Source organism: Rhamphochromis longiceps, linkage group LG7, assembly GCF_057381845.1.
Source record: "Rhamphochromis longiceps isolate RC_006_pf linkage group LG7, R_longiceps_female_GT1.1, whole genome shotgun sequence".
Lineage (NCBI taxonomy): Eukaryota > Metazoa > Chordata > Actinopteri > Cichliformes > Cichlidae > Rhamphochromis > Rhamphochromis longiceps.
This window is the reverse complement of record NC_140563.1, coordinates 31,107,657-31,250,679: the sequence shown is the minus strand read 5'-3', so window position 1 is coordinate 31,250,679 and position 143,023 is coordinate 31,107,657. Positions and strand designations below refer to the sequence as shown.

At 41.5% G+C, this 143,023-nt stretch overlaps 6 protein-coding genes and 1 long non-coding RNA gene across 8 annotated transcripts; 3 read left to right on the top strand and 4 right to left on the bottom strand.

Annotated features, from left to right (window-relative positions):
- Nucleotides 1-23,791: 23,791 nt before the first annotated feature.
- On the bottom strand, nt 23,792-37,095 carry LOC146665625 (leukemia inhibitory factor receptor-like). The gene is made up of 17 exons (XM_085413348.1): nt 36,747-37,095; nt 31,919-32,064; nt 31,677-31,827; nt 31,327-31,590; nt 31,091-31,217; nt 29,948-30,084; nt 29,722-29,867; nt 29,479-29,632; nt 29,302-29,363; nt 28,795-29,017; nt 28,202-28,381; nt 28,020-28,121; nt 27,782-27,940; nt 26,295-26,423; nt 26,100-26,193; nt 25,939-26,005; nt 23,792-25,760 (listed from the first exon to the last, which is right to left on the bottom strand). Exons 1-17 carry the CDS (start codon nt 36,808-36,810, stop codon nt 25,287-25,289), a joined length of 2,679 nt encoding a protein of 892 aa, XP_085269474.1. The 5' UTR covers nt 36,811-37,095; the 3' UTR covers nt 23,792-25,286.
- A 4,456-nt stretch (nt 37,096-41,551) lies between these two features.
- Nucleotides 41,552-44,267, top strand: LOC146665624 (uncharacterized). 2 transcript variants are annotated; one of them, XM_085411171.1, is made up of 4 exons: nt 41,552-41,871; nt 42,518-42,673; nt 42,907-43,002; nt 43,218-44,267. In XM_085411171.1, exons 2-4 carry the CDS (start codon nt 42,602-42,604, stop codon nt 43,455-43,457), a joined length of 408 nt encoding a protein of 135 aa, XP_085267297.1. In that variant the 5' UTR covers nt 41,552-41,871; nt 42,518-42,601; the 3' UTR covers nt 43,458-44,267. The 2 variants fall into 2 exon arrangements, with proteins under 2 accessions (XP_085267297.1, XP_085267298.1); XM_085411172.1 differs by lacking the exon at nt 41,552-41,871 and having other exon boundaries at nt 42,514-42,673.
- A 7,106-nt stretch (nt 44,268-51,373) lies between these two features.
- Nucleotides 51,374-55,294, top strand: LOC146665623 (uncharacterized). The gene is made up of 3 exons (XR_014912634.1): nt 51,374-51,584; nt 52,710-52,844; nt 54,127-55,294. It is a non-coding gene; the product is annotated as an uncharacterized LOC146665623 (long non-coding RNA).
- A 27-nt stretch (nt 55,295-55,321) lies between these two features.
- On the bottom strand, nt 55,322-63,755 carry LOC146665622 (leukemia inhibitory factor receptor-like). Its single transcript, XM_085413347.1, has 11 exons — nt 63,531-63,755; nt 60,792-60,937; nt 60,550-60,700; nt 60,200-60,463; nt 59,964-60,090; nt 58,813-58,949; nt 58,586-58,731; nt 58,343-58,496; nt 57,299-57,412; nt 57,108-57,198; nt 55,322-56,660 (listed from the first exon to the last, which is right to left on the bottom strand). Coding segments are annotated over exons 1-11 (1,395 nt in total). The 5' UTR covers nt 63,595-63,755; the 3' UTR covers nt 55,322-56,659.
- Nucleotides 63,756-68,759: 5,004 nt separating this feature from the next.
- crata (carnitine O-acetyltransferase a) lies at nt 68,760-78,007 on the bottom strand. Its single transcript, XM_085413345.1, has 14 exons — nt 77,828-78,007; nt 76,638-76,928; nt 75,948-76,066; nt 75,176-75,229; nt 74,863-75,028; nt 73,276-73,450; nt 73,015-73,193; nt 72,431-72,531; nt 72,087-72,206; nt 71,335-71,457; nt 69,870-70,005; nt 69,648-69,710; nt 69,326-69,463; nt 68,760-69,151 (listed from the first exon to the last, which is right to left on the bottom strand). Exons 1-14 carry the CDS (start codon nt 77,852-77,854, stop codon nt 68,936-68,938), a joined length of 1,908 nt encoding a protein of 635 aa, XP_085269471.1. The 5' UTR covers nt 77,855-78,007; the 3' UTR covers nt 68,760-68,935.
- A 55-nt stretch (nt 78,008-78,062) lies between these two features.
- On the top strand, nt 78,063-108,892 carry ptpa (protein phosphatase 2 phosphatase activator). Its single transcript, XM_085413346.1, has 10 exons — nt 78,063-78,344; nt 80,938-81,047; nt 82,866-82,952; nt 83,308-83,433; nt 83,520-83,637; nt 83,958-84,057; nt 85,168-85,292; nt 87,567-87,667; nt 101,601-101,708; nt 107,850-108,892. Exons 1-10 carry the CDS (start codon nt 78,272-78,274, stop codon nt 107,922-107,924), a joined length of 1,023 nt encoding a protein of 340 aa, XP_085269472.1. The 5' UTR covers nt 78,063-78,271; the 3' UTR covers nt 107,925-108,892.
- A 14,835-nt stretch (nt 108,893-123,727) lies between these two features.
- On the bottom strand, nt 123,728-126,321 carry ier5l (immediate early response 5-like). Its single transcript, XM_085413343.1, has one exon. The coding sequence runs from the start codon at nt 126,139-126,141 to the stop codon at nt 125,260-125,262; it is 882 nt and encodes a 293-aa protein (XP_085269469.1). The 5' UTR covers nt 126,142-126,321; the 3' UTR covers nt 123,728-125,259.
- Nucleotides 126,322-143,023: the final 16,702 nt, after the last annotated feature.

Below are 143,023 nucleotides of genomic sequence, written 5' to 3'. Positions count from 1 at the left end.
GTAAGTATGTTTTAGTTTCGTTCTCAGTTTCCTGCTCAGGTAAGTATGTTTCAGTTTCATTCCCAGTGTCCTTTTCAGGTAAGTCTGTCATGTCCGGTAATGTGTTAGGTTCAGAATCAGAATCAGAATACTTTATTGATCCCTGGGGGAAATTATTTTTTGTTACAGTGCTCCATTTTAAACCAACATTAAGACAAGACAGACAATACGCTAACTAAGAATAGTACAATATATACATATATATACATACATACATACATAAGTCACTTATAAATAAATAGTTGGAAAAGAAACATGTGTAGCTGTAGCAGCAAACAGTGTGTTAAGTGGATGCGTTGTACAGGGAGATGGCCACAGGCAGGAATGATTTCCTGTGTCGTTCAGTGGTGCTTTTCGGTAATCTCAGTCTCTCACTGAACGAGCTCCTGTGACTGACCAACATGTCATGGAGTGGGTGGGAGGTGTTATCCAACATTGTCTTTATCTTGGACAGCATCCGCCTCTCCGACACCACCTTGAGGGAGTCCAGCTCCATCCCCACAACATTGCTGGCCTTACGGATCAGTTTATTAAGTCTGTTGGCATCTGCGACCCTCAGCCTGCTCCCCCAGCATGCAACAGCATAGAGGATCGCACTGGCCACAACAGACTCATAGAAAATCCTCAGCATTTTCTGGCAGATGTTGAAGGACCTCAGTCGCCTCAAAAAATAGAGATGACTCTGGCCCTTCCTGTAAAGTGCTGTGGTGTTTTTAGCCCAGTCCAGTTTATTGTCAATATGTACTCCAAGGTATTTATAGTCCTCCACAATGTCAACACTGACCCCCTGGATTGAAACAGGGGTCAAGTGTTTCCTGGTCTTCCTGAAGTCCACGATCAGTTCCTTGGTCTTTGCCACGTTGAGCTGCAGATGATTCTGCTCACACCACGTGACAAAGGAGTCGACCACAGCCCGGTACTCTGTCTCATCATCCCTGCTGATGCATCCAACCACCGCAGAGTCATCAGAAAACTTCTGAAGATGGCATGTCTCTGTGCAGTGGCTGAAGTCTGTGGTGTAGAGGGTGAAGAGGAAGGGGGAGAGGACAGTCCCCTGTGGTGCCCCTGTGTTGCTAATCACCTTGTCAGACACACACTGTGGGAGACGTACATATTGTGGTCTTCCTGTCAGGTAATCAACAATCCAGGACACCAGAGAAGCATCCACCTGCATCGCTGCTAACTTATCACCCAGGAGGGTCGGCCTGATGGTGTTGAAAGCACTGGAAAAGTCAAAAAACATGACCCTCACAGTGCTCGCCGGCTGGTCCAGATGGGTGTAGACACGATTGAGCAGGTAGATGATGGCGTCCTCTGTTCCGAGACGAGGCTGATAAGCGAACTGAAGGGGATCCAGATGTGGTCTTACTATGGGTCGCAGCTGGTCCAGGATGAGCCTTTCCAGGGTCTTCATGATGTGGGAGGTCAGTGCCACGGGCCTGTAATCCTGGGGGCCACTGGGACGAGGCGTCTTTGGTACAGGGACGAGGCATGATGTCTTCCACATCACCGGGACCCTCTGCAGACTCAGACTCAGCATAAACAGTTTATGAAAGACTCCACACAGCTGGGGGGCACAGGTCTTGAGGACAAGGGGACTCACTCCGTCTGTTCCAGCAGACTTGCCTGAGTGAAGTCTCCTCATTTGCATCTCAACCTGGTATTGAGTGAAGGTGATGGGTGGGGGAGGGGTGTCAGGAATCTCACAGGAGGCAACATGTGAAGAGAGAGGCTGGCACAGTGGTGTGGCTCTGGATTCCAGGCTGACTACAGGTGAGGTTGTGGGGGTAGGAGCAGACACTGTGGTGTCGAATCTATTGAAAAACAGATTCAACTCGTCGGCTCTATTCTCACCTCCCTCAGCTCCCCTGCTGTTGGTTGGCCTGAATCCAGTGATGGTCTTCATGCCCCTCCACACCTCTCTCATGCTGTTCTGCTGGAGTTTCCACTCCAGCTTCCTCCTGTAATTGTCCTTAGCCTCTCTGATCTTGTCCTTTAGTAACACCTGGATCTTCCTCACCTCCTCTTTGTTGCCCCCTCTGAAAGCCCTCTTCTTGTTGTTGAGGAGGGCTTTGATGTCCTTAGTCACCCACGGCTTGTTATTTGGGTAACAATGAACAGTCTGAGCTGGAACAATGGAGTCGGTGCAGAAAGTTATGTAGCCTGTGATACACTCAGTAAGCCCATTGATGTCCTCGGCGTGAGGCTCACAGAGTGTTTCCCAGTCGGTCACCTCGAAACAGCCCTGTAGTTCCGCTATTGCCTCCTCTGACCACCTCCTAACAGTCCTGGTGGTCACAGGTTCCCTCCTCACAATTGGCACATAGCGGGGGGTGAGGTGAATCAGGTTATGATCTGACCTACCAAGTGGGGGGAGGGAGGAGGAGCTGTATGCATCCTTGACGTTAGCATACAGTAAGTCTAAAGTTTTCTCTCCCCTGGTGGGACAGTCCACATATTGTTTGAATGTTGGTAGTGTATTGTCCAGTGATACATGGTTGAAGTCACCCGAGATCACAATAAAGGCACTCGGGTGCTGAGTCTGTAGCCGAGCTATGGCAGAGTGGATAGTGTCACATGCAGCTGTGGGGTTAGCAGAGGGGGGAACATAGACAGCCACCAAGATGACGTGAGAGAATTCCCTGGGTAAATAATACGGCCTGAGTCCAACAGCACACAGTTCAGTGTCCGGGCAACAAATCCTTTCTTTGATTGTTATGTTGGCAGGGTTACACCGGTTGTTAACTAAAACAGCAAGCCCACCTCCTTTACGCTTACCGCTAGCGATGCTGTCCCTGTCCGCCCGAACAGTGTGGAAGCCTTCCACGGAAGCATTCTCATCGGGAATGTCCTGGTGCAGCCATGATTCGGTGAAACACATCAGGCTACACTCTCGGTATTCCCTCTGACTCCGTACCAGTGCTGAGAGCTCGTCGATTTTAATTGCCAACGATCGCACATTTCCCATCACGATAGACGGCAGACACGGTTTAAACCTCCTCCTCGCTTCGAGCCTCCGCTGTCTCACCGTCACCTTTTTTCTTCTCTTCTGTCCTTGACCTCTGCATCCCCGATGTGTTTTCCTCCAAATTTCAGCTGGTACTTCTGCGGGCCTGGCCAGCGAGCCGGCCGGCATCAGAGCGATCAGCTGATCTCTGGAGTAAACAGTCCGTGCGTGTAGGAGATGTGCCGCGGTCCCGTTCCTTGATAAAAGTAACAGTTCCACGGCCACCAGAAGAACAAAAACTCTCTCAATCCACATGATTGAGTAAGAGATAGAAAACGGAGGAAAATACAAGTCAGAAAAAAAAAGAATACGTAAGAAAAAAGAGCTAAACTAAGAGAAAAGCAGGAGCGACTGTAACAGGCTGCACGCTGGTTGGCGCATGCGCACTTGTTGTTGTTCGTCATCATTTACAGGAGCTTTGTTTTGTTTGAATCCTTGTGTTGGCGGTATGGCACATACTTGGTAAAAATGTCTGTCGTTCACTTGTGGAGGTTCAGGATAATAAAACTCATCTTCCTCTTCCTCAAGTGTTTGGTCAGAGTCAACTTCCAAAGCTGAACTTTGTCTTGTGCGTGGTCTGTTAGTTTTTGTGACTCGCTCGGGTTCATGCTCTGTTGGTGAGAGAAATCCACAGGGAAGTAACAGATCTCTGTGGAGCGTTCTGTTGGGTCCATCTCCGTTTTTACAGTATATACTGGTAAGTTTTCCATTTGTTTGGTGATGATATACACTGTTTGCTCCCATTTGTCCGCTAATTTGTGCTTCTCTCTCAGGCGGAGATTTCGAACCAAGACTCTGTCTCCCACATCTAGTGTGGATTCACGGATGATTTTGTCAAACCGTTTCTTGTTTTTGTCTGCTACTTTCTGGGAGTTTTTGATGGCTATTTCGTAGCTCTGTACGAGGTAGATTTTCAACTGCTTGACGTATTGAGAGTGAGTCAACTGTGGCTTGTTTGGCTGTGGCAGGCCAAAGGCAATATCGATGGGCAAGCGAGGCTGTCTACCAAACATTAACTCATAAGGAGAATAGCCTGTTACATCATTTTTTGTACAGTTATAAGCGTGAGTAAGTGGTTTTACGAAGTCACGCCAGTGATGTTTCTCGGTGTCTTTCAAGGTACCAAGCATACTGAGTAATGTGCGATTGTATCGCTCAACAGGGTTGCCACGAGGATGATAAGGACTTGTTCGGACTTTGCGGATACCGAGCAGACAGCACAGTTCTTTGATTGTATGCGATTCAAAGTCTCTCCCTTGATCGCTATGAAGTCGCTCTGGAAAGCCATAATGGACTAGGAAGTTCTCCCATAAGTTCTTTGCAACGGTGGTGGCTTTCTGGTCTTTGGTTGGAATGGACGCAGCATACTTTGTAAAATGATCCGTGATCACTAGGACATCTTTAGTGTTTTTACTGTCTGGTTCTATTGAGAGGAAGTCCATGCAGACTAGCTCCATAGACCTGGAAGTTTTAATATTTACCAGGGGAGCAGCCTTGTCTGGCAGGGCTTTTCTGCGGACACATCTCTCGCAAGCTTTCACTTTCTTTTCAACATCAACTGCCATTTTTGGCCAGTAGAAACGTGACCGAATGAGGTCCAGTGTGCGTTCGACCCCTAAATGCCCCATGTTGTCATGAAGATTAAGCATAACTGTAGGGCGTAAGGAATCAGGAAGGACTAACTGCAACAAGGTCTCTGGCCCCAACTGGCGTTTCCGGTACAGTAAGTCATTTTGGAGGTCAAGACGTTTCCACTCCCTTAAAAATAAGAGAACATCGTGAGACTCAGACTTAGTATTGGCTGGTGGACGTGAGTCAGCTGCCAGCAGCTTGATGACTTTACTAATGGCTGGATCTTTTCTCTGCAGGTTGACAAGATCAGTATGGGTGTATCTGGGTAAGGCTAGGAGATTGTTATCATTGCCTTCTTCTTGAAACATGTCTGGAATGGCAACTGCAGACATGGCAAGTGACTGGACTAGAGCACAAGAGGGTTCAGTCTGATCCATGGCCATGTGTCTTTGACAGGCTGCCATCACGGTATCGGATTGAAGTTGGAGCTCGACATCTTTGACTGAGGACAAGAGATGGGATCTGAACTTATCAATGCGCTGACATTCCTGGGTAAAAACTGGATCGTCTTCAGGTTTGTCATGTGGTTTCCTAGATAGTCCATCTGCATCAAGATTTTGTCTCCCAGCTCTGTACTTAATGTCAAAGTTATAGGTGGACAATGCAGCCAACCAACGATAACTCGTGGCATCAAGCTTTGCTGTGGTCAGAAGGTAAGTCAATGGGTTATTGTCGGTGACGACTGTGAACGTGTTCCCATATAAATAGTCATGAAACTTGTCAGTTATGGCCCACTTTAAAGCTAGAAATTCTAACTTGTGGGCGGGGTATCTAGCTTCACTACGGGATAGACCACGGTTGGATAGGCTATAACCTGTGTGGTTCCATTCTGCACTTGATAAAGAGCTGCCCCAAGTCCGGTTGTACTGGCATCTGTGTGTACCAGGTAAGGTAGCTTTGCATCAGCATACCCAAGGACTGGTGAGGTGGTGAGTTTTTCAATAATAGTTTGAAATGATTTCTGGCACTCTGGTCCCCAACGATCACCGAAGGGCTCTTTGGGGTTCAGATACTTTGGATCACTGGGTGGGTTTTTACAATGCTTTCGTTTCGGAGGATAGCCAGCTGTGAGGGAGGTGAGGGGCTTGACAATTTTTGAGTAATCTGACAAATCTCCGGTAATAACCGGTAAAACCAAGAAACGATTGGAGTTCTTTTAAGGTTTGGGGTCTCGGCCAAGTCTTGAGTGCTTCAGTTTTTTCGGGGTCAGTCTTTACGCCGTCTCTAGATACAATGTGGCCTAGATAACGGACTGATGTTTGGAAGAAACGACATTTGTCGGGCGAGAGTTTCAGCCCGTACTCTCTGAGTCGCTCAAGAACATGAATGAGTCGGGTCTCATGATCTTCAAGGGAACTGGAAAAGACTATCAAATCATCCAAAAAGACTAACACTTCTTTCAGATTGATGTCTTTCATACACTTTTCCATAAGCCTTTGGAAAGTGCTTGGGGCATTTGTTATTCCCTGGGGCATACGATTGAATTCGTAGAAGCCGAAGGGGCACACGAAGGCTGTCTTTGGCTTATCTTCTTCACACATCTCGATTTGATAGTACCCTGACTTAAGGTCCATCACAGAGAACCACTGAGATCCTGCAAGAGCAGAAAATGACTCCTCTAAGTTTGGCAGGGCATAGGCATCGCGGATGGTCTGCAAGTTAAGCTTCCTAAAATCAATGCATAACCGCACATCACCATTCTTTTTGCGGACCACCACTATCGGTGATGAGAATGGAGATTCAGATTCTCTGATTATGCCTGCATCTAAGAGGGCTTGTAAGTGCTTTTTAACTGCCTCGTAATCATGGGGATGAATCGGGCGAGATCTCTGTTTGAAGGGGGTTTCGTCTTTTAAGTTGATGTGATGTTTTACATGTGTGGCATGCCCAAAATCAAGATCATTGTGTGAGAAAACATCAGAGAAGGTGTTTAGCTTTTCAGCTATCTTTTCTTTCCACTCTTCAGATAGTGGTGATTCACCAAAGTCGAAACTGAGAGGGGGTCTTGAGGTTGAAGTCTGCTGCTGAGAGTTACACGTTGCAGACACCTTTTGGTCGCCTTTCTCAGGCTCAGGACATGGCATGACACAGTCAGGGGCAACTAACTCAGCAATTACACAGTTAGTGGGCAATGTAATGTCATGGTTAGTCTCGTTTCTCAGCAACACAGGAACTTTATAAGGTCCGTGCTTTGGCAGAGATATAAGGCAACAATCTACAAACACACCACCAGGTAGGGAGCCGGTAGTGGGCTGTTCAATAAGTGCACACTGTTCAGGCTTAGCGTGGCTAGCATGCATAAAAACCTTCCACTAGTAGCTTTTGATTTGCAGGAAGGACTTCTTGGGTTCTACTTTGAAGTTTTACCAAGCCGATCTTGCCACTGTCAGTTTGTCTTTTTCTGGATGCTAATGTCTTTAGCACTTGTTGGTATCCATAAGGGAGTACCTTAAAGTCAGGTAAGGTGCTCTCACAAAGATGCTCATATAAGGGGTCAAGTGTATTTGTGCCAATTAGTAGAGGTGTGTCTGAGTTTGAGCGAATGTCAGGGACAACTAAAGCAAGAGTAGATAGTTCAAGCTCTGACTGATCGAGATCTTTGGGGAACATGATTCTGTCACGGCGGGGTGCGCCGATGTGTGTGGAAACAGGACCCAAAAGCAGATGAGGACAAGGAGTAGTAAGGTCTTAACAGAAAGGTGAGGCTTTATTAAAATGACGGCAGGGTTAAACCAGGAAACCAAAACGAACTGGCAAAACACTAAGAAACAAAACACTAAAGGTACTAAGACCAAAAACTATAACTATGACTGAGGTGGAAATAAACAGGCTAAGACTATGACTAACGTGGAAATACAGACGAAGACTAGAACTATGACTGAGGTGAGGTAAACAGGCTAAGACTATGACTAACGTGGAAATACAGACGAAGACTAGAACTATGACTGAGGTGAGGTAAACAGGCTAAGACTATGACTAACGTGGAAATACAGACGAAGACTAGAACTATGACTGAGGTGAGGTAAACAGACGACCCGACAATGACATGCAGAAAACAGAGGGCTTAAATACATACATGAGGTGATCAGGGGAAGTGGAGACACATGGGGGAAACAGCTGACTGACATAAACCTAAATGACAGGACCAGGAGGAGGAAAGCTAAATGCAATGAACAAAGAACACATGACACTGTCAGAATAAAACAGGAAATACTAAAACTAGACATGACAACACAACTAAACAGACCTAATACGTGAAGAATAATACAAGAACCCAAAACATAGAAAACCAAGGGAACAATAATAAATAACAGCTTAAACTAAAGCTAGATAGGAAATGACACAAAAACTAATCACATATCAAAATGAGAAAAATACAAACATGAACTCAGAGCGCTGGGTCAGAGACCCAGCCTGTGACAGAGCCCCCCCTCAAGGGCGGATTCCAGACGCCCGAAACCAACAAGAAAACAAACACAAAACAAAACAACCCACCCGGGGCGGGCGGAGGGGGACCAGGCCGGAGGGCCGGAAACAAAACCAAAAACAAAGCACCAGAAGCACACAGGCCAAAAACAACAAGGGCACAAAAGTCCGAGACCCAGCTTCAGGAGGGCGACCATGAACCCGGCAGAACAGGAGCGAATGGCGAAGCGGTTCAGGCGGCCGCCCCGGAGGCCGACAGCAAAACAAGAGAAAGTTCAAAAGTTCAGGAGGCCGACCAGGAGGCCAACGGTCCAGCAGTCCAAAATCCATGAGCTCAGGGGGCCGACCCGGAGGTCGAGAGCATAGCAGGTCAGAGGTCAAAAGTTCAGGGGGCCGGCCGTGCGGAAGGCGACGGCGGCGACTCAGGCGATCAGGGGGCCGGCCGTGCGGAAGGCGACGGCGGCGCCCAAGTGTCAGGCGTACCGGCCGAGGCTTGGAGGGCACAGGACCAGGCGACGCTGAAGCAGAGGCAGGACCAGGCGACGCTGAAGCCGAGGCAGAGGCAGGCCCAGGCGTAGCAGAAGCACAGGCAGAGGCCGGCCCAGGCGTAGCAGAAGCACAGGCGGATGCAGCCGGACCAGGCGTAGCAGAAGCACAGGCGGATGCAGCCGGACCAGGCGACGACGAAGACTCGGATGCAGCCGGACCAGGCGATGACGAAGACTCGGATGCAGCCGGACCAGGCGACGACGAGGTGGTCGCAGGTGGCGGCTGGACAGGCTCCTCGGGCCCTCCAGCTGATGCGGCGTGAGGCTGAACGGGCCCCTCGGACCCTCCAGCTGAGACAGGAGGCTGAACGGGCCCCTCGGACCCTCCAGCGGAGACAGGAGGCTGAACGGGCCCCTCGGGCCCTCCAGCTGACGTGGCAGGAGGCTGGACGGGCTCCTCGGGCCCTCCAGCTGACGTGGCAGGAGGCTGGACGGGCTCCTCGGGCCCTCCAGCCGACGTGGCAGGTTGCTTTTCAAGTTGCAGCAACACACAGCCTATAGTGGGGGAAATGAGTTTGTTTGAGTCCTCAGATAAGGCTGCTGCGGACGGCTGAGATGGCTCCCCCGAGCTCTCAGCAGGTGAAGGTGGTGGCTGAGGAGGGGACCGTGAGGATATCAGAACTGGAGACTGGAAAACTGCAGTCCGAGCTGGCGACTGAACAGAAACAGTCTGAGGCACAATTTTACACTCGTTGAGGGTGGGGGGAAGGCAGTCCTCTGTGCCCACCTCTTTACCACAAGTGTCCATGAACTGAGTGGGATTAATGTCTACAGACCTTGAATCAGCAGTCATAGTGCTAGATTTCTCAGAATGACTGGGTGTCAAGCTGGCCACCTGAATGACGTTCAGGGTGCCGCCTGTGGAAACATCACTTAGCAGTTCTTTATTGGTCTCCACGGTTGAGTCACACACCCTGTTATTTTTAACCTTCACGTCACAGGAACCTACAGTACATAGGACACGAGTTTCCACCTCAGGAATGTTGGCTCCATGAGGTCCAGCAACGGAAGCAACACCTGAAACAGTACTTTGTTTTATCAAGTTATTACCATAGCTTCCGTTATCAGTGGTTGTCTTCTCAGTGGAGCTAAACACAGTGTTCTCTGACTCATAACATGGCTTTGACTGCGTTTCATTCATGGGAGAAGTCATGTCAGCCAACACAGTTTGCTTAACACTTAAAGACTCAGAAATGCAGCCCGAGTTATTCGTTGCTCCTTTAGTGCGATTCATGACCATCTCTAGGTGAGCATATTTAGACGCACAAGACACCGACTTGACCATGAATTCACAGTTTACCGGATCACTAACAGATCTTAAATCCCGAGCAGGATCATTACTGGTCTTCAGAAAAACAGTTTGTAAAGATGGGTTACACTTATTAACCATGGGATCCAGAATATTGATTTCTCGCAACACAGTTACAGGAGCTAAAACAGAGTCAGTCTTTGATTTAACAGCATCATGGACAAGATCCAAGTTCTCTTTGGCTTCTCTCTCAGCTCTATTCAACCTGGTGCTTTGCACAGTACAGCACGATTCAGACAGAATCTCAGACTCTGAGTTGTTAAGCTGCTTTTCTTGAAAAATACTCACATAACTTTGATTCTTAACAGATAAATTTAAACAAGGGCTAGTCACAATGTTACAGTCTCTGGACACTGCGCCAGGGGGTTCGTGATTTGCATTGTGCACTGGTGAAGTTTCATTAATAAACTCTATGGAACAACAGTTCTCAATAGGGTCTATACATGGAGAAGTTAAATTAACACAGTCCGTGGAGGTCTTCCCTTGTGAGTTGACATTGGCTGTCATGCTAGTAGGGCTGCTGCTAGCAGCCTCACTTGCAGTCACATGAACCCCGAACGCTGTGGCAGAAGTAATTTCAGTCTCAGAGCTTGGCTTGGCATGGCTCATTAGTTTACAGCCGGGCCCCTCAACCGGCAACACAGTCTTAATCACAGAACCCTCCTTAGCGGAGACGTGAGGGGCAAAAACAGAGTCACTCACCTCCGTTTGTAGTGCGGCGCGTCGGTGGCGCGCACGCCGCTTTCTCTTGACAGTGGGAGACGGCGGAGCGATGGGTGGAAGTCCCTGGCAGCTCCGGGGACCCCCGAGAGCCAGTCGAGTTCCCCGGAAGGAGTGCTCGTGCTCCGGAATGAGCCATGGCTTCCACCGGAGCTCCTCCTCCAATAGAGCGCTGAGTATAGTCTGACGTTCGTCGTGGTCCAAATCTATGGTGTCCAGCGCTTCCTCGCGTTGGACCGTGGCAAGAGTGTGGCAAGACTGTGACGAGGGTGTGGAAACTGATGAGCTGAGAGGTGGTACCGCTGCGGTGAGTCTCAGCGAACCGACCCGAACCGTCTCAGGCTCGCAAGGCAGCAGCAGTGATTCCTGTTCGTGGTTTTGATGCTGCTGCGGTGGCAAAACCGTGCGAACAAAATCCTGCACATCCTCCGGCAATCCCGCCGCGTAAGCAGGATATGCAGACAAAATCTGTTTTAGCTGGACTCTGGTTGACTCCTTCTCATTCTCCTGTCTGCACGCGGAGTAGCAAATCCACTGTCCGCGGAGAATGGTCACCTGAGTGCTGAACTCAAAAAAATCCTCGCAGACATCCGCTGGGTCCATACTGGTCGGGTCGTTCTGTCACGGCGGGGTGCGCCGATGTGTGTGGAAACAGGACCCAAAAGCAGATGAGGACAAGGAGTAGTAAGGTCTTAACAGAAAGGTGAGGCTTTATTAAAATGACGGCAGGGTTAAACCAGGAAACCAAAACGAACTGGCAAAACACTAAGAAACAAAACACTAAAGGTACTAAGACCAAAAACTATAACTATGACTGAGGTGGAAATAAACAGGCTAAGACTATGACTAACGTGGAAATACAGACGAAGACTAGAACTATGACTAACGTGGAAATACAGACGAAGACTAGAACTATGACTGAGGTGAGGTAAACAGACGACCCGACAATGACATGCAGAAAACAGAGGGCTTAAATACATACATGAGGTGATCAGGGGAAGTGGAGACACATGGGGGAAACAGCTGACTGACATAAACCTAAATGACAGGACCAGGAGGAGGAAAGCTAAATGCAATGAACAAAGAACACATGACACTGTCAGAATAAAACAGGAAATACTAAAACTAGACATGACAACACAACTAAACAGACCTAATACGTGAAGAATAATACAAGAACCCAAAACATAGAAAACCAAGGGAACAATAATAAATAACAGCTTAAACTAAAGCTAGATAGGAAATGACACAAAAACTAATCACATATCAAAATGAGAAAAATACAAACATGAACTCAGAGCGCTGGGTCAGAGACCCAGCCTGTGACAGATACTCGTCTCAATGTATCCCAAGTAAGGGACTGTCTGACCATTCGCACCTCCGACCTCTAGGAGATCACTGATGGGTTTTATAGGATGATCAGGTAAGTGTTCTTGATAGAAGGATTTGGCAATAGTGGTTACTTGAGAGCCTGAGTCGAGCAAGCAACTACATTCAACGCCATTGATAACAACTCTGGCTGTGCATTTTCTACCCACAAGTCTTTTGGGAAGTTTAGGCACTGAGTGAACATTAGCCGTTTCACTTTGGCCTTTTGTTGTCTTTTTCTTAGTGGGACTTGGTTCAGATTTAGCACCCATCTGTCCCGCGACAGGGGCTCCTTCTAGTTTAAATTAAAGGACTCATCAACTGGTCTGGATATTTCCCATTCTCGCTGCTTTTGTCTGAGGGCATTCCTTTTAGCTGCTACTAATGCTGGGTTGGGATCATTACTACAGCTGGAAGCGATATGACCATCTTCTCCACACTTGAAACAGTATCCAGGTTTGGGTTTGGCTGACACTGCAGCAATTTGTGGTACCTGTCCCGGCTTGTTCTGAGTTTTGGTACTTGTGTTCCTTTTTGCTTCCTTTTGAAGTTTCTGCGATCTTTTCTCTGTTTTATCAGCTCTGAGCTGTGCGATTTGAGACCTGAGGTCAGCAATTTGCTTCTGGAGGTCAGACGAATTGCTGTCCATTTCATGCTCATAATCGTTCCTACCTTGAGAGCGTGTGGTTTGCACGTTAGAATAAACACGAGTCTTTTGGATCCCCAAATGTTGTTTCATGCGGGTTGCTTTACTTGCCTGTTTGTCCTCCTCGGTGCGTAGGTGGAGGAGTAGCTCTGCAAAATGAGGTGGGTCGTCTTTCTTTTGTTCAAGTTGAAGGTTTGCAATCAATGAGCTGTCCCAACACCCTCTACAAAACTGTCTCAGGAGCTGTTTATTGATGTCACTAGAAGCAATTCCGTCTCTTTTTATGACTAGGTTTAACACTGTGTGCAATCTTTGCAGGTAATGTGAGGGTTTTTCACCTCCATTTTGATTGGTGTTTAAGAAGCGAGCAAAGAGTTCGTCACCGTCCTCTACAGTTGCATAGGCAGAATCAAGATGTTCAAGGTAAGTTTTGGGGTTTGCTTTTGGACCAAGAGCTTTCACCAGGTCCGCTGCAGGGGGTGAAAGACTTTCAACAATCTTTCGCACAACTTGAGTTTCGGTGAGCGAGGGATCAGTCAAGCAAAACTCTACGCTGCTGCGCCAAGTGTCATAGTCAGTTTCGAAAGGAGGATGTGGAACTCTCCCTGAAAAAGGTTTCAGTCTGTATTGCGAGTTTGGTGGGGGAATAACTTCACTGCTTTTAACAATGTGCTCTACAATAACCCGCTGCACTTCAGGTGTGCTTAAAAGGTTGGTGGGAATCTGAGGGGTTTGTTTCTCAGCCTCTGCCGGTGGGTGAGTATTCAAGGCACTTACATGGTTGCTATTGGGTGTTAAAGGGGGAGAAGGTAGGGCCTCATCACTGTAGGGCACTGGCTCTTGTTCAGTGGAAGGCTCAACTGTGTGAACATCCCCTCCCAATGACTCCCCAATTTTAGCTAGTTCATCCATCAAAAGGTCTTTAAACGATCGGTTGCTTCGTGCTGCCACATCTTTAAGCTGTGACAGGTAAGTTACAGTAGCTGATGCGCTGGTTTCAATGCTATACGCACTGGCTAGGTCTCGAATGTGATAGACAACTTCAGGTTTCACAGTGCAAGGTCTGTCATAAGGCAAATATCTTTTCTCTAGTTCTTTAGCAGTAGCCTCATGTTGAAATTCCACAATAATCTGACCACCAGTTGGTAGCTTAATCTGCCTACTGACAGGACCGAAAGCTTCTAAGAACTCAATTATTTCTTTATCAATGTCTGTGTTAGTTAAACCACTGACCAAGACAGCATTTTGAACTTTAACATTCTCTGTTTTCACAACTTCCATGGTTAGGACACGTAAAAGTGCCAATAGAAAAAATACAAGTCACTGTGAAGCTCCAGGCACTCTTAATTGTTTTATTAAATTTTGGGTGGACTAACAACTCGGCAAACCCTCCTGGCTGGCTCGCCACTTTCTGTAGCCAAGTACAGGATAGGGTAGGGGAAATTAAAGTAAGATGGAGAGAATGGGCCAATAGCTAGATTCGTAGGAGGGATAGTGAGTTGCGTGGAGAAGAATGACTGGAGCCACAGGTAAAGTTGCTATGAATTGTATTAAACTACTTAGCAACAATTTAACAGCATTTCATGAACAGGAATGAAAACATAAAATAAAATACAGTGACAGCAATAATAATAACAGTCAGAATCCTATCTGAGCTCAGATATGTCAGTCTTGCCGGCTTAATAGTCAGTGTTCAGTCAAGTCAAATCCAACAGGTCAAAAGTTTGTGATTGGTGCGATTTCGTCCTACCGCACTGTTGCAATTGTTCGTGAGAGAAGAGCAACCTGCCCTTCTGGGCCAACTCAGAATGGCTGTGGTTCGGTTCGGTTCAAAGGGAAAGGCTCGCCATCTTCCTCGTCAGGAAGAGATCCAGGTCTCACGATCCCATAAAAAAAACCTAGCCTGTAAACAACAGGACTATTACTAATTCAGTTCACACTCTAATGATATACATGGCCATATGTAAATAATGTAAGTGCTATAACAAAACAAGCACAAAACATTAATTCTAATTTCTAATTAAAGCTGCAAGCAGCGTTATGAGGGCCCTCGCACCCTGGCGTGGCGAGCCATGCCCAACAACTAAAACCAGCACGTCCGATGTGATGTCACATTGATGGATTCATGCATTTAACCACCAGCTAACATTTCATCTCATTGAACCATGATTATAGTCGTCCCACTAGGTGGCGCTCTAACTATTACTGACAAATGGCATAACAAACATTTCCGAGCTCCAGTCTCATCACACCTGCGACGTTTGGGAGAGATTGGATATTGTGTTTTTGAGTGACAGCAGATTACTGCTTTTTGGCGAGTGATTGAAACTCCACGTGCCGCCATGACAACCCCGTTTCCCTGAATGTAAAAAGCTTCGCAATTTAACATCACAAAGGTCTTTAGATTCCACAAACTTCAGATCGGTCCAATCTGATGAAATCCCTTGGAGGAGTTCGTCAAAGTATGAAGCCTGAAAAGAGGGGAAAATGTCGCCAAAATTACACATTAATTTTAAAATGGCTGACTTCCTGTGTGATTTGGGATATTGCTCCAAGAGACTTTTTTGTACATCTTGATATCTCCTATAAGCTTACCAGGTTTCAGACTCATACATAAAACACAGAGCTGGGGCTGATATTTTGAAAGTTTGTAGGGGGCGCTGTGGAGCCATTTCTCGCTATTCAATGAAAATGATCACATGACATCAAAGCCTTCGTCACATTGGAGGTGTGTGCCAAATTTCAAGCCTCTATAGACTTTCCAAGCCCCTCAAAAGCCACTTCATCTTTCATGGTGGACGGCGTTGCCACCAGGGTGCGCCGTTCAGTTTAAAGTCACAATTTTTGCACTGAAGCATCACGAGGGACTGATGGTGATATTCACCGCTTTTGAGGTGGCCACGATGAACCTGTGAAAATCAGTACAACAAAATTAAAGCCATGACATTTCCTGTTGCCACTAGGTGGCGCTGTCCGTATTCCCGACAATGGGCACATCAATCTGTTCAGGGCAGGTCTGACATCATGCCTGTAAAGTCTGGTACTGATCAGACTGGATTTCATTGAGTTATACTAATTTGTTTCTTCATGGCGAGATATCAAAGTTCGCCATGCCGCTGGGGTCACACCCTTTTGCGAAAAGTCACAGTTTTCACTGTAACCCAAGACCAACTCCTTAAGGCTTTTCTGGAGAAATTTGAGGCTGCAGATGTCACCCATTACTATACTGTACCCCAAAGTGTAAAACATAACATTTCCTTTTCCCACTAGGTGGCGCTGTCCTTGAGGTCAAATATGGCAGTTGAAATATGTTCAGGGGTGGAGCCTTATCATATGTGTGCTCTTTGGTCCAGATCGGAACATGTATGACAGAATGAGAGGCAATAAGATTTTCATGGCGAGTCATCGAAATTCGCCATGGCGCCACGGCCTCATAGTATTGTGAAAACTCAAAAGCTCCGCAATTTAACATGGCACAAGGGTGTAGTTGACACTGTCCAAATTTGAAGTTTATAGGACCAAATCCCAAGGAGGAGTTCGTTAAAGTTCGAGGCATGGAAATGGCAAAATTAGAGCCAAAATGTCACCTTCTCTTCCAAATGGCGGACTTCCTGTTGGGTTTGCGTCAATGGGCCCACTGACTTTTTTGTTCGTCTTGGCATGATACACATGTGTGCCAAATTTCATACATGTAGCTCAAACCATGTGGTCGTAGGGCTGCATTTAACAAGGCATAGGTGGCGCTCTAGAGCCATTTCCCAGTGCTCATATGTAAAACCATTAAAATACAAAATTTTTCACCAGACCTGGCATGTGTGCAAAATTTCATGAGTTTTTGAGCATGTTTAGGCCCTCAAAAAGGCCCTTGTTTCGCCTGAATAATAATAATAATAATAATAATAATAATAATTAAAGCTGCAAGCAGCGTTATGAGGGCCCGAGCACCCCCGGCGCGTCGAGCCACGCCCAACACCTAAAACCACCACGTCCGATCGATGTCACATTGATGGAATTCATGCATTTAACCACCAGCTAACATTTCAGTACATTCATTCATGATTAGCTAGTCGTTCCACTAGGTGGCGCTCTAACCATTATGTACAAATGGCATAACAAACATTTCCGAACTCGAGTCTCATTATGCCTGCGACCTTTGGGTGAGATTGGACATTGTGTTTTTGAGTAACAGCAGATTACTGCGTTTTGGCGAGTGATTGAGAGTCTACGTGCCGCCATAACCACCCCGTTTCCCTGAACGTAAAAAGCTTCGCAATTTAACAACACAAAGGTCTTTGGATTCCACACACTGAAGAATAGTGCAATCTGATGAAATCCCTTGGAGGAGTTCGTCAAAGAACGATGCCTGAAAAGAGGGGAAAATGTTGCCAAAATTGCACATTAATTTTAAAATGGCTGACTTCCTGTTGGATTTGGGATATTGCTCCAAGAGACTTTTTTGTACATCTTGATATCTCCTATAAGCTCACCAGGTTTCAGACTCATACATAAAACACAGAGCAGGGGCTGTGATTTTGAAATTTTGTAGGGGGCGCTGTGGAGCCATTTTGGGATATTCAATGAAAATGATCACATAACAACAAAGCCTTAACCACATTGGAGGTGTGCGCCAAATTTCAAGACTTTTTAAACTTTCCAAGCCCCTCAAAAGCCACTTCATCTTTCATGGTGAACCGCGTTGCCACCAGGGTGCGGCGTTCAGTTTAAAGTCACAATTTTTGCACTGAAGCATCACAAGGGAATGATGGTGATATTCACCGCTTTTGAGGTGGCCACGATGAACCTGTGAAAATCAGTACAACAAAATTAAAGCCATGACATTTCCTGTTGCCACTAGGTGGCGCTGTCCGTATTCCTGACAATGGGCACATCAATCTGTTCAGGGCGGGTCTGATATCATGCCTGTAAAGTCTGGTACTGATCAGACTGGATTTCATTGAGTTATACTAATTTGTTTCTTCATGGCGTGACATCAAAGTTCGCCATGCTGCTGGGGTCACACCCTTTTGCGAAAAGTCACAGTTTTCACTGTAACCCAAGACCAACTCCTTAAGGCTTTCCTGGAGAAATTTGAGGCTGCAGATGTCACCCATCACTATACTGTACCCCAAAGTGTAAAACATGACATTTCCAGTTCCCACTAGGTGGCGCTGTCCTTGATGTCAAATATGGCAGTTGAAATATGTTTAGGGGTGGAGCCTTATCATATGTGTTCACTTTGGTCAAGGTCAGAAAATGTATGACAAAATGAGAGGCAATAAGATTTTCATGGCGAGTCATCGAAATTCGCCATGGCGCCACGGCCTCATAGTATTGTGAAAACTCAAAAGCTCCGCAATTTAACATGGCACAAGGGTGTAGTTGACACTGACCAAATATGAAGGTTATGAAATCAAACCCCAAGGAGGAGTTCGCAAAAGTTCGAGGCATGGAAATGGCAAAATTAGAGCCAAAATGTCACCTTCTCTTCCAAATGGCGGACTTCCTGTTGGGTTTGCGTCAATGGGCCCACAGACTTTTTTGTTCGTCTTGGAATGATACACATGTGTGCCAAATTTCATACATGTAGCTCAAACGATGTGGTCGTAGGGCTGCATTTAACAAGGCATAGGTGGCGCTGTAGAGCCATTTCCCAGTGCTCATATGTAAAACCATTAAAATACAAAATTTTTCACCAGACCTGGCATGTGTGCAAAATTTCATGAGTTTTTGAGCATGTTTAGGCCCTCAAAAAGGCCCTTGTTTCGCCTGAATAATAATAATAATAATAATAATAATAATAATAATAAGAAACGGAGCAGATACAATAGGGCCTTCGCACTCTCGGTGCTCGGGCCCTAATAATAATAATAATAATAATAATAATAATAAGAAACGGAGCAGATACAATAGGGCCTTCGCACTCTCGGTGCTCGGGCCCTAACTATAGTCTATACAGTGCATCTTAATCATGAATGCAATCTTTAAATCACAATCAGCTTATTCTATCATCAAGGTGCACATTTCTATCAGAAATCAGAAATAAACCATAAACTATGGTAGATTGTTTTTTTTTACAGTATTGCCCTTTAACTGAATTACAGGAGCATTTCTTTACACTGCATAGCAATGAAGCAATATATTATTTACACTCAATGTACAGAATAAAATTATGAAAAGAATATACAAAAACCCACAGGCTGTAGTTTTACAGTATGTGGTAACGTATCAGCACAGTAAGAATACACACGGACATCTATCCATTGCCGCTCGAGCATCAAATGTAACAAAATAAAGTAGATTCATGACCTTTAAGATCAACATTAACTTATTCCATCATCTAATTTTAGTGCATTTAATATTCAACAAGTAATACTAGAACATCATCAGCACACAAGCTGAGTGCTCAAAATGGCTGAACTCCGTGAGAAACCCCGTGTGTTCTCCCACAGTGAAAACGTGGTCAGCTACAGCTGCAGCTATGAGCATTAGGCTAGTTAGCTTTCAATTAGCCTGATTCGCCCAGTCCCAGTTTAACTCACCAGCACACTTCTAATGTTCAACTCTCAGAGAGGATCTTGTTCAACTCTCAGAGAGGATCTTGTTCAACTCTCAGAGAGGATCTTGTTCAACTCTCAGAGAGGATCTTGTCCACTTCATCCGCTCCCGCGCAGATCTACAACATTGAAATTGGGCCATTATATTCCCTGTTAACTTCTTGTTAGCTTTTTAGCTTCAAGGTTAGCTTAACAGCTTCTGACTCACCGCGATGGTTTCAAGGTCCGAAATGTTCACAATAAATCAGGTCCGTTTCTCCAAGGTCCATGCAGATCTCCGGTATGGATATTTGCTCAATTTATCAAGTTAATAGTTATCTTCCAGCGAAAAGCTTGACGGTGAAGATCAGCGATGGTCTCGTGCACCTCCGTCTCTCTCTGTGTCTGAGCACGTGACGGTACAGAGCAGGGGAAGGCGGGGCTTGTTCCTTCCTAACCAGTAGGGGTGTTAAATATACTCTTTGGGTTTTATTCTTATATTTATAGTATTTATCTTTTATTATTGATTTATTTTTGATCAACTCAGTGATTAACAGAGTAATGATAAATCCCAATTAACAATAACATGTTGTAGTGCATTACTGAGTCGTGTAAACTCACTGGGTTACAGTAGGTAATATGCAGAGGTGGCAAAAGTACAGACTTTCCTTACTTAAGTAGAAATAAACTGTGTTAAAAACACTCCAGTAAAAACTGAATTATTGAAGAAACTTCTTTACATAAGTAAAAGTGAAAAAGTGCCTACTCTGAAATGTACTCAAAGAAAGTAAAAAGTAGCTCCTTAAAGGACAATTCTACTAACCATTTGTGTACAACTGAACCTTATATAGTAATGTAACAGTAAAATGATATTTTAACATATCTAGAATAAAAAAATCTTCTAATCTAAATTCTAATTCAAATCTGGTATGTAGGACACAAGGAAACAAATCATTTAAAAAATACCTCCTTTCTGTTGCCTACATGGTAGAGGGTGACTTTGCCTGCATACCAAAACAGTCAAATTAGAACAGTCAGGGATTACAGTAGGATTCAGCAGGTGGGGAACACTATGATCTCTGTAGTGGCTCAGCAAAGGGAACATATTGAGAAGTTAATAATTAAGTTAGAATTAAGCAAATTCTCTTCTACACTTGACGTAACCTAAATCTGACCATGAGTACCACAGCCACTGTGCACCAGTCCAACACAGAGCTTTACTGTGAGCTCACCACATTAATGCAAGCTAACCTGTTTATCTTTAAGAAAACTACACAGAATGTTCATGCTACGTTTCAATAAAACTGAGCGGAAACTTCACGGTGTGGGTTTCTATGCCTGAGCAGCTCTTGTAGGCCATCACTTTTGTCCTTCAAAATCACTGCCTTAACAGTGAATTAACTTTTTTTTTGGTTTGATTACATACTTACATTGCATGAGAGTTTATTCACAAGAGTGTAACAAAGATCCATAGATTATTTCTCTGCTGTTGGCTAACAGCAGCTAACAGATAAAAACAGCAGTTCTTTCTGACAGAAAAGTTCAGGATATTCTCAACAACTAACCTCAGTATTAATATCATCTGTCAGAAGTGAGTCTCACTGACTCATCAGCCCATCCAGTAAACGGTGGAATGACAGCCTACCCGGTCCAACAAAGAGCTTAAGGGTGGATCAGGTCGGGAGCAATTTTGCTGTCTGAATTCACTAACTACAGATGAACACTGGCCAGTTTTGGGGGTAACTCTGGGATAAGAGTGTATAATACTGACAAATATTTAATTGACAAAGATCCAGTTTATTATTTAGTGCTGATATTATTCAGATATGTTAAAATATTGTGCATATACAAACAGTACTGGAAATACACCACAGAAACACACAGTACGAGCCTCCTCAGATTTCAGCATTTCAGACCATTGAAGTTGCTTTTTTTTCCTGTCAGTTTTAGCTGAAGATTCATGGCCAGGGAGCAGCTGTTTACCTGCACACACATGGGGGCATAGTGGCATGTGGCTAGCACTGATGGATCACAGTGGGTACTCTCGCGTACGCCAGCTTCCTTCTACAGTTCAAAGGGTGGATCAGGTCGGGTTTAGTGGTTATTCTAAATGACCCGCAGGTGTGAATGTGAGTGTTTATGGTTGTCTCTCTTTCTGTCTTAGCCCTTTGACAGACTGGCAACCTGTCCAGTGTGTGTGCCGCCTCCCGCCCTATAGCAACTAGGATAGGCTCATGCCCCCCTATGACTTCGATAAGCAGAATAGGACGTATGGCTGTACACAGATGTTTTCAGATATGTGTTGCTGATCTTTAACTTTAAACATTTATTTTTAGCTGACATTTATTTGCTGCAACATCAAAGTGGTGTGACAGCTTGACTTAGCTGTAGACTTCAGTTACTTTGGGATGTTTGTTTTTTTTTTTGTTGCCTGTCCCGTTTGGCTCTTTTGCCATCAGAATTGTTGTCTAAAGGCAAAGAAAGATGCCCAACGGATTTACTTTACCAAATTGACCATCCCAGCCTTGCCGTAATGGTCCATTTGATTCACCTTTTATTGTTCATTTTATTTTCACTTACTGAATACGGGACAGACTTGACTGGGGGAAAGAAGGGGAGAAAGAAAGAGGGAAAGAGAAACAGCTGAGAAGAGGGACGGGGGAGAAGGGCAAAAGACAAAAACCAACAGAATGGGCAGAAAAAAAATGCATCTATCAATCACCTGGATCACCTGCTGAGAAAGAAAAAAGAAAACAAGCAGAAGAGAACAAGAGTAATAGAATAAACAACATCACAATGATATATGGGAATATGACAGTAAATACTAAATATTAAACATTATTGTGCAGCACATAAGATCAACAGAACACAGTGTGCTTTGAGGTAGGAGCCAAAAGGGTGTAGTTTGTGGGTGTGATCACCCGTGTGTACACCTGTGAGCATGGACGCGTTTGTTTTTTTTGTTTTTTTAAAGGTTCCTTCATGTAATGATCTGCTAGAGGGTGTGGTGGGGGCATAGTGGCATGTGGCTAGCACTGATGGATCACAGTGGGTACTCTCGCGTACGCCAGCTTCCTTCTACAGTTCAAAGGGTGAATCAGGTCGGGTTTAGTGGTTATTCTAAATGACCCGCAGGTGTGAATGTGAGTGTTTATGGTTGTCTCTCTTTCTGTCTTAGCCCTTTGACAGACTGGCAACCTGTCCAGTGTGTGTGCCGCCTCCCGCCCTATAGCAACTAGGATAGGCTCATGCCCCACTATGACTTCGATAAGCAGAATAGGATGTATGGCTGTACACAGATGTTTTCAGATATGTGTTGCTGATCTTTAACTTTAAACATTTATTTTTAGCTGACATTTATTTGCTGCAACATCAAAGTGGTGTGACAGCTTGACTTAGCTGTAGACTTCAGTTACTTTGGGATGGTTTTAAACTTTGTTTTCTGTTAACACTAAAAGTGCCTTTAAAGGGGTATTTTGCTTACAACTTTTTTATTGGTGTGTTTCCAGGATTTTCTAAAAGGTGTTGAACAACAACAATGAAGTGTGGCCAGAGGACACTTAATGGGCATGCCAGCCTTTTATGATCTTGAGGAATAGTAGGGGCTCAAAAAATGAATATTTAGTATGTTCATTAACAATATATCTGGCTCAGTTGTAAGAATGATTAATAAGAAGTTTGTGGCTGAAAGTCATTTAATGATATTTATCTCTAATGGTCATGAATAGAAACCCCAAAACAATTTAAATTTCAGATGACAGTTTCCCTTTAGTGGCCTCAACTGAATGGGCTAAAATAAAACAACCATAACAAATGTATCGTCATGGGGCCGGCCGGGCAGACACAGGGACCATGACATGTGGTACATCACCCAATAAGTGGTAAATGTAATTGTATACGGTACCGGTAAATGACACATTCCAACATTTCCAGAAGGCACATGAAGGGCAACTAATTTTATAGAGATTGTTTTTCTTTGTTAGCCTTTTTATATACCCCCTGACAACAGCTAACAAGCGTTGGGTGCCTTAACTACTCTGCTGTAATTAAAGCAATTTGTGCCTTTAGCTATTGGTGATAAAATAAGTGAAAATAAAAGTGGAAAGAATCAGGACATGCACTAAGAGTAGAGGTACCTCAGAAATACGCTTAATTATATCCTTATATAGTGTTTGATACACATGCATGTTACGACCCAGCTCAAAAGCCGCAACATAAAAAAGGAGACAAATACCGTTTGTCAGAAGAGGTTTTTTTTTCTTAAAATGGAATACCAGGTTGGCTAAAATGGCTGGTGCCACCAAGGCAAAGACAAGTGAGCTCCCTGGAAGCTTGCCTCAGGTATGCTTTTATCCACACCTGACTAGGTGTGGCCAATTAGCACCAGCTGAACACATTGAGGAGATTAGCGGCTGCAGAGGGACGTAACAATGCAATCATCAACACAGCAGGTCACACAGCCTTCCTGGTGCTGTACTGTTTCTCTCCATATGAACAGACTTTGAAGGAAACCAGACACAATCAAAGCATTAAAAAAAACACTTCTTGTTTGAAGCTTCTTGTTTTATTGGTTTACAGCATTGATTCAAAGGTGATTTCTTGGTTCTTACAGACAGAGATCAACAGCAAAGACCTCTCAGCAGCTACATGAAATATTCACATTTTTTAATAAGGTAGGACACACATAATCAATCGGTCGGTACTGAAGTCCTCTCTTCATTGTTCATTATTTATTTGCTTCAATATGATGAGTTGAGTTTCTGTGGTGATGGCACAGAGATTCAGACACGTCATTAAAGTAAAAATGCAAACAGCTGTAACTTGTACAGACTTTGCAGTCAGGTTTGCAGAGATTCAACACAGAAAAATAATTCAAGCTTTAGAGGGGCTTCTCTCAAATGTCTGACTCAGTGGAACGTCTAGATACATTTAAAGAAACTTTTAGAATTTCTTAGAGATCGGTTAGCAATGCCCTAGGAACATCTAGGATAAACTATGTATTCACTGACAAAGGTCACTGAGGTTTTTGCAGTCTCTCATAATTTGCATGGAAGATGCTGAGCTGGCTGCAAACACTCACCATTTACTCTCTGAGTAAGTGCAACAGAAACAGAAAATGTTCCCTTATAAAGTAAAACGTTAAATGTGATGATAACATTAGTAAGACAAAGCCTTTACTTAGAAGGTGAAGAATCTCCATTTCCAGTTTGTGGCACACTTTTTTCACAGTTTCATTACAGTTCAGAGAGCCGTTAACAAGTTATTTCTAGACAAGTTCAAACTTCTGGCAACCTGCTAGTAACCAAAGCAGTTATCAGTGCAGCACTGTATACCCGTTTGTGACCAATTTCTTGTCAACTGACAGTCAGGGAGCACACATTTTTCCACAGCGACCAGTGGTTGTACTCTCTGATGTGTCCCTAGTATTGTGGGACAGAGCCCTTAAAAATTAAGTACCTTGAGGGATACAATGTCCCGTCATGAGAGCAGTGTTTCCAGAGTAAATTCAAATAATGCCCATTTGGTGCCACTTGGACACCAACAAGAGAAACCTGTCCTTTTCATGTCTTAAAGAGACCTTGATGTGAGCCAGCCACAGGAATGACTGTACAGTAGTATCCGAAACGAACAGACCCCAAAGGTTCAACAGCAGCATCTTAGAGCAGTGTTTTTCAAACCCGCCATTCATACTGTATGTGTCACTGATGTGGTGACAAACAAAATAAATTTGCAGGGCACAAAATCTTTGAAAACCACTAATGCTCTGGTCCACTAACATAATTGGCTAACAACAAACAACTAGGATTATAATTCAGGTGTGAGTGTGTGAGCATCTAAACAGAAAAGCTTTAATGCCAAAATGTACTCCTAGGATCTCATTTGAAAGGAAACATCTTCTATTTTCTGAAAATGTCCTGTTTGTGTGAATGAAACTAAACTCACACCTAACTTTAGCTGAGTTGCTGATGACCTGGTGGATGAAGCTAACCAACTATGCAGTAGTTAACGATGCATAAAGTGCCTGAATAAGGCTTAAATGTGTTCACATATGCAGCAGCTAGTTGGATGTCTTCTGTGGTAGCAAAATGTATGTGGACACACAGGATATGGGACTGTTTGGGTACTCCTCTAACTCAGTTGTGGTAAAGGTCTCATCAGGACTCTGAGGCTGGTATCCACTAAAGCTTCTGATGAAAGGTATTCCCTCATGGACCTCGGGCCCTGATTTGACTTCACGGTCCACACTTTGCAATACCAGGTTGTACGACGGATTAGGAAATACGCCATTGATTGGAGAAGATGGCAAGCCTGGCTGAGATGTGAGGCCTGTAGTGGGTAAAGTGAGACATGGCTGGGATTTCTTCAGAGGCTTATTGTAGTAACCTTTGGGAGTCTGAGAGAAGGTAAAAGGCTTGTAGTCCTGGTCAACATCAGGCTGTGGTGGTCTGAATTGATCATGTAGCTTAGGAATATCCAAGACCTCTCTGTAGTAACTCTGATCAAAATGAAGATGATGACTCGTATGTTCATCCTGAAAAACAGAGAAAATGACCTCACATTCACAGGAAAGATATCTTGGTGCTTAGAGATTAGGATAATGGACTATACAAGGAAATCAACAAATAACTGAATAGTAGAATATCCTGATATATAGATGCATCATTAGCTGGCCAATGCTACATGATATAGTACTGGCCATCTCAACTTACTGGTAATGTCAGCCACTGGTCGGTCAGCACTGGCTTTGGGATTGGAGGATAGACTTTGTGTTTGATGCTGTTGGGTCAAAGAATGCATCAAAATTTAAACAAAAACAATTATTGGAAGCAAAAGTGGCAAATTTCACAGAAAATAAATGTGCATTGCTTACCATGCCCAGTGTCTATAGCAGATAATTGTGCTGACAGACAGAATAAGAAAAACTGCTCCCAGGGATATCAAGATCAGCATTATCAGTTGATCAGCTGGTGAAAACAATGAACCGCATCGAGTAAATCAAAGAAAATGACAAATGTTGACAGTCTTACTAAAGAAAATAGTCCATATGGGGAAATAATTAACCTACCCGGGGGATTCAAGGTGACATTGATGGATAAATTACCACAAAGTCCAAATGCTGTTGATGCTGTCACCGTGAAGGTGTACATACTGATGTTCAGGTTCTTTGCAGTGAGGCTGGTGGCTTCAGGATCATCTAAATCAACACAGAGTGACCGCCATTATTACAACATAAATACATGTTTACGATCATCGGGCAACACTGGAGACTTACTTTATTTATCTCAGTTACAAGCTAATCTTTGTGTGTGGAGAAACAAAACCAGGACTTTGTTATCAGTAGAGAAACTTAATAGTGTGATTAAGTGTGTCATCGTCCGAGTGACAATCAATTTGTAAACGACACGTCTGCAACATGTTTCAGTTAACACCTTAATACTACAAAAGATGCAAGAAAAAACTTGATGTACAGCAAATCAGTTGAAGACATAATTTTTGACATTTTTTAGTATAAAAGACTTTCAAACGAATCTGATATTTTCTGCCACCAATTTGAAGAGTTATAGCCCTTAATATTTCATCCAATTACAACCATAAAACAGGCATGGTTTGTTTTACGTTTATGCCACAAGGGGTTGTTATTTCCATTTGTTAGATCTGGCATTATTAACAGTTTCTAAGTCCAAGATAATGGAAAAAAGTGGCATCATGGTCAAATTAACCCAATAAAATCATCATATGCCAGGAGGTAAACACTAACGATGGATTAAAATCAGCTAACAGAGCACCTATGGAAAAGTGCTGATCCTTTGACTTCTAAGAACCTGGCGCATCAATTGATTCATTTCAAAACCATACACAGAACAAACATTACACCCTATAGGAGGTTCCAGATGAAACTACAGGCTACGTATCACTGTCACATCTGCAATGATTCGTCACCAGGCACGTTTTTGCACATGTTTTTGGACTGTCCTGTTGTATCCAATTTTTGGGTCTTTGTGAACTCTGTGTTATCTGAGGTGCTGGACGTTTTTTATATTCCCAATCCTGGTCTTTGTCTCCTTAATGATACCTCTGAAATCTCCTTAAAACAAATACAATGCAAAATGTTGTTCGCTGGATTCACATCCGCAAAGAAGACTATTACAAAGCAATGGTTCAGTCCTGACATTTGTATGGAATCATTCTGGATACGATGTCTTATCCGTGTTATTAATTTTGAACATACCACAGCAAAATTAAATAAAGCTCGACCCACGACTGTTGAAGTTTGGAAAATCTTCTCATCCAAAGTTATCTCCTGGAACAGGCACTAACTGTTTTTGACTGTGTTTTTGTGTTTTTTCTTTGCTGTCCCTATGCCTTGTGACCAATGTTTGCTTTGCTACTGCAGTTTACAGATGTGCTGTATATGTCTGTACCCCCCCCCCTCCCCCAACCCCGTTTTAAATCAATAAAATGTTGATCACAAAAAAAAAAAGTGCTGATCCTATACTTAATGTCCAGACTGAAATCTTAGCTGGCCTGAGTGAGTATGCCTTCATACTGTACCTGTGCTCACGTTAAAAACATTCCCGCTCTTGTCCTGGTAGTAGAGAATATATCCATGGATGGAAGCAGTCTGCTTTTCCAGAGGTATGGGCTCCCAGGATACCTCAACAGCCGAGTCTTCCTGTTTGTATTTGAGTTTAAACAGCTCGACTCCTATTTCTGGAAAGATGTGACATGCATAAAATACACTGCTGATTGAACCATCGCATTTTGTGAGAAATCACTGAATCAGTCTTACTGGTCTCTCTGATGTAGCCCTTTCTTCTCTGTAGTAGCACCGCAGCTCCCTCAGTGCAGGCGTATATGGACAGCAGGTATCTCCGACCATCTTCAAAGTTCTCTGGAACAACAAAAGGAGCTGTGCTGAAACAGATGCAAATATGATCTGCAACAGTTTTGTAGGCAAAGATGAGGACGTACTTGAAAAAACTGTGGTATGAGTTCTGTTGGGAGGCACTTTCATCCACTCGAAGGTGCAATTACCGAAGACTGGACACCAGTCCACTATGTAGCCACAGCTGGCGTTAGGACTATCAGGCCAGGACAGGAAGAAGCTACCATTGCTGCCACTGATCCAGGAGGTCTTCACCTCGGATGTATCTGAAAAAGACTCTTTAAAATTAGATTTTACAACATACTCCACTTAAAAAAGGAAGAGGTTAAATCAGTATATATAGTTAAACCTTGAGAATTTTTCATGGGTTTTAAAAACAGTTTCATGCACTTTTAAGGCATTTAGCTTCCCTTTGCAGACCAATAAAATGTGCAAAAATGTACATACTCATCATGACTTGGATATATAGAATATAAACACAACAATTACAAATTTGTATACTTATAATAGATATAATCTCAATCATGTGATCATGAAAACTGCTATTCCTTTTCTGCATTAGTTTGGAAACCCTTTTGCTTACAGCCTTCTGCACAGATTAGATAAAATCAAACCTCTTCCCCAAATGGAAATCAAAGTGAGCTTATCTGTAATGTGTGGTGCTCTGTTAGCTTCATACCTAGATTGCTGCGGGGGATGATGATGGTCGATGGTGATGAGCTGCCGTTTATGTTTCTAGCCGTGACAGTGACCATGTACTCCTCACTGGGGTCCAGCGTGAGTGTAAGACTGTGATTGCTTCTGGACACGTTGGTTTGGTTTGACTGATTTTTGTCTTTGGTCTTTGCCCAGGACACTTTGTAGTCAAAGATTTCTCCATGGCTCTGATTGGTCAGTGACACCTGTGGAGACGTAACATCAAGACCTGAAATGGTAACTGTGTCCTCTGAAACATCACTTTCTAACTGTATAAGATGTTGCACTGATATTTTTTCAAATAGATTTAATAAAGATATTTTTTATTGCATCAAGTTGTGAGGAAAAAAATGAATCCAACATGCAAGTACCAAAAGCTCTAGTTCTTCTAAAGACCACTTGAGGCTGTCTCCAAAAGTAAGTCAGTTTCCAGATTTAGACCTTACCAAGAGGCCTCATAAAAGCCTTGTAAAAGCCAACTTGGACTCACCTTCCAGGAGATTACAGTCTGGTCTGCCTTCACCTTCATCCACACGTCAAGAGCATCTGGAACTGTGGTGCAACCAGACAAACGACATCTGTTACATTCACAAACCTTTTAGGTCTTTATCTTAAAATATTTTTTATTTTAAGATTAAAATAAAGTCTTAAAATAAAAACTACTTACCATCACCCTTTGTGCGGATTTTGACACTATTGCTCCAGTCACCCCATTTCCAGAAATGCTGTGCTGTTCCACATCGGACCCTCACAACATAGTCCCAGTGTGGTATCAAGTCCTTGATGACTGCAGCTGTGAGGCCAACTCCAATGTTTTCAGTCTACAAGGACAAAAATTATGTTAGCTGACTTCAGTGAAGACTTTTACTTTGAAAAGCCAATACCTTAGCCTCCTTTTTAATCTACTCACTTTGGTATTAGAGTTTCCATCACTGACATGTACTTGGCATGTGATGTTGAGATTACTGTACTTCTGCACAGTCCAGCTCCATTTCAGACTGATGTTTCTGGGGTTCACAGTTGAAGCTGCCACTTTGTCTGGCACGACCATGTGCACTAAAACAAGAGATCACAACAATCAGCCGATCTTAAGGATTAAAAATAATAATTTAACCAAATTTTATTCAAAGCTTTACCTCTTTTGGTCAGGTCCGCGTTGTCATGGATCTCGAGCTTTCCCAGCCGAGTAGTTGCTGTTAAGGTCCAGTTCCTCTCAGCTGCATCCAGCTTTACTTTTTGCGAGCATTTACCTGAACGTCCATTGATGCATGAGCTAAAATGTAAAAAATATACACCACTATTACTAAATATTTACAACTAAATAAATACAGAGGCTAGCAGGACTGCACATTCACTAGGAAGCAAAGTAAGAGTACATTTTAAATTTGTCATTGACTGAACTCCTTATTGCTTAATCAATAACGTTTGGTGCTTTAAAGTTTAGTCTATAGATCCCAAAATGTTTTTGCTTTGATGGTCTTTTAAATCAGAGCATTTCTCTCAACTGCTTGAAACTACTTTTATAAATATTCAGGTTTTTGGGTTTTTTAAGAACTCTGGTGACGAGGTGTAATGTGTGCAGTTTTCACTGCAAATCATATAAAGTGAAATTAAAGAAGAATAGCCCTGAAAACAACTCCACTGTGATTTCATCAAGGACGTTCTCTTTGTAAACTCACTTTTGACCTATATGGCATTACATACTGTGAGAAGCATAACTACTGTTTATCCCATAATTAATCAATTTGTTTTTTGGACTATGTTTATTCTGGGCACTTTATTTTAGTTTTCAAATAATGTGTTAACCATCTCTGCGTGTGTGTGTGGCTTATACTTGGATATGCATGGATTTTACAAAGGAGAGTGGCGCACTTTAAAAGGGAATGTTTTGACAAGGCCTGATATGTTGTAGATTTTCACTCTAACTAAAAGTAGTAAACAGGGCAGCCTGTCTGTCTGTGATAGCACTGGAGTCTGCATGCTCTCGCAGTAGAGCACTTTGCTTTCTGACTATTATTTTTTCAGGTTTTTTTCCCCCAATAAATCATCCTGCAACTGAAGTTGCATAGCAAGTGCTCATTTTTGTAACTTCTGACTACAGATCATCGAGATCATCTAAAAGTACTGTTCATCAACTTTTTGTTCTTCTGAATCTGAAACGGTCTGCAGTGGTTTTTAACAAGGTGTCCAGTGAGGTGTCTTATTTTAAGATTCACACCCTCAGATGCTTCCATACAGGAGACTGTAGATATATTAGGGGTGGTTGGGTCTTATTATACCTTCCTTGGAGCTGATATGTTCTTTCCATTGCAGGATGTTCGTTTGCTGCCCTTCCTACGTTCCAAAAACAATCGATTGATTCCAGATCCCGGGTTTCACACTTAAGATCACTGTCATCAGGAGGATCTAAGTTTGTGGCAAATACCAGGAAAAACAGAAGCACATTTAAAAGAGAACCATTTATTTACAAGATCAATTTGAGAAACCACAATCTCAAATGCTACATCATACTTACAGCTGGCGTGAAAACTGGCTCCGTTGATGTCTCCTTTGGTTGTTTCACATATTACATCACTATAGTTTTCTGATTCTTGGTCCAGGTGAACAGTCAGGGAGTGCACATGTTCACTGATCTTTGTAGTTGTTACATTAGTGCCTTTGTAGTCATATAGAAACATTGTTTTAATACTTTCCCCATCTGGCACCATGCAGCAGAATGTGGCTGTGCTGCCCACCTCCAATATTTGGTCTCTTGGGAGAACCAGTATTTCACCCTGGTCTGAAGAAGCACAGTGATAAGAATAAACGAGACTGTAAAGTGTTTAAGAATCAAAAAAGATCAAATGATTTGAACTTAATATTAACCAGGTAGCGTCTTCTGCATCCATGGGCTTGATTGGTTGTTGTATTGGGACCTGAGCCGGACTGAATGGCGAGCACACTGCGATGGTAAATGGGAAGTCCATTTCCAGGAATGAGTAGATCCTATCTGTGCAGGTGCCACAACAACTTCACCCTACAACATTAAATTAAACACATTAGAGGAACAGCTTTTTGTTTGGAGGCTACAGAAGTGAGGATTATAGTTACCCATAATAATCTCTTACATTGTGTTCAGGTTTGTCTGCAATGAGAAGCTGCAGCTCGTACACGAGCCCATCTCGTATCACAGAGCAAGAAGGGTCATCTTCCCACTTTAACAGGAAACTGTCGTAGTCAAGAGTCACATTCTGAGGTCCACAACGCAAAACACCTAAAGGAAGTGACCACAGGACATTTTATGGTTAAAGTGACCTGAACAATTCTTCACAGTCATCGTTGGGCTATTTGAACAGCAGTCAGTGAGGACACAGCCAGTGGTGCCAATAGTGTCGTCACTGCCCGGGCATCAAATACTGATGTTTTGTTAAAGATTTTGTTAAAAACTGTTGCCTAAAATGGAATTCATCTATTCTTCATTTGAGATATCCTTAAAAGGTGTGTCAATTCCCATAGATGTGTCACCCTGTTCAAAATGCCCAGCTTTACAGCAAAACATGTTTACAGCCTCATACAATTTTTCTTTTTTTTTTTTTTTTTGCACTTGGTAACAAATTTCACTCATGCAGCAACTGTTTAAGTTGTATTAAGACTCCTCATTATACATTTCAGGCCCATTTTGACTAGCAAATGGGTCCAAATAGGGCACTAGTTCTCTCTTGCCTCAGCTAATTCAAGTAGATTCATCTGTTCTCCGTGCTGAGGGTCAACCTGCTTTCATCTGTGAAAAGAACAGGTTGTCAGAATGTCCATCACTGCAATCTATGGCAGATGCCACTCGGACGTGACGATGGATAACCACCCTAATGAAGTCAGTTTCTGATTGTTTGGTCAGAAAGATTCCCTGCCTCTCTTCCTTACTCCCACTCATCTCTGCTATCCTCCTTATTCAAGATTGCTTCAGTCACTCCCATACTGAAAAAACCTTCTTTAGACCCTAACAACTTGAACAACCTCCGTCCGATATCTAATAAGTAGTTGCAGTTCAACTTCATTCACACTTGGTTAATATAAAACATCTACAAGAGATTTTAATCTGGTTTTCGTTCATGTCACAGTAAAGAAACTGCTTTACTTAAAGTCACTAATGATCTTCTAATCGGAGCCGACTCTGGTCATTCTCATCCTTTTAGATCTGAGCTCAGCCTTCGACACCATCTTTCACTCTGTCCTTATAAGCAGACTCTCCTCTCTTGGCATCTCTGACCAGTGTTGGTGAAGTTACTTGAAAAAAGTAATCAGTAACTAATTACTGATTACTTCCCCCAAAAAGTAATCCCGTTACTTTACTGATTACTTCTTTTCAAAAGTAATTAATTACTTAGTTACTTAGTTACTTTTTAAAAACACGATTTACAACCTGAAGAGGTGATAAAGCGATAGATCTTTCAGCCCAATTCTACTTTTTCTGCATAATCCATCATATAAAATGTAATCAAATGGAAAAGTCTCTTTTTTTTTACTTGTTTTATCAGTTTTAATCTTTTAACTTTATGGATCAAGCAAAAATTTAATTATATGCAACATTCTCTGACTTGAAGAAATTAGTTTAACATTTAAACCTATTTTCTACACATTCCAGCACATAAAATAAAATATTTTTTGTGTTTACACTCACTCTTTCAAATAGATGCAAGTAAAACACAGCAGAAAATAAATAAAGTCAAAGACTCAGCGGTCCTGTTGCTCTATTTTCACCTGTAAAGCAGGACTGCGGTAGGCGGAGGTTTACCCTGGTGCAGGTGTGCCGCGGTCAGTTGAAGAATCCGCGACTTTCTCTGTGAGTTTCCCATTACGTCATGGCGCACTCGGTGCTTGCTTGGAAGTTTAGGGGTTTTTTCGCTGTAAAAAGAAGTTTTCTTCCCACGCACGATGGACGCTAATGTTTTTGTCACTTTTTATGGAATCAAACTCAAAGGTCAGTACTTCCACGCTTTAAACGCTGCACGCTCATACTCTCTCCCACAATCGATATGTGATCCATTGTTGATCTGCACACAGCTGTTGTCACGAACGGCGCACTCGCTTACGTCACTGTCGTGAGACATTCTCGCAAAAAATCACGGTTTTAGTAACGCAGTAACGCAGCGTTCCTACAGGAAAGTAACGGTAATCTAATTACCGATTTTGCAATAGTAATCCCTTACTTTACTCGTTACTTGAAAAAAGTAATCAGATTACAGTAACGCGTTACAAGTAACGCGTTACTGCCCATCTCTGTCTCTGACACACTCCTCGACCGCTCCCAGTTTATTCAACTGAAATCATTCCACTCTCGTCTATTCCCGGTCACTTCTGGTGTACCCTAAGGTTCAGTCTTAGACCCTCTTCTCTTCATAATATACATCCTCCCTCTAGGTACCATTTTCCACAAATTTGATCTTCACTTTCACTGTTTTGCTGATGACACCCAGTTACATCTCTCCTGCAGACCTGATTCCTCCCTCCCACCTTCTTCCCTTACAGAATGTCTATCCGAATTAAAATTCTGGTTTAGCTCTAATTTTCTAAAGCTCAATGAGGATAAAACTGAAATCCTCCTTATTGGCACCAAATCCAACCTTTTGAAGGCGAAACATTTCTCACTCACCATCGATAACTCCACAGTTTTGCCTTCTTCTCAGGTTAAGAGCCTTGGTGTCACATTAGACAGTTCACTTTCCTACAAGTCTCACATCAGGAATCTCACCCGTTCTGCCTATTTCCATCTACGCAACATTAACAGATTACGTCCTTCTCTTTACACACAGTCCACGTCCATTCTTGTCCACGGTCTTGTTACCTCCCGTATTGGCTACTGCAATTGTCTTTTGCATGGTCTCCCCCAAAAATCCCTCCATAAGATTCAACTGGTTCACAACTCTGCTGCTCGGATTATCACCAGAACCCCGTCCTACCAGCACATCACCCCTGTTCTTCAGGAATATGTCTGTGAAGGTTCTCAGTCATCCAGGTCATCGTAGTCAAAGGAGCTTGCAAAGAAAAGCGTCTGGACTTCTTTAAGTTGCTTGAAGACGTTTCACCTCTCATCCGAGAAGCTTCTTCAGTTCTAAGGTCAAATGGTGGAGAGTCCCAGATATAAACCTAGTGGGAGTGACCCCCCACAGAGGGACAAAAGGACCCCCTGATGATCCTCTAATCGCCTGGAAGTTCTTCTCCTGGAAGTTCTTCAGGAACTTCACTTCTTCTGCTCACCTTCAAGGCCATTCATAACCTCGCACCTCCTTACCTTTCTGACCTGTTAAGCACTACCTTTCCTGCCCGCTCACTTCGATCTTCTTCTGTCCAGCTTGTTGTGCCTTATTTTGGCCTCACCACCACAGGAAGCAGAGCTTTTAGCTGCTCTGCTCCCAGGCTGTGGCGCTCTACCCCCAGATATAAGAAACATTGGTTCTCTCCCCCAGTTTAAATCTCAACTCAAAACCCATCAGTTCAAATCTGTATATTCACTGTTTGTTAATTATATCCTGTGCTTTTGTTTTATTGTTCTTCATAGTGTCATTGTTATATTATGTGTTTTTATCTATTGTACAGTGTCCTTGGGTGTCTTGAAAGGCGCTTTAAAAATTAAATGTATTATCATTATTATTATTATTATTACAGCAGTGGCATGGTGGAGGTCATTTTGTGGAGCTCTGGCAGAGCTCATCCTTGCAGAAAGAAACAGATACAGGTCCTGCTGCTGGGCCCTGTCCAGCTGTCTTACCTGTCTCCTGGAATTTCCCCAAACCTTTCTGATTCCAAGATATTTCCTTTTTTTTTTCTTTTTTCTTTTTTTTTTTGGGGGGGGGGGTCACCATTGGTCCAGCCACAAACTACATGTTTCTTTTCCTTTAAGCTCCCTTCATAAATACTTAGATCAAATATTGCAGCCTACCCTGTCTAATAATACTGTTTAATACATTCCACATACCTTTAATACATTTCTATTATTCTGTAATATTTTATTATACATCTTTGTAATTTTTTATATATTTTTGTTTCCTTTCTTCTGTATTGTTCTATTATAATTTGCCTGTAAACAACATTTACATTTCACCTGTAAAAGCCACTCTTCTGTCAGTGATCAATTTTATGTTCTGTCACCCACCCATCGCTCTTTTTTTTTTTAAAAATCACAAGTTTTCTGGGGGAACCTCAGAGGGCACAAATAGTTTAAAAGCCAGTTCACTAACTGGCCACTTGAGAGCTCTTCTCTTTTTACACAATGACTGTTGAGAAAGTTGGAAGGAAGCATTTAAGAAGTTTTGCAAGGGAAGATGGGAAGTTAGAAGCTGACTGTCTGCATAAAGTATGTGGACATAAAGCAAGACAAAAAGGAAATCAATCATGCATTATTGTAGATGTTGAAGACATAGAGCTAACTGTTGGGTTTCAGCCATCATAGCAGCAGAGCTTCAGGGGCAAACATCATAACCACTGCCATGATGCTGGTTTGTGAAGTCTTGCTTCAAAGACAGTTCATCTAGTCATCAACCTCTTGGTCTTTCAAAGTGACCATATTTGGGCACACATGGACGTCTAGAATTTAGGTACTGTTCAATTACACCCACAGAAAAATGTATAATTTGTCAGATATTTGCAATAAAAACAAACTGGGTCAAGAAATCCACACAAATCAGCGGCAGTAAAGCCTAGCAGGGAGCTCACAGTCAAAATAGCCATACTTCTAATACGGCAAAGTGTAATCAAATTTAAACAGGTGGTTAGCAATTAGCAGCTAATGCTCACTGAAATCTGTAGTGTGTGGAAAGCATGATCCCCTGAAACGCCTTGTGTTTGTTATATGAACAGGAAAAACTGCACATAAAAATATCCTGCATGCACACCTGAGAGCATTTACTCATTGGAGCAGCTGAAACACGACATCTTCAATCAAGACGATGAAATACTCACTGTTTTCTTGTCCATCTTGTGTGCTCGTTGTGGAGAGTGACAGCAGTAACAACCATGCGATCATGATAATCCTCCCGTGTTTATTTCTTTGTAGAAAAAAAACTTCATGGATTGAGTCAAATGGTTGCCATAGCTCTGGTGATAAACATTTACAAATGGTTGTAAAGCAGGTTCCTGAGGCTTCCTTTATAGAAACAAAAAACGTTCACACACAAAACACTTTTGTGAGTTTTATTTGAAGACTCTGAAGAGAAAAGTCACCATGTCAGTGTCAGATAACTCCCTGGAGTCGCTCTCCCTTCTCATGTAAGCTTTGGGAAATCATTTCAGTTCATGATTGTGAAATCCATTTGAGCTCCAGTACAGGAAACAGAGCAGTCGCGTTCTCGTAACTGTGACTCACAGCAGCGAGGCCAGACATTCCTCACTTGCTCTAAGATTGTTTTCAGACTTGAAACCTTTTAGAAAAACACTAGTCAGAGAGAGAGAATCGGTCATCAGACTAAGGAAAACACTTGTTATCAGTGGTTCAGAACAGAAGCAGGGAGTTTTTTTTCCAGGTAAACAAAAACAACACGCCCAGATTAAATCTCTTAAACAGAGGCTTCTCAGATCTTGGTTAAGGATGAGATTTCTGTCAGTTCACCTATCAGTCAGTATGCTGCAGTTTTTCCAGTAATGAAAGGGAGGAACAGGAAGAAAGGAATACAAGGAAAATTGAAGATAAGGAAGCTCAATAAGTGCTACATTAAACAATACTTCTTATTAAGAGGCTGTTACAAGCTTTTATGTACTCCTTTTGTTTGGCTTTCCTCCAACTCATCCCCTGACAGCAGTAAAACTGACTCCCCTCCCCCAATTCTGAGTAAAATCCTTTCTGCCTCACCCTGCCCTCTGCTTCCTGGAGTGTGGACATTGGTTGAACATGTCATTTGGAGCCAGTAAATATGGACAGTAAATAAAAGTGTTGCGATGTGCCTGGGATGAGCTCTTAACAGTACAGTAGGACTCACATAGACTGCATAAATGGTGCTTCAGGTTTTTTTCTGTCTTATTGTCACATGTGTATGAAATCAAATCACCTAGCCACGTAGTTTGACTTCACAGACATTTGTGAAAGAGCTCATTGAACTGGTCTAATATAGGATGCTACTGTTGCAACATGTCAGTTTCCTCCCTGTTGAATACTAAGGAGTATGTGGTGTTACTGCAAAGCAGAAGCATTTATGAACCACAGGAAGTTGCTGAAGTGCCTAAAAATCACCAATGCTCTACTTACTCAGTGACTGCAGAGCTGCAAAACTTGCTGACATTAACATCAGCACAGAAACCCGGAGCCAGGGGCTTCATGGCATGAGTTTCCACGGTCAAGCAACTCCTTCGGGTGGTCAGGCACTTAATTTCTTCCATTCATCCATCCTTTCCTGCTTATCCAATTCAGGGTCGTGGCTTTAATGTTCCGTATACAGAAAATGACTGGAAGAAGACACTATGAATACATAAAGCATTTAATTAAATAAGGGGGAGAAATAAAACCATAAATCATTAAATAAAATTTAATTTTGTGATGTTTTTTTGTCTCTAATATGGTAATAATAAGATAATAACACAACAAAAACTGCTGTTTACACACATACACACACTTTCATGCACAAAGCCACTTTTTAGTTGTCATGAGTGACTGTGAGAAGGAAAATTACCCGAGTCAGTTATCTAATGAAATTCCTCCTTTATCAGTCATTTGAACCAGATCGTAATGACAGGCTTAGTTTTGTTTTCATACAAAGACAACAAAGAAAAGGTTCAGTCTTTCCTTTTCCCACTAAACATCTAAAGAATTCCCTCCACTCCCTGTTTCCACTGAATTTTCATTTCGGAACCACACAGCACTCCAGAAATTCCAGAGAAGGCAAGTGAGTATGTGAGTTTATAATTGCAGTGTTGACTTTAAACTGAGCTACTAGCTGATCTGCAGCTGCACTGAGAGCCGCACTGAGTCACTGGTTTTACTAGATGTGTATTTAGCCACGTCTTCATGTGTGATGTCAGCTGTTGGGAATTTTTTCTTTCTTGTTATCTCCTGTCCACAGAATTATGAAAACACAACGATCCTATTCTAAGGTGTTCTCACCAATGACACACAGCTTCAAACAGTTTTCTCAGATTTCAGCATATAAGAACATTAAGTTGCTTTTTGTAGTCATCATTCTGTGAGACTGTGTACACAGATATTGTCGGGCATGTCCTTTTAAATTATTACATTTATTTTTTTATCACATATACTTACTCCACCATCATGTGGTACAAATTAATACAATTCAGTTGATAAACAGATGTTGTTGTTTTTTAATTCTTAACAGAATAATTTACCAGAAGTGACTTTAAATGGTGCCTTTGCTGCTCATTTATAGCTCTTTTGGGGGGGACGTTTCCAGGATATTTTACTTGGTGTTTCAGAGAAACAATAAAGTTTGGCCAGAGGATTGAGTGGACAACCACTGGGTGTGACAGAGTTTCATGACCTTGAGGCATACTGTGGGCTCAAAATATGAATATTTATTCTGGACAGCACAGTGACGCAGTGGTTAGCACTGTTGCCTTACAGCAAGAAGGTCCTGAGTTTGACTCCTCCATCTGGGCAGGGCCTTTCTGTGTGGAGTTTGCTGGAGCTTCCTCCCATAGTCCATGCAGTTAGTGTGGTTAGATTTATGCAAAAAATTAAGGGCTCAAAAGTCTGTTAGACTGGACTTTTTTGAAACACAAATATTTAGAAAAGCGTTTGATATATGGAGCTAAAAAAAAATTAGGAATCATTATATATGTCTAAATTTTGGATCATAAATTATTTTTGCAAATCAGAGACGCTTAAGCAGAAAATGTTTTATTTTCACTTGCTGAATACGGGACAGACTTGACTGGAGGAAAGAAGGGGAGAAAGAAAGAGGGAAAGAGAAACAGCTGAGAAGAGGGACGGGGGAGAAGGGCAAAAAACAAGAACCAACAGAACGGGCAGAAAAAAAATGCATATATCAATCACCTGGATCACCTGCTGAGAAAGAAAAAAGAAAACAAGCAGAAGAGAACAAGAGTAATAGAATAAACAACATCACAATGATATATGGGAATATGACAGTAAATACTAAATATTAAACATTATTGTGCAGCACATAAGATCAACAGAACACAGTGTGCTTTGAGGTAGGAGCCAAAAAGGGTGTAGTTTGTGGGTGTGATCACCCGTGTGTACACCTGTGAGCATGGACGCGCTTGTTTTTTAAAAGGTTCCTTCATGTAATGATCTGCTAGAGGGTGTGGGGGGGCCACAGCCCCGTCCTTCAGGGCATGAAGCAGGTATGGAGGAGATCAAGACTCCAGACATCCAGAGGCCCCCAGAACACAAGAGACCAAGGAAGACCAACAGAGGGGCAGCCGCGCCACTGTCCCAGAAAGAGCTGAGGAGAGTCCCAGATGAGGGCTCACTCAGCAGCCACGGAGCAGAAGCCAGGGGGAGTTGCAGTGACGCGCCCGTGAGCTCCGCCGGCAGCCAGCCGTGCCTGAGTGACTGAGCCCCAGGCCGAGAGGCCGGGGGCACCCCACCTCCGAAGTGGCCCGAGCGAGCCCCAGGCTCCAGGCCCCGATAAGCGGCCGCCAAGGAGTGAGCCGGTGTGTACCTGGACGCCCATCCCCAGACACAAAGAACCACCAACGCACCGATGTCTGAGGGAGTCCGCCACTGGCAGGGCAAGTGGTGGTGGGGGGAGATAGGCCTCCAAACCTTGGAGGGCCTGAGATGTCCCCAGAGAGGTGGCGTCTGATACCCAGCCTGACATATAGACACAGACATACAGGCACACACAGACACAAACATCCATTCCCACCCTCATGCTCTCATATGCACTTACTCCACACTCAACCAACGTGGAGACAGACATAAAGAGACGCTGTACACACGATCACACTCCCCAAGCGTACTCTACGAACCGGGTCTAGGTACCCTTGCCCCTGGAGGGGGGAACTGCACCCAGACCCAGGTGGTGTTACCCTTTTCCCTGCTACCTGCCAGAAAGCAGCCGGTAAGCGCATGGTCCCTCCTGCTAGCCCTCAATGTCTACGTGTATTTAACATTGAGAGGTGGGCAACGACGCCAGGGGTGGGGTGTACACCCTGATGGTAATTTGGACTCCGTGATTGTGCCCACCCCCAAGATCCTATATGTATGCGTAATGAGAGTGTGAGTAATGTGAATGTCTAAGTTGTGGGATAAAATTGAGGCAGAGGCAGCCAGAAGGGGACAGAGGGGGGAGTGGCCTCCTCTGCACCCTGGTGACATACCCTTACTCCAAGGTCCTGCATGTGTGGGTGGTTGTGGTGGAGCGGGAAGAGGGAGGCAGCTGGAGATGGGGAGGGAAGGAAGGGAGGGGCAAGTGACCCCTCCCTGGGGCCAGCTCCCCCGCTGACCCCAGTAGGCACCCCCATACTCTGCGACCCGCCAGGGAAAGGGGGCCCAGGCCCATCCAGACCGGGGCCCAGTGCAGCAGCGCCTCCCAGCCCCACAGAGCCCGGGACAGTCCACCCAACCCCACCACAGAGAAAACTGCACCCACCCCACCATCCACTTATCTTCCAGACTACATAAGACAATAGACGCCCAGGCTGAGATCTTCCTCCACCTCTCCTGTATCTCCCCCTCCTGCAGAGAGAGTTCCTGAGGAGAGGAAAGCTCCTGCAAGGTGTGACAATTTCCCCCACCAGTTGAAGAGCCCCCCAGGTGGCTCGATGCACCGGCGGCACCCTGCGCCACACTGAAAAAAGTGATATTGTCTCCTTTTAAATATAGCATATTATATTTTGGTATATCTTTTCAATTCAAATGAGTAATTCCTGTCTACATATATAATTCGAGTAACTCCAGAATACATTCCCTGCGTTTTAATCCAATTAATTTTAGTTAATTAAATGTAGCTCAAAATGCTTAAGTATGTTTTTCATAGCCTCCTGCTGGGCCATTTTGCGCATGCGTTAGGACAGGCCACCATTTTGCGCGCGGACTGAAAAAGCGGACGCTGTGTGCTGCAAGCGGGCTCAAGTTAATCGCACAACTTCATATAAAGGTGGTCTAGCTTCGGTAAGTAAACCTTTTACGGTCGTTTTTGTTTTAGTTTTTTTACCTCAGTCAAAGCATGTTGACTCTTTAAGACGTGTGCACATGGAGAAAGAAGTCTAAGTAGTTGTACAGCTCTGAACTTTGTCGTGATTTGACTTAAGCTAGCTATGTGCTCTATTAGCTACTGCTCTATTAAAAGAGTAATTGTATTGATGCGTTAAAATGTCATATGTTTTTAGTTTAGTTCTGGTGGCACACTTTGTACTAACAAATTATGGAACGAGGCAATTTCTCTGTTGTAGTTAGCTGTAAAGTTCACTGTACAGTCGCCTGCAGTTTTAAGTTGAGAAATCGTCCCTCCCGCCACAACATTGGCATTAAGGAATAGTCGGGTGGGGGAGGGGGCTTCTGAACGCGCCTGCACAGTCAGGGTGCAGTAGGAAATAAATAAGTAGGATTGGCGTTGCACAACGTCTTTTGTGCAGAAACAAATAATGGTTGTAAACTGTGGAGGAGAATAACTCAGTGGTTGCCAAAAATGTGAGCTCAAAAGTGATGTGATGGCAATTGCATTGTAGCATTTAATGAAGAAATAACAAAATAATCATACCAATGATTAAGCACCAGTCTTCTTTTTTTCTGTGTGTGTGGTGTGTGTGTGATACAGGTAAATGCTGAATTCCAGTGTATTACAACACTTCAACTGGAGACGACCTTCGCGGCACAGTTGGACAGAATTACACCTCAGTTGATGACAGTTTTCCAGAAGAAGGGCGGTGTTTCTGGGCAGAAACTTGCCCACCACTTGCAGATCATGCAAGAGGTAAATCTGAATATTGCAAATTCTATTTGGATTTCTTTTGTCTTAAGTGGCAGGTCACTGGTGAGTCCAATAAGCCGTTTTAGGTGACCAGCCAAACAATCTAAATTTTGAAATTTCTTATATAAATTTTATTTACTATGTTTGAACTGACATATGATAAAATTTACTTATTGCGAATTTCAGACATTGTTCTTTTTTCCAAATTGGTTTAATCAGCAACTCTCTTTAAACAGGCTGAAAGTGATGTTAAAGTGAAAAGGGAAGCAGTTCTCAGGGCACTTTGCCTCTACCTTGGTGAAGAGGACGGAAGCCTTATTCGGGAGTTCTTTGTAAGTCATTTAAGTCATTGTAAGCAAGTCATCTATACACACACTTTTTAGATAGATATCTGTGTGTGTGTATTACACACACACACACACACACACACACACACACACACACACACACACACACACACACACACACACACACACACAAACGACTAGATTGGAATTTAATTGTAGAGTTAATTGTTTTTTCTTTTACCTTTTTATTAAATGTTTAGGACATTGAAGGAGATGATATCCAGAGAGACCTGAAGAAGCACACCATGGGCATTTATGTCATCAACAGGGAGGATGGACAAAATAGACATTATGATGACATTGGAATATTTGTTGAAGGGGAGATAGTCATGGACAACATTGGATCTCTGGCCCAAGCTTGTGCATTGATGCTTGGAGTAATCTATGCACTAAACCTAGCCTTCCCCAAGGAATTTAAGGACTATTATGAATTCATTTAGAAAGTGTTGATGGGATTGGATGGTGAAAAGCTCTCCCCCAAAGTCTTTGGGCTGAAGAACAAAATTGCTACTGGATAGGAAGATTTCTAAAACCACACATCAAGAGAATGCTGTTATGTAAATTACCAATGACTGGTGCTCTTGTGAATAGGAGTGAAACTCTTGTACAACCATCATTTGTTCTGTTATGTTTTGATTGAACATTTTAACTTTCAATAATGAATGTTTCACATGTGGTACATTTGAGTAGCTTGAAGAGCAACTTTGTAATTATTCAGTTATAGCTGCTGCCCTGCGTATAATCAGTGTTAACTCAACCGAATTAAAAAAAAAACAAAAACCATTCATGATTACCACACTGCAGCACACTGGTAACACTTTAAAGACTATTAATTGTTTTGAAGCGAGTATGTTAGGTCAGAAAATATGTAAAACATTCAGAATCTTCAAGGAAGGACTAGAATGGAAAGACAGTGGTCAATAAGCAGTAAGGAAAACACAAGTTTAATTTTAAGTCTAATTAGCTTATTAAAATGCAATTTCTAAATATGGATCGCAGAACAGCAAGTCTGAAACTGGTTAGTTTGTGGATGCATCAGTTTCTAATTGTGATACTTTATACTGCTGGCAGTGTTTTATTCTTTTATGTAAGGAGGGTTTTTTTTGTTTTTTGTTTTTTTTATAGAGGAAGAGAAACATTGGTTAACCTTTCCCTTGTCTGTTGTTTCTGTTTTGTTTGAATACAGCTTTTTAAAGCTACTAGTTCATAGGCAAAAGTTTTGTAATTTGTATTATACAAATTGCAGCAATTTTTCTTAGAGATGTGGATTCTTATTCTGTTTGCAACAAATTTTGCATTAATAAATGGTGTGAAAGAATGTTGTAGTTTTCATTATTGACGTTTTTAAAAACTACAAATCAGGGTAAGCAATATTTTTTAAGTAAACTTAACTTAATTGAAATAGAGAGAAATTAACAATTTGATTGATTTGAATATAAGTTTGGGACATAAGTGTAAAGGAAACAAATTATTCTGGTACATTTAACACGACCTTAGTTGGAATTACTAATAATATTTGACTAAGTCGTATCCACAACAGTTAAGTTAAAGTAGCTTAAAAATATATGTTGGTTTTACTCGCTTAAATTAAATTCAGTGTACTTAAAAAATATTTCTGGATTCAAACAAATTTATTTCGTGCAACCACTTGCCATAAAAAAATTGAGTAAATTGAACAAAACATTTTTTTCAGTGCAGGGCTGGGCCCCCATGCACCCACCCGCCCACAACCCCGGCAACACACCAACCAGGACCCAAGCCCCGGAGGCCCGGCCAGGGCCCCAGCCCAGAGACGGAGCGCCCCCAGAACCTCACGCCCATCCCGGACCCACCCAGGGGCAGCCAGGCTACCAGGTCAGTAACCCACGTCCGTCAGCACAGACCCTCCCCTAGCCCCGCTGCACGCAGCCGCGAGGAAACAGTCACCTGAGAGCCAACAGAGCCAACAGTACTCAACTGTATCGAGTACTGTGAAATTAATATTTTTATGTATTAAAATTGCTACTCCCCTTTGTCTAGAATTATAACAAGCTGAGAACACATTAGGAAACTCAGGTGTTTTAAGTTCATTCGAACCTCTAAGAGGTCTGTGGGTCTCTTGTAAAAGGACAACATCTGCCTGTAGTTTTTTGAGTTGGTTAAATATTTTTAACCTCTTTTCTCTGGAGCCAGCTCCATTTATATTCCATGTAATGAACCTCAGTGTACCCATAGATGTTTGTGTATAACTAGGGATGTATGCTGTGTGCGTCGCTTAGACAGGTGGAGAGAATACGTCACTTGTTCATAAATAAAGAGAAGGAGAGAGAGAAAAAATGTGTGGCGAGATGCTCCCTGAGTCTGACTTTGTGTATGCATAGTTACTAATATAAGTAGGCTTGGCTTAAGTGTGTGTGTCCTAAACGACTGTGTGCGCTGTCTGACTGAAGTAAATGTGCTGCCGTTGAGCGAGCGCATGGTGCGTATGTGTCGAAATAAAGGATGTTTGTGGATGAGTGTCGAAGCAGGTGATCGAGGCAGTAAAAGGAATAAAGAAAGAAACCAAGGACAGGGGTGAGCAGCATAAAACCAAGAGGGGGAAAAGAGAGAAAAAAAAACGAGAAGAAAAAAAAACAAAAACAAAACGTAAACATTCCAATTAAATCACTGACGGAGAGTGACGGTGTTAATTCTGCTATGAAATCACACTTTAAGATGCGATTTGATACTGGTAAGTTAAACAGATGTTAATGCAAGTTAGTGTGAGTGGATAGGGAAATGGTGTAGCTGATTCTTATCTGGTGTGAGGTTAATACAGCCACGGAGTGATGTTGGGGTCGCGGTGGAGCTGTCCGTCCGCGTACAGCCGGTCCACAGCGATGACAGCGCGGGAGCCCTTCTGGATGAAGCCGCGTCGGATTGGGAAGAGGACCCTGCGTCGTTCCAAGATCTCTTTGGGGAACTGGTCGTTCACACTGAAGTCCGTTCCTTTTAATTCCCTGCCGCGGCTTTTCACATGTTGCTTTTGTTTGAAGTGGCCGAATTTGGCCACGATAGGACGTGGTCTCCCGGCCGTAGCCCGAATGGGGCCGAGGCGATGTACCCAATCAAAGACGATGTTCTTCACAGTGTCCTCCGGCAGCTTCAGGTGGGTTTTGATGAAGCTTTTTACCGTGGTCTCCGCGTCCTCTCCAGCGGCTTCTGGAATACCAGAAAATACCAGATTATCACGCATGCTACGAGCTTGTAGATCGATAACTGTTTCTTTTATTTTTTTATTTTCGTTATTGAGCTGGGTAACATTATCTGTGAGACATTTCACCGACTCCCTTAGCGTGGCATTTTCAGCAGCAAGCGTTTCCACCTGCTGCTGGCTGTACTCCAGGGATTCTCGCAAGCATTTAAATTCTCGGTGAAGAATCTCCACCAAGGACAGCCTTGCGTCGAAACTGGACAATCACTTGTCGATTGACTCCAGTATGTCGGCAATATCTTTGCCGGCTGGCGATGTTGAGCCGGGGGAATCTGCCGGGCGTTGTCTTTTCGACGACGGCGTCTCAGGTTTGGCCGGGGAAGCTGCACACTGGGTCTTCTTCATCACGAGATCCTGAAAGCACTGATCAATATAATCTTGGAGAGTCTCTAAACTCTCCCCGTTGTTCTCCAGGGTGTTGGAGATTATTTACACAAATATTGTTAGTTATAAGACAGTTGATAAGTGTATTTGGTAATACTGAAGCTTAAATGAATTTGTTCAAATCTAAACTACCATTTGCTTTAATTTTCCGCCAAAATCTCCGGCGTCTGACGTCAGTTACAACATGAGTCGCTTACCTTGTCCGTCACTTACCTCTCCCTTCCGTCCTCTTACCTTGTCGCTCCTTTGTTTATTGTGCATAAATAGTGAATTGTCCTGACACAATATTGCGTTTCGCTTCTGTTATTACCATGGTACATTGACAAAAACATATACTTTTATTCACAGGATAAAACAGTTGCTTTGTATCACCAATTGTCCAGTGCGATTACAACATACAATATTATTGTCACTGCTACATTTCTGTTATGCTACCAGATATTATTTCCACTGCTAATTAATTACCGTTAAGCTCAAAGGTTATATTAATAAACGGTTAACGAATGTGTATTTATGACGACGATTTGTGAGACTGGTAAACTTACCTTTGTTCGTACGATGGTCTTTCGTTCTACACGGTGCATTTCAAGGTCCTGCACCTGTCCGTCGGTAAACTGTACCTGGGCTTGTTGCAGTGACCTGAAGTTACTAAACTTCACGAGTGTATGCACTCACTCCAAGAACCGTATGATTATAAATATGAGCGTGGTGAAAGTTGGGCAGCACGCTAACGTCTTTTGTCCACTCTGTGTGCTCGTAAGGGTCTAAACCTTTCACTCCTTTGATTTTTTCCTTGTATCTTTTCTTTGTCTTTTCGTTGAGTCTGTCTTTGTACGGACCGGCATTGTTCTCCTTTTGTTTTGTACATTATTTTTTTGTGCGGCAAAGAAAAAACAAGAAGGTATTGGAACCGGAGAATGAACATTTTGCGGTGCCTCAAATGTTTGCATTTGATGCGGTACTTGGATTCAAAGGAGCTTGCCACTTCACAGACACTTCACATGCGCATGGCACAACATAGAAGAGCTACCTCCACAGGACAAGACTCAGCAGTCCATCTGCATCTTAAGGATAAAGGTCACTCTTTCGAGGATGCCAATGTTCACATTTTGGACAGAGAGGACATGGTTTGAAAGAGGAGTGAAAGAAGCCATCTATGTCCACTGTGAGCGACCATCTTTGAACAGAGGCGGGGGTTTACGACACCAACTCTCTGCCATCTATAATCCAGTTTTGAGATCCCTTCCCAGACACCTTAACGCCCACTCACATCCTGGGCCATCTGACCTCAGGAATTCGCATGATAAGGTGGGGCCAGGTTTCACAATGAACACACCAGAAACTCTGGCTGATTGGGACCCACACCCAGTTTCACACCTTGGCTCAGGCGATTAGAGGATCATCAGGGGGTCCTTTTGTCCCTCTGTGGGGGGATACTCCCACTAGGTTTATATCTGGGACTCTCCACCATTTGACCTTAGAACTGAAGAAGCTTCTCAGATGAGAGGTGAAACGTCTTCAAGTAACTTAAAGAAGTCCAGATGCTTTTCTTTGCAAGCTCCTTTGACTACGATGACCTGGATGACAGAACCTTCACAGGTACTTGGATTGTTTTGCCACGAGTTCCCGGCATGCAATGCGTGAAAATCACGTGATTGCTAAACAAGGGGGAGGGTGCATCTGGCCTCCTCGGCTGTAATTGGTCCAGCCCAGAGTCGATCATTTCCAATTGGCCAATCCAACACCTTTCATTATATATACCCTTCCTAAAATAAAAATAAAAATCCATCGGCCCATAAAAACAAAAAATCGCCAGCGACCCACCGGGCAAATGCCCGGTATGCCCGATGGCCAGTCCAGCTATGATAAGATAAGATAAGATAAGATAAGATAAGATAAGATAACCTTTATTAGTCCCACACGTGGGAAATTTGTTTTGTCACAGCAGGAAGTGGACAGTGCAAAAGTTATGACGCAAAAATTAGAATACAATAAGAATAAATACAGTACACAACTGTACAGAATAGAATAAAATAATATACTATATACAGTAGAATAAAATAGAATAAAAATATACAATAAGATAAAAATAGAATACGAATGCTATATACAACTGAGTAAAAATACAACGATGCCAGAAAGGATTATTGCACTTAGTGTTATTGCACATGTGTGGATGTGTGTGTTTGTTCAGTTAAAGTCTTTGTTGTGGAGTCTGACAGCAGTGGGGAGGAAAGACCTGCGAAATCTCTCCGTCCCACACCGTGGGTGCCGCAGTCTCCCACTGAAGGAGCTGCTCAGTGCTGTCACAGTCTGCTGCATGGGGTGGGAGACGGGAGATGATAGCTGTGTAAATGCACTTTACACTCCTGGCATGCAACGTGTGACAGCTCATCATTAATGCAGAGCTGGCTCCCTCTAGTGTTCATTACTCATGCCAAAATCAACACCGCAGGTCACACAGTCTTCATGGTGCTTTACTGTTTCTCTGGAAACCAACAACCAAGTTTCTGGCAGTAACCAGACACAATCAAAGCATCACATAAAGCACTTTGGAAGCTTATTGTTTTACTGGTTTACAGCATTGAATCAAAGGTAAGTTCTTGGTTCTTATAAACACAGATCAAAGGAAAATATCTCTCATCAAATTTTTCACTAACATAGGCTAAACATTAATGATCAGTCAGTCGGTTCTAAGGTCACTCTGGTGTGCAATACTTGTTCAATTCAATTCAGTTTTATTTACTCAGCACCAAATCACAACAACAGTCGCCTCAATGCTCTTATTAATGTAAGGCAGACCCTATAATAATACAGAGAAAAGCCCAACAATCATATGACCCCCTATGAGTAAGCACTTTGGCGACAGTGGGAAGGAAAAACTCCCTTTCAACAGGAAGAAACTTCCGGCAGAACCAGGCTCAGGGAGGGTGGGCATCTGTTGCGACCAGGTGGGGTGAGAGAAGGAAGACAGGATAAGACATGCTGTGGAAGCTCCAACATGACCAGTTTAGTTTCTGTAGTGATGGCAGAGCCAGTCTGACACATGAACTGAAATCAGCTGATCATAGTGACAGTGCAAGAACCAATAAACAGGATCGATAGGCAGGCAGACTAGTGATTCCAAGGAATCGTTAGTACTGGATCCAATTCCCATCGCTACGGTTGACTGTAGTTTCCATGGAAAATTCTCTGTAAACACTTTCCATTTAGTTTCCGAGTAAGGGCACTAAAACCGTAAACACAGAAGATTCCTTTCAGAGTAAAAGCTGCATCGTTTAAATGTATTGGTTGCAATGGTAAGGCAAAGCTTTTACTGTGAAGGTGAACACTACCAGTTTCTGGTTTCTGTCACACTCTTCACAATTTCACAACTGCTCAAAGAGGAGTTATCAAGTGTTTTTTAGAGACCTGCTAGTAACCAAAGCACTACATCAGTTTCAAACGAACGACTTCCGGAGCCCATTTGAAGCCAGTCAGGAAACACACATTTTTACATGGCAACCAGTGGTCGCCAGATGATCTCTGACGAGTCTCTAGGGTTGGGCGACTGAGGTGTTAGAAAATAAGGTAACTTGAGGGATACGTTTTGTCATAGGAGCAGTAACCTTTCCTCTTTGTGTCCTAAAGAGAAGCAGGAATGACTGGCCAGTAGTCTGTGTAATGAACAGACCACAAAGGTACAACAGTGCCTTAGAGGAGTGGTTTTCAAATATGAAGGGATTCAAATCTCATAGAAAAAATAATATTTTGCCAAATTTTTCCTTTTCTGTGTGGATAATACGTAGGGCTTGCATGATTTTTTTTTTAAAAAGAGAGGCCTCTGTCTGCAGAGATGCAGTTGAATAATAAAGTATGAATAGTTTGAGCAAGGGGGAAAATCATGTGAAACTATGGCTCATGTGAAACTGTGGGGATAGACAACATAGGAAGAGAGGCGCCAGAATGTGTCCATATGTATCTGCACTGTGACCGCTTTCTGACCTGGCCTTAAGCAGGAAACAGGGAAATAAACAGGGCAATGTGACATTTTTCATTTCTGAGAATAGCAGGAGGAATGTGGAGCCAGGATATATGTAGGTAAGAGACAAGACAGCTGCACATACCAACGGTCATAGGATAGTGTGTATGGATTCAGTGATATAGTCACATGTGGGGGTCAGGTCAAAGGTGTTCTAAATTTATTGTGGGCTTAGAGTATAAATGTAACAGACTGAAGGAGCGTCCTTCAGATCTGCAGGAGCACTGTGCACATCTCCCCATGCGCATGTGTAAATAAGGAGGAACATGGGAAGTGAAGTATTCTGTCTCGTGTCTTACCAGGTCAGAATCAAAGGATCGGGAGCAACAGCTGGTCGCAACAGTCTGTTTAACCACGTACAACCTTTTGATTTTGCACCTAAACAAATAAAAGAACGGGTGCTAATGTATACCTTTTACAGGTTTTGAACAAGTATGTGCCTCTTTGGTCCTCAGAAGGTACAAATCAATTCAGTTCAGAATCAGAAACCTTTATTGTCATTGAGCATCAGCTGTTAGAAGCAGCTCTTGGTAGCAGCATTTATAATACATAACAATAAAACCAATAAATAGGTAACAATAAAAACAAATTTAAAGAATACAAACTATCTAATCAATAAATTCAATTTTATTTATATGGAGCCAAATCAGAACAGCTGCCTCAAGGCCCAGTACATTGTAAGGTAAAGACCCTACACTGTAAAAAAAATCCGTAAAAATACAGTACAATCTACTGTATAAACGTGAAGGAATTTTCCGTATTAGTCATTTACAGGTATTTTTCTGTATTTCTCAACTACTGCAATGCATTGTGGGAAAAAGAACCTGAAAAGGAGGGAAAAGTAAGCGCAAGAGCAGCCATTAGGCTTCTTTCAGGCTTCATCTGGATTTTGGATTCTGAAGTTGGAGAAACTGCCTTCAAATTTCTGTGGTAAGTATTAAAACTCATGTTTCGTTTTATTAAAATAATGTTTTTCAAAAGACTCCGTGTTTTTATTTAGAAAGAATTGTTAATTTATTTGTTAACTGGTTTCGGCTGTCTCCAGACAAGTCAGGAATATTTTGCTGACTCATTTTTTAAAATAATTGTTATTTAGGTTTAACATGACTTAAGCTTTATTTTAGTTAATGTTAAAATAATTTTTACTGTGATACCACCAGTTTTGCCCTTCAGTGGCTGAACCAGTTTTCATAAATATTATAGTTAGCTGTCTGTGTCTCTCTGGGTATTACACAGCTGTGACTGCTAACTAGCTAATTAGCAAAAGTCAGCGATGTGGATAACTGGGAAAGTGAGAACTTCATGGTTCTAGAAATTATTCTAGGACTCTAATAAGTACTGTATCAATACCTGTGTTTTACAGTTGGCTCTACTGTACACTTTAAAGGGTTTCAGGCAAAGTTACACTAACCCTAGTTTAAGCCTCAGACCTTCCTGGCTGACGCTAGCAAATGCTAATGTTAGCCTCTGATTTGGGCTGCTAAAGTAAAGACTTTTAGCTAGCTGACCAGCATAGATTATTTCGGTGGTTAACAGACTGTAGTGGTAAAATTATTGAAAGTATAGTTTCACCTCAGCACATTTACAATTACAGTATGTCTATTTTGTAGCACATAGAAATGTTTAGTTAATATTTACAGACAGACACATTTTCCCTGTAACTGTGTTTTTACTCCAACATTTGTTGAAAATGTAATTTATGAAATGCTGAGCAGTATTTCTTGTATGTGGAATATTTTTGTCACCCCACTGTGCTAATGTGATTAAATACTAAAAATTATTACTAAAAAAATTCAATAATAAATCAATAATAACTATTTCTTGATTGAACTATAATGTAAGTGCAGTGCTGGTGTGCAGGGGCTCTATATGCCTTGTCTATATCAAGCTTTTAGCCAAATATAAGCAGAGATATTTGTATCTTTCTTAAAAATCCAGATCCTTACAGATTATTTGAGAAATGGATCAACAGCTATCACTACTTGAAGCACTTTAAGTCCTGCAGTGGAAAAATATCCCTTATTTCACCTTTGATCACACACTTTGGTTTTCCAGTGCAGAGCAATGGCCAAGAAAAGGAAAGACTTCCCCGAGTGAAAAAAAAGATGAAGATACAAGCTGGTGATGATCCAGAGCAGCTGGTCTCAGGAAATGAAGAAAAACCCTGATCACCTTCTCTACAAACACAAGGTGAGTTTAATGTTGTGGTTGATTTAGTTTTTCAAGGTATGTGTGTTACTTTAATTATAAACTGCTTTTGTTGCAACAGAATGGTGTTATGTGTATGCAACTCTACATGAATTATAATCCTTTGTAGGGCTGCGTGATATGACCAAAGTCTCATATCCCAATATAAGACGTATCTCTCCTGATAACGATATATATCACAAAATAGTGCATTTTCTGTAAATTCTGTGATTCTCGGGCAACTCGACTTATGTGAAATGTTTTCAGTTGGGCGTCGTGTACCTGGAGTCGAGTGTTTTGACCGATGCATGAAACTATACATTTTTAGACATGAGTTTAAATGGCCGCCATTTTCTTTCTGAGTATTTATTACACGGCGTGCTGCAAGGAAAAGCCTGTTCTAACGTTTGAGTCTAAGGATTATTTTGAGCACCTGACGACTCTTTTTTGCTTTTCATTCGTAAACTCTCTCGAAACTCTTTCATGTGATTCTTGTGTAGGTGGTTAAAGAGGTTTGTCGTGTTCGAGTGGTGGTGGGGACCAGTTTGTGGCATAATTTGCATAGTACAGTTTTCTGGGGCGTGTCAGACTTTTCATAACCAAACCATGTCCATGCTACAGAGGTAGCCCCTCATTTAACAATAAGGTCCTCGATTTCTTTTGACTGGTCCTTCTGGTTCTGCCTCATCCTTGCTGGCCATGCTGGTATTCTCTGTGCCTTCGTCTGCGTGGTGACTGTAAGCGCCATTTATAGTTACTTGATGTTTTTATTTGAGGTCATTTGTTTGATGCATATTCTGAAATTTTATGTTTGAGAATAATGTATATCATTTCAGTTTAGTTTGAAAAGTCTCAACAGAAACTTGAGCTTTATTGTGAAAGGTTTATGTGGAAAATAAACAAGCGGACGGCGGAGCCACACGATGGTTTTATCCTCATTGTTGGTAACGAAAGTACGCGTAAAAACAGTCACTTGTCCGTCCATAGTGTGGTTATTTTAAGTATAAGAGAAGGAGAGAACTTTAAGAAATAATATAGCAACTACAGTGACCATCAAAACCATGAAAAAAATATTGCCGTAAACAGTTTATTTTGCAACACCACAAAACAAAGAATAGTGTATAATATGAAACGATAGACATTTTTATATCGTAATCTGATATATATCGTCATATCGCACAGCCCTAATCCTTTTTTTGTTAATGTTGTTTATGTTCTAGGTAAAAAAAATTATAAAATGACAAACTTTTTAAAAATGTCTTGTTGTTTCTCTTTTTTTCCTCAGAATAAATTGCGACTAGTCTCAATGGCTGACACGGAGGAGCAACACAGCGACACGTTAACCCCGACTGCTGCAGTTCCTGTATGAACTGAGCAACTCTTAAAATCCAAGGAAAAGCTGAGTGTATTTTACTTAAAGCTCAGATGGACCTTGATGTACTAACATGCAGGCTGCATTCAGGACTTTGTCACACTGTTATATGAAGAGCGGTAACAAGACTTTGTAGTAATTTGTCTTACTATTGTCTTATTTGTTGTGATTTAGGGTCTGTGCGCACTAGCAGAGGTTTTTGTTTGTAACTGTAACCTCGTTTTCAGAGCCTTGTCTAACATTTAATGGTCATGAAATATGTCAGACTTTTTCCTCTACTTAACCAGCTTAGAGAATTTGAACACCGTGGAGAAAAAGGTGTGCATTAAGGATTTTGAACTATGATGTTTAAGTGTTGTCACTGCTGAGGATTCGTGGACACAGATCCTTATTCACTATGCTGCTGTTTACAGTTTAACTTTTCATCAGAACAAGCACTTCTAATTATACTTTGCTCCTCACTGACAAAACAAGTCCCGTAAATACACTTTTATCTTTAAGTTTGGGACAGTAATCTGTCTTAATTTATTATGTGTTGTAGTTATCATATGGGGAAAAGTCCTGTGGTTATCCATCAGTCCTGTTCGAATAAACCCAAAGTTCAGGAACATCTTCTTTAGATCTGTTCAGTTGTATTCATGTGGCACCACTTAAACAGTCAACAAATTTTGACTCAAGTATGTTATATTGTAAGGTAAAGAGCCCAAAGAGTTAATCTCAGACAAATGTTCACACAAATGTGAATTACATTCACTTCATTAATGAAGTGAATGTAATTCAGTAATCAAAGGTGTTTGGCTATAACTGACTACATGTGTATACTGTATCATAAGTGGACAGAGATGGATGTAAACCACACCTTAACCATTTGGCTGAGGCAAAACTACCACAAGGCAGTGATTCTAACTAAAAGGTACTCTGGATATTATTAAATGTGAACATGTCGTTAAATATGACATTTTTTGTTTGTCAGGTGTCCTGTTTGAAGAAAACACTTGGTAGCCACTTGAATGAATGTAAATAAACACATTTACATGAGGGCAACCTGATTTCAAGGAAATAAAAATGCTCAAATTTGAAAGCTTGTGAGTTATTTTGTTCATGTATCAGCTGTTTAGTAGTTTTATGACAAGATGGATGCTGTCATTATATTTTAGTATAGTGTTTGAGTTAAGGAGAATAAAAGAATATTTAACATTAATTGTACCAATGTTGTTGTGTACGAAGCACAAATTAATTTAAGTTTTAATTTATGAATTTTTGAGTACATGGTGTACTAGGTTGTAATTGCATAGAAATGTACGTTTATGGATATAAAGAACTATATTTAATGAGTTACAGTGAAAAGAAGTGCTTGGAAATAGTAATATAAACAGAAATTTCAATTTTTCTATTAACGGAAAATATCAGTTAATGATACAGAAAATATACTGTGAATAAACGGAATTTTCTGTTTTATAGCTGAAGGAAATGTCCGTAAATAGTACAGAGAGTATACTGTAAATCTACAGAATTTTCCGTTTTATCATTTACAGAAAGGTCCGTCAAACCTCCGTAAAAAAACAGAAAATGTACTGGCAGAAAATTACCAGGACATTTTCTGTTTTTCTACGGAATATTTTTTTACAGTGTACAGTAATAAGAGAACCCCAACAATCAGACAACCCCCTTTGAGCAACAATGGAAATAAAAAACTCCCTTTTAACAGGAAGAAACCTCCAGCAGAACCAGGCTCAAGGAGGGGCAATCATCTGTCACAATCTGTTGGGGTGAGGATAGGAAGACAGCTCAAAGACATGCTGTAAAAGAGAGCCAGTGACTGGCTCATGTGACTGAAGCAAAACCCAGCCCTAACCCTAGCCGAAGACGATAATGAAGTTGATTAACTATGTTGTAGTTCAGGGGTGGGCAATTCCAGGCCCCGAGGGCCAGTGTCCTGCAGGTTTTAGATCTCACCTTGGGTCAACACACCTGAATCACATGATTAGTTTGTTACCAGGCCTCTGGAGAACTGCAGGAGCTAATTTAGCCATTTAAATCAGCTGTGTTGGTCCAAGGACACATCTAAAACCTGCAGGGACACCGGCCCTCGAGGCCTGGAGTTGCCCACCCCTGTTGTAGTTAATGATGTCTAAAGTTCCTGTGTAAAGTTTAAATGTGTTCACACATCTAGCAGCTATGCAGATGTCTTGGTAGTAATAAAATGTATGTGGACACACAGGAAATGGGACTGTGTGGTTACTCCTCTGTGGGTAAAGTGGGGCATGGCGGGGTTTCTGCAGAAGCCTATTGTAGTCATCTTTGGAAGATGGAGAGAAGGTACAACACATCAGGTCCTGGCTACCAACAGGCTCTAGTGGTCAGAAATTATCATGCAGTTCAGGAACATCCATGACCTCGCTGTAGTGACTCTGACCAAAGTGATGATGATCAAACACATGTTCATTCTGAAAAACAGAGAAAATGACCTCATGATAATGCAATATACAAGGAAACTAATAAAGAACTGAGTAGTACAGTTGTGTGGAGTATAGAGGTAGCATTAAGCAGCCAGACAGAAAGTAATTTATTGCACTCCTCGTTGCGTCCATAAACTGACCTGAAACACACAAGAAATATCAGCTAACAAAAGAAACAACAGTTCCCCGACAGATATCCTGATTCTCTTACAGATATGTCAATATGGGGTCACTAAAATTAATATTGAATCGGTGCGTGACGTTGCCTAAACAATGCTGGATTCTGTAGTTTGTGGTTCCCTCCCAAATCGGACCACAACTGACATGTTTAGCCGAATGCTCTCTTTGTGCTTGATGCTGTTGGGTGATAGAATGCATGAAAATAAATGCCAAACAAAGATTTGGAGACAAAAGAGGCAAATGTGCACTGCTTACCACACCCGGTGTCTGTAGCAGAGGATTGTGCAGATGGACAGAATAATAAAAACTGCTCCCAGGGCTATCAAGGTCAGCACTGTCAAGTAAGCTGGTGAAAATAATGAAACGCATCAAGTAAATCAAAGAAAATGATACAGTTGACAGTCTAATTAAAGAAAACAGTCTTCAAGATGAAAAAAGTAACCTACTCGATGGATTCAAAGTAACGGTGTTGGATGAAACTGCTGTTTGTGCGTTTATCATGAAGGTGTACGAACTGATGTTCAGGTTCTTTTCAATCAGGCTGGTAGCTCCAAGAGCGACTGTATCAAGACAGAGTGACCACCAATTTAGTATTTAGTATTTTAGTATTTATTTATTTACTGTCATTGTCAAGAACAATGAAATTGCGTTTGGGGCTTCCATACAACCCAAAAAAAAGAAGAAAATAATAAATACCCCTTAAAACCCAAGTGTACATATTTAACCCAGTGTGACTCCAATGCAATAAGACAATCCTTAGCAATAATGTTCGTAGAAATTCAGACAAAGACCTGAGAAACATGACAAAATACAACAATGCAACCCATTCAATATTATTGTACTGTGAGATATGATATCAGATATGATAGTTATCTATTTAAGAAAGAGGGGGGGGGGCAGGAGGGGGAAGAGAATAAAGATATGATGCACCAATGCAGACCAGTTCATTGCTATTAAGAAGTTGGATATGGTTATTGTCCGTGAGAGGGGGGCAGAGAGTTCAGGAGCCTCACAGCCTGTGGATACAGGCTGTTGGCCAGTCTGGATGTTCTGGCCTGTATAGACCTGTACCTTCTCCCTGAGGGCAACATATTACAACATAAACACATCTTTATGATCTTCAGGCAACCAGCTAATCTTTCTGTGTAGAGAAACAAAATCAGGAGTCAAACCTTGCAGATTAAATATTTTTCTTCTAGAAATGTTCATAATCAATCAAAAGATAGATTGCTGTGTTTTTATGACTCCAGTGGGACCATGATTTACAAAATGAGCACCACATTTACTTCAGTAAGAGACTTTAATCAATCAACTGAGACCAAAAGCTCATCAGGTAAATGTTTACTGAAGTCACATCAGTTGAGAAGCAGCAACTTTTTCTTACTTTCATATGACCTGACTTTACTCAGACTGTATAAAAGATTTGACTCATCTGTATCTCATCATACAGTTTTATTTAAAACCCTATGATTTTTAAAGAAAATACTTACCATCACCCTTCGTGCAGATTTTGACACTATTGCTCCAGTCACCCCATTTCCAGAAATGCTGTGCTGTTCCACATCGGACCCTCACGTCATAGTCCCAGTGTGGTATCAAGTCCTTGATGACTGCAGCTGTGAGGCCAACTCCAATGTTTTCAGTCTACAAGGACAAAAATTATGTTAGCTGACTTCAGTGAAGACTTTTACTTTGAAAAGCCAATACCTTAGCCTCCTTTTTAATCTACTCACTTTGGTATTAGAGTTTCCATCACTGACATCTACTTGGCATGTGATGTTGAGATTACTGTACTTCTGCACAGTCCAGCTCCATTTCAGACTGATGTTTCTGGGGTTCACAGTTGAAGCTGCCACTTTGTCTGGAGCAACCAGGTGCACTAAAACAAGAGATCACAACAATCAGCTGATCTTAAAGATTAAAAATAATCATTTTAACCAAATTTTATTCAAAGCTTTACCTCTTTTGGTCAGGTCCGCGTTGTCATGGATCTCGAGCTTTCCCAGCCGATTAGTTGCTGTTAAGGTCCAGTTCCTCTCAGCTGCATCCAGCTTTACTTTTTGCGAGCATTTACCTGAACGTCCATTGATGCATGAGCTAAAATGTAAAAAATATACACCGCTATTACTAAATATTTACAACTAAATAAATACAGAGGCTAGCAGGACTGCACATTCACTAGGAAGCAAAGTAAGAGTACATTTTAAATTTGTCATTGACTGAACTCCTTATTGCTTAATCAATAACGTTTGGTGCTTTAAAGTTTAGTCTATAGATCCCAAAATGTTTTTGCTTTGATGGTCTTTTAAATCAGAGCATTTCTCTCAACTGCTTGAAACTACTTTTATAAATATTCAGGTTTTTGGGTTTTTTAAGAACTCTGGTGACGAGGTGTAATGTGTGCAGTTTTCACTGCAAATCATATAAAGTGAAATTAAAGAAGAATAGCCCTGAAAACAACTCCACTGTGATTTCATCAAGGACGTTCTCTTTGTAAACTCACTTTGACTTTTGACCTATATGGCATTACATACTGTGAGAAGCATAACTACTGTTTATCCCATAATTAATCAATTTGTTTTTTGGACTATGTTTATTCTGGGCACTTTATTTTAGTTTTCAAATAATGTGTTAACCATCTCTGCGTGTGTGTGTGTGGCTTATACTTGGATATGCATGGATTTTACAAAGGAGAGTGGCGCACTTTAAAAGGGAATGTTTTGACAAGGCCTGATATGTTGTAGATTTTCACTCTAACTAAAAGTAGTAAACAGGGCAGCCTGTCTGTCTGTGATAGCACTGGAGTCTGCATGCTCTCGCAGTAGAGCACTTTGCTTTCTGACTATTATTTTTTCAGGTTTTTTTCCCCCAATAAATCATCCTGCAACTGAAGTTGCATAGCAAGTGCTCATTTTTGTAACTTCTGACTACAGATCATCGAGATCATCTAAAAGTACTGTTCATCAACTTTTTGTTCTTCTGAATCTGAAACGGTCTGCAGTGGTTTTTAACAAGGTGTCCAGTGAGGTGTCTTATTTTAAGATTCACACCCTCAGATGCTTCCATACAGGAGACTGTAGATATATTAGGGGTGGTTGGGTCTTATTATACCTTCCTTGGAGCTGATATGTTCTTTCCATTGCAGGATGTTCGTTTGCTGCCCTTCCTACGTTCCAAAAACAATCGATTGATTCCAGATCCCGGGTTTCACACTTAAGATCACTGTCATCAGGAGGATCTAAGTTTGTGGCAAATACCAGGAAAAACAGAAGCACATTTAAAAGAGAACCATTTATTTACAAGATCAATTTGAGAAACCACAATCTCAAATGCTACATCATACTTACAGCTGGCGTGAAAACTGGCTCCGTTGATGTTTCCTTTGGTTGTTTCACATATTACATCACTATAGTTTTCTGATTCTTGGTCCAGGTGAACAGTCAGGGAGTGCACATGTTCACTGATCTTTGTAGTTGTTACATTAGTGCCTTTGTAGTCATATAGAAACATTGTTTTAATACTTTCCCCATCTGGCACCATGCAGCAGAATGTGGCTGTGCTGCCCACCTCCAATATTTGGTCTCTTGGGAGAACCAGTATTTCACCCTGGTCTGAAGAAGCACAGTGATAAGAATAAACGAGACTGTAAAGTGTTTAAGAATCAAAAAAGATCAAATGATTTGAACTTAATATTAACCAGGTAGCGTCTTCTGCATCCATGGGCTTGATTGGTTGTTGTATTGGGACCTGAGCCGGACTGAATGGCGAGCACACTGCGATGGTAAATGGGAAGTCCATTTCCAGGAATGAGTAGATCCTATCTGTGCAGGTGCCACAACAACTTCACCCTACAACATTATCATAAACACATTAGAGGAACAGCTTTTTGTTTGGAGGCTACAGAAGTGAGGATTATAGTTACCCATAATAATCTCTTACATTGTGTTCAGGTTTGTCTGCAATGAGAAGCTGCAGCTCGTACACGAGCCCATCTCGTATCACAGAGCAAGAAGGGTCATCTTCCCACTTTAACAGGAAACTGTCGTAGTCAAGAGTCACATTCTGAGGTCCACAACGCAAAACACCTAAAGGAAGTGACCACAGGACATTTTATGGTTAAAGTGACCTGAACAATTCTTCACAGTCATCGTTGGGCTATTTGAACAGCAGTCAGTGAGGACACAGCCAGTGGTGCCAATAGTGTCGTCACTGCCCGGGCATCAAATACTGATGTTTTATTAAAGACTGTCATATCTATCTGTGCTGGTGGATGAATGAACCTACTATAGCAATCCACTTCTTAGAGCTGATGTCATTAGACATTTTCAGGTTCAAACACTACTTCAGTTCTCGAATTCAAACAATGAGCCACCAACAAAAAATTGGATATCGTATTTGAAGTGCATGTTGTGTTAGCCAGTGTTGAGCATCAAGCTATGAGGCAGAAAATTGTGGTGATCCCGTCATGTGCAATGTCCTGTAATGTAGTTATACCCATCAACTCCCATGGTAAAATATCCAACTTTAGAGCAGAAATAAACATGTTCACAACCTGATACAAAAGAGTTTTGGCCTCTGTAAACCCCTGTAATAAACAAAATAAAATCAGTTTACATTTGAGAAAAAAAATACATTGTTAAAGTTTACAAAGCAGGCACTGGTGTACAAAGTTATCACAGCATGTCCAAAGGTCAAAACTGGAATGAGATGTATCATTGAAAAATAGAGGAGAGAGAGACACTGCAGCACAAGTCTGCCAGAGGCAGGAGGTAAAAGATTTCAAAGACTCAGAGAAAGACCAAGAAAAGCTTCTCTTCTGCAGAGAGGCCTTCAAGCCAGACATAAGTATGCTAAGGACACGTGGAGAAAATTACGCATAATAGAAGTATGTCCATTAGTAGATACGACAAAATGAGATCTCTTTGGCTAAATTCAATTCAATTATATTCAGTTTTATTTATACAACGCCAAATCACAACAACAGTTGCCTCAAGGTGCTTTATATTGTAAGGTAGACCCTACAATAGTACATACAGAGAAAAACCCAGACTGTTTGGGGTGAGAGAAGGAAGACAGGATAAAGACATGCTGTGGAAGAGAGCCAGAGATTAATAACAAGTCTGATTCAATGCAGAGAGGTCTGTTAATACATATTGAGTAAGCAAGGTGACTGAAGAAGAAATATGCAATGTATCATGGGAATCCCCCATCAGCCTTCGTCTATTGCAGCATAACTAAGGGAGGACAGGGTCACCTGGTCCAGCCCTAACTATATGCTTTAGCAAAAAGGAAAGTTTTAAGCCTGATCTTAAAAGTAGAGATAGTGTCTGTCTCCTGAATCCAAATTGAAAGCTGGTTCCACAGAAGAGGAGCCTGAAAACTGAAGGCTCTGCCTCCCATTCTACTTTTAAATACTCTAGGAACAACAAGCCTGCAGTGTGAGAGCGAAGTGCCTGATTATTTAAGACCTTGTATGTGAGGAGCAGGATTTTGAATTCAATTCTGGATTTAACAGGGAGCCAAAAAGGGGAAGCCAATACAGGAGAAATATGCTCTCTCTTTCTAGTCCCTGTCAGTACTCTTGCTGCAGCATTTTGAATTAGCTGAAGGCTTTTCAGGGAGTTTTTAGGACTTCCTGTTAATAATGAATTACAGTAGTCCAGCCTGGAAGTAATAAATGCATGAACTAGTTTTTCAGCATCACTCTGAGACAGGATATTTCTCATTTTAGAGATGTTGCGCAAAAGAAATGCTGCTTATGTTTGGAGAAAGAAGAAGGAGGTTACAGCTCGAGAACACTGTCCTTCTCATACAGAAAAGACTCCCATGAAGATATCTAAAGATTAAAAGCAAAAAAGCAAAGAAGAAAAATCCATCAAGCAAGTCTTGATGCAAGCTTACTCTTCCAGGTAAGGAAATCCCAAAAAGTTGATTTTGTTTATCTGGATTGAAGCCCGAAGAAGTCACTTGGATGAGTAATGAAATATTTCTCCCACTGAAACGATACATCCAGATGAACAGGATCAACTTTTTGGGAATCCCACTGTAAAGTTGTGAGGTGAACTGAAGATGTGACCATTTGTGTCCACAATAGTAATAATAATAATAATAATAATATCCTAGAATTTTGCTCAAAAAAGCTGAAGCAGACTTCATGGGGCCTGTTAGTAAAATTAGCCACACAGCATTTTATATTTTTTGTCAGATATTTGAGTTACAAAAAAACCCCAAACCCACCAACAAGAGGTCCACAATTATCGAAGCTAAAGACCAACAGATAGCTCGCAATGAGGTCTGTGCCCATCTGCTAGTCAAAACGATGTTGAAAATGCAAACTTTAAACCTTTATAAAACATTTAAATGGGTTGGTTATAAAAAACGAATTATCAATTAAAAAATCACCCCCTGTGCAGTTGTTACAAAGGGGAAATTACAGACACTACTTATGCCTTGATTCTGCATCTCAGTGGCTAATGCTTCCTGAAAACTCTGGTGAGTGCAAAGTCAACATAACCTGGAGCTCCACTGCATGTCTTTGGCTTTTAGCATACATAGTAAAGATTCTTTGTGCAAACTCAGGTGTATACACAACTAAGAGCTGAAATCTGAAATCTTCTTTACTAAAAATATCCAATCCTTTTCATACCTGAAGACTATTACAGAGGACGACATACTTACCCTCTCCTTGTCCATCTTGCATGCTTTGTCTGAAGAGTGAAAACAGTAGCAACCATGTGATCATGATCTTCTTCCTTTGAGGCAATGAGCATCAGCTAACAGGTGGCTGAAAAGCATATGAAGCAAGGTTCAGGTTTTTTTTGAAGAATCAGTGCGCAAAATATCAGAGAGAAGAAGAAAGTTAGTGTCAGGTTACTCTGTGGAGCTGTGCTCCATTCACACACTCACTCTGCAGATCCATTTATATAGTAATGACTGTGAGAGCCAGGTGGACCACACACAGGAAGCTGTGTGTTCTCATAACTAGGACTCAGCTGCCAGTTGGGACACGCCTCACCCACTCTGCTGCTTTTACTGGGAACTGACCTTTTAGAAAAACATCAGTCAGAGGGAGTGAATCAGAGCCAACAAACAGAATCAATCCAAACTTCCTCATCGGATTCATCCCTCCATTACACCTGCTGGAACTAGTGTTCAGTACAGTTCTTGTGCAGTGTGGCATACCTCATCCTCTTCTACCCATTTCCTTCATAAAGAATGGCTTCTTGACAGCCACCCTTCCACTGAAACCATTTCTGATGAGTCTTCAGTGAACAGCAGATGAATCAGCTGAAGGGGCAGCTGCACCTCTCAGGTGTTTGCTGGATTTTTTTCCCCTAGTTCTTAAGGACATGACTTTCAGATTCTGGTCACCTGCTGTAGATAGCTTTGAGGTCTGTCACTTCTTCTGTTATCCACCACGAGACAAGATCTTGCTTGGAGTCCAAGACTGAGTGTGATTGATGGTCATTTGTAGGAGATGAAACTTTTATGTTATGTGTGTTTTTCTGGATTTTTGTTGATATTCTGTTTCTCTCCTTTAAAATTGGAGGCAGCTAATTTCTTTGTGTGTGAGCAAACTTACAAATTAAGCAGAGGATCAAATAATTATTTCACCCAGTGTACACACACACAGACACGCACACTTCTCAGTCCATACAAAGAGCCCTTCTAAGGTCTGAGTGACTGTGAGGGCGAAATCTGTGGAAAATGATGTGTTGTATGATGATGTATTTCTCATAACCTAATCTCTACTTTTCCAGTCATTTAAAAAGATTAATTATCTTTACACAGATTACAAAGAGGGTCTTCAGTCATGACTAACAGAAGAATTCCTTCCACTTCCCGCTTTCCACTGTGTTTTGGCAGCAAGTGGCGGTTTAGAAATTTCAGAGAAATTCAAGCACGACAGTCAAAGTGTGAGTTTGCAGTTTCCCTGTGAGTGTTTGGTTTTAGGGATGGGGGCAAGGTAGACAAAGAACAGGGTCTGAATGAACCGGAACTGAACTTCAGCTCCAGCATGAGCCGCACTGAGTCATTGGTTTACTCAAAGTCTTTTCATGTTTAATTCACTGTAATGTTTCGTCTGCTGGGAAATGTCACCTTCTGACTACAGCAATATAAAAACACAAGTGTCCTGCACAGTTCCCACCAGTCACACACGGCATGAGGCTCCTATGATTTCTGCATTTAAGAACCTTAAAGGTACTTATTGTAGTTGTGGTTGAGTTAAACTGAGTTTATTGACTCCAGAGGAGCCAAATTCGTGCTCATTTTATGCTTCATCTTTGGCCAAAAATTTGCTTCACGCCGTGTCCTGGAAACCCATCAGGAGCAGTTGTTTGATTCTGTTTGTGGGTGGCCGGTGCTTTTTGGTCAGCATGATTTGAAAGAATAATCATAGGTCACATATTAACCCTTGGAGGCTCTTAAGGACATTTATTGTCCTTAGGCCTAAAGGTGGATGTCTTTTTAAGGAGCCTCCAAGGGTTAAATGTTCATGTCATACTAAATGTCCAGTTGGAATAACATTGGACTCTTTCTCATCCTATTTGTTGTTAGTGGCAAATATTTGGGGCTTTCCAGTGTGACTGTATTCACATGGGTAACACGAGGCCAAGCTTTGCTTCGCATTTGGTGTAACACATCAGACTGTTCATGCTTTCATGCTTATGTAGCTTTGGTTAAAGTGTTTTTTTCCCCTAGTGCTAAACAAATTATTCACCATCACCGTCACATCATAAAAAGGGCTTGTTATATATTTTCCAACAGCAATTTTAGCACAGGGGAACTCCAGGCCTCGAGGGCCGGTGTCCTGCAGGACATGTCTTGAAGTTCTCCAGAGGCCTGGTAATGAACTAATTATTTAATTCACGTGGGTTAACCCAGGGTGATATCTAAAACCTGCAGGACACCGGCCCTTGAGGCCTGGAGTTCCCCACCCCTGTTTTAGCAGATTATGAGTCTACCTTCCGACTGTGGAGCCCATTTAAATTCAGTAAATATTATCACCTTCACAGGACCAAGTTGCTGCCACGTGATTGGCTGATTTGTGTTAAACAACTTAACTGGTATACCTAATGAAGTGGCTGTGAGTGTCCATGAACCATGGTGCTAAGAGAAAAAACAAACAAAAAAACCCCACATGTTACCATAAGAATAAAATAAAGAAAAATATACAAGAAACAAGTGCTTTGAACAATATTCATTTAATCATTCTTTTAACTTTGTATTTTTTACATTCACAATAATTACATCGTTCCCATCGTTTAAACTGGCCAACAAAATTCTGTTAGTCAAATGTGAACACACAACCTCATTTAGACTCCAGTAAACATGTTTTAGTGTAATCTTAAAGCCTAATCTTTAAGTGCTGCAGAACAAAGCAACATAACATATGGCCTTAAACCCAGTTAAGGCCATTCGCGATCTATGATTGTGGTGAACTTTTAGACTCTAGTCAAAAGTCAAGTTCACACAGTGTGGGAAAAGTCATCAAGAAGAGAAGGCAGAGTAGAGCAGGGTTGCAAAATGGCTTGCAGCTGTTACTGATTTCCAACAATGTGGTCTCTGGTGGGCTTGATCTAAACTTCTCTGGTTATGTTTTAAACTATGGAATAGTCCAAACATGTTATTTTCTAAAACTTTCTCCTATTTTTACAAGTTCAAGACTAAAAAAAGTAATAAAAACATTTTCACCCTGCGCAGCTTTGTGCATTACACAATGATGGAAGTCTAAGGCACACAAGTACAAACCAGACTGCTAGCTACAGATAACTAGAGATAACAGATAAATATTCTTATCAGACAACGAGCAGTCTTCATTAATGATTTTTTTTTCAAAGTACAGAAAATAATCTGTGTGATCAAGTTTTTAGGGCCCGAGCACTGAGAGTGCGAAGGCCCTATTGTATCTGCTCCGTTTGTTCTTCTTCTTCTTGTTATTATTATTATTATTCAGGAAAAACAAGGGCGTTTTTCAGGGCCTAAACATGCTCAAAAACTCATGAAATTTTGCACACATGCCAGGTCTGGCAAAAAATTTTGTATTTTAATGGTTTTACATATGAGCACTGGGAAATGGCTCTAGAGCGCTACCTATGCCTTGTTAAATGCAGCCCTACGACCACATGTATGAAATCTGGCACACATGTGTATCATGCCGAGACAAACAAAAAAGTCTGTGGGCCCATTGACGCAAACCAAACAGGAAGTCCGCAATTTAGAAGTGAAGGTGACATTTTGGCTCAAATTTTGCCATTTCCATGCCTCGAACTTTTTTGAACTCCTTGGGATTTGGTCGTATAAGCTTCATCTTTGGTCAGTGCCAACTACACACCTGGGCCATGTTAAATTGTGGAGCTTTTGACTTTTCGCGATACGGTGAGCCCGTGGCGCCACGGCAAATTTCGATGACTCGCCATGAAAATCTTATTGCCTCTCATTTTGTCATACATTGTCCGATCTGGACCAAAGAGCACACATATGATAAGGCTCCACCCCTGAACATATTTCAACTGCCATATTTGACATCAGGGACAGCGCCACCTAGTGGAAACAGGAAATGTCATGTTTTACACTTTGGGGTACAGTACTGTGATGGGTGACATCTGCAGCCTCAAATTTCTCTAGGAAAGCCTTAAGGAGTTGGTCTTGGGTTACAGTGAAAACTGTGACTTTTCGCGAAAGGGTGTGACCCCAGCAGCATGGCGAAACAAATTAGTGTAATTCAATGAAATCCAGTCTGATCAGTACCAGACTTTACAGGCATGATGTCAGACCTGCCCTGAACAGATTGATGTGCCCATTGTCAGGAATACGCACAGCGCCACCTAGTGGCAACAGGAAATGTCATGGCTTTAATTTTGTTGTACTGATTTTCACAGGTTCATCGTGGCCACCTCAAAAGCGGTGAATATCACCATCAGTCCTTCATGATGCTTCAGTGCAAAAATTGTGACTTTAAACTGAATGGCGCATCCTGGTGGCAACGCGGTTCACCATGAACAATGAAGTGGCTTTTGAGGGGCTTGGAAAGTTTAAAAAGTCTTGAAATTTGGGCCACACCTCCAACGTGATGAAGGCTTTGTTGTTATGTGATCATTTTCATTGAATAGCGCAAAATGGCTCTGCAGCGCCCCCTACAAAATTTCAAAACATCAGCCCCTGCTCTGTGTTTTATGTCTGAAACCTGGTAAACTTATACAAGATATCAAGATGTACAAAAAAAGTCTCTTGGAGCAATATCCCAAATCCAACAGGAAGTCAGCCATTTTAAATTTAATGTGTAATTTCGGTGACATTTTCCCCTCTTTTCAGGCACCGTACTTTGACGAACTCCAAGTGATTTCATCATATTGAACCAATCTCCAGTGTGAGGAATCTAAAGACCTTTGTGATGTTAAATTGCGAAGCTTTTTACGTTCAGGGAAACGGGGTGGTCATGGCGGCACGTAGAGTTTCAGTCACTCGCCAAAAAGCAGTAATCTGCTGTCACTCAAAAACACAATGTCCAATCTCTCCCGAAGGTCGCAGGCATGATGAGACTTGAGCTCGGAAATGTTTGCTATGCCACTTGTCAGTATTGGTTAGAGCGCCACCTAGTAGGATGACTATAATAATCATGATTGACCGAGATGAAAAGTAAGCTGGTGGTTAAATGCATGAATTCCATCAATGTGACATCAGATCGGACGTGCTGGTTTTAGGTGTTGGTCGTGGCTCAACGCGCCGCGGTGCGAGGGCCCTCATAACGCTGCTTGCAGCTTTAATTTTTTTTTTTTTTTTAAAGATTCAAAGAGTTTTGACTTGTTGGTTTTCGGTCTGATCAGGTGATCATGTGATGGTGAAATATCCAGTCAAAACCACCAAACAGTTAAATTTTCATGCTGTAAACATGTGCTTCACTCATTCTGTGATTTTTTATTTTATTTTATTTATTTTTTAGTAACATCATAAAATCATTAGAAATGTGGAGGACAGCAGTTCTCACTGATTCAGTCTCATTTAAAGTGCATCATAAATCAAACAAATCGGCTGTCTCACTGCAGCATTTGTTTCATCTCCGGAAACGTTCGATTGGAGCCTCACAGTTTGGCTCTCGGCGCTTGCTCCAGCAGTGTCCTCATGTCCAGCAGCGCGTCCACCACTGCCTGAGCCAGCTGTGCTGCGGCTGTTTCTTTGCAGCTATTGAAAGCAGACACTGCAAAGTTGATGTGGTCGTTCATGGGGTTGTAGCACACACCGTACCCGTTGGGGACAACAGGGCCAAAGCACATGACGCAGTCGGTCTGGGATGGGACCTTTTTGAAGATATAAGAAGTAGAGGTTAGCTTGCAGGACGTTTAGATGTTTCAACTCATCTGGAGTTTGTGTTGCTCAAGTTACATAAAAAGAATTACATATACATGAAACCGCCAAGGTCGCAGGGTCACATTTTCTACTTGCATGTGTTGCTTCAGAATATTGTTGTATACCTGACTGGTAGACAGTCGATAGTGTAAGGCTTTAGTGTAGGCGGCGTCTTTCAAGACATCAGGGACGGAGAGGTTCTCTTCGATGGCCTGCATCTTCAGACCCAGCAGGTGTCTGTCGATGGCCTGACCACTGATTGCCTATGAAGGAGAGACAGAGCAAAAGCAATGATTTTTTTTTTTTTCCAGTGGATTCACTAAATATTCAGGTCCCTTCACTTTCTGCACCCATACTGTAGATGTGAGGCGAGAGTCACCTCTACTGTCACTGCAGAGATGTGCTCATTGCTGGACCTTTTACAGTCCCAGTGCTGTGAGCACTCACCATGTTAGTGTATGACTTGTGAGCCTTTACAGCCTTCTCCATGAGATCCACTTTCTCAGAGTTCTGTGTAAACAGGAAGAAGATGGAAAAATCAAACTTGCATTAAACTTGACTCACATTCATTTAACGAGTCTAGTTTAATAAAACCTGAATTTAAACAAGCCATTAAATCAAATAAAAACATTCATTCCTGGCCGCTGTATGATCAGTTTGGTGGCCGACCTGTTTGCTGGGATCGTCAAAGGCTCTGACGAAGGCGGCTGAGGCACGTGAAGCTGATCGTATCGTATCAGTACGACCGAGTCTGAACATCCGCAGGGAGGCGCTTTCATATGTGGCACAGCACTGCTGGTACATCCTGCAAGGAGAGAGGAGAGGATATTTTACCTCCAGGAACAAAAATGAGGAATTAAACTGCTCTGATGTTCAGTCACAGCTCCACTTCAGAAGACATAGTTAATTTAATTAAGATTTAAGATTTACAGAAGAATTTATATTTATATTAAATTCATATAAGAACGAAACTAAATAAAGATGACACTTGTAATCCTACCGATTACAGCAGTTTACAGAAGCATCCCAAAATCATCTCTCTGCTGAGAGATGCTTAAGAGGATCTTGCAGGACCTTTTTAAAAAAATAATATTTTTTTTACATAACCTGGGTTTAGCTGCACTGAGATGATAAAGAAGGCTAGAAGACACACAGAGGAATAACAGGGAAAATCTTGTAAATTTTTAAATTAAAAGCCCCTACACAGACAGAGCAATGGCTCATATGATGTCCAACCTAGGGCTGGGTATCGTCACTGATTTCTAGAATCGATTCGTTTCCGATTCACAAGGTCCCGAATCCACAATTCGATTCAATTCAATTTGATTTAAATCTGGGAAATTTTGACAGTCAGAAATATTATAATTCAGATCAGTACATTTACATATTTTTGTATCTATAAAAAGGAAGCTGACACACGCAAGACTTTATCAAAGGTGTGAGCATCACAGCAGATGCCTTTGTGTCAAAGTAGCTGAAGATAAAACACAGAAAAACATGAAGGTGATTTTCCTGACCTGGGAATTTATAAAAATATTCTGCAGTACATCAAAAATGAAAGAAAACCATTAATCAACATATGAACGTTAACTCTGAAGTTACAGCGGTTTTGTTAGAGACACGGCTGCATAATTTTAAAAAGTTTACATTTGTAGTTTGGATCTTCTTTTGCTGCTGGTTCGGTCAATATTGTTTGGAGAGAGATAAAACTAACAGCTTTATGATCAGCGCAAAAAGGGCGTGGACACAAAGCGCCAACAGATCAGAATCAGCAAGCTGTCGGCTTTCAACCCCGACCGTCAGCTGAGAAAGGCGACATCTCACTGATTCTGATCCGTCGGCGGGTCCGCGCTGTGTGTTTAAGTCTTTGTGCAGAATCCGTGTACCCGCTCTCATTTACTGTCTTAGCTGTTTGGTGGTTGTTGAAATTTTGTGATCTTTCACCTGAGATTCTGGCATTTCGGGAAAAATAAATTTATATTAAAAAAATCGATTCAGGATTTTAATGAATCGATTTCACGTTATCCAAGTCAGAATCGATTTTAATCGATAAATCGATTATAAAAACCCACCCCTAGTCCAACCTCTGTGCTACAGTTAGAAAGCCAGGCACTAACACCAACCAGCGCCTCACCTGTAGTAGGCCAGCTGCAGCGCCATCTGGATGAAGGCATCGGGACTCATCTTGTGGGCTTTTGGGAAGTTTTTTCCAAAGTGTCCGAAAACCATCACCCTCATGTCCAGGTCCTGGGCTAGTCTGTAAGGGAAAGATGTCACATTTACACTGACTGTTAACACGTATGCAGTCAGCAAGTTTGGACAACATTGTTGTACCAGAGTATTTAGACTATGATTTTCAGTATCATCATATTAAGATGTTCTTCTTTCCTTTACATAAGGAGATGATATATTTCCATTTGCCTTGTTGTGTGCTGCACAAAAGCCCCACCAGAGGGCAATATGTACTTGTAAACAATCTGCTGAGCTCAGCGAGATGTGAAACTGGCCACAAAGCGTATTAAAGCGGCAGTATATTTAGCTTTGTCCTACCGATACAGATAAGCTAGGTCACACAGATTAAGCTTGAAGAAAACTTTGGATAAAGAGGGTAAAGCTTCTAACTGGATTCATTTTTAGTCCCCAAGAAAAAAAACACAAGTTAAGAAAATCAAGGAAAAAAAAAAGAAAAGAAAAGAAAAAAATCACAACCCATATGTTAGCTTTTTCATATTCACATGTCAGTACTGAACAAGGTTATCTCTTTATGTTTGTTTTACACACAACTGCTCAAATCTATATCAAATTATACCTGGGTTAACACAAATATTGTCCTGAAAAAATAAAATATTGCCCAAACATGATACTCATCCCAAAAGCTGCCCTCACGTGTTCATGCTGTTCTTGGCCTCCTCGATGTCTTTCTTGATATCCGGCGTGATGTGGAAGTCTAATTTCCGCGGCATGGGTAAAGGCACCATGGGAGACCGCACCATCTCAGGCTTCCTCCTGTAAACACAAAGAGAAAACAAAACATACACAGACTCTGTGTTTACACCAGAAAAAGAAATCTGAATGAGTGGATGAGATGGAAATTGAGCTGCAGAGAGCAACTGAAACAAATGTAGTGCTTTCAAACATGTCCAATCACGCTGTGGTGAACATTCCCATACCAGAGGCTCTAAAGGGTTCCTCTATGAAAATAAACTGAAGATAATCTGTGACCTACTTACGTGTACTCTACAACGTGGTCGATCAGGGCTACGATGGGTGGACCTTCAGCCGGAGCGTGCTCGTAGTTTGCTCCACACGCCCCATCCTCTCCAACAATGAACTGGAAGACAGAAGAAAAAACATTTAAGGAAAACACTGCACGTTTTCTCTATTGCTGAGGGATTTAACGGCCTTATTATATTATTATTACAGTAACCACAGTTCCAGTTTATCAAACATCAAAGCCCACTGAAGAGAGACCAAACCACCAGGGTGAGGAAACCAGGCCTTGCTGCAGGAGACAGGTTCAGAAACATCAAATGTCTTGATGCATGAAAACATGCATCCACTCATGTTTTTCAGCTAAAACTGTCCTGCAGTCTAAGATACAGCCACCTTCCTTCAGTTAAACTTGTTGTTTGTTAAGAGTTTGAGGGATTTAAAGGCTCTTCTGTAATACTGATGTTTCTCTTACAACACTTCAAGCTGAATTTAGGCTGAGTGAGAGAGAAACATCTGCATGTACAGACACCTTGGCGTGCAGGCTGTCTAATGAGGTTGTTGCTGTCTTTTGTGATCACTGTTGTATGCACGTGCAGGTCACCTGCAGCGTCTTGTCGAACCAGCGGTTGCCACTGTTCCACTGGCTGCCTCCTCCGTGCAGCATCTGGATGGCGGCACAGCTGCGGTAAAGCTCATTAGACACCCGAGGCATCGCTCCATCCAGACACAGTGTGAAGATGCTCCTCTGGATAGCCAGCACCGACTCTTTGTTGGTTTTATCTGCACACACAAAACAAAAAGTGACTAAACTGCTCCACAGACTAGCAGCTCTCATAACACAGTCAGCGTCCTGTTGGCTCACCTTTGATGAGGTTGAGGTAGGCTTTGCCCCACGAGTCTCGGTGCTGCGTGGTGAGGATGCCGACAGGCTCCGAGTTGGAGTTTGCTGAGGCACTGCAGATCCTCTCCAGCTGGACGCAGAGCTGATCTGCAGTCAGCGGAGTTCCGGCGCTGTTGTACACGTCCAGCACAAAGAACTGGATCCAAGTGGAAGAAAGAGGTTAAGTCAGAAATCAGTCTGCCAGATGCAGATGCAACAAAAGCTGGTGTCCAGACCTGTGTCTAACACATTCTTTGAATAGTTCCTGATTTAAATTAGGAAGCAAAAGTGCTAGAGTGGTAACTTTGGGGGATTTGTTAATCTTTCTACTAGGGTGACATACAAACATTCATCCATCACAAGTGATTAATATACTAATTTGTTTCTTAAAAACAAGCCCAGTCAAAGTTGTTTTTTTTTTATGAATCAAAAATGCAAAAGATGAAGGAAATGATCCTGAAACTAGAAGAGCGCTCAGTTCCTCCTTTTATATGAATCACAAAAGGTTTATGTCTGTGGGTATAGATCTGCAAACCTATATAAATATTACTACTTTGGAAGAATGTATTAGGGGGTAATGCTAACTGCAGGCTAATAGCCTGGAACAAACCCTGGAATACTGTATGGCATTAGCTGAATATCGCCCCCTAATGGTGGATGCAGTGAAGAAAAAACCCCCCAAAAGGTCCCAGTGTTTAAAACTCTCAGCCTTAAAATTAATTACTAACAACAGCAAGCAGCTAGACTCTTAATAAATAGGATGGCTGACTGACTGACTGTGCTTTTCTATTGTTTCTAAAATGCGTAAAGCAGTGCCAGGACTGCTAAAGGCCATGCTCGCTCAGATGTGCCAACTACAAAGCAAGTTTAACATATCCAGGATCGCTTTACTCATCTAGTTTCATTTATTATCACCAGTCAGGATAGGTGATAAAGATAACACATCACTGTTCAATCAAGCTATGAGTGTGTTCACTCAAAATCTTAAAATCTGAAGCAGAGAAAATACATAGCCTATGCATTTTGATATTTCAGCCCCGGTGGTTTTAGATTAGATAAAACTTTATTAATCCCTCAAGTAGGTTCCTCCGGGAAATCCTTCTTTTTTTAAAAGAGCAAGTAAAAATTATATATATATATTAAAAAAAAAGAAAAAAAAGAATTCAAACTAATAACTACAGCGGTCCCCTTGTATAACGCCGTTCACCTTTCGTGTCCTCACTGATTTTTTGTGTGCAATTTTGACTCTGAAGTGTTGCACTGTATGTTTGTAAGTTTTCTCCCCAACAAACGCAACAATGTCGACGAAACATTTTGCACCGTCAAAGGCACCTTTGGTAGCACACAAAAGGCAGAGGAAGATGCTAACCATCGCACAAAAAGTTGGACTTCTGAACATCTGTTATTTCAAACATAGCCTGCCGGCCTGTTTCCGTGGCCAGAACACCACACAGGTTTCACGTGGCTGCTCCGTTCAGACCCATGAAAGTGCCGAGTGTACTCTGGAAAACTCGAGTTTACCGTGTTTGCTGATCTCTAACGTCAGGCTGCAGAAGGCGAGCTGCTTACCTGGAAGTTGTGCACTACGGTGATGTGTTTGGGGGGTCGTGAGCTCTTGGCGTGGTTCACCACCAAGTCTCTCTTCAGACCAGGGATCCGGCATGATGACAGCACCTCGTAGTACTGATTCATGCAGAGAGGCTTCCCTCCCAGGTACTCGACCGGAAGAGTTTCACTGAAAGAAAAATATTCTATCATTTACTGCATGCTTCGGTTTGACTGATTAAAACGTATTCAGGATCATGTTATCTCATTAAAATATAAAATTTCATCCCTGCTGAACATAACTGAATAAAAACCACATTTTAAAATACGTACTCACTTATCAATCATTGTCTTAAAGTCCAAAACGCCTGCTATCAGTTTAGCTGCAAACCTGAAGACAGATAGACAGAGATCAATATAATCTATTGAGTTTCAGTGACAGGAGCCCAGAGATTCACAGGGTATGCCAAAGAAAATGCTGAAAAAACATGAAACTTTGACAAGGGAAAAGAAAAAAGGAAAGGAGTAAAGGAAAGGAAAGATGAAATAAAAAGAAGGAAAAAATAGGGGAAAGGGAGGGAGAGGAAATGAGGAAGTGAGAGTGAGAACAAAAAGGAAATGAAGGATAAAAAAGTAGATGAAAAAGTAGACGAAAGAGTAGAAGAAGAAGAGGAAGATGATGCAAGCTTATGAGTGGGTGGAAGGAAGGAAGGAAGGAAGGAATGAAGGAAGGAAGGAAGGAAGGTTCAAAGATCCACATCTTTTATTTACTTCAATGACTGAACTGAATGTGTTTATGATGGACACATGGATTCAGACCTAACCCTAAACACCACATGTTCAGTGGCGTTCACATTTTAGTCTAAAAACATGACATTTAGTCAAAATCTATTTGTTGCATCTTTTTTTTTTTTTTTCAAAAAGCCAAAAAAAAAAATGGACAAAATTAATTTGGTCCAACCAGATCCTGTAAAAACAAACAATTCAGTCATCATCAGGGAAATCAAGGTGCATGACTTTATACTGCAGGGAAAGAGACACCGAAAACCTGTTTGGGATTCAGAGCAATAAAGAGACTCTGACATTTGGAAGAAGCTGCATGTGATCACCTTATTTGTCCTTTCTTATCACTGAAGTTCATGCGAGGCAAAACCAACCCAGGACTTGAATGGACGACCACAGGCAAACGATAGTCGAGGTAAGCCACCTGAACCCACCACTGTGACAGCTAAAGAGAGACAAACACACAGATAGGCACTGAGTGGATCACACACCAAGAAGAAGGACACAAAATAACTTTGTTATCAGATTTTCCTTTAAAGAAGAAATATTAGATCTTACAGAAAGACCCCTTAGCCTCTTCCTCACCAACAACAAAAACTAAGATGAGGCAGGACGTCTGACATCAACACTGCATAAAAAAGGTTGAGAAGAAACTGCTCTAGACAGTCAGTTTTTTTCTACTCTTAGGTCTGTGTGATGTCATACAGGAATATCATTAATATGGTCAAATCAGGCACAGAAGTCACACCCTCCTGTTCTTTGAGAGGGGTCAGCCAATCAGAAGAAAGTTGGCTGTGAGGAGTGTGAGGAAGTGAAATCTGACTTATTTCACACAGAGGAAGAATTAAAAGCCCAAAGTAAGAAAAAGGGGTATTATTTTGAACTGAAATTCAAACAAAGCTACTCTAGCAGAGTCCACAAATGAGAGTATGGAGGTGGAAATAAGCACCATAAGTCTAGTTTAATATATTTAAAGGACCAGAGTGCCAAAAACAAGGTCCCCTTTTTGAGCTCACCCAGTTCTCAGTTTTGGATGCCCTCTTCTCCAGACCCCTTTGCAGCCTCTCTCCAAGCCCTCCAGCTCGCTGAAACTCCTCCAGCAGCCCTTTGGTGTGCTTCAGCTCGTCTGCCTCCACAATGGGCTCTAGGGCGGCAAGGTATCGCTCACAGGTCTGCTGCAAAGTGGGGACAGGCAGGCATGGCAGCCCCTTCTGGTGGGTGAAGTATCGGCCAGCGGCTCGAGTGGCTGATACTGGTTTGACCAAGAAACTGGTCTTCACAAAACCGCAGGTCTTCATCATCCCCACCTTTAACAGAGAAATAAGAGAAATGACATTAAGACAAAAGGTTTGACTGCCACAGCGGATCATCAGCCACTCCCACAGCACATCTCACCACCTCTCGCTGTCCTCATTCATGTCCTGCACCATCCTCCCATACTTCCCTGCCACTCCTGACTTCCTCATGCACTATAACATTTCCTCTCTTGGCACCCTATCATATGCTTTCTCTATAGCCACTTCTCCATAAACACTGTCAAAGCAAACCTCACATCTACAGTGCTCTTTTCTTGGCATGAAGTCACCCTCCTGCTTGCTGATCCTCAACTCTCTCCTTAACCCAGCTTCAACAACCTTTTCCCATAACTTCATGGTATGGCTCACCAGCTTTATACCTCTGTAGTTATTACAGCTTTGCATATTAGTTTCATGGGGAAAACTAACATCACAGGATAATGAGCAGAGGGTCAACAGCAAACCTACAAAACCAGATTATGATTCAACCAAAGAGTATTTAATGTGTTTAAAAGGTGTGCACACATGCTAATCTCATCGGTTTATTGTATTTATGTTGTAGCATCTGCTTTTAATCCAACTTACACAGGCTTGGACTACATTAAAGGTATCTTTAAAGCTGCAGTCACGCTGGTGTTCCACTGTCTTTGAGCTAAATTCACCTTTCACCCACTTCTGTAATTGCCGGTGCGTTAAATATTAGCCACAGCTAACAGCTAACAAACAGAATTTTCCGCCTAGTAGCAGCAGCGAGCTAATTAACTTACTCTAGCTCAGAAAAAAAATCGAGTCTCGGGTGAATTAATTAACGTGGATGTCATTAATTCTGTCAGAGTGTGAAAGCTGAACTCGGGGGGTGGGGGACACACAAACAAACCAACAGTCAGTCCGCTAAAGCTGCCGTTACTCACCACAGATCTGCTGCAAATGCCCCACATTCTGCAGTCGGAGGTAGAAACGCCCACAAAAACACAGAGAGCAGTCCAATGAAGCACAGAGTCCGGCCACCACGATCTTACACAGCTTTATTTTTTTTTTATCCGTCAGGCGGGCGGTGCTGTAGCCTGACTGCACAGCCTCTCTGCAGCTGCTCAGTGCTTTATCTGCTAAAGTTACTCAGCTGGAAAAGAGCCGGGGTGGCCGGCTGCCCCAGATGCAATAAATAAGTGGCAGAGTAGCAGTTATGCGCACTTATAAGTACAAATTCGATGTAACCTCTTAGTTTCTCGTTTTACCTCCACTATACGAAAGCATTAAATGTACTTTAAGATAAAAGTTTGATTTTCAACAATTTGAGAAATCTTGGGGTGCCACTCAGTATGCGAACATGTGGGGGCAGTACTGAGCCATGAGTAATGAGTCTGCCGGGAAAACACACCACGAAGAAGACTGTCAGGCTCGCCATGGCGGAAACAGAGCAGCAGTCAGGTAAAGCTCGGCTTGATGCTCGTGCTCGGCGTCAGCAGTGTGTCGTGTGATGTTTATTTGACGCTTTCAAGGCAGTGACCTTTAGAAACGAGGCTTTAGGGTTTGATTTAAGGGCTGTTAGATGAACCTGGAAGCCAAGAGTCGTCCACACTCACTGACTGCAGGTTCTCCACCTGGGCTGGTTGTATTTGAACTCTGTGGCGCAAATACGGTGATGTTAGCAGACTTTAGCACAGTCTGACAGAGACACAGTCTCCTTACCTGGCTGTGTGTGAGGTGTCAGCTTGCACACAGTGAGTAAAAAGTACTCAGTACTTTCTGGCTGCTAACCGGAGTCAGCACATTGATTAGTGTCGTCTTTAAAGGGGACCTCGATTCCTGTGCTTGAATAAAGTTGTTGAAAACACACTGGAAAGATTATTAAATTACTTTACTAATACTAGGTATTGAATGTCGGTGAACAGGCATATCCTTTCAAGCAGAGAAAAAGGTCTGCAGATGCAGTGTTTGCTTTCAGAGTATTGATGGAGAAGGTCAGAAGGAGCTTCACTGTGTCTTTGGATTTAGAGAAAGCTTATGATAATAGGGCGCTAAGAGAAGAACCGTGGTACTTCTGGGTTGAAGGTGGGTTTACATCAGCGGTCGTCTTTGAGCTTATTTGCAATTCAATTTTATTTATATAGCACCAAATCACAACAAAAGTCGCCTCAAGGCGCTTCATAGATACAGAGAAAAACCCAACAATCATATGACCCCCTATGAGCAAGCACTTTGGCGACAGTGGGAAGGAAAAACTCCCTTTTAACAGGAAGAAACCTCTGGCAGAACCAGGCTTAGGGAGGGGCGGCCATCTGCTGCGACCGGTTGGGGTGAGAGAAGGAAGACAGGATAAAAGACATGCTGTGGAAGAGAGACAGAGGTTAATAACAGATATGATTCAATGCAGAGAGGTCTATTAACACGGAGTGAGCGAGAAAGGTGACTGGAAAGGAAAAACTCAATGCATCATGGGAATCCCTGGCAGCCTACGTCTATTGCAGCATAACTAAGGGAGGATTCAGGGTCACCTGGTCCAGCCCTAACTATATGCTTTAGCAAAAAGGAAAGTTTTAAGCCTAATCTTAAAAGTAGAGATAGTGTCTGTCTCCCGAATCCAAACTGGAAGCTGGTTCCACAGAAGAGGGGCCTGAAAACTGAAGGCTCTGCCTCCCATTCTACTTTTAAATACTCTAGGAACAACAAGTAGGCCTGCAGTGCGAGAGCGAAGTGCTCTAATAGGGTGATATGGTACTACAAGGTCATTAAGATAAGATGGGGTCTGATTATTTAAGACCTGATGTTGATGCACAGGTCTCTGTGGACTATAATGTTTACAGGTGCAGGAGGGTCTGGAGAGAAGAGGAAGAATACATGTGTGCGAATAGGAGGGGCAGGTGTAACGATGATGCTGCAAGGAATAAAAGTAGTGAAGATGGATGAGTTTAAATACCTGGTTGTCAACCATACAAAGCACCAGACAACACTGAAGAGAGGTTGGAGACTGGTGTCGGAGATTTGTGATAGAAGGGTAGCAAAAAGAGTGAAAGTAAATATTAACAAGATAGTAGTAAGACCTGCTGTGATGTATGGTTAGGAGATGGTGACGATGACAAAAAAGAACAGGAGGCTGAGGTAGAGGTGGCAGAGATGAAGATGTTCAGATTTTGATTGGGGTTGACCAGAATGAACAGGTTCAGAAAGGAGAACATCAGAGGGACCGATCAGGTTTAACGTGTGGGAGACAAAGGATGTTAAACATGGAAGGAAAAGAAGCAGACCACAGAGAAGATTCGTGGATCAAACGAAGGAGGACGTGCAGAGGGTTGGTGTGACAGACGAGGATTCGATGGAGGCAGATGATCAGCTGTGGCAATCCCTAAAGGGAGCAGCTGAAAGAGCATTAACCATAGACTGTATATAAAAGATTAATGTAACTGTGATGTCACCCACTAGTTCAAAAATCTGTTTTTGATGCTTTGAGTTTAACTTTTTGGCTGTCACCAAACATAAGTGAGAAAGCGATTGATTTTTGACTCTAAATGGCGATAACATTTACTAAATAAACTTCATGTTTGTTTTGGTAACTGAGTCCATAACATCATCGGGAAAGTGTTTACTCAGATCATAAATCAAGACTGAAGTAGGCTTATTTTCTCATAAACGGCTATACAGTCTAATCTTTGCAACCTGGAGCCACCCCCTGCTGGACATTACAGAGAGTGCAGGTTTACATCTCAGACTGTATAGAAAAGATGGAAACACCCACTGGTTTTTGACTCAGCCTCATTGTTATTCGCCCCCATTTTAGGTTTTTGAGGCCAACGTGACCATATTAGGACAAGAGGGTGAAATTAGATGTTGACTCTAGGGGACTGGCTTGCTTATGGAGCCTCTAGTGGACATTAGAGGAACTGTAGCTTTTGGTGCATCACTTATCAGCTCGAGTGGTTGAAGTTTAGTTAAGAGCAGTGTGCAGCCGGAGCTTTTGGCTCATGGGGATTACTTATTTATGCACTGATGTCATGAAAATTCTCTGTTCTGAATTATTTTTTAGGATCCACTCCTGAAGATGAAGCCCCCGAGGAGGGGGCCAGCTTCACCTTTATGGTGCCCAAGAAAGAAATCAGCATGGTGCCTGACATGGGAAAGTGGAAGCGCTCTCAGGTTGGTTCCTCCCTGTGGGCGTGTGCACGCGTCTTCTTCGAGAGTTGTCTGTCATATTGAACGTGATATAACCATCGACTATGAAGGAAAAGTGTGGCTGTGAGTCGTTTCTGGAGGCTTTCGGCTGTCACATGGTGAAATTGGTGACAAAGATGGTGCTGTAGAGGGCACTCCACCAGAAACCGCCATCTGATTGTTTTGGATGCTACCAGGTTGCCTCTGTTGCCTGTAATTTGTGAGGAAGATGTCATCTGCAACAAACTTGTTAGCAAGTATTCAGTGATTTTTCAGTTTTGGTCGCCTCCTTGGTTACTTTGCCAGCACTGAGGGCGCAAGCACTCGCCACTCAGACAAAATCTTCACATGAGTTCTGATATAGGAGGAGAAGATCTCAAAATTGGAAGCAAAGGATTTTTCCCAGAGTGTTTGAAGAGAAGTCCTCCTCATGAAAAATATCGGCAGCTGTGGCAATCTGCTAGCAACCAGATCCATCACCAGGTGGTTTCCCTAATAAAATCTGACAAGGAGCACATGTTTTTTTCCCCAATGACATGGTTGCTGGTGGGGGGCCCTACTGACTGACTTTAGTAATCAATTCTCCAAACTTCAGCAAACACTCAATAAACCTGTTAGAGGATACTAATTTTTCGTTGCCACCAGTGGTTGCCAGTAGAGCAGGGCGATATGACCAAAAATATTTATCACGATATACATTTGAAAATTTGTGATAACGATATAACTGACGATATAATTGACACTAGACAAAATACTTTACAACTCCACAACTTTATTAGTGCAAAAACCCCATCAATGTATTTTCACTTAAACAAGCTGCTGGTTTTTTTTTTTATGTGCATTAAAGTTGTGCAAATTCCTTGCTGACAGTTTAACCAAAAGGTTGCGTATGGGAAAGGAATTACTGCTGTACCATGTGTGAAACAAAAAATAAATAAATAAATAAAAGACATTTCCAGTGGAAATTGGCCGACATATCCTCAGCATAACCATGTATAATATCCACAAAACTTAAAAAGTGGTTATACACACACAATACGGTAATATTATGTTGAAGCACTGTACGTATCACTCCGCGAGGCTCCTGCCTACGATAGCCGTAATGCTCCGACAATCCATCAAGTTCGTAGCTTAGCAAAGTCGTACTAAAACATTTGACAGATTTTCGAGCGCCGTGTACGACATAAAACCGTTTCGAGGTCAGTAAACAAAACCAGAATTCATACATAAGGCACACGGGATTATAAGGGGACCTGTTGATTTTCAGAAAAATCAAAGGATTGATTTTAAGTGTGCCGTATTTTCCAAACAACACGGTAATAACGACGGCCTGCTAGCATGCTCTACCAAAAATAGTGCTTTGTTGCGTATCTGACGGGCGAAAGCTAAACCAGTTCCACACCACTGAAGTTGCAGCATTTTTACAAACTAATTCTGGTTCATCTGTTTCATTCAATGATCCGCTTTCGCTCTTCTCATTCTGCATCGCAGCCATATGCGTATGTAAACAAAGGCACTGCGCATGCGCGTTTTACCCATATTCTATCGCGATATTTCATTTTCCTATCGTTGCCCAAAATTACACCGGTATTACCGTGAACGGTATGCTATAGCCCAGCCCTAGTTGCCAGATGGTTGCAGACTGTTCTCTAGGCTTGTGTGACTGACCTTATGTTGTCACCTTGTTTGTCACATTGCCAAAATGGAGGACAAGTTAACATCAAATGTTTAGCAGTCACATGTATGCCATACTGCTGGAACACTGGTCTGATGTGTGTTTTTAACTTGCCTCTCTGCTTTCAGGCCTACGCTGACTACATAGGCTTTATTCTGACGCTGAACGAAGGTGTGAAGGGAAAGAAGCTCACATGTGAATATAAAGTGTCTGAGGTACGTGATCTGCTGGTTTTTGTATACTAAACCAGCAGATCTGCTGCGTAGCAAGAGAAACGCAGCAGAGCAGAGCATCAGCTGTCATTTAACGCCTGTCAGGTTAAACTTTGTCTGTAGAGAATATTTGGTGCATTTTAAAGTGCCAAGCTGATAGTTTGGTGATGTTAACCAGAAAATGTGGCCTCGTGCATGTGTCACATATAACCACACTACAAGTAAGAGCAACAAAAATGAAGAAAGCATTAAAATAAAGAATTTCGATTTTAGAGAAACCAACAGGCTTGAGCTGGTTTGTTATCTGCCCCGACTCACGATGGTCCTGCTGCAGTCACTGCCTTGTTACTTTTCCCAGACGGTGGAGAAGCTCATGGATCTTCTGGGAACTCTGGACCGATGGATAAATGAGACGCCTCCCGTCGACCAGCCGTCACGCTTCGGAAATAAGGCGTACAGAACCTGGTTCGCCAAACTAGATCAGGTCGGTACGCTCACACATGTTCTAACACACATCCATGCACATGGGCTGTGGCTAGCAGTTAATTTATTTGTATGTTTTGTTTGTAGGAAGCAGAGGCACTGGTGTCGGTGGTCCTCCCTGCTGATAAACGTGCAGCAGCTCCAGAGATTGCTGTCTATCTCAAAGAGTCTGTGGGAAACTCCACCAGGATAGACTACGGCACAGGTAACAGTGCTCTATGTCACTCCAGTTATCAGTTAGCTTTGATTGGTTATGTTGCTACCGGATCTTTATTTCCTCCACAAATCAAAAAAAAGTTGTTGCTCCACCTGAACTTGTTGCAGCTGTTGTTGTTGTTCTTTAGTAGTTTTGCATCGTCTCATCAGTGCTGGCCCAAAGCATTGCTCTGGTCTACAGCAGCAGTAAAACTCAGACCTGGTGCTGTAGTCAGATGCCGAAAAGTGATCTCAGCGGTGCGTTTGAGTGCAGCTCACACACTTTGCAGACTAATCCTGCAGCTGTTTAATGTTCGTTTGTCTCTTCAGGTCATGAAGCAGCTTTCGCAGCGTTCCTCTGCTGTCTCTGTAAGGTTGGAGCGCTCAGGGTGGATGATCAGCTCGCTATCGTCTTTAAGGTGTTCAACAGGTGAGCTGTCACACTAAACTGCAGTATGCTGTTAATGCAATGGTAAATGTTCAGGTTTAAAAATCTGATTTTGTTACAAACTTTAATTTACCAAAAAGCACTGCTCCCTGTTTATTAGTGGTGCAACGGATCACGGTTGATCCATAATCCAAACCGATCCCTCGTGATCCGAAGATTTGAAAAAGAAGAAAAAAAAGTATGCGTATGGTGCGCGTGGTGGGTCTGTCAAGCGATAGTTATGGTCAGTGCTAGCGGTCCAAGTGGAGGAGCAGAGGAGTTTGCGGTATTTAAGCAGCCCTTTGTTGCCCAGTCCGACCGGGCTAAAGCTATTACAAAGGCTATTGGGTGTTTAGCTGCAGATGGGAGGCCGTATTCAGTTGTCCAAAACAAGGGGTTTAAACTATGATGAACGTGCTCGAGCCACGCTATGATATGTCGTTGCGCGTCAACTTTAGTGGCAAGATTGTTCCAAGCATGTATGAGCAGGAAAAGTTTAAAGTTATGGCTGAACTGTCCCAGGCAACTTCTGTTGCTCTAACTACTACAAATGGGTGGACCTCCAGGGCAACGGACAGCTACGTGACCGTGACCGCTCATAATGAGCGATATGTATTATTGTAGGGTCTACCTTACAATATAAAGCACCTTGAGGCGACTGTTGTTGTGATTTGGCGCTTTATAAATAAAATTGAATTGAATTGAGTGGTAGATACAAAGACTGTACTGCCCTATATTGTATCATTTTTAATTTTTTTTTAATAATTGCGTGGAATGAGTCTTGAGTTGAATGTTTTTAACAGGAAAAAAAATACTTCAATAAGTAAATGTTAAATTTGTCTTTTTTCTTTTTTTGCTGATCCGAAATTGATCCGATCCAAACCGTGAGATTTTTGATCCGTTGCACCACTGTTTATTATACTCCCCACGCACTTCTCTTCTTTTTTTTAAACTCTCCCTGCTTTTATTACACTCTCCATAGTTTTTGCTCTCTTTCTCTTTCTAATAACATTATTTCTGACGTTATTACAGACCTGTGCCAGAATGAAACAGTCGCTGCTGAGACTGATCCCTACTACATGCACGTGAACATTGTCCTGATTGTGTTTTCAGGTATCTCGAAGTGATGCGGAAACTGCAGAAGACCTACAGAATGGAGCCGGCTGGGAGTCAGGGTGTCTGGGGGCTGGATGACTTCCAGTTTCTCCCCTTCATCTGGGGCAGCTCCCAGTTTATAGGTAAGAGCCATCAGGTGTTTTTGTGGAGGGAAGCACATGAGATTTCCTCTACATCTTTAGACCAGTCTGCTTGTTAAGTCTAAACTGAGCACTCCTTCATTTCCTCCATTTCCAAAAAAAAAAAAAATCCTTTAAAGTAATCAATTTGTTCAGCTCATTCATGATTATTTACAAGCTGAGATAGAAGTGAGAAGAAATTTTTCATCTAAGGATGACATAACTGGTGGCTTCGAGGGAAGAAGCTACCTGATCCATGTACCTTATTCCAGGAAAGGTGTCTTTTCTCCTGTGGAACTTAACATATGATGCAAACCTCAAAGATTATAACTTATTGGCCACCACTAGAGGGAACTGTGAGGTGCCTCATAGATGCTCTAGATTAGGACAAACTGCGGTGTCAGTAAAAGGAAATAAATACTCAAACAGTTTTCCAGTGGCAATAAAAGAGCGGTCTACTATTCCCACATTTAAGACTCAGCTGAAACCTTGTACCTTTGACCATCTTACTTCTATCTGATGGTTTTTTGTCTTATTTGATTGGTGTAATGTTTTTATGTGAGATGACAGATGTAAATTAGCAGTTTTAGTTTATGTCAATTAGATAAAGAGAAAAGAAAATAATCCTCAATTTTGGTGTCAGACAGTGTCTCATTGAGGTTGGCTGAGTGGGCAGCTATTGTCAGAAGGTCTTTGTATTTTCATTCGTTTTTATTTGCTTTATGTGGGTTTGCTCATTTCTGTTCACTTTTAGCATAAAAGTATTATGTTTTAGTGTCATTTTTAAGTTTCATGGATAGTTTTGCTTGTTATGGTGACGATGGCAGTATTTGTCAGATTGTAAGATTTAAGAAGTTCAGGACAACACAGTATGAGTAAATTTCTCAAACCTAAGCTGAACTATACATATAGGTGTGTGTGTGTATTACACACACACACACACACACACACACACACACACACACACACACACACACACACACACACACACACACACACACTTATTTGTTTATTTATTTTTATTTTCTACATTTTGAAAATGTGAAGGCTTTTTAAGTTTGCATACATGTCGTGCAGTGACTGTCCCTGTACACTAGGGGTCCTCAGTCCATTATCGATCAGAGGCAGACATACCAGCCTAACTGCAGCTGCTAACAGTAAACATATTATATCTGGGTCAGTGCGTGAAAAATCAGTGACTCCCACATGAATCAGCTGATTTTTTTCATGTACAGTAACTTTATTTAATGAAGCAGTTTTACCCTCATACTTTAAATATTCTCACAGTTACATGCCTTCAAAGTGTACATATGCAAGTTGAAATTTGGTACTTTTAACTCGTAACCCCCAACTACATTAAACTTTAAGAAAAAACAAAAAAAACAAAAAAAAAACACCACTCATAACCCAGTTTAAAAATAATGCAAACACTTGCAAGACTTGCATTATTTACTTCAACGTGTGAAGGTTGAAGCTCACTTTAATATCAAAGCCTGATTCTATAAACGCAGGCAATGATTTTAAGTGTAAATAAAAATCGTATAAACCCCTATTTTATTCAAATTAGAACACAGAAACCACTTCAGGTGTTTGAGAAAACTGACATTTTTAAGAAAAATAGGAGCTTATTTGGAATTTGATTTTAGCAACATGGCTCAAAGGTTTATCAGAAGCAAAGGTGGGCAGAAGATGATGCAAAACACTGCATCTACTAACTGAAACAGATTTAAAAAAAAAGTTCCTCTCGCTCTGTTCAAAAGCCTGCACCTCTGATGGTATGTGGGTTCATCATCAGTGGAAAGGCACCATCAGTGCTGAAAGGTATATACAAGCTTTAGAGCATCATATGCACCGTCCAGACATCTTTTTCAGGAAGGGCCTTCCATATTTCAGCAGGACGCTACTAAACTTTTCCAGCTCCATATTTTTGTACTTGGACTCTTTTATAGTAGCTTTGCATGATCATCAGTTTAAAATAATCCTTCTTTATCTTATCCTGGACCTTGAAGCAGCCCTTCAAGTCACCCTTTGTCTGTATAACAAATTGGTACCTCCTCCTAGTTTAAGCCCACCTTTATTCTGATTGGCTGTCCCTCGTAAACATAAGTGGGTGGGCCTTCTGTGCCTGAAATGAATATGAAATTAAGAAGGGAAGTAGCCTTTTTTCCCCCTCTTTTCTTTAAAAACACTTAAAATGAACTAAAACTGCTGTACTTCAGGTGCATAGTGACACGCGTTGTTGAGCATGTGCACTTACGGTCCAAATCTCCTCCTCAGATCACCCAACACTGGAGCCTCGGCACTTTGTCGACGAGCGGGTGGTGAACGAGCACCATCAGGACTACATGTTTCTAGAGTGCATCAAGTTCATCAATGAGGTGGGGAAATCAAACTCCAGCAAACGTCCACCTGTGTCATTTTACTCACCTGGGTGACCCACTGGTTAGAGGAAATATTAACAGCCTGAGGTCCTCTAGGTTGTGCCCCACAAAATTTAATTTTAGGTTTTTTTACTTCAGTTTGTTCTGCCTCATTTGGTACTAGGGCTGCCACAATTAGTCGACTAGTGACGATTACGTCGACTATTAAAATCGTTGACGACTAATTTAATAGTCGACGCGTCGGTTGACGCTTTGTAAGATCCCGAAAGGCGCAGGAATAAGTGGTAGTATTTAAGAGTGTAATAACGGACTGAAACAGAAGATGGCAGCACTACATGTCCTGGGATACCAGCTGCTGTTAAACCCCGAAGAAGAAGAAGCAGTGTCCGGTTTCATAGCTGTGTCCAAATTTAGCGGCCGCATCCTTTGGATGCCGCATTTGTAGGCCAATTACGTTACAGCGACACGATGAAGCCTGTCCAAATTTCGAAGACTCCCCCAAACGTGGCCGAAAAATGAGTCCTTCATTTCCCCAGATTTGAAGAATGGGTCGGGTGTATCCTTCGTGGCCCAACCTATCTTAGAGTTCATAAAGCGGCCCAGCCAATTCCAGTTTTCAACAATGGCGGCAGCTACTTAGTTTTAATATTACTCTTATTATTCTTTCTGGGTCACAAAATAAACGTTTAATATATTTTCAGGCGAGAATGTAGCTGTGTAAATCTCAAATATCTGCTCAGTTTATCAAGACATCACATATTTGCAAAAGTGCTCCGACGTTTTCGGAGATGTCTCTTACCCACCTGCTCAATAGCTAGAGGGTTCAAGGCTCACTAGAGCCGGCGAGAACAGTGATCTCCCGGCACATTATTTTCAAACCCCCTACTCAGGTTAAACATGATATATAAGTCACTCAGATAATTTAAAAATGTAATTGTTTGGCTTTTTTCAGTGTTTTATTTGTTCCTCAGTAAATTGGTTTGGCTGAGATTAAAGTTATAGTTTTTACACAGCTGAATAAACGTCAAACAGAACTGATTAAACAGAAGTGTGAAATGGTCGAGAATTTACTCCAGTGTCCTGTTAAATTTTACATAGAAAGAACAGACGGCTGAGTTTATTAAACTCCACTGAGACAATCTGCAAATTTCATTTAAAAGTTTAATAAACTATCATCTTGTCTTTATTTTCAGTTAGCACATACCTTAAACACTTCAAGCTGTAAGCTAATCATAGCTATATAAGAGGAGACGCATGCTGGTGCAATAAGCTGTACGTTTTACGCCCAGTGGATGCATGATCTGATTAGTCGACTATCAAACTAATCGTTTGTGGCAGCCCTATTTGGTACAACCTTGTTTTGTTAACCTGCTTCAGTTCAACGTTTTTGGGATGTGTTTATTTATTGGGACATATTTTTATGACCCATCCTACACCCCTGTTAAAACTAAATGTTATTACTTTTAAACAGGGTTATATGACAGATCATAATTTTCTTTTTCTTTTCTTTTCTGGTTGCCTGACTATATTTAGAGGTACTTCACAGGAATTTCTACTCTTCTCTTGTAACAGAAATAAAGCAAAGTTTGAATATTTGCCTCCCACAGCAAATAGGGGGAAGACTCCAACCAACAGCTGGTATCAAATTACGGAAACATGTTTTCAGAACTTACCATTACAAACAGTTTAGTTCACTTTTCTCTCTCAATCTAAAAGCCTCGACTCTGAGCTCCAGCTCCTCCATTTCTGATTGTTGCCTGATGGGAAATATTTTAACTTTTACAAAAAATTTTGAATTGAGGTCAGTTAATTTCATAGCATCAACTTTGTGTATAATCTTGCCATGCAAGATAGAAATTGTGGTCAATATGATAGCTGCATGATGTAAGTCTCCTGATCAACCACATCCTAACGATTCTGGAGGCTGTTTGAGAAAACAGAATTTAATGTCACGTTCAAGAAACCAGTTTGAGGTCCTTTAACATTTGTTTCATGGTGTGTTATGCTTGTGGTAGTGGGTATCATAGGATGGCTACACGGTGGTCAAAATTTCCAATTTCGTGTTGACCAGGCACCATTTTTCATTTTCTGTTGTCCAGTTTCGGTGAGCCTGTGCAGGTCTTACCTGCCATGAGTGGCGTAGGAGTGGTGTGGCCTTCTGCTGCTTTAGCCCATCTGCTTCATGTTATGCATTCAGATGATCTTCTGCACACCTTGGTTGTAATTTGAGTTAGCTGCCTTCCAGTCACTTTTCCTGCTCATTCTGATGCTCGGTTTGAACTTCAGCAGGTCGTCTTCAGCATGTCTGCCTGCTTAAATGCACAGACTTGGTGCCATGTGATTGGCTGATTCGGTTAACGACCATCTGAGCAGGTGTGCCTAATAAATTGACCAGTGAATTCATATTCTATACTGTTAGCAGTGTACAACTAAGCATTTTAGATGTAACATATGTTTGTAGATGTATTGTCACCGTCCTGTAGATACACACGTGTTTTGAAGCAGTTTGTCTGCATTCAATCAGATTTTATTTTCATGAATAGGAGCAGCTGAAAAAACCCTTTAATCACATTTAAGCTGGTTTAACAGTAGAGTCATATTGTTTATTTTGTTTTTGTGATTGTGATTTATTTCAGATCAAAAGCAATAAAAAGCTAAAAAATAAGCAAAAACCTTTTAAGAGGGAAAGAAACATTGGAAAACTAGTGTTTCAAGAATTGGCCTTTTTGTAGATGTAGAGGTTAAGCGAGCCTGTAAATGACCTTTGTTAGCAGGACGTCAGCTCCCAGCTTTTATTTTTGTTTCTTCACCTTCACTGTTTGGCTCAACAGTCTCCTCGCTCTGCATCACAATAGGATGTGGGTTTGTCCACGTGTGCGCTGCTGCCATCTAATGGACAGCATGACCACTGTAAATGCATTTAAGATTTTTATAAACCACTTCATCAGAGGGGGTTTAATCTCATTTCTGATTGGTATACAATCTGTGTGTGTCGTGAGACATTGCATGTAGATTTAGCTGTTAGAAGTAAATAGTTGGACCACAGATGAATGTGGTTTTGTCCAGGAAAAGGAAGATGAAGAGGGAGGAGGTGGGAGAAAGGAGGCAGATGGATTTTGTTGGGAACATGCCAGAGCAGGAACCGTTTGCTTTGTTTGGGGTTTTTGGAGGAAAAGGAGGGGAGGGAAGTAGATGAGGGCGTCGGTGGAGTAACTACATCCTTTTCCTCCTTCCCTCTCCTCCCTGACCTCTCCCTCCTCCTCTTCCTCCTCCTCTTCCTCACGGTCATGGAAGGATGCTGCCGCTGTGTCCGCGGAGCTCGTCAGCTGGCTCACAGCTTGTTTTTTCAAGCTTTTGTTTTCTTCTTTATCACTTTTCTTCAACTTTGGTTAGTTTTTATGTGAAACTTAAAGCAGGTAGTGTGTTGATTAGATACTAGCCTACACAACAAGCACGAGGCTGATTCTGTATGTTTGTGGCTGTCTTTGGTTGTTTGTCAAAGTTGTATTAAAGCAACAGATCTTCCTCTGTGGAAACTACCAGAATATTCCCATTAAAATATGTATTGTGTCTCAGTGTTAAAAAGGTTTTGAGATTGAGGGGGAAAAAAGAAAGTCTTTCCAGCCGCACCACACTTACCTCAGCAACACCATAGCATGTCATTGCAAAGGAAGAATAAATGTTTTCTTCTGTATGATGGCATCACACAGGCACAGATAAAAAAATCAAACAATTTCACCCACCAAAACTGGAGCTCAGACTTCTTGAAGATTCTGTTAGTGCGAATCTCCAAAGATGCCAACACCACAAACACAAACTGATCGAGAAATTCAACTCAGGGGCTCCAGTTAGCTGAAGTGAAACAGACTAAGAGACAATCCATAAGTTTTTAGACAATGGCGCAATTTTTCTAGTTTTGCCTGTGTGCACCACCACAGTGGTTTATAAACCAAGCAGTCCAAATGTGATTGAAGTGTAGACTTTAATTGAGGAGCTCTAACACAAGTATTACATCCTTATTATTGTAGGTTCTTTGCCTTACAGTATAAAGCAGCTTTAGGTGACTGTTGTTGTCTGTTTGGTGCTATATAAATAAAATAAAATTGAGTTGAATCGGCAGCACATGGACGTAACTTCGCTGTCTGAAAAAGGAAGTCCCTGCCGAAATACTTAAAACCTGCATTCAGTCTGAAGGCCACCAGACGGTAGTTGATACAGATACTCTTCCTTTTGAAAAGTAATTGGACAGTTCACCAGGAAATAGTGTCATAATTGAATTAAGCAGATTAAAGATCTGAAGCTGATTTCAACTGAACTGGTAGCTTTTCGCATGAACTTTCAATATGAGGTCCAAGAAGATGTTGATGGAAGTGAGGGAGGCCCATCATTGGGCTGTGAAACCAAAACAAACCTGTCAGAGAGGAAGAAGAAACTCTAGCTGTGGCCATATCAACAGTCTGGTACACTTAAAAATAAGGAAAGCACCAACCAGCTCAGCAACATCTAAAACCCTGAAAGATCACAAGATGATTTTTTTTTTTTGTTGCCTGTCCCGTTTGGCTCTTTTGCCATCAGAATTGTTGTCTAAAGGCAAAGAAAGATGCCCAACGGATTTACTTTACCAAATTGACCATCCCAGCCTTGCCGTAATGGTCCATTTGATTCACCTTTTATTGTTTATTTTATTTTCACTTACTGAATACGGGACAGACTTGACTGGGGGAAAGAAGGGGAGAAAGAAAGAGGGAAAGAGAAACAGCTGAGAAGAGGGACGGGGGAGAAGGGCAAAAGACAAAAACCAACAGAACGGGCAGAGAAGAAAAAAATGCATATATCAATCACCTGGATCACCTGCTGAGAAAGAAAAAAGAAAGCAAGCAGAAGAGAACAAGAGTAATAGAATAAACAACATCACAATGATATATGGGAATATGACAGTAAATACTAAATGTTAAACATTATTGTGCAGCACATAAGATCAACAGAACACAGTGTGCTTTGAGGTAGCATCCAAAAAGGGTGCAGTTTGTGGGTGTGAGCACCCGTGTGTACACCTGTGAGCATGGACGCGCTTGTTTTGTTTTTTTGTTTTTTTTTTTTTTAAAAGGTTCCTTCATGTAATGGTCTGCTTGTGGGGGGGGGGGGGGGGGGGCACAGCCCCGTCCTCCAGGGCATGAAGCAGGTATGGAGGAGATCAAAACTCCAGACATCCAGAGGCCCCCAGAACACAAGAAACCAAGGAAGACCAACAGAGGGGCAGCCGCGCCACTGTCCCAGAAAGAGCTGAGGAGAGTCCCAGATGAGGGCTCACTCAGCAGCCGCGGAGCAGAAGCCAGGGGGAGTTGCAGTGAGCTCCGCCGGCAGCCAGCCGTGCCTGAGTGACCGAGCCGTAGGCCGAGAGGCCGGGGGCACCCCACCTCCGAAGTGGCCCGAGCGAGCCCCAGGCCCCGATAAGCGGCCGCCAAGGAGTGAGCCGGTGTGTACCTGGACGCCCATCCCCGGATACAAAGAACCACCAACGCACCGATGTCTGAGAGAGTCCGCCACTGGCAGGGGAAGTGGTGGTAGGGGGAGAAAGGCCTCCAAACCTTGGAGGGCCTGAGATGTCCCCAGAGAGGTGGCGTCTGATACCCAACCTGACATATAGACACAGACATACAGGCACACACATATACAAACATCCATTCCCACCCTCATGCTCTCATATGCACTTACTCCACACTCAACCAACGTGGAGACAGACATAAAGAGACGCTGTACACACGATCACACTCCCCAAGCGTACTCTACAAACCGGGTCTAGGTACCCTTGCCCCTGGAGGGGGGAACTGCACCCAGACCCAGGTGGTGTTACCCTTTTCCCTGCGGTGGGGGGAGGCAGACCGCCCCGACTCCGCAGCAGCAGGGAGGCCCCACACTCCAGACCGCAGTCGGACGGCCAACTCCTCCTCCTAGCCCCCCCGCTCCAGCAGGCCGCAGAGAATGGGGGTGAGAGAAGACTCCAAACCTCCCTCCACCCACTCATTGTAGTGTTGATGCATGTGTGTTCTAAGGTGCATTTAAAACCCAGGAGGGCATGGAGCTACCTGCCAGAGAGCAGCAGGTAAGCGCATAGTCCCTCCTGCTAGCCCTCAATGTCTGCGTGTATTTAACATTGAGAGGTGGGCAACGACGCCAGGGGTGGGGTGTACACCCTGATGGTACTTTGGATTCCGTGTATCGTGCCCACCCCCAAGATCCTATATGTATGTGTAATGAGAGTGTGAGTAATGTGAATGTCTAAGTTGTGGGATAAAATTGAGGCAGAGGCAGCCAGAAGGGGACGGGGGGGGGGGGGGATAGCCTCCTCTGCACCCTGGTGACATACCCCTACTCCAAGGTCCTGCATGTGTGGGTGGTTGTGGTGGAGCGGGAAGAGGGAGGCAGCTGGAGATGGGGAGGCAAGTGCCCACCCGCCCACAACCCCGGCAACACACCAACCAGGACCCAAGCCCCCGAGGCCCGGCCCGGGCCCCAGCCCAGAGACGGAGCGCCCCCAGAACCTCACGCCCATCCCGGACCCACCCAGGGGCAGCCAGGCTACCAGGTCAGTAACCCACGTCCGTCAGCACAGACCCTCCCCTAGCCCCGCTGCACGCAGCCGCGAGGAAACAGTCACCTGAGAGCCAACAGAGCCCCTAACCGGACATGACCGCTACCCCGGGTTGAGCCCCCCAAGGAAGATGCCTCCGGGGAACCCCCCGACGCCCTAAGCCTGTCCCTACCCCCACACCAATCACAACAGTGAAGGCGGGACCAAACTATGACCCCCCACCCCCACTAGGTGATGGAGCTGATCAAAGGAGCCCAGAGCAATTGATCTGATGTGGTGGCAGAGGCTGTATCAAGACTAATGTAATCTAATAGATAATTTCTATATTGGTTAGAATTAAGATTATTTTTATTTTTCCAGTTCATGAGGACAGTTTTCTTGGCTATGCATAGGGCAGTGAAAACCATATGGGCGATATTCTTTTCTGAAGTGACATTATCTAAGCTGCCCAACAAACACACTAAGGGGGAGGTTGGAATGATACATTTCAGACACTTCGATAAGTCTTCACATATCTCGCGCCAAAACTTCTGAACTGGTGGACAGAACCAAAGAGCGTGGATATAATTGTCCGGTGAATTGGTTTGGCAGTGTGAGCAGTTGTTGGTAGATGTAAAGCCCATCTTGAACATCCGATGACCTGTATAGTGCACTCTATGTAATATTTTGTATTGAATTAATTGAAGACTGGGATTTCTAATTAGATGAAAGGTTTTTAAGCAAATCTGAGACAGAAGTTTAGGTCTAAGTTAACTGATAAATCCGCTTCCCATTTTGCAATAGGAAGTGATATTGATTCATCTGTTTTAGAAAGCATTCTGTATATTTTGGAAAGTAATTTGGGGGTTTTAAGAGTAAGAAATTGAACCACACTTGGTGGTGTTTGTAGTTCAACTTGACCCGGTTTAAATTTCTTTTTTACTATGGATTTAATTTGTTGATATTCTAAAAATCTTTTCTTGTTGATCCCATATTGTGTAACTAGTCCGTCAAATGAAATAAATTCTGTTCCTTCTAGTATATGTTCTAAATATTTGATTCCTTTACCACTCCAATCTGAAAAGTTTATCATATTATTGTTTTGTAATATGCCAGGGTTGTTCCAGATAGGTGTACGTTTGCATGGGATTAATGAAGACGCCGTCAATTTTAGAAACTCCCACCATGCTGTCAGAGAAGAGCTGATGTTGATGCTTTTAAAGCATCATGGATGTTTGAGCTGATAAATGGTAGATCTGAAAATCTCTAGATTATTGCAAAGTGCTTGTTCTACATCTAGCCAAGGTTCATCTAAGAGGGTATGTTTTAGCCATCCTGAGATAAACTGAAGCCTGTTGGCTAAGAAGTAGTGCTGAAAGTTAGGCAGTTCTAGTCCTCCTTTATCCTTGGTCTTTTGTAGTGTTTTTAAGCTTATACGTGGGGGTTTATTTTTCCAAAGGAATTTGGACATACATGAATCTAGAGATCTGAACCAATCTTGTGGCGGTTTAGTTGGGATCATTGAGAATAAATAATTTATTTTTGGTAAGACCATCATTTTTATAGCGGCAACCCTTCCCATGAGTGATATGGGTAGACATTTCCATCTAGCCAGATCATCTTCTACCTTCTTTAAAAGTGGGATATGGTTTAATTTAGTTAGATCTGCAAGCTTGGGAGAAACATTAATACCTAAATATTTTATATTTCCCGATTGCAGTGGTGTAGAAGAGGAATTATGGAGGGAGCAATTAATCGGTAGAACTGTAGATTTTGACCAGTTAATTGAGTAATCTGATATTCTTGCAAAAGAGTTTATCAATTCAATCACCCCAGAGATATTGGTTTGTGAATTTTGGAGAAAGAGTAACACATCATCCGCATAAAGGCTGATTTTATGTTCCACGTTCTTGCATTTTATGCCCTTAATTACTGAATTCTGTCTAATTGCTGCTGCTAGTGGTTCAATAAAAATTGCAAACAGTGAAGGGGAGAGTGGGCATCCCTGCCTGGTGCCCCTCAAGAGACAGAAGCTGGAGGATGTCTGGTCATTTGTTCTAACACAAGCTGTTGGGGAATTATATAATATTTTTAACCAGTTTATGAAAGAGGATCCAAAACCAAATTTGTGTAAAGTTGCAAATAGAAATTTCCAGTTAACTCTGTCAAATGCTTTTTCTGCGTCTAAAGAGAATATTGTATTTTCGATGTTTTTACTGTATGAGCAGTCTATCAAATTAAGTAATCTACGTGTATTTGTTGATGAGTGCCTACCTTTTATGAAACCAGTTTGGTCAGGATGAATTAAGAGGGGGGTTATTTTCTCCAGTCTCTTTGAGAGAGCTTTGCAGATTATTTTAAGGTCTACATTTATAAGGGATATTGGACGATAGCTTGAGGGATATACAGGGTCTTTGCCTGGTTTTAGCAGGAGATTAATGTTTGCAGAATTCATATTTGATGGAAGTCTGCCCTTTTCTTTAATTTCCAACAACGTTCTGTAGAAAACTGGTGCTAGAATCGACCAGAATTCTTTGTAGAATTCTGCAGCGAAGCCATCTGGACCTGGAGCCTTATTATTGGGCATACTTATCAGGGCTTCCTGGAGTTCACCTGGTGTCAGTGGTGAATCCAGTGCCATTGCTTGAGTGTCTAATAATTTTGGAAGAGTTATGTTGTCCAAAAACTGATCAATTTCTTTTTTAGATGGGTTTATTTGTGGTGAATACAACGTTTTATAGAAATCCCTGAAAATGTTGTTTATTTGTATCGGATCATATATTGTGTTCCCAGATGAATCTTGAACAGCACATATAGTTGTTTTTATTTATTTATTTATTTTTAGCTGGTTTGCTAGAAATTGACCGGATTTATTACCATGTTCATAATTTTGTAGGCGTAGTCTTTGTACTAAGAATTTTGTTTTTTTTATCAATTATCTCATTTAATTCTAGTTTTGTTTTGCGTATTTTGTTCAATGTTTCCTGATCTTGGTGGGACGCGTAGGCTTCTTCTAGTGATTTGATGTTTTTTTTCTAATTCCTGAATATTTTTGTTTTCTTTTTTCTTTTTATGTGATGAGAAAGAACTTATTTTACCTCTCATCACAGCTTTCCCTGCTTCCCATAGAACAGAAGCTGATGTTTCGGGAGTGTCATTATAGTCCAAATATGAAGTCCACTCTTTTTTAAAATATTTAATAAAGTCTTCATCTTTAAGTAGTGATATATTAAATCTCCAGTTTTTTCTTGGCATAGTATTATTCTTGTGCATGAGTGTTAAAGATACAGGACCATGATCGCTGACAGCTATAGGGTGAATCTCAGTGTCTGAAATGTCGTTCAGCAGTGAGCTGCTGACCAAAAAATAATCCAGACGAGAGTAGGAGTGATGGACATGTGAGAAAAAAGTATATTCCTTACTGGTGGGGTGAAGGGAGCGCCATGCATCGCAAAGACCAAAGTCGCTCATATACAGTTTGATTATATTTATGGACTGCCAATTACGCTGAGTTCCCGCTGTATTGAGCCTATCCATGTCTTCATTTAGTCCAAGTCACAAGATGATTTAAAGCTGATGATCACAGAATCGTTTTCATTGTTAGTAAAAACAACTTCACAGCATCTACCAACTCAAGATTGGTATCGAAGAGGTCGGCGTCTACACTCGAGAGACACCCTAATAAGGAGTGTAAACCCAAGGTTTACAACAAAGAGCAAACCACCGGTTATACTCAAGAACAGGAAGTTAATGTTGAACCTTCAAAATATGCCCAAAAACCAATGAGAGAAGTCACAGTGTCTTTATCCACCTTTGTTTTGAAGTTGCACCATTATGCGGGTCAAAAACTTTTATTTTGAAAGGAAATATTCAGTAAAACCCTTCAAAGTAAACACTTTCCATTAGATTTAAGACAGGATTAGCTTGGGATTGCCTGTGTGTCCATAAAATAATGCAAGGTTTCTTTCCAGCTTACTCTTTGTGTCTATAAATACACTTTAAACACACTTTGTTTTTCTTTGTAAACAGTCTGAGATACACACGATAACACACATCTTCAGCGCCCTTTCCTTTCTTGGATGTGTTACTGGCCTAATTCAGTCTCGACTGCCGGCGTGTTTGTCCTCATTTGTTTACTGTTGCCTGTAAGCATACACTCCACTCCATACCCGAGGATTTTCCTCCCATTCACACACATGTGGATACTTCAGATTTTTTTTTTTTTCTTTTTTTTTTCATTTAAACACAAGGCTCTCGTGTGTGTGAGAGTGTGTGTGTGTGCGTCCTAAACATGAGTCACTTCCTTCCCCACATGCTCTTGTGAATCACTCCTTCCTCCAGGGAATACGGGCTGTCTCCACCCCCTCCTCCATGCCCTTCCCCCCCCATGTGTTCTCATGCGAGGCCCTGGAAAGTGTCTGGAGCTGTGTGAGGAGCCGGGGGTTGGATGAGGGGGATGGAAAGAAGGAAAAAAAGAAAAAAAGGAGGGGGTTGTTAGATTGATTCCCCTCAGGGTCTGGGTTTGGGTTCCTCGGCCCTCCTGGGAGAAAATGGTGGGAAAGCCGTTGATGCGCCTCACTTTTTAATTTATGCATTTAGAAATTCATACATTTGTTTTTGTTTGTGTGTTTCTGAGCTTATGCAGAATGTATTAATTTTGAGGTGATTGCTGGATGAACAATCAGCCTTTTGTTCTTTTTAACATTCATCAAATCACTAAAAGCCCCATAATCAATGTAGCAATAATTATTATTATTTAAAAAAAGCTTGTAATCAGAAGCTTTCTGCATGTCTTTATTGTTAAAAGTGTGACTGAAAGCTCATTATTCATTCGTGTAACAGAGAGACATAAAAGTTAACTGTGAAATGAAAACTAATTATATTATGATTTATATCTCATGTAATGTTTGGTATCATAGCTGAAAAGGAACAATCCACCTGTTAAGTGATGACATATCAGCTCTGTTTCCGGCTCATTCCCAGTCTCTTTGGCTTCTTTTTAGCACCATTCATGTGCAGCACATCTTTTAAGCTCAGTTTTTAATAATTCACAGTGTAGCTACAAATCATGGGTTTGCAGTGTTTTGGTCAACAAAATGTTGGAAATCAGGAAATCATGGCAAATAGAAACTGTGGGCTCTCAGCCTGCCAGCCGTTGGTCAGTTTCTTGTAGTAGCCCTCTCTCGTTTGGAGTTTTTTGGAGTCTTTTTTCACAGGCCTCAAATCTTAGACTTGGTTCTAGATTAGGCTTTGGCACAGACTTGAAAATGAGGATTAAACGAATTGTGTGAATTGGATCTGGCAGAAAACCTACCAAATGGTATCACTCCATTCCTTAGGTGCCTGCTCTGGTTTGCATCTCTGTGTAGAACGATTCAACATGCAGCAAGATAACGTGCTCAACCACACCTCCCAACTTGACTCAAAAATGACTCAAAGACTAAAGAAGACCGAGAGGTTGTCACACTTCCTCTCAAGTCCCATGACCTTGACCCTACTGGACCCTAATCGAGACTGATATCACAGGAGCTTTAGGATCTTCCGTGGAGTCCAAACAACTCGAGTGGTGCTGCCATTGAAGCTAAAGCGAGAGAAACAAAAACTCACAGATTCAGCCTTTGACTGCTGATATTTGTTAAGATGATACCATTTATAATGAAACAGTTTGTTGTCATGTTTTGGACTCCACAGTTTCTATCTTAAATCAGCATTTTATGAATTCAAACATTATCTTCATGTTTCTCTGCATGGAATTAAGAAAGGAGGGTGACAGCTTAAAAAAAGTCTCATGAAACCCTGATTAGAGGTTAATCAGTTATTTATAATTGCAAAACAGTTTCTCTTCAAACTCTGAAATGTCACATTTGAAACTCTAATTACTAACCTTTTGGTGTTAGCAGTGGATCACATGACTGTGTGTCATGGAAGAAGACCCTGCAGTTGTTTGTGTCTTTCAGCTCATTGTTTTGGTTGTAAGGTTTGCAGCGTAGTCTTTACAGCTTTATCAGCTGCTGATTTTCAGCCAATAAACATTTAACTGATGTCTTATCACCTGTTGAAGTTGTGTGCGCTTTTACTCATCTGATCGGAGTCTTTCATACCTTAAACAGTTAATCACATGTCGTTGGTTCTATACATCCAATCAGAACAGTTCTTCATTAGAAATGGAAAGTAGAATTTTCTTTTTGGCATCAAGAGATTGCATCAGTTTCTTTAAGGCGGAAGTTCAGCTAATTTGAGCTTTTTCTTTTTCTCCCTAACTCGATCCTTTGTTCATAGCTTGTCACTCTTTGGAATGCTGTCAGTAGCTTCACGTGACTGCCAACCATAGACTGTCTGCAAAAGGTGGACATGACCCTTTGGTTTCTGGAATCCATGTTTTGGAGCCTTGGTGTTAGCATTTTGGCAACCTTGTTGTTTGCGTCTTTGTGTTTAGAGCCAGAACTGATTGTAGTTAGATGAGATGGTGACATGCTAAGATATTAGCTAACTTAAGACTTTTAAACTTTAATTATTTGATCTTTTTCACATTGTTTACATATTTATTGTCAGTAAAGGACTGTATGTCCAGTTTAGTGACTCCCAGCACATGATATGATATCATCATCAAGCACTTTTCTACACCTTAATACTTTCTGTCAAACATTCACACTCTGGAAAACTTCAGTATTTTTCTCAAGGATACTTTGGTACGCAAGGGATCGAACCACAAACCTTCTGATTAATAGATGACCTGCTCTACCTCCTTAGCTATAGCCATACAAAGTGTTCCTCCAACTTCATAATGAGTGTTGTTCCTAGATCGTTAATGGAACTGACCAATCACCTTTCTTTTGACATTGCTTCAAAATGGCCACGCCCCCAACAACCCCTGTGGTTTCAAAGATGTGCCATCATCTGGTCAAAGTGATTGAACACTCACCAAAGCCTCTTACGCCAGTCTGTTTGTACCATACACATCATGTGTTGTCCCTATCTCGCCTTTACAGGTCTATAAATAATTTTGGGCAAATGTTGACTTTTTAGTCTTTTAAGGTCTGCAGGAGTTTACACATTTAGAGTTTTCACTGTGTAAAAGAAAAGAAGTAATGGCCGTGGAAACCTTTCCTACCAAGTAAATGGGTTATATTTGGAATCCTCTGCATCTGATTCAGTTTAAAATGGCCAAAGCTCCATCAGTGGAGAAACTCTAGCCTTATAAAAGCTACCTTTACCACCCACAGGGGGGCTGTTTGAAGCTCTAAGACAGATTTTGGAGTAAAAAGGTTGAAATACTATCTTTTAAAAAAGTATTTAGGCATTGCGATGAAGTGGATTAAGGAGATGTAGAATTTAAACTGTCTCTCTCTTTGTGTGCAGATGAAGACTGGTCCATTTGCTGAACACTCCAACCAGCTGTGGAACATCAGTGCCGTTCCCTCCTGGTCCAAAGTCAACCAGGGCCTGATCAGAATGTACAAAGCTGAGGTACGCCTGCTCTCCCCCCCATCCCCCACCCCCCAGTCTCACTGACCATTCATCAGTCTGACAAACAGCTTGCTGTAGAATCCAAATCCAAAACACAGAGAGAACAATTCAAATCAGAAGTTTACAGATCAGATAAACAGGGGCAATTCTAGGATCAAACCTCATATTTTCATGCACGTGGTGCCTTGCAATTAATATTAATGTAATATGCTTCTTGCAAACACATTCAGTCCTTTTCACCTTTGCAAACCTAAATTGAACTAGATAAACATTTAAATGTTTGTCTTAAAATGTAGTGTCTAAGAATGACTGGGAATAAATAATCACAGTTCTTAATATAATTTACTGGTTTTAACGTGAGAATTTTAGTTGTGAACCTGAAGCAAAAGCTCAATAACTTTGACCATAATTTTCCAAACGAAGTAAAAGAACAATTTGTAGGAAAGCGAATAATAGCTTTTTTTCAGTCCCTTGTACTCCAAGCAATTAAAAAAGCTCATAATGCCACATTAAACATCTGGACAAAATACAAACGAATACTAGAGTTGCTATAACCTGTAACCTGTCTCCAGTAGAGAAGTTGGGCAATGCTTTGTTTTGTTTTTTCAGGGGTGATGTTATCAAAGTTAGGGTTGCTCGAGCCCTGCCAAAAGGGTCTAAACTCGTCAATCCATGTAAAGCACTTTACTTCATTTATTCTAGTGTGTTTGTACCACTCATACCTGTCTTTTTTTATACTGCAAAGGGAGCTGTATCTCTCAGGTGGACCAGTTTATGTGAAATGGATGGTGTGACAGGTATACTGCAGGGTATATTCCTCCAGTTTAAAGTCTTCACTGTGGAAGCAGAATTAACTGCTGTGTGGTGTTGAACTGAAAATCTGCAGCCATGCTAACAGATCACATCTACTGTTTCAATTTTTTCCACATTTTGAATCCTAATTGTAACACATTCATACACGCAGTTGCAGTAATTTTGGTTGTAATAAAGCAATAATACACAAATACTAGCTCTCAAACATCTTAGGTTGCCTGTCAATACATTTAACCCCACAGCAGCCATATTATTGGTGAAAATAGTGGGCATAGACCATATAATGCTTTTTAAATAAGTGAACTATAAAAAAAATATATAACTGTATAGTTATTAGGAAAGATGGAAATAAGTTATAAAGATCTAAAGTGTTTTTTGCAGCAGACTGTAAAAATGTTTATTTCTGGTGTGCAGTTGGACATTTTAAATTGGGAGTCTATGGGTATGGACTCGCTGTGGGAGCCTCAAGTGGATTTTAGAGGAACTGCAGCCGCCATGTTTGTTTCTTCCCAAGTGGGATCTTTTTGAATGTGTGGTCTTCCAAACTGAAAGTCACGGCTGATTTCTTGAAAGATTTAAGTGACGTCTGAAGCTCTTTTCTTTTCTCCTGCTGCACTGCTGTAGCTTTTGTGGTTTCGTGAACCCAGTTAGGCAACATGCAGTCAAAAAACTGAAATGCACACAAAAAAAACATTCTTCTGTAAACTGGATTTCTTGTAATTCTTCACCCAGACTCAGGAAACTGCGTTTTCTTGTTTATGTGACATTTAAAAAGTCAAGTTAACGCCGACTGAGACCAGAAAATGCCCAGACTGGCTGTGCTTTTAGGGAGCGGAGGAGCGAGGCAGGAAAGGGTTAAGAGAGAATGGAATTACGTGTGTGTGTGTGTGTGTGTGTGTGTGTGTGTGTGTGTGTGTGTGTGTGTGTGTGTGTGTGGGCGGTTGGGGGGGTTGTCTAAGCCCGTTCTCCCCGCCTGCATGCCCACATCCTGTGTTTTCCAGAGCAGCCTGTGAGTCTTCCCAAAGAGCTGAGGGGCCAAGCTGTCTGCCTTCCCCTCCTCCTCCTCCTCCTCTGCCGTTCCCTTCATTAAATCCTCCCCTCCCTCTGTCCCGACCTTCCTCCGAGCCTGGAGCAACCATCAGCAGACTTGCATTCCTCTCTCCCTTTTCCTGGCCCCACACAGGGTTTCGAGCAGAGAGCCGGAGTAGACCTAGAAAGAGCCGAATTCACCATTTTTAGTCTGAGAGGAGTTCATTCTGGGGCCTCGCTGGCTGTTTTGAAGCATCTGAATTTGTGAAATAAAACACAAACACAGGAAAAACAATGCTAGAGGGACTAGAGGAGTGTGTATTGTAATAGTTTAAATAAAGAAACTGCCAGGATCCTAGTTGCCAGTGATTTTTAGCCCTTTTACAAGTGACATATTTATTTTTCCCCATAATCTTCTGAAATCAGGCAAAAAATTAAGTCTGGAAGGTAGAAAACGCTTTAAAAAACACAGGCCATACTTTTTGTTAGATCACAGTGAGTGTGTAATTTGCTAAAAGAGGTACTTTCAAGTCAAACTGAAGGAAGGTCATGCATTTGCTGAGGAGTGTTTCCTGAAGGTGATTAATAAACATGTTAAAGAGCAACTATTCTACCTTTGCTGTCACATTGATATTAAAATAGGCTACTCAGACACTCGTTTTCACCCAGTGGACCTCTATGCTGTCACAGAGAGAGGAGGTTGCCCATATACCCTTATATGGGCAACTTGAGCACAAAAGACCCAGGCCCTTCTGATTACTAGGACCAGCCAATAAAAAGCTAAAATGGCTAAATGCTACCACTCACTGTTCAAAAATGAGTCCACAATAAAAAAAATAGCTGTATTGGTGTATGTGATGCTAACAATGGAAATTCCAGCAATGCTCACACAGCGCCCACGTGCTAGTCAAAGCCGCTGTGACCTGAAACATACGTAACTTTAAGCCTTAATGAAATGTAAACAGGTAAGTTATTTTAAAAAATCCACCCCCTGTACATTTATGACAGGTTAAACTATCCATAGAGGCCAAAACTCTTTTATTTCTGCTGTAAAGTTGTCCCTTTTAACATGGGAGTCTATGAGGACTGAGTGACCAGTAAAGCCAGCCTCTGGTGGATGTTAGAGGAACTGCAGCCTTTGGCACTTGATGTTTCAGGTCTGGAGTTTACTGCCTGGGTTATTATAAAGCGATCAGGGTGCTGTTAAATTGCTCTCTGATTAAATTAGACGGTGGGTGGGTGAGTAAGCGACTCTGGCGAGTGTTCTTGAGCAGCGGTGCGGCTCGCTGATGTGTTTTTAATCGTTCCTGGAGGACAGCGGAGCTCTGTGAAGATTGGGAAAAGAAACGTAAACAGCCCTTGATAGCAGGAAAAATAGAAGTTATCACCACATAAAATGGTCAGCAGTTAATTAGAGAACAAAATGAACCACTGTAGGTTAACTGCTGTGATGGTTTATCAAAGTAACTTCTCAGTAGCGTTAATTGCATGTGTGTTATTGTCCTGCTAACGGTCTGTGACAGATAACCTACACAGGCTTTTAATGCTGTGTGTGAAGAGTTGGGCTGTGATCAATGACCGTTTGATGCTTTTACAAGTTAAACATTGATTGAATATCTGTTTAGACAAAAGGTCTGTGAGGCGTGTTTTTCCACCCCAGTTCTGCCCACATGATCGTGACCGATAGTGTCACGGCACAGACAGCCCGAACGCTCCTCCCATCCCCCCACCGCCGCTCCCCCCCCAAAAAACAGGTCCGTGTGTGCACACAAAGAGCCTCCTCTGGGCTCCTCCACAACTGTTCTGAACGGAGTCGGCATGAAAGACCGGTGGAAAGAGTTCAGGTCGGGGCGAGCCATTTGCTGTGGCTGGTCTGTGTGTGTGTGTGTGTGTGTGTGTGTGTGTGTGTGTGTGTGTGTGTGTGTGTGTGTGTGTGTGTATATATGTATAAATAAAAATTTTAGGGGTGCAACGATACACAAAATTCACGGTTCGGTTCAGTTCGATACTTTGGTGTCACGGTTCGATATTCTTTCAATACAAAAAAAAAGTTCATGCCTTTTTAATTTGTCATTTATTAAAATTATAAATATATATTTTAACTCAAAAGCACAGTTTTTAAATTTACTGTTGCTGAAACAACAAAGGGATAAAATAATAAATCTGTCTGATCGAGAAATCACTCATCTTTGGAAAAGAGAGTTTATTACAGAGAAATGTCTCTTTCCAAAATAAAAGCTATACTATACGCTTCTTCTGGGCTATATTCTCAGCAGCATATTAAACATATCAGGTCCCCATAAGGAGAATCATGTGCTAACGGCTGTCTAAATGACTTGGGTAGTTTGTAGCATGCGTGCTTGTTGTTTTTGTCTGCTTTCACTTGTCTTTGCACTAGGATGATGTCGGCGTAAAGGTACAATCTGAAACGACGTTAATGCCACAACACGGCAAATCATCGATTAAAATCGATTCTGGCTTGGATAACGTGATATCGATTCATTAAAATCCTGAATCGATTTTTTTATATAAATGTATTTTGCCCAAAATTCCAGAATCTCAGGTGAAACGTCTCAAAATTTTGAGAACCACCAAACATTTTAAACAGTAAATGAGAGCAGGTACACGGCTTCTGCACAAAGACGTAAACACAAAGCACGGACCGCGGATCAGAATCGGTGAGATGTGGCTTTCTCACCCGACGGCACGGACACGGTCGGGGCTGAAAGCCGACAGCTCGCTGATTCTGATGTTTCGGCGGGTCCACGCTTTGTGTTTACGCCCTTTTTGCGCTGATTCTAAAGCTGTTAGTTTTATCTCTCTCCAAACAATATTGACCGAACCAGCAGCAAAAGAAGATCCAAACTAAGCTTCACATAAACATCGTCATGGACTCCCTCTGACTTTTGCTGTTTTGCTTCCACCACAATAAAATCACACTTCATGCACAGCTCTCTCTCTCTCTCTCTCTCTTTCTCAGTGTACTTCAAGAACAGTTTCCTGTCTATCCCCGAAATCTGTTTTCTGCATTATTCGCTTGCTTGTTACGCACAAGCCTATGGTGTTTACAGCGCTGTCGGCCAATGTTTTTTTTTCCTTTTACTCACTTCCGAAAAGAAAACCTAATTTCTGCCGTTCAATAGGCTTCTGAACAAATTTAAACTTTTTAAAATTATACAAAATGCAAAACGCTCAGCCGTGTCTCTAACAAAACCGCTGTAACTTCAGAGGCAACGTTCATATGTTGATTAATGGTTTTCTTTCGTTTTTGATGTGCTGCAGAATATTTTTATAAAATCCCAGGCCAGGAAAATCACCTTCATGTTTTTCTGTGTTTTATCTTCAGCTACTTTGACACAAAGGCATCTGCTGTGATGCTCACACCTTTGATAAAGTCTTGCGTGTGTCAGCTTCCTTTTTATAGATACAAAAATATGTAATTGTACTGATCTGAATTATAATATTTCTGACTGTCTGAGGCAAAATTTCCCAGATTCAAATCGAATTGAATCGAATCGTGGATCAAATCGATTCAGGACCTTGTGAATCGGAATCAAATTGATTCTAGAAATCAGTGACGATACCCAGCCCTACTAAACACTGTTTCAAATTAGCTAAAAAATGGCAGTCAGCCACTTAATTACGTAGTTCTCTATTTCTGATATCTGCTGACATTAATTTTACAAGTTTTTGGTCCTCGCGTGGTTCATATTTCCTTTACATTTCCTTTACATGCGTACTCTTTCCTCACTTTCTCATCGTCTTGAGTTCGCCTGTACTTTATTGTCCCCTTTAAATCATGTTTTTCATTCACACTTGTTCTCCAGTTTCTCTGCACTTGTGTATTAGTTTCAAATGTGTGTTCGCTGTCACACAGAAAGTACACATTCTGACAGTATTTCAGAGTAACCCTGAGATCACAGTTAGCCATTTTACTTTTTTTACATCTGTTTGCTGACTCGTGTTTCTCTTCCCCTTAACCTGTCATATACATCTTTGTCTTAGTTTCTCAAATATATTTTGTATATTTTCTTCCCACAGTAGTTCCACTTGTGATATTATCTTGAGTTCACCTGGACCTTATTATCCCCTTTTAGATTATATGTTTTCATTTACGTCTGCCATATGATTCATCTACACTTTTGTTCTTTTGTTGTTTCAGCTGTCACAAAAAATGTTCAAATGGACAAATTTAGATACTTTTGATATTATATTTCAGATCACAGTTAGCTTGCTACTTCTCTGAAGCAAACTGAGATATTAAGTCTTTTTTCCTGCCTGTTTCCCCTTTGTTTTCAGTGTTTGGAAAAGTTCCCCGTGATCCAGCACTTCAAGTTCGGTAGCTTGCTGTCCATCCAGCCGGCAAAGCCTTGACTCTCATGCGAGGAAACGCGATGGAAAAGACCAAAATCCCAACTCGTTGGAACCTGCAGTTTCCCTTCCTCTGGCGTCCTCACGTGCAAATCCGACAGTAGCAAAAGACAACCACATGTAGTGTGACACCTCATCCCCTCATGGGCACGCGTGTGGTCATGAAAGCTTGCAGATATCCATAACTTTAATGCAAAGGTGGAAGAAGAGCTTTGTGAATCTGGAGCATCACATTTTTGTCATGTTATTTAAGTGATGGATAGAGTTTGAGGGACTTTTGTTTTGTTATCAGGTTTGCTCATTGGTGCTTTATATTTAAATTTGACACTGGAGTGGATAAAAATATGACTTCTTCATAATCTTCTGCCATAGTTCCATCTTCGGTTTTACTGCTTTTTCAACCAAATGTTTGCATTTGTTTTCTTTTTTGCAGATGTACCAATAATTAAATTTCCCATTTTGCCCAAACTTCTCATTCATAATTTGACATGAAAAATGTACTCTATATTTTATACTTTAAGAAATGTATTGTGGGAAAAGTAACGGATTAGATTTGACTGTCTTTGCATGAAAGCTTTCTTTTTCATTAGTTTTCTGTCCCTCGCTGTCACCGTCAGTAGTGTAAACCGGTGTCTTCTTCCAATCCCGGCCCAGTCTGAATCCATTTATTTCATCTGACATCAGCTCCAATAGTAAATACTGTAAATTGACAAACCATGAATAAATTGCTGTGGTTGTTCTGTGCAGCTTTTTCCTGAAAACGCTCACCACAAACAAAAGATTTATGATTTCTCTCTCCTGCTTTACATTTTACGTGTTCTAAAGCCGTTTTAATTTAATAAAAGAGAAGCTATTTTTGTGACCCCCAAAACTTGATTTCATACATTTCACCTCTCTGTGCACTTGATTTGTCTTCATATTTTCAGTGTAACATTAAAGCCACTATATAAAGTCCTGTGCACAAGTCTTGAGCCACCCTTCATTTCTTAATTTCTGGGGGGAAAGTATGAAATGCATTTATTGAAACGTGCCATTTACCATTTTATTGAAACGTGCAAACACCCTTAACTCTCTTAATCAAGCTGCCCATAATTGCACTAGGTAATCTTCAGAAATAGTTCTTTTTCAAGGACGTTCCAAGGTCTTTGTGGGATGCTGGCTGACACTTTCTGTGACTATGATCCCGCCCTACCTCTGCGAAGGTCTGTGCTCTGAGGAGATCAGTCAATGACTGATCATTTCCCACTGTGTTTTTCTGTCAGCGTATGCTTTTGCTGCATTGGCAGTGTGTTTGGGATCACTGTCATGCTGACAAACGAAGGTGCGGCCAATCAGATGCTTTCCAGGTGGTATTACATTTTGTATCAAAATCTGACTGTACTTGTCTGCTATCAATTTTGACAAGCTCTCCAACAACATTGGCTGAAATGCAGTCCAAACCATGACAGAGCCTCCACTGTGTTTTACAGATGGCTGTAGTTAGTCACTGTTGTACTTCAGTGCATACTGACGGTGATTTGAACCAAAACTGAAATTTGGATTCATCACTCCATCAGACCGGTTTTCACTGATTTTCAGTCCAGTTATTATGTGATGTGGCTCATATCTCAGCCCTGTCTCCCTTTCTCAGTAATGGCTTCTTGGTGGCCATTCTTCCACTGGGACCATTTCTGACGAGGGTTCAGTGAATGGTAGATGGATCAACTGAAGCTCCAGAATGCGTTCCATGTCAAAGTAGACCAAGTTTTCTACTACTAGCTCTTTGGGAATCGCCTTGTTGATGAAAAAATACGCCCACCTTTTATAGAGTACGGTGAGTTCAAGGGACGTGTTATTAGACGATGAGGTCGACAGACACATGTATGCAGGTGCTTTTGGAACCTAAATATTGAGAGGTACGTCTCAGGAGCAAGAAATGTTTTTCATTTTTTCATTACTACATCTTTTTTTTAGTTTTTTAGTTTTATGTCTGCTTTCACTCGTTTTAATCGCTTTCCCCTCATTTAGTTGTTGAAGTTGACGTTTTCAATAATAAATTTTATTAAAAAGTGGCTTTCAAAACACCCAAGGACACTGTACAGAGCAAATACTCCAGGCATAAAAACAGGAAATAAACACAATAATAGAAGAAAGTTTAAGAGCATGGAGAAGTTATATAGAGTAGGCTATGTTGAGCAGGTGGGTTTTGAGGGACTAAAAAAAACTTTTTCCAGCTAGTTTTATAACTTCTTGTTTCAGGTCTTCTTTCAGGTGCTTCACTGTGGTCACTTTGCATCTTTTTGTCATTTATTGCTCTTTTTTTAGATTTTGTTTTCTGGCTTTTTGCTGTTGATTTTATCTTTGTAATCATTTTTGTGTGTTTGGAATGATTTTACCCTTCATCTCAGTAATTTTAAATGTTTTTGTGATTATTTTATTTTAATTTTTTATTGTTTTGTGTCTCCCTTCATTAGTTTATGTCAGTTTGCTGTCATTTGCTCATCATACAGCTTTGTGGATCTTTTAATCTCTTTTTAGTCATTTCTGCATCTGCTTGGGTCTTTTTTTGTCGTCTTTGCAGTTGGTTTGCTCCATTTGATGTGTCTACAACTGTTTCAGATTGGGATGTTTTCATTTGAATCTCTGTTCATGTCTGTTTTGGTAGTTTTATATCTCTTTTAATTCTTTTATCCCTGCCGCATCATTTTGCATCTCCTTGTAGTCGTTTTACTTCCCTTAAAACATCTCGTCATCTATTGCTCCACTTCACTCCTTTCTTTGCTTGTTTTTATTTGTGTCTCTTCAGGAGAGTGCACATCTTCACAGACACTACACCTCTCATTATGACCATCATATGTCAATTTTGGGGTGTTTTTACATCTTTTTTGTCATCATTTTATGTCTAAATTGTTTATCTTACATTTTTGTGGTGATTTCAGCATCTTCAGTGTCATTTAATATCTCTTTAGAGTCATTTTGTCTTCTCTGTGCAGTGATTTATTATTGTCTCTTTCATTTCCAGCTATTTTATGTCTCTGAGATTCTTCTTAAACCTCATCTCAGTGATTTGACTTCTCTCTGTGGATTCTTTATGTCTGCTTCTGGTTCATTGATGTTTTTCTCCAGCTGTTTGTCATCTGTGTTTTTGTGGTTCGATGTCTTTTTTTGTAATTTTAAATCTCACTGAGATCATTTTTTTCTCTTATGTCATTTCATATCTTATTTTAGTTGTTTTATGCCTGTGCTTGTTTTCCTTCCCAGTGGTTTTTATGTGTCTTTGCAGTATTTTTAGCTTTATGTCATGTCAGTCATTCTTTGCATCTCTGTGTTTGTCATTTTGTAGTTTTATTTTTGTAGTTTTCTGTTTCTTTCTGGTTGTTTTATCCTTCTCGCTTCAATTTTTAAAAAAACTGTAGTTAATTTCTGATAGTTGTTTTTTGTTTATTGTCTCTTTTCAGACTTTCTTTGTCTTTTGCAGTTGTTTTCCCTCATTTTGCAGCTGTCTTTGTGGATTATTTCGCATCACTCCTCAGTCATCCAAGGCTATTTTTTTGGCTATTTTCTTTTTCTTCGTGGTTGTCTTCTGGCTCTTTTTCTTTTGTATCTCTGAATTGTTTTACTCCTCATCTGCGTTGTCATTTAACATCTCTCTGTAGTCATTTTCGTGAATTTTAGTCTTGGTTTAGTTTTTTTTACATGTCCTTTCACTTCTTTGATGTCTCTGCTTTTGAACATTTTACATCTTTGTGGACTTTTTTTTGTAGTTATTTTACACCTCTTTTTATTCTTTGTTTTGGCTGTTATCAGTCACCGTGGTACTTTTACATTTGATTATTTTCTGTTCCGAGACATTTGAATCAAACGAGTGTTTCTCCCCTCTGCGGAGAGAGGCCGAGTCTCGCTGACTCAGATATTGACTTCTCGTACAGTGCGAGTCATAAAGCAGGAGGAGTGAGAGGTCACAAATTCTCTTAAATCGCTCGTTCACGTGACCGAAGGCGCGGTCTGCTGGTGCGAGCGGTTCCTGTGTGAGTTTTACACGTCCTGCTTGTGACCCACAGATGAACTGAGCAGTGAGGCAGATGGATTCTGAAACGAGGGGGGAAAGTGTTGAATATTGCATGAGTCGGTCTACTTTACACTGCTCCTTCATGCAGGCGAAGATTTTTAGTTTTCAGATGTGGCTATCAGGAGTAAAAGAGAGCTCTGACAACTGTGAAGGTCCTTTATTTGAGAAAAGTGGGAAAAAAAGCAAAGTCCTGGAAATCCCCTGACTTCCAGGACTGCAGAGCTGAGAGTAAAACACGACAAGTCTAAAGGCGAAGCAGCGGCTTCAGACTAAATGCTGTTCAACCAGAAAAGCAGCTCTCCTTTCACATTTGTTCAACTGCCGTAAGCTAAAAGCTCCACACATGAGTCAGTGTAGTATGACGAGCCCTGCTCCCTGACTCACAGTCATAAACTCCCTCTAACACACGAGTCCCAGGTCTTTGTGTTGACTTAGTTTGAGAACTTTAGGTGCTAGAGAAAGGTTCAGGACTTTTTGAGATTATAGTTCTGAACATTTCTCAGATTTCTCCCCAGCGTTACGACCTCTGCATACAGCAGGGGTATATTTCCAATTGAAGTAAGACTTTGGGCATTCCTCTGTCTTTAGACTCTCAAGTATCTGCAGTCTGAGGTGTGAGGGTTATTTTTATATGTGTTGATCACTACATAGAAGTATCTTGCTACGTAGTACAGGCCTCTGATCAGAGTGTAAACACAGTCAACAAAGGGGCTGAATGTTCCCGGAACTTTTGGAGAACATCTGCAACTGATGCAACATCGTCGAGCTGGCCTGGGATGACGTGAAGAGGTGGAAGAAATGTGCCAAGTTTTCCTACATTCTCAGAAAAAAACAGTCCGTTGTACAACAACAACAACAACGACAACAACAACAACCTGGTTTGGTTTTTATTTGCTCTTCTTTATTAGACTCGTATTTGAAAATCTGCCCTTTCATCTGTCTCTTCAGGTTCTCAGTAAATTTTGTCCCTCCCTGGTGGGGCTAAGAACTAAAGCCCCAAAAATAAATGTGTGGTAAAGAGTGATGTTTGTGTGGGACACTGAAGATTTGAGAAGAAATCAGTGTTCACTTGACACTTTATTAGGTTCGTCAGGCTTCAGAAGATGGTACGCTGTGGTCATGGACATGGTCAGCAACAATACTCAGGCAGACTGCAGGGTTTCAATGATGCTCAGTCATTAGTGAGGAGTCCAAAGTATGCCACACCATTACTCATCAGACCAGACAACATTTTTTCAGTCTTTTGTTGTCCAGTGTTTTGTGAGCCTCTGTGAATCATAGACTCAGTTTTCTGTTTTTAAAGGACCAGTGTGGTCCTCTGCTGCCAGAACAAGGTTTGACATATTGCACATTGAGAGATGGTCTTCTGCATGCCTTAGTTGTCATGACTGGTTATTCAATTCAATTCAATTTTATTTATATAGCGCCAAATCACAACAAAAGTCGCCTCAAGGCGCTTCATAGATACAGAGAAAGACCCAACAATCATATGACCCCCTATGAGCAAGCACTTTGGCGACAGTGGGAAGGAAAAACTCCCTTTTAACAGGAAGAAACCTCCGGTAGAACCAGGCCCAGGGAGGGGCGGCATCTGCTGCGACCGGTTGGGGTGAGAGAAGGAAGACAGGATAAAAGACATGCTGTGGAAGAGAGACGGAGGGTAATAACAGATATGATTCAATGCAGAGAGGTCTATTAACACGGAGTGAGTCAATCTATCTAAGTTATCTAAGTTATTGCTGCCTTCTTATCAACTTAAAGCAGTCTAGCCTTTCTCCTCTGACCTCACACACCAGCAAGGCATTTTCACTCAGACCTGCTGCTAACTGGATATTTTCTCCTTTCTGAAGTGTTCTCTATAAACCCGAGAGATGTTTATGTGGGCAAATCTCAGCAGGTCAGCACTTTGTGAAATACTCAGACCAGCCTGTCTGGCACCAACAACCGTGCCATGTTCAACGTCACTTCAATCACCTTTCGGATGCTCAGTTTGAACTTCAACAGGTCATCGTCACCATGTCTATAAACCTAGGTTACTGTCATGTGATTGGATGATTAGATATTTGCACTAACAATCAGTCGAATAGGTGTACCTAACATAGTGGCCATTGATCAAACTATGAAAACTAAATGACGATAAAAACTTTTGAAAATGCTCCACAGTCTCTATAAAGCTGGTCACATGACCTGAAATGTAATTTGTGATTTGTAGGATTTTATGCGTTACATCCTGTACTTTACAGTAAAACTACATGATGGTTCCTGCATTATATTAAATTAAACTTCTCATATAGCTTTTGAGTTGTAACTTCAAGACTTTAGAAATATGTGCAAGCAGAAAATTAAAAAGGTATTATATTGCATTCATACATTGTCTTCCACTTATCCGAAGTTGGGTTGTGGTAGCAGCCAGCTACGCAAGATGTTCCAGATGTCCTTCTCCCCAGCCACACTTTCCAATTTCTGCTGGAGGATCCCAACGGATTTCCAGACAGAGATGAGATATATAATCTCTCCACTGGGTTCAGGGTCTATCTCAGTTAGGTGTGCCCAGAAAACCTCTGGAGGCATCCTAACCACCTCAACTGGCTCCTTTCGACATGTAAAATCGACAGATAAAGAGTGATTCAGGAAACCCCAGTGAAGATTCAGAGCTCAAGAATCTCACCCATAAGTGACAAACTGGGGCCCTCTCCTGACTGAGGCCTTTGACATTTTATTAAAAAGTCCAACTTTACAGGAGAAATAACCATTTTTACAGCCTGCTACAGAAACAACTTTGGACTCTGCTGATGATGCAGTCGCTTTGACCATCCTTTATATACAGTCTATGTGAAAAAGGTCATACGTGCCAGTATAACCCAGAGTTTTAAGCATGTTAATAAACTCTGTGCCTGGCCCTCTCCCAGTGGGGCAGACATAGAAAGTATGGCCCTTACTGAAAATGATTTATAGCAATAATACTGAGCTGCCTGACTTTTGTACTGAAACATGAACTGCTCCACAGAAAAAGCCACCATTTAAAAAAAAAAAAAAAGAAAGAAAGAAAAGAAAAGCCAGGCATACACTCCCCTGTTTGTTCCTGTTAGCAGCCTGAACACGTTGCTCAACACCGCATGTGGTCTGTTAAACCAACCTTCTGTTCTCTGCTCGTGGGTTTGTGAACAAACTGATACTCTTACTGTTGTTTTACACTCACACATGTAGAGACAGAGAAATTTCATGAATCCAGAGAGATGTTTGCCTATTTTCTGTCGTCTTTAGGTGAAGCATCAGAATTATTTTACCTGGAAACATGGAGAGCTTTATGAACCACTGTCTCAATTGATCGTTCAGAAGTTTAAGTGCAGCTTGGTGAATTCTTTTGGAGCAGAAATGTGAAGCAAAGAAAGGCTGGATTTCATGGCCTCATTAGGAGGAATGTTTGGAATGGGACAGCTGCATCGACCCGTTCTGACATGTTTGGGCTTGAAATGTGGTCGAGCATGGAGGCAGTTTCTGAAATGGGATGCAGCTGCAGACTTAAGTTGGGGTAGAGTAGCGGTGGAAAGAAACCAAATATTCAAGTAACCTATTGTTCTTAATTTTAAAGCCTTTGTCTTCCAGTTTGAATCGTCTCTCGAATTCCACTGCACTGCAAAGTGAAATATTTCGCTTTTATTCAGCTTTCTAGTTTGTAATAATTTAGAAAAAAATCAGAATTTTAATGGACAGTAACTTTATTCTTCCACTTGGGGACATAAATTAATTAATTCTATGTGTCAGAAATGTGTCGATGAGCTAATAATGTTGGTGTGATGACATTTTAATAATACATGTATTCTAATAACATTTGTGGGTTATACTCATTTCTAGTATGTATGTCATATTTAATGATTTGTTACTTACTTTTTTTTATCCATATAATACAAATCAATACAATACAATACAGTTTTATTTATATAGCATATTGAAAAAGCCAAAGGCACACCAAAGGGCTTCACAATAATGCAGAGAATCAAAACAACAAAATAAAGCGCAAGATGCGTATTTCTGCACATAAGTGCATTAATAAATCAACTGTTAATTCCACTTCTGAGATTTCGCTCTTGCAAACAGGAAATAAACCTTAATTTTTTTAGTTTCAATTATTTTGTCATTTATACCAGCAATTTCTGTAATCTTTTTGTAAATGTATGCATTTTTGTGTCATTTTTAATGTATTTTGCTTATTTACATCTAATGTTATGTACATGTCCTTTATTTTTATATATACTTTATTTTTTTTCTTATTTCTGTTATGGGTACTTTATGTAACATCAAGTAGCTTTTAAACCACTTTACCATAACTGTGTCTTTATAAAGTTTTGATTGGATAAAACTGTCATTTTTAAATGATGTCACAACCTGGTTTTTAGTGTAGAATAACATCCAGCAGACTATCTGACACTGAAACGAGGACGTGACCTGTTTGTTTTTGTTTTAATGTCAAAATGTGACTCTCTCATCAATATGCATCATTAAGTATGCACAGGAGGTGTGGTCTGCTTTTTCATTCTAATTTATGATAATGAGGGCGGGGTCCAGTTGTCTTACAGTGAATGCAAAACAAAGTGGTCCACCCTGGTATGTAAATACAGGGGTGGTCTGTATGTAAATACAGACATGGTTGATTTATTTATTTTTAATTTCTCAATATGTAGGTAAGAGGGTATCGCTCTGTTTACTTTTTTAATATAAATATTTAACTGGCCATTGATTATTTTGATGACAGAAAAGTTATTTTATTTACTTCTTTTTTAAAAAGTCCCCTGAAAAAACCCCACTGTGATGACACCCATTCACCTCCTATATTTGAGTGGAGACAAAAGTCTCAGAAAACATCCCCAAACCTTAACAAATAAATCACAACTCTTTATTAAACACATTAGGCTGGTTTAAGCCATTATTATCCAATATATTCCAGTTGATTCATGTAAATAAGCAAATATCCTCAAACATATAAGTTAGTCATAGAGTTCTGCAGGGTTTTGTACCGGGACCTATAATTTTTATGTTAGGTATGCTTCCCTTTGGCAATATTATCAGAAAACATAGATTTTCATTGCTTTTCAGATGATACCCAGACTCAAATAATTTAGTTAACTACAGATGTTATATGAGACACAAAGGCCAATGACATTAAGTTTTCTACTCCTAATGTTAGACAAAATTGAGGTTCCTGTATTTAGAAACATGGTGACTCAACACATGCTTTAGATGCTACTACTGTGAAATCAAAATGAAACAGTGCATTCAAAAGGTTTTATAGGTGCATAAATCCTATAACATGCTACAACATGCTACAGTAGCAATGCTACTGTACCAAGGCAGATTGCTCAATTCCTGATGCTGTAGGAGGAGTTTGCTGACAAACAAATAAACAGGTTTGACATATTATAGTTAGATCAGTAAGCCGGCTTTCATTCATCTGCACAATATCGATAAAATGCCTAACATTAGAAACAAGATGTCTCAGAGTGGTGCTAAAAAACAAATTCATGCATTTGTTAGTTTTTGGCTGGACTACTTTAATCCTTTATTAACAGGTCGTTCTAAAAACGAATTGAAAAAGCCTTCAGTTGATTCAGAATGCTGCACTGTGAGCACTAACAGGAACAAGAATGAAAGCTCCTTCATTCGCTCCCTGTTAAATCCAGAATTGAATTTAGAATCCTTCTGGTTGGATGCAAAGTCAAGCCTCGTGTCCAAAACATTTTATCCCCGTGCTCTTAGACTGCAGGTTTACTTGTGCTTCATAGAGCTTTTAAAAGCAGAATGGGAGGCATAGCCTTTAGTTGTCAGACTACTCTTCTGTGAAACCAGCTTGGAAGTGTTTTTTGGATAAAGTTTATAGTTATTGTGTTATGCTTCATCTATAAAGTGCTTGTGAAATAGGACTGCTACATCATACTGGTCCAGTCTTTTACCTTTTCCTTTTATGCTGCTACAAACCCAAGGTGATGATTATCTATGATCCTTCACTCTCTGTGGATTTATACCTTTTTAAGCTTGCATCTTTTTCCCCTCTTACCTTTGTTTTCTGCATGTGTCTCCAGCTGGTTCCTGATCTGTTGTTACTGGTCCTCCACCAGTTTACCCAGTGTTTTATTGTCTGTTGTGTGTCTGTTCTCTTCTTTGCTCTCTTTGCTCTCCCCTCACCACCCCCAACCAGTGGCGGCAGATGGCCGACCTCCCTGAGCCTGGACCTGCTGGAGGTTCCTTCCTTTTAAAAGGGTCTTTTTTCTCTTTCCCCCCTCCCTCCTCGTTGTAATCAGGTTTTCTTCTAACCCAGGTGTAGGAACTATGAAAGGCACAACTTTCTATGAAAAGACACAAAAATATCTGATTTGTATAATGAAAGTGACAATTATTAAGATTGCTAACGTATGTAAAAACTTAAAATAATAATGGTGACTACTCTGGACCATTATTTGTTGCATTTATATACATATATAAACCAACAATGCAAATGCAAGATTGGCATTTAGATGCTTCTGGGACTGGCTACTTATGCAGAAAGGCAAATCTGGGGTAGACTGGACAACGTACAATTGAGGTATAAAAAATAAAATTCAAAACTGCTGTTGGTGAAACTTTAAATGTTGCCATGGCACCAGTTCCATATCCTTGAACAAAAGTTTCACAATTTAGAATCGCCAAGGTCTAGATAAAAATGACTGAACATTGAAGTCGATCCCATTAAATCTGAAGGGAGAGTTTTTATAAGACTTGAAAGTGGCAGACTTCTTGTTGGGTTTGTAGCTTCAAGAGTTCTGCGCAGACAGTCTAGCAGTCATCAAGAAAAACTCACCTGCCAGACTAAGGAAGCTGGTGTACAGTATATATCAGCCAAAAGATGGCCAAAGTGATGTTCATCTACATGCCAACCCACTCAGTGATTCAGAGGAATGCTGAAGAACTCGACTTGACCTGACTAGCAGTCAGGAAAACATCAAGCCAAGACTTAACAAAGCCAGAGGTGTGGCTCTATAACATCTGGAAGTCAAAACAATATGCTCTAGCTCTGAAACGGCACCATTGCGCCAAGACTACCATACAAGTCAAACTGTTTGATCAAAACTGCCTTCTACAGCTGTCTTAGAAGGCTCTACAAGCTAAAAAAAAAAAAGAGATCTCTGGCAACAACCTTTGGAAGATGAAAAGCTGCAACTCGAAATTAAGATAACATGGCTAAGGTTGCTCAGATTCATTTTAAGGATTCCCAGTGAAAGAGCTCCAAAAGCTGCCTTTAGACGGACTGCTGTTGGAAAGCTTTAAGAAGAGGTTTAAGATAACCTGAATGAGGACAATGATGTCAGAGTAAAATGAGATGGTGCTTTCATGGGGTGAAGCAAGTGCCAAACCCCAAGAACACATCCAGTGGAGGAGACGTAAATGTTTGCACCAATCTTTTTACATAGAAATGGTGATACACAGGGTTATTAAAGTTAACTAAAACTAGTAGCGGAAAGTATTTTATATTCAGTTAAAATAAAAATTAAAACTGACTAAAAAAATTCCATGAACTTTGGGAAACTAAAATAAAATAAAATATAGAGAAAAAGTTCTTAGTTTTAGCATTTGTCAGTTCAGTGAAATCTGTCATCACAGCTTGCCTGATGAGGCTTTAACAGATGCGTTTAGTTAGACTTCGATGTCTACGAGACCTCGAGTGAACTGATTTTGAAAAGTTAGTTGTACTTATTTCATCACTTATTTCTCCAAAATATTGCATCAAGCATGTGCCATTAATAATGAAAAAAGACTAAGACCAAACTTCAAACAACAAAAACTAAACTGAAATGAGCAAACCTGCTCTGGAAAACTGCTGTAAATGTGCTCCATGATGGCTGCTGTTGTGAATCAGTGCTATAAAATGGGAATAAATCCTAAATTTACCAAAGCCATAATAGTCAGAGCAGAAACCGATTAGAGTTCAGCTCACTTTGTCTGATCCTGATCCAGATCCTGGTCTGCATCAGATCCTGGTGACAAAAACCCTCCCTGACCTCCCTTCCCCCTCCCATCACACAACCTGTCTGACCTGTGTGGTCACTGCTGCCCCCTCCTCCCAGCACACCTATTCCCTACAGTCCACCTCCTCCCCCCTCTTTCACCCCTTCTGCTGTCACATGTGCCCCCCCCCCCCCTGCAAACCCCCCAACACATCAAACCCCTTCTCCTGACAAAGCCTCCCTCCCCCCTCAGTGCTGCCTCTGTTATCTTCCCCCTCCTCCTCCTTCTCATCCCCCTTCTTGTTGTTGTTCTTTCTCCAGCACCCCCACATAACAACAACAACAACCCCACATCACCCCCTGACACCTGGTATTGTCCTTTCCGGAGAACCAGGTGACCAGAAAAATTGTGAGATTAGTGAAATATTTGCTATTTTTTTATTGTGCATACGTCCTGATTTGATCTGGATAGCTGGTTAATTTGCTTCATAATCAGATTCTTTAAGAGTGCTAAATGTCTTACTACTGAATAATATTAGCAGATAAAACCAAAATGCATGAAATAACTTTATTTAAACATTTGACTTTGCTTGTGTGTATGTGTGTGCATTAGTGTGTGTGTGCATGGGTGTCAGTCTTTCCCACTCCAGATGGAGGAGCTGTGCATACACCAGAAAACAAAAGCACCATCTACACAGCAGTGAGAGGTCTGAGCCATGAGACATTTCTGGTATCGCTTCGTGTTTTTTATTGTGTTTTGAATCGTGGTTCAGAGCAGTAGGCAGACATTTTCTGTAAATAAATCCCCCTGCTTCCAATTTCCGCATAATTACACAATGCATTATCCACATTGCCTCATCACTTCAATTACAGCCTACCTACTGCAAGTTATTATGGGTAGCGGCGGCTGGAAAAAGCCTGCAGAGCTGGAGGAGCAGCAGCAGTAAGCGATGGATGTGATGTGCTGGGGAAGAGCGATGCCTCACTCTGATGTAAAAAACCCCAAAATACGAGCCAGCCGGGAAGAGGAGGAGGTGGAAAAAGAGGAGGAGGAGGAGGAGGGTGTTGAGGTCTGAGTGATGGAGGGAGGGTCAGCCCGAGGTGGCTCTGCTCTGCATACACAGCCCGGCTGATATCTTCATTCATTGATTTTAAAGAACACCACCAAGTGGCACAGAGCAGAGATAACAGGGCTCAAAGTTGTTGTTTTTTTTTTTCTGGAGGAGGAATTTGCAGGCTGAGATGTGAAGTGTGAGCTATGTCGCATATGGTAGAAGCAGTGCATCATGGGAGCAGGAGGCAAAATAGATAGCCGTTTAGCTCACAGAGTGTCTGATGATTCATTACTGATGACAAATTGGAGAAAAATGAAGAAATGTATTATAATCTAAGAAAACAGTGTTGTGCCTTTGCAATGGCCAATACATACTGTATGTACAACCGCCTCCAAAAGCCTGAATTTTACTGTTCTTAGTTGTTATATTATGTTTAGTGGATTTAATACTATTTAATCTAATGAAAAGAATACATATAATATATTAGCTTCATCGATTAAGATTGATATATGGTCATAAAGAAGAAAAACAGAGTATTTTATATTGTTAACACTCGGAGATGAAATTGACTTAAATCGTGTTAAAAATAATTCTAACCTAAATCAGTCATGAATTTTATAAGGAGTTAGGTTGCTATTAAATTGCCAAAAAGCTCAGTTTACCAGAAACGCAGAGTAAAATCTAGCTTAGCTTTTTTTTAAATACACCAAATAACACTTATAGAGTTCAGTAAGTAATGCTATATCTAGTTTTCTAATCTCTAATCATCTGTTTAATCCATTTAAAAGCTATATTTTAAATTATTAGCCTGTCATTTTTTGAGAGATAATAAATAAGACTAGATATTTTTTTCTGGGATTTATAATCTCTTGTTATAACTTATTAGTCTATGTATAGCCAGCAGGTAGTTAGCTTAGCTTATCTTAGCCTAACCTAGCTTAACTCTGCATAAAGAATCAGTGCAAGACAATGGCCGTGCTTTGTTTAAAGGTACTCACTCATTTGTTTTATTGTTATTATTACTACTATTTTATTTGGATCTTTTTATTTAAAAGCCAGTACCATATATAAAGTGATTAGCTTTCACTGGCCATGTTGTGGTCGTCACGTTGCTGTGAATCGCTTGTGGTGTGTATGTAGCTTAAGCTGAGAAAACTTTAAATCTGAATTCTTCTACTTTTGAATGGTTTTCATATTTCTCCTATTATTTGGTAGTTCATGGTCTCTGCTTGCTGTTTTGCCAGACTGGTATTTATGCAGCACTTTTCTATTTGACCACTCAAAATGATTTCTTACAACCAGAGGGATGCAATGGGGGAAACTCGGGGTTCGGTATCTTGACCAACTTGAGGAATTGGAGATCAACCCACTAACTTTCTGACCCACAGCCTCATCCTGTGTGGACGCCTCTTTATGGCTCTGTAATGTTTGTTTGTCACATTGGTCGCCATAGTGCTGTTGTACCATTTATTCAAGCGCTGATGTCACAACTAGTTGTTTCAGCATTCTCCTGAACAATCAGCCTCTACGCTAGGACAAAACCTCCACATCAGCACTGGTGTAGGAATAGATGAAGTCTCTAATCTGTGCATCTCTGACCTTTTGTAGTGTTATATCATTAAAATGGCACTATAAACCGTCACGATTGTACTCTTGTGTCTTCAGCCCAGCTTTGTCGGCAATGGCAACCACACAAGATTAGAAAAATTCAGAGGCCAGATTTGATGACAAAAATAATGATCATCATTTTTATTTCAACTGATATAAAGTATTTCTTGTCTTGTATGTTATCTTATGCCTCTCTGTGAGGGAAACAGCTAACCTGGCTTTATCGCCCAGTGGTTGAAGCACGCCCCCAACCTCATCAGGAGCCAAAGATATGATTGCACTCCCTAACTTCACTAATTCAAACAATTATCAATACTAACAACAACCAAGGGATACTGAGTTGATAGTGAAATAACAATCATCAGGATTATTTTAACCCTAACAGAAGTCATTTTAATGGAACTTAACGTCACTCTGTACTTTTTCTACCAGTCATTCACGCCCCTGTCCAGCAAAAGTGTGATTAGCTGTGAGTGTATATAAATCCAGATTTGAATAACTGACAGACCTTTGAATGTGACCCAGTAACACACATAACTGTAGCCTCAGACCAGCACACTGGTAGCTGTTGCTGTGTTGTTGTTGTTCCTACAACACTGTAATGTTGCTCCAGGAAGTGTTGTTGCAACTGACCAAACACGCTGCTGTGATGTCATCGGTTTGCAATTCAGGAGGTGGGGGGAAAACACCGGAAAAGTACTGAAGAGTGGCTCAGGCAGTGGCGAGAGCAGCACAGAGAGGAACACGGCGAATAAAAGGGGTCAAACCCAGGACTTTCACCTGGTAAAACCGGGCTCAGAGTCCCCCATGCGAAACGAAAATCAATCCTCAGCCGTTGTGTTTTTTGACAGACTATTTTGCTCTTGTGCTCAGCGGCAGTTTGGTTGAGTGTCGATGACTAAACCTGTTGGTTAGGTCTGAGAACAGATCATGGCTTGATGTTAAAATTTAGCCTTTCGGTGCTGGAAAGCCCCTCTGATGGCAAACAGCGGCTTTCAGCTCAGCGCAACTTTAACGCCTGTGCATCAAAGTGTGTCATTAATAATTTAGTGTGAGTCTGTGTGTGTGCATGATTATCAGGTTGCATCCCAGCACCTCATGTGGCAGTCAAACACAAGCTTTAAGGTTTTCATTTTTTATTAAGATTATAAATTTTAACAAATATTTTCTTGAACAGTTTTACCCGGTGATATACAATTTATTAAGCACAAAAATACAAGAATAACAACAAAATATGTAGAGAATGGCTGAATACTCTCTTTATTTTGGTACACATAGTGCTCATAAAGCTAACGCATGGATTCTCAGGTTATGGCTAAAAACATGAGCTTGCCTTTTTAAAACAAAAGGACTAAAAATCAATCATTCTCTTTTATTTATGTACTTTTTGTGTATTTTTGTACAAAGTGAAACTCACAAAACCAAAGCTGGAATCATGAATTGCTGTGAAAGGCTTTGAGCAACAACCATGATTAAGAAAACAATGTCAGACTGTCAGAAATGAGCCGGACTGTTTACTACCACACGCTGGAAGGGAGGTGGGAGCGGAGGTGCAGAGACGACCACGTGGAATAAAGTGTTGGCACTCCATCAAGCGATATGAGCTGCTTCAGAGTCCGTGTACCTTCAAGAGTGTTTTCTGGGGAGTGAGTTCTCGAACGTGGTGCTTCACAGGACGACAAAGCTGTTGGGAGTGTGCAAGATCAGTTTGAGAGTTTCAGGACGGGAGAGGACGGCAGACACATTCAGTCACTTCCAATAATGGACTTTCTGTTTATGACAATAGCTAGCAGTAGTGTGCATTGGATTTAAGGCAAAGGATCCATTTCTGTCAGATTTTATGAAAAGCCTGCACATGACACCAACAACTCTCCCGCCTCTCCCTGTCAAAGAACTATTATCATTAAATTGCTCATTTAATAAATAGCTTTTCTTCTTTTTCTTTTTTTCCTTGCAAAAATAAAGTCGATTTAGACACTGTAAGGGGAGAGTGGGCTCAGCTGGAATGCCTCCATTTCCTCCAATTAGAAGCATTGCTATTGATTTGTAAGACACAAGTGTGCTTTGAGGTACAATTCAGTTGGAGTTGTTGATTTATTTAGCACATGGGATTTTATTATGGCTGACACTGGAAAAGGCGGGCAGGAAGGGGGAGCTGGAACACACAAACTTAAAACTGGAAACTTTCTTTGCCCAATTCTGAAGAAAGGGGAGTACAAGCTGACCCCTAAATGTCCCCATAAGGGCCCAAATTTCTGTAACCTAGTTTCCACAAAATAAGAGGCTAAATTTGCAAAACTGTTAGGGAAAAGTGACAGCTGTAGTTAGCAGCATTGCTGTGAATACAAGCGCTAAAACTGACCCCCTGTTTACCACTTGTGTCTCATGATAAGTTTCCCTCTCCTGTGACCATGCCATGTTACTGAAGGTGCAAAAGCGTCCACATTTCTGCAGAGTTTCTCTCACTTTCTGCTAGAATGTTGCGATTCTGTAAACTTTCTGGGACCTCAGAACGTTTAAAGTTTGAAGCAAACTGACCCCCCACCCCCCCCCCCCCCACCCCCTCATCACCCACACAGGAGCTGGACGCATCACACAGTCCCGCTCCAGCTGAGCCCGCTCTCCCCTCCCCAAAACAAAAAGTGTTCCATTCAAAACGCGACGATGGCTCGGGTCCACGCTCCGAGGCTGGCTAGGGCTTGCTTGCTACAGATCTGCTCCAAGTCCGCCTGCCTGCTCAGCAGCCCCGAAAACCCCGAGCCGAAGATGGAGATCAGATTGGAGATGTTGGAAGTGTCTGTATAGTCCGGGGCAGAGTAGGAGCAGTCCTCGCGTTTGGCCCGTTTGCGAGCCGCCGTGAAGTCCGGCGCTTCCTCCGCGTCCGACGCGCAGCAGCCGAACTCCACCTTCCGCTTCTTGGCTGGGGACTGCGCGCTCTGGCCGCACTGGAGCGCGTCGCAGCAGCAGTCCTGGTGGAGGTAGCCGTTCTCCACCGTGGTCACCACATGCGTGTCCAGGTCCAACACCGTGGTCTTGTTGCAGTGCGCGCTGCTGTTTGCGGGACACTGCTCGCAGAGCGGCGCGGGGGGCGCCTCCATGCAGCAGCTGCGGTAATAGGAGGGCTCCGGCTCTTTGCAGCCGTCCTCCAACAGGGAGCAGCCGGCCACAGTACCCGCCGCCCGGCAATGCGCCGCGCCTCTGTGGCACGGAGAGCCGCACGCGCTCGCCTCCTCTGCGCAGCAAGCAGTCCGCGCCTGCTCCTCGTCCTCCGCGTCCTCCGCCTCCAGATCCAGCGGGTTGAGCTCCTGGATCTCATTGCAGACAGTCATCACCTCCTCGTACTGCTGCATCCTGTAGATCTCCGCGTACTTCTCTTTGATGTAGACCTGCCTGGCGTTCCTCAGCACGTAGGAGACCAGCAGGTTTTTGTGCAGCTTGATTCCTCCTCTCTGCGTCCTGGAGTTGTGGATCTTCATTAAGGAAATGGAGATCAGGCTCTGCGCGTCCACGGCGCACTCCATGGTGCTGATCATTGCTCCGTTCCCCCGGTCAGCCTCCAGCTCCTCTCCGGGAGAGAGAAAGCGGCTCTCAGCTATCTCAGCGGGGCTCGTTTGGTTCCAGGAGAAAGGTTCAAGTGAGCTCTGTGGAGACACATTGGACACAAAGATCCGCCTCCCTCTGAAAGCCAGCAATCATTTGCAGATGCCCTAAAACCAGAATGTATATATAGCCTAGAAACAGCGCCCGCCCACTTCTGCGGGAGCCAATCAGCCGCCTGGGATCTGCTGAGTGACAAGCAGGAGCTCTGGAAATATGTCGCACTCGACCAATCAGCTTCAGGCGGTTCCTCTGTACTATTCAAATTCCACCCAGGCTGTCTACCAGGAATGTCCTCATTTCAGCTGCCTGTAGCTGCAACTCCGAAAACCAGCCAGTCTCTGAGTGAAAGACTTCCACACAGGTTTAAAAGTAAAGAAACTTCTTTATTTTGACGTCTGGATCAAGTAGCTGAAGAAATAAATATTAAGTTTGTTCCCTGCAGTATAATGCAGGGAACAAACTGCTTTATAATGGAAAATAGGGAAAAAAAAGAAAAAGGGTACAATTATAAAAGCAAAAATACAGGTAGGTCAAATCTTTGACAGAAAAATTACAACAAAACTGTGCTTTCTTACATATTTATACATATGAAACATATATATATATATATATATATATATATATATATATATATATATATATATATATATATATATATATATATATATATATATATATATATATATATATATATATATGGTTGCGGGTTTCACTGATGAGGAAATGCTCAGTTTGGCTTTTTAACACAACAGATGCAAATTCTGCATATTCAGAAAAAATGAAGCAGGAAAGCCTGCTTCATTCAGTTGATTCACAAACATCCATCCACGATGAATAATGATAGGTAATTATAGTCTTCATAAATTCATAAAACACCATGCTTTCATGACTTTCTTTTAAATCAAAGAAATATTCCCATAGACTGAACATAAAAGATGGACATATGCACTGTGACATCATCCACAAATTATTTGTTTTCTGGAGCCAGAAGTGACCATATTTGGATGGAGGTCTAAGTTACCAGCTAGTGCTTATTGTAAATGTGCAATATACAAAAACAGATATCTGCTAATTAATGGATGGACTGATAGGAAAATTAACCATGTGGTCAACTAACCACATTTATTCCATTAAAAATCTCTAAAAGCACAAACATGGTCCAGCTCAGGGACTCCAACTGGCTGGGGTGAATCCAAGCAGACTTTTCTTCTGCTGTAAAATTAGACTTTTTAACTTGGTAGTATGGACATTAGAGGAACTGCAGCTTTTCAGTTTGAAGACTGTTGAGTTGTTTAGATTATCCAGGTAGGGATGCTGTTCTCTCTAGACTGTTGGGTGGAGGCAGAAATTAGTGATGAACCTTTTTTATTGTTATATAAGTCTCCACTTGTTCCACAAAAATGTGGAAATTAGCACTTTTCGAGTCTTTGTCAGTCTCCTGTTACGATATCAGTAAGAATATACAGATATCTGACTGATATCAGTATAGCCTGGTTTCTCTGACTCGTTGGGCAGAAATCAAGCTGTGGTCAACTGCCGGAATATTTCATTTTGCACACAGTTAAATGAAGGCAGGAGTTTTCACAGGCAATAATAATAAGACTGTTAGATATTTCTGGCCCGCAGGGACTGGAAGAAGATCTGCAGTGCGTTTGTGTTGCAAACTGAAAGCGCACAGTTGGGTTTAGTCATTATGAGTAGGCAGACAAAAGAGCACAACACAGGGTTCTGCAGTAATCACGCACTATTTCATGTCTGACTCAAGCTTGTCCTGTACAAGAATTTCCATTTTATGGATGCAGTAAAAGCACATAAGCAGAAAGCAGTGCTGCTGAAAACTGGAGCAGAAATACTTGATGGCCACTAGATGGTGGCTCCACAAACTCTCCCAGCTGCACAGGAGTCCTGTCAAAAAGCCCCAGCATCTTTCTGTAATTAGACAGCCAGCTCTTCGTCGTGTTTGCTGCTCTTTCTAGTGGAAATTTGAGACTGATTGTGCACTGAGGCTTAAAGAGAAGTATGCTTTGGTACTGGTTGGTGGATTGATCGCTTGCTGAACCTATCACCGTAAACAGGGGTGGATTAGCTTTGGAAAAACCCTTGACACTCTTGGACAAAATCAGAACAAAAATCGGCCTCCCGATTGTTTGGACCTCTAGAATGTGCTCAAACATGGCCCAATTCAAAAGGCAGTGAAAAGAGAGAAAACCCACACTGCTCATGTATGAGCACATTGTGCAGGAAACCAGCCTTGCAGGGGCCCCTACAGATTAATTATAGGTTCAAAAGCTTGCCATGTGAGTGCAATAACCTGTGTTGAACCTGTAGAGGCCAGTGCAGCACTAGTTTTCTGCCCTATGTGATTAGTGTTTTGTTACTCTTTCCAAATCCCCCCTCTGAGGTGGGACGGCGCTTCCACACAGCCCACCGAGTGCAACCAGATATTTATTCTCACGGCAGAAGGCTCAGAAAGCTCCTCCTGGATGAGCCCAGGACCATGCTGAGGGATGGCTGCTTGTAATGTTCTCTGTGAATGATGAATGCAGAGTGTGACACACACACACACACACACACACACACACACACACACACACACACACACACACACACACACACACACACACACACACACATGTAGACTCTCATCTTTTCTTCCAGAGGAGGTAGCTGTTTGCAAAGAGGAGCTCGCCCCAGAGGGTCTGCAGCCCTGACACAGAAAAGGTTTCCTTCAGTTTAGTATAAAAACACGAATATCTGCAAAAATAAAGGCTTGATGGAAGAGCTACAGATTCAACATAAGAAGCATGCGAGGCACATTTGTCTAACGAGGACAGCTCAGGCATGTTTTTTCTTTTTTAAAATCTGCGAACGATGTCCCTGAATACAAATTTAATGACAGCTAAAGAAAAGGACTGAATATGAAATAACATGGTTTCACAAGGGGTTCAGTGTGAGAGGCCTGAGTTATGAGTCTGCCATCGGACCAAGAGAGGACATCTGGACCACCAGGGAACTCCATACTCACTTTATCCAAGTGGAAGCTCTGTGAAACACTAAGCTGTAATATAATTCAAACCATAAAGACCATTCTGCTCATTTCAACCGCAGTTTGTCTTATGAAGGGCCCAGAAACCCATTCCCTCACTATTTAAGCCAACTTTCTTCTGATTGGTTGCCCTTCTTAATCACAAAATTTGAGGTAGGTGGGGCTTCTGTTCTGTGCTTACTGTGGCTGCCCGATCTGTACAAAGAAAAATGAACTCAGTGCACTGTCTTATCCCTACTCTTTGTTTTAGCTAGCACAGGGCGATTCCTTTGGCCGAAGAAGTGTAATGGAGAAACAGGCTTCAGCTCATTTGCTATAAACTCAGTAAACACTTTCCTCCCTGATGAATGTATCCAATTTAATCTCAATTCTCATTGGCTAATGTCTTGTCAATCCTGGGTTTATCAGTCAGATCAAGCCTTTGCTTGTTTTTTCACCTGTGTGAAACAAAGTTTCTAAGATTTCCATATTAGGGTTATCCTCATTATAGGGCTGAGTTTTAATAGCAGTCTAGACCTGGCCAAGCTTTTGTCTCAGAGGGATTACCTGTACAAACACTGACCTCATTATCTGAAACATTGGTTATATTTAATATGAACAGTCACCACTGGAACAGGAGGAACAAGAAGTAAGCAAATGCAGAATAGATCCATTTTAAATGGAACAAAAAAGTCCCACCCTGTTCTCACTCTCATGAAGTCTAATCAAAGCTGCGGATAATCTGCTGGTGTCTCACAAACATACATGGTAACTGAACTGAATGAATGTGTTTAACCTGAACCAAGCATAATTTATGTAGCCACACCTTAAAACCATAGGCTGTAAACGCACGGATCTAGCTTCTGTTCTCTCTAATGGCCAGCAGGGGGCGACACCTGTGGTTGCAGTAAGAAATTCAAGCTGTTATTTGAATTTGTTATTTGAGATTTTGATTTATTGATGGTGATTTCTTTCTTTTTTTTCTGTTTCAGAAACTAGCTTCCATAGTAAACATCTTCCTGGTGAGTTTGTGGTCTCCCATCGCAAAAATCATCAGAAAAATTAAACAGTTTGGGTCAAATACACGAGAAGGTTACTATCTGCCTTAAGACATTTTTAAAAAGTAACAGTGTTTATGAATAAACCTGTTTTTAGCATCTTTGGGGGGGATACGTGAGGACTACTGCTGCTGCTTGGCAAAGACTTACTGGAATATTTACCACATCCACATAAGGTCTGCATATCCTTTATGTACTCTGACCTCATTATTGGAGAATTTGTTTAAACACTGCTGTATACGTGACAGGAAAGAAGGAAAAGCAGTAAGGGTGTCCTTTAACAAAATTTCTACAACATTAGGAAAATGAAGCTAGAATTTGTGCCTGTTTCGATCCTCTTCAGCAGTGACACTTATTACATTAGTATAAGAAGTCAAAATGCTGATTATTTCCACATGCTACAGCTACACTACTGAAATACCTCCAAGCTGATTTAAACCAGCCTGATTAGTCATCATATGCTAACAGACCTTCAAACACTCACTTTTCTTCTTTCACATCAAAAACTCAATCTCTGCTGCTCCGTGCTTCAGATATTCAGTGCTCTATGCACAGAGCATGGGTGGAAGTTTTGTTTGAGCAATCTCTGCCTGTACTTCATCGAATAGTAATGGAAAACCTTTATTTACGCAAAAGTATGTCTAACATCAAGCATCAGGTCACGTTTTAATGCTATATCTATGTGCTAGGATAGACTATGTTAAGGACTATGGACATTATTAATCACTTTCCAATCACTCATTAAACATTAAACCTATATACATACCCATGACTCAGTGATTCCAGATGTGAGAGATGTTCTGTACAGATTTGATAGTTAAATCTGAAATCACGTAACTTTTGTTCTTTCTGCTTCTGGGGGAGGTAACCTGTTTAAATACATGTGTCACCTGTTCAGTTTAAGGATATAATTTTCCTTACTGGATTTCATTATTGTAGGTCTGTTTCTTAAATACTTTCAGTAACTTTAAGGAATCCTGTTCATCTCAACTCTGTTACTATTCCTGATGGAAAACAAGAAAGACAGGCCGCAATATCTTCATTATAAAACCTAATAATGACAGGAAAAAGGACCAAATCCCAGAGGAAGCACTCCCGTGTTTCCTTCGTGTTTTTCTTGGGCAAATATGACAGACCAAGCAGTCAGGTACAATAGTGGAGGTGCAAATAGTACAGTTCAAATTTTAATTAATTAGTAAAATTATACCTAATGTCTAAAACATTATAAAGGAGTCTAGCTACTCAAAAGAGCCAGATATAAATGGGGCCAGCAAGTTTCTCTTGTTAATGAGTTGTTGACTCTCAGTGGGATTACCTATATATATATATATGTTAAATAATAAAATAATAATAAAATAATACTAAACATTAAGCCAGCTAAAAAAACAAACAAAAAAAAAACCAAATTTACAACTTTTCTTGGTAAAATTTAACCAAAGATTATAAACACACCAAAATTACATAGATATCAAAGTAAGCAATTTTAAGAACTAATAGTCTAAAAAATCCACAAAAATGATCTTAACCAAAAACTGAAGCTTTATTATGAATATGAAATATTATAAATGCAAAAGGCAGGAAATGCAGATACAATAACTAAAATTACCAATTTTGAGTTACCTGTCTGCTGCTTTACCTCACTACACAGAAACTCTATCCCCCCTATGATTTCACAGCAGATGGTTTGGTCCATTTGTTTGGCCTCTGTACTTCTACAACCAGCTCCACCCTCAGCCTCCTCTTTTGTTCAAACTGGAAGAAGTAGAGCAGCAGATCGGTAAATCAAAAATGGTAATCTTATGTCAAACTATGGCAAAAACCTTGTAAAAGAAATATTCACGCCATCATTAAGAGTACAGTGTTTTGTTGTAAAATGTACTGGAGCAAATTAACCAAATTAATTAAACTGAACTTTGTAACTCTGTCTCTGGTGAATATGGACTTAAAAATCAGAGACTGTGAATCCACAATCTTGTATGTTTATGTAACCAGACCAGTATTTATATGGCACTTTTCCACTTTTATTTAGCACTTATGAGTGGAAGTGGTCCATTCATGAGTTAGTTATAGCACTTGGTTGGTCCAGTCTCCAGACTGAAATGCAGACTGGGGAAGCTGGAAATCGAACCACTAATCTTCAGAATAATTTGCTTAGAAGCATATTTAAATTTAATCACTAAGTGAAATGTCCCACTTTACCACCGTAATGGTGCCAGCAACATTACACTTTGGTGAAAAAGTTTCATTTCGAAAATGTTATCAACCTGTATGCAAGTCTTTATGGATCCATTTATAAGAAAAAGAGATATTAAATCTCTCAGCTGGCCTTCGTGTGCCGCCATGAGCTGGAGAAGATAATCAAGGAGAGAGGGAGGTCTGGGCTTCACTTATTACACTGCTACTCCCACAACCCAAATCCAGATTAGCAACAGACGATGGACAGATGGATATCCCACCTTATCACAACATTCACAATCATTTGTAAGAAAAAAGGTAGCAAATGAAATTTAAAATACTCTCCACACTTTTATTTAACTGTTCAAAAGAAAGAAAAAAAACATCACACTAGTTTCACTGGACAAACTACCTGACTCTAAAGAGTCCCACATTACCCACCTAATTACAATGCAAAAAATTGTAAAATAAGGGGGCCAAATGACGTGTATGTTGATGTTACTTTTTCTGTTTTTATAACTTAGTTTAATTGTAAACGTGTCATAATGAAAAATTATTGAACTGAACAATTTTGGCATAATTAGGTTTTAGTGAAAGTGCCTTCCCTGTGATTTACTTAAGAATAGCAAACAACTGTCCTACTTTACCAACAAAAGGGTCCTACCCAATCATAACATTCACTTATGAAAGGGGGGGGGGGGGGGGGGGCAACATAATTAATGTCAGTATGATCAAATCAAAATGTTGAAGGGATACTGTTGAAAAAACAAACAAACAAAAATGTCCCAGTCAATTTTTTCTATTCAGCTGGCACATGCTTAACATGATCTCACTGTTAGAGGGGAAGAAAACAGACATTATTGTAATATTCATCTGTTTCTTTAATGTACATTTCCACTGTTTGAACCTCTCTCATAATCTAGGGACATTTGTTCTTCAGTTCTCAGTAAGCTGGTGCTGCTTTTGTTCTAATTAGGATGCAGCACAACCTCCAAGTACATACTAGTATATACAGTTCATACGTACAGCTTCTTTTCACAGTACCCTAAAGCACACATGGAAATCATATGAATATGTTCGCACTAGAAGTGCAGCTTTCATTGCACTACCAAGCTGCCTTTTCTCTCCACATTCTTCCATTATAATGCGGTCTCTTTCTATTTTCAGTCTGTCCTCGTTGTATCTGCACTCCCCCTGCTCACAGCCGTCCTCCCGCCCTCGCCCATCTCCTCCGTTTATGTTCTCCCCTCATCTTTTCAGCCTCGCTGCTCGATACTCTCTGGCTCCTTTTACCACTCCTCTGCGTGCTCTTTTATTTCCTCTCCCCTCTGTTTCTTCCCCAGCATGGTTATTTCTCTCCCGGTGAAGGAATGCAGCACTGCAGCACAGTTGCAGGTGTCAGCAGAGTGGATGGAGTTTTCTCTCAGCTTCCTTTGCATGCACGGTCAGCACTGGAGACCATTTCACAAGTATCCGTCTCTGCAGCTCCTGCCACAGTTCTGCATCCATACCCACAGTTATTACTACCATGCCTCTCCTCTTGCTTCCTCATTTCTCTCTCTTCTACCTTGCACCTAATTACTGCACTTCTACGCAACGCTCAGTCTGGCTTTCTCTGTGTTTGCAGCTGATCTTTGAGAAATTAGATTTCACCAATGTATTCCAAAGGAGAAGGCAATAAACTGTGAAAATGGAGTAGGATGATTTATTGATGAAGACTTGCGTCATTGTTTCCCACAATGAAGTTTGGGAGGGACCCAGTTCTTTACGTCTATCATCACAGAAAACCTATCTGATTGGATTTTAATGAAGCTTTGGAGAGTGATATCTGTCTATGATCAGCCTTGGGCTGCATCACATGCAATATATGGCGCTGTACTGTATGGAAAATTTTTTATTTTGTGTACCACTATAAGTCAGTGCCACTTAATCATAGATGGCATTTTTATTGTTTCCTTGCCAATTAAAGTAAAATCAATAAAATACTTTAAGGGTTGGACCTCACCTCTAACCATGCAGGGCCTTTATAAGTGCATGGAGACAGTTTTTAGATATCAGAAAATATCATTAAATGAAAATAAAGTCAACATTTCATTGTACTAAATAATCCATGTTTAATTATATGCTGATCCAATGAACATTATGGTCATAGGCATTACAGCTAAGTCCTTCAAAGTGCAGTTCTCCCTTTGCCTCTTTAATTCTTCATGGCACAGATTCAACACAATGCAGGAAATGTCCCTCCGAGATTTTGGTCCATATTGATATGACAGCATCACATAGTTACAGCAGATTTGTTGGCTGCACATCAATGAAGTGAATCTCCTGATGTGCATCCAAAAGGTGCTCTGTTAGATTGAGATCTGGAGACTGTGGAGGCCAACTGAGCACAGAAACTAAGATGGCTTGAGTTTTGTGACATGGTGCGTTGTCCTGATGGGAGCAGGCTTCATAGACATGGACATGGTCAGCGACAATACTCAGGTAGTCTGCAGCATTTAAACAATGCTCAATTGGTGATAAGGGGCCCAAAGTGTGGTGAGACAATATCCTCCACATCATTACACATCCATCAACAGCTTGAACTGTGTTATTTTAGGGTCTTTACCTTACAACAATAAAGCACATTGAGGCAACTGCTGTTGTGATTTGGTGCTATATAAATAAAATGGAACTGAATTAAACTAGAAGGTAGGATGGATCCATGTTTTATTGTTGTTGGCACCAAATTCTGACCCTACTGTATGAATGTCAGGAAAGTCATGACCACATCATCAGTTTTCCAGTCTTTTATTTTCCACTTTTGATGAACCCTTTTGAATAGTGTTATAGAAATAACTTAAGTGTTATAACCCTTACAAAAGAAAAACTCTGAAAATCAGATTTTTTTTTATTCCTCTTTGTTTGCTTGCTTTATTTGGGAAGGGTTTGTTTTTTGTTTTTTTCATTATACTGTCACTAATTTTCCAGTTACCCCACAGTGTTAGCTCATCTTTTTTGAAACTCCTCTTTCTTTGAGCGCTGTGGTTTTGAATGAGCTCCGATAGCAGCTGGATTTGTGGAGACAAATGGGAGAAACTGTGGCAGCTGCATTTTTGCACCAGTTGAAGTCACTTTATTGATTTCTGGGTGAGTCCAGGCGAAAGAGTGTTTCAATAGTCGAACTGAGATGGTGTCAATCAATTTCTGTGCAAGATGCTGTCTGACTTTAGCAATATTCTTAGATGGAACAATGCCGTCTCAGTGACAAAGTCAATGTACTTTGTAAAAGTTGGGATCCACCGAGACACCCTCTGACCACTTCGAATCAAGTCTGCTTTTCTTTCTTTAATTCTGGACCTGTTAGTACGACTTACAGGTGAAAGCACTCACACCTGAATACAGCCAGGTGTGACATTAGGTGAAGTCAAGAGACAACAGATTTCAACATTTTGACCCACGGAGACAAAATTCTTGTTAAAAATATTTTTTTAAGATATCTGAGGACAAAGTCAGGCACTTTCACTAGATATGACTAGAATCAGTAGAATTCTGCATACCCGAGCATAAGTTGGAATAGATGGACATGGGTCCAGATCAGGGATACTCTGGTGGAGTATTCTTCTGGTGTGAACGCTGCAAGAAGCTCTTAACACGTCTGCTTCCCTGCATAACAAATGCAGTAACAAGAGCGAACAATCCATTACTACCTTAGAAGTACTACTACCTGGTCTAGATTTTAGCGTTGATTTGTTGTATAATAGATTTGTTATATTTGTTGTCAATTGTTCTTGCGCACCGAGCCTATCAAATATGGAACCAACCACAAGGGTCATAATCTTCTGTTCCCAATTTCCTGTCTCATATCTCCTGTTCCAGAGGAAGATGGTCAGGTCATGGTCATGGTTTTCTTATCCTCCTGTGTTGACCTACCTCTTTAATCTAATTCACCACCTTATGCTCTCTCTTACTCTTCTTTCAGTGTGTGCATAGGTGTGTTAGTTGTAAATTTGCTCATGTTTTCCAGAGGCAAGGCCGATGTGATGATTATTTGCCAGCTACTTAAGGCTGAAGAAATCCCTCAGTTGTCACCAGATCATTGCACTTAGCATGGTTGTGTAATTCGGCTCCTCATGCTCTGTCTCTTTGATTTAGCCACTAGACCTGTTTTAGCCCCGAACTAACCTTACTCTCTTTTATGCAGACACTTTGTGTGGAAGTTACCAGTTAAATCCAAAAAATACCATCTCACTATCAAGTCCTGTCAAACTCTGTGACCTCAATAAACCCATTAAATCCTTACTCCTGTACCTTGTGCGTGGCCCCAGCTCCAGTTCAGTTCCTTGAGACTGCTACAGTAGGTGGTCTTGTTTTCTATGGATAGTTTGGCCCTTTATAATTACTCTACAGGGGTGAATTTTATCATTCATTCAATTGGATACTGGTAAAGCTCAAAGTTAATGTGCACAGATACCTGCTAGGTGTCTGCTGCATTTAGCCTCAGCTAACTGGAGTCCCTGAACTTGACCTTTGAACCTTGTTTGTGCAGCTGGAGCATTTATAATGTAACTAGCTAAATAATAATATGACTGCTGTGCAGATAATTATCTTAATAAACTATTTAAAAGCATGTGCTTCAGTTGTAGTGAGTGAAATTCTAAGCATTACCTGTAACTTAGCATTATTCTGTCTCTGTGTGATGCACCAACACAGATTATGTTGTATTTTTTTATACATGTACAATGGCAAAAAAGTATAATCTATTCTATTTTATTATGGATGCAGCTTGCTAACCAAGTTAACTAATACTAACTCAAAACTTTGTGCGCCACCGTCTCCACCGTAAAGAATGTGGTAAGCTAGACAAAATGCTAAGACTTAAGTTTGAAAATGGATGACATTGCAGTCTACACTGACTAACAGCATGGAAGCCTAACGCATACTGTTTACGAAGGGCAGCCAATCAGCCGAAAGATAACTTAGAGGGGTGGAGCTAAAACAGCTTGCAGTCCAGTGTAAGACAAATAAAGATTATTTTTAGCTGTGAATCATACAAAGCTACTCCAGTAAAGTCCAAGAATAATAAATAACTAGAGCTGGATCATCGCCTTTAATGATCTTGTGATCTTTTCCTCTAGCTCCACCTGCAGGACAAACCTTATATTTATGTCCACCTTCATACTGCAATGAATAATAAAGGCAGCACATTAGCTCTGGAAATCCTTTGTCTTTCCCCACAAGTTGCACATCCTATTTTTCTGGTCCATCATTTATTCTCCCGTCATTATCTCTCACTGAACCCCAGTTATAATGAAGCCTCGTCCTCCCTCTTCCTCCTCTCTGAGACTCTTCGTCATATAAAAACATAAAAGGTTCTTTCCCTGCTGCCAGTAGAAAGAAAATCAGTTTTTTTCCCCCCCCGTCTGGGTCCCTGCTGCTTTGCTCTGCTGCTCCCCACCCCTCCTCCTCCTCCTCCTCCTCTTCATCCTCCTCCTCCCTCCCTCCCTTCCTCTGCTTTTGCTGGCTCTGCTTTCATTCCACCCTCCTGCTCTCCCTCCTCCATCCCTCCCCCATCCCTCCGTCTTCCCTCTGGAGAATAGGGGTCATTGCACAAATGATTACTCAGACCCCGGTCGCCATGGCAATGCTGCCGTGTAACGGGCGACAGGCATGCAGCACAGCAAAGACGCCGATTAGTGAGCTGGCGATGGAGAAAGCGAGCGCTGCCTTTGTGTGACTTCGTTTTGCCTACATTTTTTTTACCTTTCCAAACAGCCTCTGTTTTTCTGTGCGTCTCCAGCTAACTGGGGTGGAGGGAATGAGGGAGGGGAGCAGTGAAACAGAAAGAAAAGCCTGCAAACATTCTGCTTTCAGCCCTCCAGCTTTGTCTCCTCTTTTTACTCGCCTTCTGTGCCTGAATGAAGGCTGCCGTTGGTTTATTTCATCAGCCGTTATAACGGTTCTGCCGGCATATATCAGTATATTTTCTTGCAGCTGTTAGTCAGTTTCTTTCTCTACCATGTGTGGTGGGGATGTTTTTGAAAATGAATACTTTATGTTTTTGTGCACCACTACTATACAAATGAGTACCCAGGTACCCAGATATAGCCGGGAGGGTTAATTACTCATCTGTTGTATTACAGTTTTTTCTGAATGCTTAAACCCTAACTGTGATTCCTGTAGCACAATCTCTAAAACTATTCAGACTTATAGCAAAACCACTCACTGAGTTTGCAAAACTAAAAGCACAAAAACTGCTTTGCACTCAGTTTGCAATTTTGTAACACACACTTTGCAAAACTGTAGGCACAATTCACTGCACAACACTCAATTACCAAATTTCCAACACACTCCTAGCAAAAGTATACACATGTATGGCTATCATTAACACTAATTTGCCAACTGTCTGGCACACTTTCACATGTGAAAACTTTTTTAGATAATTAGTTCACTTTGCAATCAGCCTAAGCACTATAATACAGGTAAGCTGTGTGTGCGGAGTACAATGGAGGGAGCAGAAAGAGTGAGAAGTAGAGGAGGCCGAGGAAGAGGACGTGGAGGTGAAGAAGTAGGATGAAGAGGACGACAAGGACAAGGAGGAGCAAGAGGAAGACGAGGAAGGGGGAGAGGAAGATGAGGAGGGGGGAGAGGAAGGGTAGGAAGAGTAAGAAATAGAATTGCTGATGACATCAGAGCTACAATAGTGGACCATGTAATCAACCGTGGAAGGACCCTGAGGGTAGCTGGCCAACGGGTCCAGCCTAACTCGAGCCGCTACACTGTAGCAAGTACCATAAGGACATCTTGAAATAAGAATCGGTTAGTACAGTCACTTCGCACAAAGATTTGTAGCACTGCCATATGCCAATGAGAAACACACCAATACCATTGATGTAAAAATACTGAAATTGTTACTTTACAGAGTTGCTAGATGACCAGATGCTGGGGGCAGAGGAAGCATGTTCACTGCAGACCAAGTAACCCATATAGTCATTATGGCGATTGCAAATAATCCTATACTTGGAAATAAACACTTGTGTTTGTTTTGATGTGTTTGAATAAACACCAGTACTTGAAGTTTGGATCCCTCTATGCTTATGGATCTATGACAGAAGTATGAGCTCAAACTGACATAGCCTACCTTGTGCACAGAGAAAGCAAAAGCCAGATGTGTTTTGTATTCATACCATCAGTGTGCAGTTGGTGCATTGTGTGCTTAGTAGATGATGGCTTGTGTGTACTGTTTGATACGGAAACACCATTTTTACGAAGGTGTGAAGAGTTAATCTAGCTGTGTTTGCTTTTGCAAGAGAACTACAATGTTTTGATTATTGGGTGACAGGTTTTCTTATTTGTGTGAAGAGTTTTGCAAAATTAGCCAATAGTTACAAAAAATGTGCTTAAGCAATCAGAAAAAACTGTAATGAAGCATAAGTCAGCACAGATTGAATAGGCGACCTCTACTGGTCGCGCAAACTTTGAAACCCCAAAAGTTTTTGGTGCAGATACCGGAGACTATAAATAAAATACTATATATATATTCAAGTTATCTTAAAGGCTGTTATCATTCAGGTGTTTCGGAGCCAAGTGAAATCTGATTTGGTTACTACTTTAAGACATGTTAAAACCATAGACTGTACATAAAAGACAGACATAGCAAGCGTGATATTGCGTATTAGTTTTGAAACATTAGTACCAGCATTTTTGCACTGCCATTTTAGGTTTTTGGAGCCAGAAGTGACCATACTTGCATGAGACTGTGGAATACTAATACATCAGCTCAAAGTAGCTAGCTTTGTCAACAATTGATCAGTATTGTTATCCAGTAATCTTGGACTGTAATTCTACCAACAAAGGAAGTGCTACTCCACAAATATCTCTACATAATTATGTTACTGCATCATTGTCTGGATTTAAACACTATCACTGTGGGACAACAGCGCCACCATCAGGCCAGACAGGAAAGTACAGCCTAATGATGGAATTATCAAAGGTAATCAGGTCACTATCACCTTAAAAAACATGTTTTCAGCAGCTTTACATAATTTGCATGATTTGCACCTTATTATCTAATTCTGGCTCTTCAGTCAGAAACAAGCTGTTTCAGCTACTCTCACTTTAAGACAACATTGTTCTTATAGGGTGCCCCTCATAAACAGAAGTGGGTGGAGCTTCTGTGTGTCTGAGATGACCATATTAGGAATACCTAGTCTTTATGACATCACACAGATCTAAGAGTTGGAAAAAACAGTCTGAAACTGTTTTTAAATTAGTGTGAAGCCTGAGCTTTTTACTCACGTGGATTCATCCTATACACCAGACTTTCCCAAAGTGTGGGGCCCACCCCCTAGGGGGGGCGCAGAGCCATTGCAGGGGGGGCGCGGCATGAAAAGGGAAAAAAAAAAAAACAAGGCTTGGACACTGCTAGCACGGGGCCTACACAAACGCAAAGCAGGAGATGAAGCATAGCTGAATATGTTTCCAAACCAACTTCATTCTAAGCCAAAGGCTAGAAAATATGGTGAAGCAGATCTTTCCTTTGGCTTCACCTGCACAAGTGCAGAATTGGTCTTTCCTTCCTCGCTGGGCTCTCCAAATCACAGACAAACAGTATCCCACATTCTTGATTTTTAGTTCACAAACACTTGTTGTAATGACTAACTACTCCTGACATTTTGGAGATGTTGGCTCTTTATACAGTAAAGTTACAGTGAGATACAAATAATATCAGGCTGATCCTGCCACGATTTGTTCCCCTTGTCTAAATCACGGACAAACAGTATCCCACAGCTGTTCATGTTTTTGAACCCATTTTGCACAGAGAGGCATTTATTTTGAAAAATTTCTTGATAGCTATGTTGAATATTATTACACAGGAAAATAACAACTACACCGTGCCTCTGCCTTTCTAAATGGAGGGACAGTAACTGCGTGTTTATATGTAAGCGTGTAAAACCTGAAGATAGAGACAAAATACTGTTAATCTAACTATCTGCCATTCTGCAATTCCTCTTATGTAAGCAATAACGTGGCGCACAGCCGACGTGAAAAAAGGTACATTCCTTTAACGTTGCGTGACGAACTCTGTATTCCTCGTCCACACATAAACGCAAAAAAAGAGTTTTAAAAAATCTCCGTTTTCGGTGATTCGAAACGCCGTTTACGTGTGGATGAAACAGCTGCGTTTTGTAAAATACCCGTGTAGGTGCGGACGTAGCGTAAAAGAGTTAGTAGTCTATTTTCTTACTACCTTCAGATTACTTGTATTTGCTTAATTGTTTACTAAATGTTTGAGGTGTGAAATAAACTGCAATTGAGCAAATATGGGTGTGTGTGGTTGGAGGATGTGTTAGTGCGTGTGTGTGTGTGCGCGCGCATGCGAGGGGGGCGCGAACATTTTTCTGTAAAACAAAGGGGGGCCCAGCGAAAAAAGTTTGGGAACCACTGCATACACCTTTGAAAAGGTTTAGTATTATCATGAAATTGAAACAGGAAATGCATGACAGGAAATGAGGAAAGTCATCGCAGGTCAGCTTTAAAGGACATATCAGGGAGCTGAGTACTTAACTAAAAATAAAGGGGGAGTTTCACAGGATGCTGTATCTATGCATATCAGGGTTAACTATACTTGGCAACACAGTAAATTATCCAATAGCAGAAAAAACTGCCTCACTGCAAGTGTATAGAAGAAGAAAGAAATCATCTGAATGTCTCTATCAAACATGGTCATTATGCATTATAGCCCAATTCAAAGTGAAATGTTATCATACACAGAATTACTGGATTATCTGTGAGAGATAGGGACACCAAGGGTACCAAAAATAGAGCTTTGCCCTTAGTGAATGCCTGCAGGAAACATTTGTGGCTGTGGCTGATACAGGCTGTTTGAAGCTATTCCCCATTCACGATCCAGTGCACTATATTTACCCCGGGCAGTTTTATTTGAGCGCCTGAATTCTGAGTGTGAAATTATGGTGCTAGTGGAAGTGTACAGCACTTTTTCATTCTATTCTGGCATGGGTGCTACTTTTTGCTTACACAAAGACATTTCCTGCATTTTCCAGATGTTTGCAAGGCTTACGAATGGTAGATGTACTCTGTGAGTCCACAGAGTGAGAGAGTGTGTGTGTGTGCATGCAAGACTCAGATTACCACTGAAACTGCCTCAGATAGAAGCCATTCCCATACTGTCAGGACACACACTGTTATGTCTGGACAGCTGTTTTTACCCCCTTCAGATGCAGACAGAGATAGTCTGAAAATATATGTGTGTGGAATTCAGTTTGGACAAATCTGAACAACAGTTACAAGGAGTAACTTTTATTCTTTATTTGTGCTCTTTTTTTTGTTCAAAAATAATGGTATCCTAAGACGTGGATTTAATAATACATATGCCCGTGATTGAGCTGATTTGAAATAATTTCCCGCAGACTACCCTAACATTAAACATATTTTATTGCCAGCGTCAAATATGCAATATAATCTAAAAAATTAGACTTTTGCTGAGTCTACACTCCATGTCCTCCATGCGTTCGTGTGACATGGCTGGTAGTGGTTCCTGGAGGTTACTAACAGGTT

Excerpts from the sequence above, each read along its gene's own strand:
- LOC146665625 (XM_085413348.1), bottom strand. The coding sequence starts at position 36,810 with ATGATCGCATGGTTGTTACTGCTGTCACTCTCCACAACGAGCACACAA. Across the intron at positions 31,591-31,676 it reads GATGCAGAAGACGCTACCTG|ACCAGGGTGAAATACTGGTT; the intron begins GTTAATATTAAG and ends GTGCTTCTTCAG. Across the intron at positions 26,006-26,099 it reads TGCTATAGACACTGGGCATG|CATCAAACACAAAGTCTATC; the intron begins GTAAGCAATGCA and ends TTGACCCAACAG.
- LOC146665624 (XM_085411171.1), top strand. The coding sequence starts at position 42,602 with ATGACAGTTTTCCAGAAGAAGGGCGGTGTTTCTGGGCAGAAACTTGCC. Across the intron at positions 42,674-42,906 it reads ACTTGCAGATCATGCAAGAG|GCTGAAAGTGATGTTAAAGT; the intron begins GTAAATCTGAAT and ends CTCTTTAAACAG. Across the intron at positions 43,003-43,217 it reads GCCTTATTCGGGAGTTCTTT|GACATTGAAGGAGATGATAT; the intron begins GTAAGTCATTTA and ends TTAAATGTTTAG.
- LOC146665622 (XM_085413347.1), bottom strand. The coding sequence starts at position 63,594 with ATGATCACATGGTTGCTACTGTTTTCACTCTTCAGACAAAGCATGCAA. Across the intron at positions 60,701-60,791 it reads CAGACAAACCTGAACACAAT|GGTGAAGTTGTTGTGGCACC; the intron begins GTAAGAGATTAT and ends ATAATGTTGTAG. Across the intron at positions 60,464-60,549 it reads GATGCAGAAGACGCTACCTG|ACCAGGGTGAAATACTGGTT; the intron begins GTTAATATTAAG and ends GTGCTTCTTCAG.
- crata (XM_085413345.1), bottom strand. The coding sequence starts at position 77,854 with ATGTGGGGCATTTGCAGCAGATCTGTG. Across the intron at positions 72,532-73,014 it reads GGTTCGACAAGACGCTGCAG|TTCATTGTTGGAGAGGATGG; the intron begins GTGACCTGCACG and ends TCTGTCTTCCAG. Across the intron at positions 69,711-69,869 it reads TTGACGATCCCAGCAAACAG|AACTCTGAGAAAGTGGATCT; the intron begins GTCGGCCACCAA and ends CTGTTTACACAG.
- ptpa (XM_085413346.1), top strand. The coding sequence starts at position 78,272 with ATGAGTCTGCCGGGAAAACACACCACGAAGAAGACTGTCAGGCTCGCC. Across the intron at positions 81,048-82,865 it reads GAAAGTGGAAGCGCTCTCAG|GCCTACGCTGACTACATAGG; the intron begins GTTGGTTCCTCC and ends CTCTGCTTTCAG. Across the intron at positions 83,434-83,519 it reads GGTTCGCCAAACTAGATCAG|GAAGCAGAGGCACTGGTGTC; the intron begins GTCGGTACGCTC and ends TTTTGTTTGTAG.
- ier5l (XM_085413343.1), bottom strand. The coding sequence starts at position 126,141 with ATGATCAGCACCATGGAGTGCGCCGTGGACGCGCAGAGCCTGATCTCC.